This window comes from Chlorocebus sabaeus, chromosome 20 (genome assembly GCF_047675955.1).
Source record: "Chlorocebus sabaeus isolate Y175 chromosome 20, mChlSab1.0.hap1, whole genome shotgun sequence".
NCBI classification, from domain to species: domain Eukaryota; kingdom Metazoa; phylum Chordata; class Mammalia; order Primates; family Cercopithecidae; genus Chlorocebus; species Chlorocebus sabaeus.
The window spans coordinates 83,996,735-84,119,220 of record NC_132923.1 but is presented as its reverse complement, the minus strand read 5'-3'; the positions used below and the strand labels follow the sequence as shown (position 1 = coordinate 84,119,220).

Sequence of the window (122,486 nt, the reverse complement as noted above, 5' to 3'; positions counted from 1 at the left end):
AGTGGCAGGATCTCAGCTCACTGCAACCTCTGCCTCGGAGGCCCAAGCAATTCTCCTGCCTCAGCCTGTACTACAAGTGTGCACCACAACACCTGACTAATTTTTGTATTTTTAGTAGAGACGGGGTTTGGCCATATTGGCCAGGCTGGTCTCGAACTCCTGGCCTCAAGTAATTCACCCTCCTTGGCCTCCCAAGTTCTGGGATTATATGACTAAGCCACTGTGCCTGGCCTTGCCAGGTCCTATTTTAAGAGCCTTATATATGTAATAGCATAAATATATAGTAACTCAGTTAATCTGCTGGACGCTATGAGTTAAGGAAGATTATCACACCAATTTTATACGTAAAGAAACGGACACCGCTGGGCGTGGTAACTCATACCTGTAATCCCAGCACTTTGGGAGGCTGAGGCAGGTGGATCATGAGGTCAGGAGTTCAAGACCAGCCTGGCCAAGATGGTGAAACCCTGTCTCTACTAAAAACAATAAAATTAGCCAGGAGCAATGGCAGGCGCCTGTAATCCCAGCTACTCTGGAGGCTGAGGCAGGAGAATCGCTTGAACCTGGGAGGCGGAGGTTACAGTGAGCCGAGATCGTGCCTCTGCACTACAGCCTGGGAGACAGAGTGAGACTCCACCTCAAAAAAAAAGAAAAGAAAAAAGAAATCGACACATAGATGTGTCACGTAACTTCTCTAAGATCATATGGCTAATAACTGTGGAGCTGGGAGTGAAATCCGGGCAGAATGGCTTGCTCTAGAGCCATGCTCCTAACAAGTACTGTACTCTATATCACCCCTCCAATAAGATAATTACATAAAAGTGAAGGTGTCTGCCCATAATAAGGCATAACAAATATTGACAATAAGAAACCCAATGCCCATAATTGGTGAGATGAAATAAAATGGATTAATATTAAGGAGTAAAATATTACCTTATTGCTTCTTTTTAAAATGTCTTTACTATTACAAACTCTTGCAACTGGAAGGTTTTCTGTCTAAGGTCTGAATTAAGATGCCTAAAGGTAAGCTGGCTTTGCCTTCTCTTGAGGAAATGAAGCAGGTTCTGAGCCAGAGGGCATTTGAGGGACAACAGGATACCATGAAGTTAATTCCTTCCAGTCGGGCCATGTTCTGGGCCCTAAAGAGAGAGAGAAATCTTGCCGGGCGTGGTGGTGGGCACCTGTAATCCCAGTTTACTCAGGACGCTGAGGCAGGAGAATGGCATGAAGCCGGGAGGCGGAGCTTGCAGTGAGCTGTGATCGCCACTGCACTCCAACCTGGGTGACAGAGCAAGACTCCGTCTCAAAAAAAAAAAAAAAAAAAAAAAGAGAGATAAATCAAATCCAGTAAATGCTCCAGAGGAGCTCCTAACCTATTTGGGAAGGCAAACAAAAGGCACAACCCCAATACAGTAGACACTTTGGAGGGAAGCTCATGAAAGACAATTAACCTAATTATGGAAGGGTGATCAGGAAAGGCTGTGAGGAGGCGATGCCTCAATCTATTAGTAAATGCAAGTAAAGGCACATTTGAAGAAAGCAAGAAAGGATTTCCTGGCGGAAAGAAAGCCATGAGCAAATACACAAAGGCTTAAAGTAGCACTGTATATTCCAAGAGCTACGAGTAATTCAGTATAGCTAGAGCAGAGCCAGAAGACATGGAGTGAAAGTGTTGATGCCTAAAACATAGAGACAGGCCAGATGGGAAAGTGCCTCAATTGTCAAATTAAGAGTGTGGCCCTTGGCCAGGCACAGTGGCTCACACCTGTAATCCCAGCACTTTGGGAGGCCAAGGCGGGTGGATTGCCTGAGCTCAGGAGTTCAAGACCAGCCTGGGCAACACGATGAAAACCCGTCTCTACTAAAATACAAAAAATTAGCCGGGTGTGGTGGCATGCACCTGTAATCCCAGCTACTCAGGAGGCTGAGACAGGAGAATCGCTTGAACCCGGGAGGCAAATGTTGCAGTGAGCCGATATTACACCACTGCACACCAGCCTGGGTGACAAGAGGGAAACTGCCTCAAAAAAAAAAAAAAAGGCGGGGCCCTTATTCTATAGGAGTTGTAGAGCCATTGAAAATTCCTGAGGCTGGGAACGGTAGCTCATGCCTGTAATCCTAGCACTTTGGAAGTCTGAGGCAGGAGGATCATGAGGTCAAGATATCGAGACCATCCTGGCCAACACAGTGAAACCCCATCTCTACTAAAAATACAAAAATTAGCTGAGTGTGGTGGCACATGCCTGTAGTCCCAGCTACTCAGGAGGCTAAGGCAGGAGAATCGTTTGAAGGTTTGAGCCTTGAGAGAGCTTTTAAGCACATTGAAAAATGCTCAGCATCATTACTCATTAGGAAAATGCAAATTAAAACCACAGTGAGATACTATTTTGCACCCACTGGGATTATTATAACAAAAAAGATGAACAATAACAAGTGTTGATGAGGATGTGGAGAAACTGGAACTCTCAGGCACTGCTACTGGGAATGCAAAATGGTACAGCTGTCTTAAAAAATAGTTTGGCAGTTCACTAAAAAGTTAGAGTTGGCAGGGCATGGTGGCTCATACCTATAATCCCAGTATTTTGGGAGGCCAAGGTGGGTGAATCACAAGGTCAGGAGTTTGAGACCAGCCTGACCAACGTAGTGAAAACCTGTCTCTACTAAAACTACAAAAATTAGCCAGGTGTGGTGGTGCACACCCGTAATCCCAGCTACTCAGGAGGCTAAGGCAGTAGAGTCGCTTGAACCTGGGAGGCAGAGGTTGTAGTGAGCTGAGATCATGCCACTGCACTCCAGCCTGAGCGACAAACCGAAACTCTGTCTCAAAATAAAATAAAATAAAATAAAATAAGAGTTACTACCTGACCCAGCAATTCCACTCCTAGGTATATATCCAAGAGACATGAAGGTAAACATTCACATAAAAACTTGTCCACCAATGTTCATAGCAGCATTATCCATAGTAGCCAAAATTGGAAACACCCCAAATGTCCATCATCTGATGAATGAATAAACAAAATATGATACTCCAATACAATGGAATATTAGCTGTAAAATGGAGTGAAGTTCTGATACATATTGCAACATGAATGAATGTTTAAAATATAATGCTAAATTAAAGAAGTCAGATACAAAAGGCAACATATTGTATAATTTCATTAATATTAAATATCCAGAATCAGCCCTGCGCTAATCCCAGCACTTTGGGAGGCCCAGGCAGGAGGATCCCTTGAGCCCAGGAGTTCAAGACCAGCCTGGGAAACAAGACGAAAGCTTGTCTCCACAAAAACCACAAAAAACTAGCTAGGCATGGTGCCGCACAACTGTAGACCCAGCTACTCAAGAGACTAAAGTGGGAGGATCACCTGAGCCCAGGAGGTCAAGGTTGCAGTGAGCCCTGGTCATGCCAGTACAATCCAGCCTAGGTAACAGAGCGAGCTCCTGTCTTAAAAAAAATATATATATATATATAGAGAGAGAGAGAGAGAGAGACACACACACACACACACACACACACACACACACACACACACATATCCAGAACAGGCAAATCCACATAAATAGAGTGTAGATTAGTGGTTGCCAGGGGTCACTGAATTGTACACTTTAAAATATTGAGTTTTTTATGGCATGTGAATTGTAAAGATTTGCGCCAGAGTGACCCGTGAGGAAAGAACAGCAATGCTGTAAGCTCAGGCTTCAAACAGGGGAACCCATCCCCCTCTGGAGGGTCATGAAGATTTTCCACAGGGTACACAAGCATGAATAATTTTATGGTAATCACTTCTCACAACTCTGATGTGTATATTCTTTCTTAACATTAATCTGCCTAAGAATTTACTTTTCACCTCTCCACTTTCACAATAGCTTTTCCCTTGCTTTTAAAAGAAAAGCTATACCTTTCACTTATCCTGAATACTGTATTACTATGAGGGTATCGTCCTGGGGTTGAAAATGTGTAGAGCCAGCCTGGCCAACACAGCGAAACCCCGTCTCTGCCAAAAATACAAAAATTAACTGGGTGTGGTAGTACGTGCCCTGTGGTCCCAGCTACTCGGGAGGCTGAGACAGGAGAATCGCTTGAACCTGGGAGGCAGAAGTTGTAGTGAGCACAGATCATGCCACTTCTCTCTAGCCTGGGCCCCAGTGAGACTCTGTCTTGAAAAAAAAAAAAGAGAGAGAGAGAGGGAGGTGGTCCAAAGATAAAGATTGTGATGAGTGTGTAGAGTATTTTCAGACTTTTTTTTTTTTTTTTTTTTTTTTGAGAGAGAGTCTCACTCTGTCTTGCAGGCTGGAGTGCAGTGATGCTCACTGCAAGCTCCACCTCCCAGGTTCAAATGATTCTTCTGCCTCAGCCTCCCAAGTAACTGGACTACAGGCGCCCGCCACCACACCCGGCTAATTTTTGTATTTTTAGTAGAGACGGGTTTCACCATATTGGCCAGGCTGGTCTCGAACTCCTGACCTTGTGATCCGCCCGCCTCGGCCTCCCAAAGTAGTGGGATTACAGGCATGAGCCACCAGGCCCGGCCTTATTTTCAGACTTTAGACATGAAAGAATTTTTAATTTGACGAGATTTAGGGCCCAGCCATGGGAGTGGGTGGCTGAAGTGAAAGGGAGACTCATTAGATTTGAGGATGTCAAGGAGCAGAGAGGCCAGAGAGCTTGAGGGGTCATTGAGGTGGATGTTCAAGTCACCCAAGTTGTTGTAGGATTGTAACAGCCCAGTTGCTCTCAAACTTTAGTGGGGGTCAGAATCACTTGGAAGGCATATTAAAATATAGTTTAGCCGGATGCAGTGCCATGCACCTGTAGTCCCAGTTACATGGGAGGCAGAGGCAGGAGAATCGTTTGAGCACAGGAATTCTGAGCTCTAGTGTGCTATGTCAATCAGGTGACTGCAGTAAATTAAACATCAGTGTGGTGATCTCCCAGGAGTAGAGGACCACCAGGTTGCCCAAGGAAAGGTGAACTGCCAGGTTGGAATAAAAGAGGCCAAAACTCCTGAGCTGGACAGCAGTGACATCATGCCTGTGAATAGTCTCTGCACTCCAGCCTAGGTTACATAGCGAAACCCCATCACACACACACACATCTCCCACACATACACACACACACCACACATACACACACACCACACACACCCCACACACACATACACACATACACACACACACCACACACACCACACACACCCCCCACACACATACACACACACACACAGTTTACTGGGCCCTACACCCAGAATTTCTGATTCAGTTGGTCTTGGTGGCCCAATAATTTGCATTTCTAATAAGCCTCACCTGGGAACAAGGGTGGGGCCCACACTTTGGCAATTATTGCAGTAGAGTGAAGATTGAGTCAGGTGTCAAGGTCTTCTATGAATGTATTCAGTTGATGACAGCAATGAAGAGGGAGTGATAGCAACCTTAAATGGTTGATTTAGAATATGACCCTAACACTTGGATGTTTCACCTGGTAGCCAGTTCTTTGCCCACTTTGGCCACATATTTCTCCGTAACCACAGCAGAAGTTTGGGCAACCTTCAGCTCCCCTCCTTGGTCTAAAGTTTCAAACTCTGTGTCCAAGGGCTTTAATTTCCTTTTTTTTCTTTTAGAGATGGAGTCTTGCTCTGTTGCCCAGGCTGAGTGCAGTGATGTGATTTCTGCTCACTGCCACCTCTGCCTCCTAGGTTCAAGCAATTCTTCTGCCTCAGCCCCCCAGGTAACTGGGACTACAGATGCACGCCGCCACACCCAGCTAATTTATGTGTGTGTGTGTGTGTGTGTGTGTGTGTGTGTGTGTGTTTTAGGAGAGACGGGGGTTTCACTGTATTGCCCAGGCTGGTCTCGAACTCCTGAGCTCAGGCAATTCGCCCACCTCGGCCTCCCAAAGTGCTAGGATTACAGGCGTGAGCCACCACGTTAGGCCAATGGCTTTAATTTCATATTCTGTGGAATACTGTTCACCTTCATGTTTGAATCAGAAATAGCTGGAGCCACCCTTATTCTAAAACCAGCAACTTCAGGGAGTAAAAGCAGACTGAACTGCCAAACTGTTTTCCACTTCCAGAGATTTCGTTATGTTTTGGGGGATGAGGAAAGGGAAAAAAAAGCTGGGCGTGGTGGCTCATGCCTGTTATCCCAACACTGTGGGAGGCTGAAGCAGGTGGATCACTTAAGGTGAGGAGTTCAAGACCAGCCTGGCCAACATGGTGAAGCCCCGTCTCTACTAAAAATACAAAAATTAGCTGGGCATGGTGGCATGTGCCTGTAGTCCCGGCTACTCTGGAGGCTGAGGCAGGAGAATTGCTTGAACCCAGGAGGCAGAGGTTGCGGTGAGCTGAGATCATACCACCGTACTCCAGCATAGGATACAGAGGGAGACTCTGTCTCCAAAAAAAAAAAAAGGAAAAGCTAATACTAGAGAGGTCATTTATAGATTAAAAGAATAATAGAAGGCACATTTCTCAAACTAATGTTCTTTCTGACAATAAATATGTTTTGCACATTTATGTAATTTTCTGAAACATAGTTCACAAGCTGTAGAAGTTAACCTTCCTTATTTACATTAAAAGTCAGTAAATTGCTGGGCATGGTGGCTCACGCCTGTAATCCCAACACTTTGGGAGGCCAAGGCAGGAGAATCACTTGAGCCCAGGAGTTTAAGACCAGCCTGGGCAACATAGGGAGACCCTGTCTGTACAAAAAGTAAAAAAATTAGCTGGTCGTGTTACACATGCCTGTAGTACCAACTACTTGGGAAACTGAGGTGTGATGATCATTTGAGTCTGGAAGGTGGAGGCTGCAGTGAGGGTTGTCATCATGCCATTGCACTCTAGCTTGAGAGAGACAGAGTGAGACCCTATCTCCAAAAAAAAGGTAAGGAAAATACAGGAAGGATTTGTAATTTATAGAAAAGACAGAGCATGGTAAAATGTAATTTTGCTGAAGACCTTAGTGTCAGCCTAATCAGTCACATAAGAAGGCCTGGTTTGGCTGGGCACGGTGGCTCACACCTGTAATCCAGCACTTTGGGAAGCCGGGGCGGGCAGATCACGAGGTCAGGAGTTCGAGACCAGCATGGCCAATATGGTGACACCCTGTCTCTACTAAAAATACAAAAATTAGCTTGGCGTGGTGGCGTGTGCCTGTAGTCCCAGCTACTCGGGAAGCTGAGGCAGCAGAATCTCTTGAACCTGGGAGGTGGAGGTTGCAGTGAGCTGAGATCACACCACTGCACTCCAGCCTGGGTGACAGAGACTTCATCTCAAAAAAAAAGAGAAGAAGGCGTGGTTTACATCACTGTACACATATACATATACATATACATATACATATACATATACATATACATATACATATACGTCCAAAGAGTTTGTTTTCTGTCTGTACAAAACTTTCATTTGTTGTTCCTTTTGATCAAGACAGGTCAAAAAGATACTTAATTGCTTTTTAATCTACCTTTTTCTTCTCCGGAGATATAATTTCTGATTCCAGGCTGGCATGGTGGCTCATGCCTGTAATCCTAGCACTTTAGGAGGCTGAGGCAGGTGGATCCCTTGAGGCCAGGAGTTGAAGACCAACCTGGCCAACATGGTGAAACCCCATCTCTACTAAAAATATAAAAATTAGCCGGGAGTGGTGAGTCATGCCTGTAATCTCAGTACTTTGGGAGGCTGAGGTGGGCAGATCACTTGAAGTCAGGAGTTCGAGACCAGCCTGGCCAACATGGTGAAATCCCATCTCTACTGAAAATACAAAAAGAGTAGCCAGGTGTGGTGGTGTGCACCTGTAATCCCAGCTACTTGGGAGGCTGAGGAAGGAGAATCATTTGAACCCAGGAGGTGGAGGTTGCAGTGAGCCAAGATCGCACCACTGCACTCCAGCCTGAGTGACAGAGCAAGATTCCATCTCTAAATAAAATAATAATAATAATTCCTAATTCCATTCAGGAGTTCTTACCAGCTCCCCTATGAGGTTTTGGAGCCATCACGTCAAGAGGACTTTCCATGTATACTCTTAATATCTCAGAATTCTTATGGCCCATGTTAAATATTAGATACTTCCTATCTACCCTGGAGGCATAGTTGCCTAAACAAATCAAGACTCTAGGGGCCAGGTGCAATGGCTCACCCCTGTAATCCCAACACTTTGGGAGCCTGAAATAGGCAGATCCCTTGAGTCCAGGAGTTCAAGACCAGCCTGGCCAACATGGCGAAACCCCGTCTCTACTAAAAAGACAAACATTAGCTGGGCATGGTGGTGCATGCCTGTAGTCCCAGATACTCGGGAAGCTGAGGTGGAAGAATTGCTTGAACCCAGGAAGTGGAGGTTGCAGTGAGCTGAGGTCATGCCACTGCATTCCAGCCTGGGTGACAGAGATTAAACCACTTACCCCCTCAGGACATTTTACAGATGATCAAACCTAGCCCCTATCCCCAAAGGGAGAGGAAAGATTTGTCCAAGGCCTCAGCATCTCAGGGTGCCAGATAGCCTAAAGGTCATCAAATAATACCTCCCCAGTATCAGAGCCAGGAACTAGAATTCAATGCTAACTCCTGGTACGGTGCTCCTTAGTCTTTGTTGTTGTTGTTTGTTTTTTGAGACAGGGTCTCACTCCATCACCCAGGCTGGAGGGCAGGGGCACAATCTTGGCTCCCTGATTCCAATTAACTGAACAAAAATTTAAAAAAAAAACAAAACTGTACAGACCCTCTTAAAATTAGAACATTAATTTTTTTTTTTTTTTTTGAGGAGTTTTGCTCTGTTGCCTAGGCTGGAGTGCAGTGGTGCCATCTCAGCTCACTGCAACCTCCGCCCCCCGGGTTCAAGTGATTCTTCTGCCTCAGCCTCCTGAGTAGCTAGGATTACAGGCACCCACCACCACACCTGGCTATTTTTTGTATTTTTTAGTAGAGATGGGGTTTCACCATGTTGGCCAGGCTGCTCTCAAACTCCTGACTTCAAGTGATCTGCATCATTCCTTGGCCTCCCAAAGTGCTGGGATATAGGCTTGAGCCAGCGTGCCCAGTAACAATCCTTTTTTACATTAGCCAAGCATGATAGTTTGTGTCCGTAGTCTGAGTTATTCGGGAGACTGAGGCAGGAGGATTGCTTGAGCCCAAGAGGTTCAGGCTGCAGTGAGCCATGATTGTGTCACTGTACTCTAGCCAGGGTGACAGAACGAGACCTTGTCTTTAAAAAAAAAAAAATTAGAACATCAATAAAGGCATTCCTCATTGTAAAAATTATTTTTACTTGTAGGATAAATGGCTCTAAATTACTACTTTTAAAATTATTGATTTACTTTAAAAATAAGTAATACATCTTCATGATTCAAAAAAAAATCAGGTTGGGTGCAGTGGTTCACACCTGTAATCCCAGCACTTTGGGAGACTGAGGCAGGTGGATCACTTGAAGTCAGGAGTTTGTGACCAGCCTGGCTAACATGGTGAAACCCTGTCCCTGCTAAAAATACAAAAATTAGGCGAGCATGGTGTCACACGCCTGTAATCCCAGCTACTCAAGAGACTGAGGCAGGAGAATCGCCTGAACCCGGGAAGCAGTTTGCAGTAAGCCGAGATTGTGCCACTAACCTCCAGCCTGGGTGACAAAGTGAGACTCCGCCTCAAAAAACAAAAACAAAAATTAGCCAGATGTGGTGGTCAGCACCTATAGTCCCAGCTACTCGGGAGGCTGTGGCAGGAGAATCACTTGAACCTTGGAGGTGGAGGTTGCAGTGAGTAGAGATTGTGCCACCACGCTCCAACCTGGGCGACAGAACGAGACTCTGTCTCAAAAAAGTAAAAATAAATAAAAAATAAACAAAAAGATACAAAAGATTATATACTATGAAAATCTCCCTCCTGCCTGTCTCTGGCCATCCAGTTTTCTTCATTGCAGAAATGATGTAAGTTTCTGTTAAATTCTTCTGGGGATATTTTATGCATATATAAGCAATTATGAATGGGTATTATTACCATCACTTCTTACAGGAATATTAGCCTGCAATACACGCTATTTAGGGCATTGCTTTTTCACTTAACAATAGATCTTGAAGCTATTTCCCTATTAGTGGACAAAGAGCTTTCTCAATCTTTTTTAAGGCTGTAGAGTATGCATTGTATAACTACACTGTTATTTAACCAGGTCTGTATTAATGAACATTTAAGCCAGGTACAGTGGCTCATGCCCAAAATCCCAGTGCTTTGGAAGGCTGAGACAGATGGATTGCTTGAAGCCAGGAGTTTGAGACCAGCCTAGACAACATTGACCAGTCCCCGTCTGTACAAAAAGTTAAATTTTTTTTCATTTTTTTCTACCATGCCTATAGTATCAACTACTTGGGAGGCTGAGGTGGGAGGATGGCTTGAGCTCCAGAGTTCAAGGATGCAGCGAATGATGATTGGGCCACTGCACTCCAACCTGGGCAATAGAGTGAGACCTTGTCTCTAAAAATAGATAAATAAATGAAAATAAAACATTAAATTGTTTTCAGTCTTTTGCTATTACAAATAAGGCTTGAGCATGTGTATCAATTAAACTTTTAAAAGTGGAATTGCTGAAATAAAAAAGGGAAATGGCTGGGTCAAAAGGAATGTGCATTTAGGCAAGTTATAAATGCCACCGCTAAATTATCCTCCATAGAAGTTATCCTAATCACACTCCCACCAACAAAATATGAGCATACCTGTTCAACATCACCCTGCCTTTCCACACGGTATCTTCTCAGTCATATATCTCTGCCAATCGGATAGATAAGAAGTAGTAATTTCAAAGAAATTCTAATTTGCATTTATCTTATTATAAGTAAGAGTGAGCATTGAAGAGCCATTTCTATTTCTTTTTCTCTGAACTATCAGTTCACATCTTTTGTGCATTTTCCCCCTTGGGTTTTGTTCTTACTGATTTCAGCTCTGAATACAGATATGAACATTATTCATTTTCCTATGATATGAAATGCGTGTGTGTGTGTATATATATAGAGTCACATATAGTGACATATAGTCACATATAGACACATATAGTCATTTGTTGTCTGACTCTCCTTATGGTGACTTTTGCCTTACATTTTTTATTTCTACATAGCTGAATTTATCAGTCTTTTCTGTCATGGCATCTTGGTTTTGTTTTGTACTTATTTATTTATTTATTGAAATGGAGTTTCCCTCTTTCGCCCAGTCTGGAGTGCAGGAGTGTGATCTCAGCTCACTGCAACCTCCGCCTCCCGGTTTCAAGAGATTCTTTTGCCTCAGCCTCTGGAGTAGCTGGGATTACAGGCACCCACCACCATGTCCGGCTAATTTTTGTATTTTTGGTAGACACGGGGTTTTGCCATGTTGGCCAGGGTGGTCTTGAACTCCTGACATTGTGATCGGCCCGCCTCAGCCTCCCAAAGTCCTGAGATTACAGGTGTGAGCCACTGCGCCCAGCTCTTGTTTTGTACTTAAAAAGATTTTCCTCACTTTAAGATTCTAAAAAACTCTCCCATGGTTCTTTCTTCCAGTATGTTACGGTTTCCTTCCTTCTTTTTTATTTTATTTATTTATTTATTTATTTATTTTGAGATGGAGTCTCACTCTGTCACCCAGGCTGGAGTGCAGTGGTTCGATCTTGGCTCACTGCAACCTCTGCCGCCCAGGTTCAAGCGATATTCCTGTTTCTACCACCCGAGTAGCTGGGATTACAGGTGCCTGCCACCTCGCCTGGCTAATTTTTGTAGTTTTAATAGAGATGGGGTTTCACCATCTTGGTCAGGCTGGTCTTGAACTCCTGACCTTGTGATTCACCCGCGTTGACCTTCCAAAGTGCTGGGAGCCACTGCGCCCTGCCTAATTTTGTATTTTTAGTAGAGATGGGGTTTCACCATCTTTGCCAGGGTGGTCTCGAAATCCTGACTTTAAGTGATCTGCCTGCCTAGGTCTCCCAAAGTGCTGGAATTACAGGCGTGAGCCACCATGCCTGGTCTTCTTTTTTACATTTTAATCTTTGATATATTTGAAATTTGTCTTAGTGAATAGCGTGAAGTGTAAATCCAAGTTAAAATTTTCTAGATGTCTATCCAGTTATTCTAACACCAAATATAATTCCACCTTTTTCTTTCTGACTTGAAATGCTACCTTTAGTATTATACTAAGTTCCTAGGTAATTTGGATTTATTTTTGATCCTTCGTTTGTGCTTCATTGATTGTAAATCAAGCAAATCAACTGTGACTGCAATCTTTCCTGATGGCAGAACCCTGAATTTTTTTTTTTTTTTTTTTTTTTTTTGAGATAGGGTCTTACTCTGTCACATAGGCTGGAGTGCAGTGGCGCGACGATGCCTCACTGCAGCCTCGACCTCCAGGGCTCAGGTGATCCTTCCACCTCAGTCTCTAGAGTAGCCGAAACTACCACCATGCCCAGCTACTTTTTGGTATTTTTTTTGTAGAGATGGAATTTTGCCATCTTGCCCAGGCTGGTCTCAAACTCTTGGTCTCAAACCGTCTATCTGCCTTGGCCTCCCAAAGTGCTGAGATTACAAGTGTCAACCACCTTGGCTGGCTAGAACTCTATTTTTTTTTTTTTGGAGAAGGAGTCTCTCTGTCGTCCAGGTTGGAGTGCAGTGGAGTGATCTCGGCTCACTGCAACTTCTGCTTGCCAGGTTCAAGCGATTCTCCTGCCTCAGCCTCCCAAGTAGCTGGGACTACAGGTGTGTGCCACTACACTTGGCTAATTTCTTTTGTATTTTTAGTAGAGATGGAGATTCACCATGTTGGCCAGGCTGGTCTCCATCTCCTGACCTCATGATCCACCAGCCTCGGCCTCCTAAATTGCTGGGATTACAGGCCTGAGCCACTGTACCCAGCCTAGAACTCTAATTTTTAATGATAATTTTCCTCCACTACAAGCAAGTCCTTAGGGAAAGTAACTCACAGATCAGACGGAGAGTAAATCGTGATTGGTCTAAGCTAATATTGGCGGTCGTATTCTCTTTGGTATTTATTGGCTTATCCGTGTTACTTGAGGGGAAATCTATTGAGTAACTACCAAGAAAAATTGTAGCTTATTAGACATATAAGGGGAGATGTTTAGCTGGCATTTAGATATGTAAGTATGAAATTCAGAATAGAGATATAATTTTGGGGTTACCACAGCATAGATAATATTTAAAGTAACGTGATGGGATAAGATTATGAAGGAGTGTACATGGAAAAGATAAAAAGTCTAAATATTGAGCCTTGGGGTACTACAGTATTTAGAGGTCAGAGAAATGAGGAGAAACTAGGAGCAGCCAGTGAGATGGAAGACCCAAGGGGGTGGAATGTCATGGTAGCCAAGGAGGGGGAAGTAATGAGCTGTGTTTAGCGATGTTGGTAGGTCAAGTAACACGAGGACTGAGAATTGACTGGTGTCAGCAAATGGACACCACTAGTGACCTTGACAAGAGCATTTCAGTGGAGTGGAGGAGGTAAAAGCTTAACCAGAGAGGATCTCACCGAAAATGAGAAAAAGGTTATGTCAAGGCCAGGCGAGGTGGCTCATGCCTGTAATCTCAGCATTTTGGGAGACTGAGGCAGGCAGATTGCTTGAGCTGAGGAGTTCGAGACCAGACTAGGCAACATGATGAAACCCTATCTTTACAAAAAATACAAAAATTAGTTGGACATGGTGGCACACGCCTGTAGTCCCAGCTACTTGGGAGGCTGAAGTGGGAGGATCGCTTGAACCCAGGAGGCGGAGGTTGTAGTGAGCTGAGATTGCACCACTGCACTCCAGTCTGAGCAACAGAGTGAGACTATGTACAAGCCACCTTTGTGAGGCATTTTGCAGAAAAGAGAATGGAGAAATGGGGCAGTGGGTGGGGGGTCAAGTCCAGTCAAGAGAGGGTTTTTTTTTTTGAGATGGAGTCTCGCTCTGTTGCCCAGGCTAGAGTGCAGTGGCGTGATCTCGGCTCACTGCAACCTAAGGGAGGGTTTTTTGTTTGATTGTTTTAAGATGGAAGAAATAAATTCATGTTGCTATAGCAATGAGAGGTAATAGCAGAAAAATAGTGATGTAGGCGAGAAGAAGAATTGCTGGATAGGTGTCTTTGAGAAAGTGATGTGGTATGAGACCTAGTACTTGAGCTTCTCAAAGTATGATCAGTGGACTAGTGACCATCTAGAAATGGTTTGTCACCAGTTTGTGACAGCAATTCAGAATTAATATTTTGAAACTTTTATAACAATTTTACAGAAAAATTTTATGTGTGCTGGATTTAATAATAAAAATTCTGCCTAGCATAGTCAAATTAATAGAGACAGAAAGCAGAACAGTGATGGCCGGGGATTGGGGGAAGTTAGGAATGGGGAGTTATTGTTTAATGAGTACAAGCTTTCAGCTTTGCAAGATAAAAAAGTTCTGGAGGCCTGGCACATCGGCTCACGACCGTAATCCCGGCACTTTAGAAGTCTGTGGCAGGAGGATTACTTGAGCCTAGGAGTTTGAGACAAGCCTGGGCAACACAGTGAGACCTTGTCTCTGCAATAAATAAATAAATAAATAAATAAATAGCCAGGCATGGTGGTACATGCCTGTAGTCCTAGCTGCTTAGGAGGCTGAGGTGGGAGGATTACTTCAGCCCAGGAGTTTGAGGTTGAGTGAGCCGTGATTGTGCCACTGTACTCCTGATGGGTGACAGGGTAAGACCTTGTCTCAAAAAATAAATAAAAAGAAAAATAAGTTCTGGAGTTCTTGATGGGGATGGTTGTACAACAATGTGAATGTATTTAATACCACTGAGCTATACACTTTAAAATGGTTAAGCAGGTTTTAAAAAGTCTGGGCTTGCATTTTGGATGCTTGTTTTTAAATTTTATTTTTTTCTAGTAATTAATTTTGGTTATATTTTACAGAAATTTAGTTTTGTGATTGGGGATAAAACCTGGGTCTTTTAGCACAGATGCTTGAGAACTGAGGAGGATTTGACATTAGCTAAAAGACAAATAATTCGCTTGCAGTAAGGAAAGGAAGGCAGAGAGAGTATCAAAGCAGAGTTACAGGTTAGTTGGAAGTCATGGTGGGTGCTGGGAACTTGTAGATGTTCTTTTTGGTTTGTTTGATTTTCTCATGAATTGGAAGCAAAATCATCAGCTAAATGAGGATGAGGGAGGAAGTGTTGGAGGTTTGAAGAGACAGGAGACTTGAAATAGTTATGTAGCAAGGTGGGAGAGTGTGTGAAACTGGAGAAATGTGGTAGGGTAGCCATGCATTATGGCCCCTTGAAAATAATGATCTCAAATTTACGGGGAGTCAGTCAACCACTTTTGGCTTTTTCTCCACCCACTCCATTGCTAGAGTTCTGTCAGTACAAAGAAAGCAGAAAACGACTAGAGAAATGAAGGTAATACTGAAGAAATCGACTTCATGTACCTCATATACTCACTTTCCCCCCAAAACAGCTTAGATTCTATTAGATTCCATTTCATGATGGACAATAGAATCTAAGCTGTTTCAGGAAGAAAGTCAGTACACGAGGCCAGTGTGGGGAGGAATAGCGAAAAGGTAGTTGGATCAATGGATTTAGGGTCTTGGAGTTGAAGTTTTTGGAGTTGGAGTATTATCAGAGGGAGTGAGCTAGAAAGGTTGTGGCCGGGCGCAGCGGCTCACACCTGTACTCCCAGCACTTTGGAAGTCCGAGGCAGGTGGATCATCTGAGGTCGGGAGTTCGAGACCAGCCTGACCAACATGGTGAAACCCCGCCTCTATTAAAAATACAAAAATTAGCCAGGCTTGGTGCCGGGTGTTTGTAATCCCAGCTACTCAGGAGGCTGAGGCAGGAGAATCACTTGAACCCGGGAGGTGGAGGTTGCAGTGAGCCGAGATCGCACCACTGCACTCCAGCCTGGGCAAAAAGAGCGAAACTCCATCTCAAAAAAAAAAAAAAAAAAGAAAAAAAAAAAAAGAAAGAAAGGAAGGAAGAAGGTTGCGATGGGAGTTAGAGGATTAAAATTAAGACTGTAGAGAAGTTACAATTATTCGTATGAGCATGAGAGTGAGAGGCTGAGCCAAGAATGATCCCTAGAGAAGAATCTGAGAGGCCAGAGGATTGGAAGAATTAAGCGAATTTTGAAATCACCAAGAATTTTGACAATAGTAGTAATGAATGACAGTGAACCAGAAGCCCAAATCTTAAAGAATGATGATGAGTGACAGAGGGGTCTATAGGCGACCTAAGCGAGCGGTGCTCTAATCTCTTGTCATAATGTAATATTTAAAGCTCTTCATATTTTGAAGGGAGGCTAGGATTTGGGGGTGTGTTGCTCCTTTAAGGGTCTGGGAGGGGGAGAAACTACAGGTCGGGCTGGGGGGGCGGGAGCCCTCGGCTGAGTCTGCGCATTGAGAGCGGAGGCGGGGCCAAGCGCGGGCTCGCGCGCCCGGGCGGGTCCTCGCGGGGGCGGAGTCTGCGCTCGGGTTCGGGCTGCGGCTGAGGCTGCGGCTGCGGCTGCTGCTGCTGCTGCTACAGCTACACTTCTAGCTTAAGGGAAAGAGGCCGAGGCCTGGGCCAAGCCCGGAGCCGCCGCTCGCCGGAGCCTCCTGGAGCCTCCGCGCCGGCTCAGCCTGGGGGCGGGCTCCGGTCCGGCCCGCCGCCGCACCCAGGACGGAGGCTGCATGCCCGAGGACCAGGCCGGCGCAGCCATGGTGAGGGAGCAAGGCCTGCCCTAGCCGCAGCCGCCCGCCACCCTAGCCCCCGCCCGCCGCGCTAGCCCCTGCGAGCTTGCCCCTCCTTGTCTCTGGTGCCCCCTCGGGCTCCCTGCCTTTACCTCTTTCCCTCGTTACCGCCCCCTCGATGTCCAGCTCCTCCTTGCCCGTGCTCCCCCATTCACCTGCTGGGGTGAACCCCTTTAGGTGACATCCCCTGAATCTCCCTTCTACCCGATGACATCCTTTTTATCACTCCCAGTGACAGCCTTTTTCTCATTCCTTTTGTCGCCCACTCCTTGTCCTTTAACCCTAACCCTTCCCTCCTTTCTCCTCTATCATTTTGCCTTTTTTTCTCTTATGTGAATTTTACTTCCCCCCCTTTCCTCCCTATTTTTCGCTGCTCTTCCTTGCTCTTTTCACCCCTCTTCACCATTTTATCTCCACTGCCCCCTCCTCTCCATGTTCCTTCTCCCCTTCGTCCTCTCCCATCCACGTTTCCTCTTCCCTTATCGGATGTCCTCGCTCGGTTCGCTTTCGCAGCTGTCCCCATTTCCTTCTACGGGCTTCAGGGGTCTAAGCAGTAACAATTTGAGGACTGTTGCTTCCCGGGAGCTGTAGGTCGGGCAGATAGGGATTTGTAGACTTGCTTCTTCCTTTTCGTTTTTGGAGGCATTGAAGAGATCCTGGAAGCCTATTAACTAGTGTCATTGCAAAACCGGAGTGGTGGTGTGTTACAGAGCAATGAAGTGAGGGCCAGCATGCATACTGTGACCTCAGGAGAGATCTAGTCTTTTGACAGAAATAGCTAAAAAATGTTTTGAGTTTCTTTCTTTCTTTCTTTCTTTCTTTTTTTTTTTTTGAGCATCTTTTAATGTGGAGGTACAGCTGGAGAAATTTAAAAATACTTGTTTACAGACTTGACTATTATTACTTAAATGATTTGTTTTCATTTGGAGGCAGAGACCAAGGGCATTTGAAGACTGACAATCAGCTTGGCAGGTTGTGACTGTCTCTTTAAACCTTCTAAAGAGTTCATTTGTTTTGCCCTGTCTGCCTTTAGTTGGGAGAACCTTATATTTGCAAATTTTCTTTCTGTTTGAAAATAGGTTGAGGCTTCAGTTGGATTTTTTCATTGAGTTGGGTTATAAGTGGTTTGCTGTACATTTATTGAAAACATTGCTCCAACATATGCAACAAGCTAAATTTTGGTCTCTGGGAGGAATAAGGCACAACTAAGTCCTGATAATTATCTTCCCCTAGGAGGTTAGTCAGTTTCTTTTTTTCCCTCCATCTGTTTTTTAGAAAAGTGATGTACTATTAAATTATTTAATCTATGAATTTTCCCTAACTCGCTCCTGCATTTTTAGTCTGTCATTTCCCTGTGTCTGTCTCCTTCACTTTCACACACTGTTATTGTATGCTAACCTGTTTCTCCCTGTGGAATGTAAGTTCTAGGTAGCAACCGTGCCTTACTTGTTATTCCAAGTGCCCAGGCCAGCTAGGTGCTTGAATGATTCACTTTATGGTCTCATTTCCCACCTGACTAGTATAAACTTAAATTGAAATTTGAGGTAGCTAGTGGATTACACAGAAAGAGTGAGTCTGAGAATCGTTGTTTGGAGATGATCTTGCTCTGTGGCCCAGGCTGGAGTGCAGTGCCACAATCATGGCTCTTTGCAGCCTTGAACTCCTGGGCTCAAGCAATCTTCTCACCTTAGCCTCACAAGTAGCTGGTACCACAGGCACGGACTACCATGCCCCACTAATTTGTAAAACTTTTTGTAGAAATGGAGTCTCGCTGTGTTGCCCAGTCTGGTCTTGACCTCCTGGATTTAAGCCATCCTCCCACCTTGGCCTCCCAAAGTGCTAGAATTACAGGCATGAGCCATCACGCCTGGGCAGAGAATCTTAATTTTGGTGCAAAAATGATATTGAGTGAGGTATGATGATATACTTTTCAGAATAAAGAGCCATCCTACCTAAGACATCACATTGCTAGATTTTTGAAAGTGTGGGCCCTTCCATTGAGAATGAATGTATGAGAGGGAGGAGTTATGAACTCCGCTTGAGGTATTTAGGATTCGAAAGTGTCCTTTGAGCTTGGCCTGAAAGTTGAATAGGGTTTTTTAGATCATTTTGGGAAGGGGAAGAATGCCTCATGAATATGAGTAGCAAGTAGAAAGGATGCCCTCACAGGGATTTTTTTTTTTTTTTTTAAAGAAAGAAAGTAGGAAGGAATTAGGATGCATTGTAGGAAGTAGTATTACCATTATATAGCATGGAAGGATGCAAGAATGAAGATGTGTAGTAGGAAATGAGGCAAGCAAGATATTGTCTTAGCCCAGTCAATCTACTGTAACAAAATACCATAAACTAGGTAGCTTGTCAACAACAGAAATTTATTTCTCTAGAGTTCGGAAAGCTGGGAAGTCCAAAATCAGTTCCCCAGCGGATTTGGTGTCTCGTGAGGGCTGTTCCTGAGTCACCTTTTCACTGTTTTCACACGTGGTGGCAGGGGCCAGGTGGCTCTCTGAGGCCTCTTTTATAAGGGCACTAATCCCATTCATATGGGCACTACACTGGTGATGTAATCACCTCCCAAAGACCCCACCTCCTCATACCATTACCTTGGGAATTAGGATTCCAACATATGAATTTAGGGAGACAGAAACATTCAGGCCACAGCAGACATATTAGGCATGATTATGTTTTAAACTTTGCATCTAATTAACTTGATTTTTCCTTGATGGTTAAAACATGTACACACAGAGTAACAGTGTATGTATGGGAGACATGAGGAGAAGGCAAAACATTAGCTCATTTTGAGCTAGGAATTATCAGTAGAGGCTACTTTTCCTAGTGCAGTATTTTTCGTAGATAATAAATACAGCTGAATGAATGGTTATTATAAAGCTTTGTATTTTATATTTGTTTTTTTTTTTTTTTTGGAAATGGAGTCTCGCTCTGTCGCCCAGGCTGTCGCACCCGGCCATTTGTTAAATGTTAATTAGGTTGCGTTTGAATAGTTGAGATGTTTAAGATGAATTCTTGATTGGGCATGATGGCTCACACCTGTAATTCCAGCACTTTGGGAGGCCAAGGCAGGCGGATCACCTGAGGTCAGGAGTTCGAGACCAGCCTGGCCAACATGGCAAAACCTCATGTCTACTAAAAATACAAAAATTAGCTGAGTGTGGTGGCATATGCCTCTAATCCCAGCTACCCGGGAGGCTGAGGTAGGAGAATCACTTGAACCCGGGAGGCAGAGGTTGCCGTGAACTGAGGGCAGGGCCTGAGTGTTTGTAGTTCTTCTTTTTGAGGCAGGGTCTTGCTCTGTCCCTAAGCTGAAGTGCAGTGGCATGATCACAGCTCACTGCAGCCTTGACTTCCCAGGCTCAAGCAATCCTCTCACTTCAGTCTCCCACGTAGCTGGGACCACAGGTGCCCACCATCACACCGGGCTAATTTTTATATTTTTTGTAGAGATGGGGTTTCGCCATGTTGCCTAGGCTGGCCTCGAACTCCTGGGCTCCAGTGATCCTCCCGCCTCAGCCTCCGAGAGTGCTGGAATTATAGACATGAACCACTATGAAAGTTTGCATTTCTGTCGACACCCATGTAATGCTGATGCTGCTGATCTGTGAACCGCAATTTGAGAACTACTGGTCTAAGACATAGTCCTTACTTTTAATTAATCTAACAATGTTTTTGGAGTGTTGTTGACATTGGGGAAATCACAGATAGTAAAATAGATGTGACCTCTGGCATTTTTCATCTTATGTATATAGAGCAGTTTTATTTATTTATTTATTTATTTGCTTGCTTACATACTTTGAGATAGGGTCTTGCTCTGCTGCCTATACTGGAGTGCAGTGGCATGATTACGGCTCACTGCAGCCTCAAACCCCTAGGCTCAAGCAGTCCTTCCAGCTCAGCCTCCCAAGTAAAGCTAGGATTTCAAGTGTGCTCTGTTATATGCAGCTGATTTTTTATTTTTGTGTAAAGAAGAGATCTCCTTGTGTTGGTCAGGCTGTTCTCAAACTCCTGGCCTCCAGTGATCTTCCGACTTTGGCTTCCCAAAGTGCTGGGATTACAGGCACAAGCCACCGCATCCAGCCTGTATAGAGTAATTTTAAATGTGAAGAGTTTTAATATATCTTGAGTTTGCTGAAAAAGGACAAGTTGATAGCTGGGCATGGTGGTGTATGCCTGTAGTACCATCTGCTCTAGAGCCTGAGGTGGGAGGCTCACTTGAGCCCAGCAGTTCAAGGCTGCATTGAGTTATGATCATGCCACTGCACGCCAGCCTGGGCAACAGAGTGAGACCTCATTAAAATTAAAAAAAAGAAAGAAAGAAAAGAAAAGAGAAGTTGTGGAATAATGGAATAGTTAGGAGTGACTTTGCAGAGGTCTTACTTTCAAGTAGAGAACTGAGGGATTAAATTGTAGGAGTTATGTAAAGAATAGTCAAGATAGGCCGGGTGCAGTGGCTCACGCCTGTAATCCCAGCACTTTGGGAGGCCGAGGCGGGTGGATCACCTGAGGTCAGGGGTTCGAGACCAGCCTGACTAATATGGAGAAACCCCATCTCTACTAAAAATGCAAAAATAAGCTGGGCATGGTGGCGGGCACCTGTAATCCCAGCTACTCGGGAGGCTGAGGCAGGAGAATTGCTTGAACCCGAGAGGTGGAGGCTGCAGTGTGAGCAGAGATTGTGCCACTGCACTCCCGCCTGGGCAACAGAGTGAGACTCCGTCTCAAAAAAAAAAAAAAAAAAAGTCCAGATAGAAGGAGCAGCATGTGCAAATGACCTGTGGTGATAACTCTCTCTTGCCTGCCTAACTCTAACATATCCTGGAGTTCTCAATTCAGGGAACTCAGGGAAACCCTATCCAAAAAACCTAGGTCACTCCTCTCTTTATTATGTAGCACTTTTTCATAGGATATATAGCTACTGTAATTTTATATTTCTTACTATAATTATTTAATTAGAGTCTCTTTCCATGTCCAGAATGTAAAAATCATTGATAAAGAGATGATTTTTGACCAGCTTCTAAGGGCTAGGTGATGTTCTAGGCACTGTGATTACAGAGGTTAAAAAAAGACTTGGGATACAGGGAGGGGATACACAATAAATAAATTATAAATGTATAATGACAATAGTTATATAATAAATGCTAAGAAAAAATAAACCAGGGTAAGATATAAAGTGATATTGTGTGTGTGTGAGGGGGCAACTATTTTAGATAGGATGGTTAAGCAGCAACACTAATAGCTTTTATTTATTTATTTATTTATTTTTGAGTCAGGATCTTACCCTGTCACCCAGGCTGGAGTTCAGTGGTGCAACCACGGCTTGCTGCAGTCTCAACCTCCCAGGCCTAAGCCATCCTCCCGCCTCATCCAACTCAAGCAGCTGGGACTATGGGCATGCAGTACCACGCCAGGCTAATTTTTGTATTTTTGTAGAGATGGGGTTTCACCATGTTGCCCAGGCTGCTCTCAAACTCCTGGGCTCTTGTGATCGGCCCACTTTGACCTCCCAAAGTCCTGGGATTACAGGCCGGAGCCACCGTGCCTAGCCTATTTTTTTCTTATGACAGTGACATTTTGAACTAAAAAGATGGAAGTTATTATTAATATCAGTAAATATGTTCTTGAAACTTGAAAAAAGATGTGTGTGGGGGAATCAATAAATAAATTGAAATCCCTTCCAACCTTATGCTTTTGAACCATAAGTTTGAGCAGTCTCATGCCAGTTTGAATCAGAGTCATTCAGAAGCACAAGTGGAGAAATGTCCTACAATAGGAAGGAAATCTTACTAAATTTTCTTCTTGCTTAAAAAAAAATTATATATTGTATACAGAGATTAAACATCAACACTAGTGGCATTCTATATCTCCCCCTACTATTAGACATATAATTTATTAGCTGACTAAAATTCTAAATTATTTGGCCGGACATGATGGCTCACGCCTGTAATCCCAGCACTTTGGGAGGCCGAGGCAGACGGATCATGAGGTCAAGAGATTGAGACCTTCCTGGCGAACATGATGAAACCCTGTCTCTACTCAAAATACAAAAACTAGCCGGGTGTGGTGGCGGGTGCTTGTAATCCCAGCTACTCCAGAGGCTGAGGCAGGAGAATCACTTGAACCCGGTAGGGCAGAGGTTGCGGTGAGCCGAGATCAAGCCATTGCACTCCAGCCTGGGCAAAAAGAGCGAAACTCTGTCTCAAAAAAAAAAAAAGTAATAATAATAATTCAACATAGGAGGTTATTTTCCTTAGATAAAGCTCATGCATGGAAGCAATTGTATACAAAGACAGAATTATTTCCTGTTTCAGTAAAATGTACAAACAAGACTCAGCTAGTTCTCTGTAGGATTATCATTCTAGTCATTTTCAGAGTATCTTGCATTGAATTTCTCTACGTAAAATTAAGTTACTGAGGCCGGGCGCGGTGGCTCAAGCCTGTAATCCCAGCACTTTGGGAGGCCGAGACGGGCGGATCACGAGGTCAGGAGATCGAGACCATCCTGGCTAACACGGTGAAACCCCGTCTCTACTAAAAAATACAAAAAACTAGCCGGGCGAGGTGGTGGGCGCCTGTAGTCCCAGCTACTCGGGAGGCTGAGGCAGGAGAATGGTGTAAACCCGGGAGGCGGAGCTTGCAGTGAGCTGAGATCCGGCCACTGCACTCCAGCCTGGGCGACAGAGCCAGACTCTGTCTCAAAAAAAAAAAAAAAAAATTAAGCTACTGAGAAAGTTTTTATCAAATTTTACTCTGCGGTAAAATTTGTATATCAAACCTTTTATAGGTTCCCTTGATTTCAAAATAATAGTAATATCTCTTAAATAGAATGTTAGTTTTTATTCTTTTTTATTAAATGTGTTTGTTGTAGAGGTCATGCTTAATGATTTACAAGAGTGTATTTTTTGTATAGTTTTTGTGAGGCTGGGCATGGTGGCTCACGCCTGTAATCCACATCTGTAATCCCAACACTGTGGGAGACAAAGGCAGGTGGATTGCTTGAGCCCAGGAGTTCGAGACCAGCCTGGGCAACATAGTGAGACCCGGTCTCTACACAGAATAAAAAAATTAGGGCACGTTTGGGATCCCAGCTACACAGGATGCTGAGGTGGGAGGATTGCTTGAGCCTAGGAGGTTGAAGCTGCAGTGAGCAGGATTCGCACCACTGTACTCCAGCCTGGGCAACAGAGCAAGACACTGTCAATCAGTCAGTCAGTCCATCAGAGATATCTTGATGTGTCATTTAAGAATCATGCTCAGATAAATGTACTCATCATCAATGTACTTATATTTCTTGTCTTTAACTGTTTGTTATACGAAGAAAAGCTACTGTATTCAGTGTTCAGATTAAGTTATAACAATGGAATGACGTTATCATGACCCATTCCCCTAATTCCCACTAATTGACATGTGTTGAGTAGATAAATTCTTGGATACTCTCAAACTATTCTATTTTTATAAAGGAGAAAATTTTAGATAATTATTAAATATTCAAAAATATACAAATTGAAATAGACATCAATTTTTTAAATTTTTTGTTTTTTCATAGTGACAGGGTCTTGCTCTGTGGCCCAGGCTGGAGTACAGTGGCATAATCATAGCTCACTATAATCATGAACTCCTGGGCTCTTTAGATGATCTCTTGCCTCGGCCTCCTGAGTTGCTAGGACCACAGGCATACGCCAGCATGCCCAGCTAATTTTTTTTGTTTTTGTAGAGGTAGGGTCTAGTTTATGTTGCCCAGGCTGGTCTCAAACTCCTGGGCTCAAGTGATCCTCCTGCCTCAGCCCCTCAAAGTGCTGGGATGTCAAGCCATGAGCCTGGCAGACATCAATATTGAATGTAATGATGCGAGCCTATAGATGAATTGGGAAATGCCGACTAAAACACTGCTTTTTTCATAGGTCCTAGAACTAGCTCTTAAAGTATATTTAATAAGTGGTAGAAATAGTCATTATTAACAATGGAATAAAAGGTTTTTTTTTTTTTTTTTTTTTTTAAAGAGTCTCAATCTGTCGCCATCTCAAAAAAAAAAAAAAAAAAAAAATTAGCCGGGCGTGGTAGCGTATGCCTGTGATACCGGCTACTGAGAAGGCTGAGGCAGGAGAATCACTTGAACCTGGGAGGTGGAGGTTGCAGTGAGCCGACATTGCACCATTGCAGTCCAACCTGGGCAACAAGAGTGAAACTCTGGCTCAAAAAAAAAAGAGTGATTTAGCAGTATGGGTTCAAGAACTACAAAATTGTACACACTCTCTGACCAATTTTCTTGTTCTTTTTCTTTTATTTTGAGACGGAGTTTCACTCTTGTTGCCCAGGCTGGAGTGCAATGGTGCAATCTGGGCTCAGCGCAACCTTTGCCTCTCGGGTTCAAGCGATTTTCCTGCCTCAGCCTCCCGAGTAGCTGGGATTACAGGCATGCACCACCATGCCCAGCTAATTTTTGTATTTTTGGTAGAGATGGGGTTTCTCCGTGTTGGTCAGGCTTGTCTTGAACTCACGACCTCAGGTGATCCGCCCACCTTGACCTCTCAAAATGTTGGGATTACAGGCGTGAGCCACCGTGCCTGGTCCAGATCACTTTTATAAAGCACTTTGAAGAATATGTCTTCAGCACTTAAGTATTTCTTTGACAAACTTAATGCTACAAGTACTATTCTCACGCGAAGTAATCGTGATTAAGATTTTCCAGGCTCATAAATGAAAGAAAAATAAATTCTGTAGTAACTAGGCAAGGGTGGAATGAGAAAAGAACACTGGGGGCGTGCCACTCTTCCTACTCAGAATTTTCTTTATTTTGAGACGGAATCTCTCTCTGTCACCCAGGCTGGATTGCAGTGGCGCAATCTCGGCTCACTGCAACCTCCGCCTCCTGGGTTCAAGTGATTCTCCTACTTTAGCCTTCTGAATTGCTGAAACTACAGGCGCCCACTGCCACGCCTGGCTAATTTTTGTATTTTTGGTAGAGATGGGGTTTCACCGTATTGGTCAGGCTGGTCTCGAATTCCTGACCTCAAGTGATCTGCCTGCCTTGGACTTCCTACTCAGAATTTTTAAATTTCTCCCTGTTGTCTGAGACAATAGACCTTGTAAAGATACCTCTTTAACACTGAAAACCTTGAGAGCCAGGACAGTAACATACTTTCAGAATACATTAATTGTGGGGGGAAAAAACCAAAAAGCAGGTTCGGTAGGAATTCAGTAATATTTTAAAATGATACTCTGTTAAACCTAACATCTATTATGCATTAAAAATATCAAGATATTATTGTGTACAGAGTGTACTTGATACGCATGTAAATTTGTGAACTCCTTAAGATCCTTGTGGAGCCTGTAGTTTCGGCCCTCTAGTTTACAGTGGTCTTACAGGGCTGTTGTTCTATACAGATTGTACTGCACAACTCAGGTAACAGCCATTCTTATAGATAGCAGTGAATCTGCAGAGATACGTATCCTGTGTACTTGGTGATGTCTAGCACATAGTAGGGACTCAGCAAATAGTTGTTGAATGAAAGTGTTTTATTTATTTGTTTGTTCGTTTGTTTGAGATGGAGTTTCGCTCTGTCACCTAGACTGAAGTGCAGTGGCGTGATCTCAGCTCACTAGAACCTCTACCTCCCGGGATCAAGTGATTCTCCCACCTCAGCCCCCTGAGTAACTGATATCACAGACGTGTGCTACCACGCCCAGCTAATTTTTTTTTTTTTTTTTTTTTTTTGAGGTGGATTCTCGCTCTGTCACCCAGGCTGGAGTGCAGTGGCACCATCTCGGCTCACTGCAACCTCCACCTCCTGGGTTCAAGCAATTCTCCTGCCTCAGCCTTCTGAGTAGCTGGGACTACAGGCACATGCCACCATGCCCAGCTAATTTTTGTATTTTTAGTAGAGACAAGGTTTCACCATGTTGGCCAGGCTGGTCTCGAACTCCTGACCTAGGTTGTCCGCCACCTCAGCCTCCCAAAGTGCTGAGATTACAGGTGTGAGCCACCATGCCTGGCTAATTTTTGTATTTTTTAGTAGAGACGGGGTTTTGCCATGTTGGCCAGGCTAGTCTTGAACACCTGTCCTCAAGTGATCTGCCCCTTTGGCCTCCCAGAGTGCTGGGATTATAGGTGTGAGCCACTGCGCCTGGCCTGAAAGTGTTCTATATAGTATACTAGGACCTTTATGATCTGATCTTTTTTACTACTTTAGCCTTATTTCTTTTTTTGTTTTGTTTTGAGACGGAGTCTCGCTCTGTTGCCCAGGCTGGAGTGCGGTGGCGCGATCTGGGCTCACTGCAAGCTCCGCCTCCAGGGCACACACACTACATTGTGTGTGCCCTGGTTATAGCAGTTGTTTTCTGTGGTATTATTATTTGTTAATGAGGCTGGCTGTGTCTCCAGATTGTGAGCTCTTTGAGGGCAGGACAGTGTTGTGTTTTTACAGTTTCATGTCATAAGCACTTAGCATAGTGCTTGACATGTAGTAAGTACTTACCAGTATTGAACTGAACAATATTGGCCGGCTGCGGTGGCTTATGACTGTAATCCCAACACTTTGGGAGGCCGAGGTGGGCGGATCACCTGAGGTCAGGAGTTCGAGACCAGCCTGGCTAACATGGTGGGATCCCATGTCTACTAAAAATACAAAAATTAGCTGTGCATGGTGGCACGCCTGTAATCCCAGCTATTCGGGAGGCTGAGGCAAGAGAATTGCTTGAACCCAGGAGACGAAGGTTGCAGTGAGCCGAGATTGTGCCATTGCACTCCAGCCTGGGCAACAAGAGCAAAACTCTGTCTCAAAAAAAACAAAACAATACTGAGTAATACAATATTTGTTCAGTGTGTGTTTGATAGAGAATTGCATAAGGTGATGTTAACTGAGATGTTGTGATAGATGAAAAAAATTGAACACTCTGTACAGGTCCCCTGAGGGGAAGAGGTTGGATAGGTAAGAAATGTTAGAACAGGTAGTTTCTTTTACTAGCCTAAATGGCACTTTTGACCTAGGATAAATGTTCTGTCCACAAGGATTTAACAGGAAGAGCTGGGAAGAAAGCCTCGTGATTTTGAAATGAATTGCGAAGGAGTATCCCTTTGTATAAACACTTGAAAGTCACTTGTCTGTATAATTTGTAGAGGTGTTCTTCCAGAGAATAGGATGTTTAAACTCAGATAGTAAATAATCAGTTACTGCTAAATCTAGAGGGGTGGTTAATTCTTTTAAAAACTTTTATTAACTTTTTGTTTGTTTTTATTTTTTTGAGACAGGTCTTCACTCTGTTGCCCAGGCTGGAGTACAGTGGTGGCATCTCAGCTCATTGCAGCCTCTGCCTCCCAGGTTCAAGCGATTCTCCTGTCTCAGTCTCCTAAGTGGCTGGGATTACAGGTGCATGACACCATGCCAGCTAATTTTTGTACTTTTTTAGTAGAGTCCGGGTTTCACCATGTTGGCCAGGCTAGTCTCCAACTCCTGACCTCAAGTGATCCACCCGCCTTGGCCAAAGTGCTGAGATTACAGGCATGAGCCACCACGCCCAGCCTTAATAGCTTTATATAAGGATCTTTTGTTTTTCTGTTTTGTTATCTTCAGTTCTCCTTTGTATAAATGTTTTTCTTAGCTTTTCAGTGTCTGAATGCCTATTCAATGTCATATTTTTCTTTTCTAAGGACTTTTTTTTTTGAGATGGAGTTTCGCTCTTGTTGTCAAGGCTGGAGTGCAATGGTGTGATCTTGGCTCACCGCAACCACTGCCTCCCTGCAACCTCACCTCCCGAGTTCGAGTGATCCTCCTGCCTCAGCCTCCTGAGTAGCTGGGATTACAGGCATGCGCCACCACACCCGGCTAATTTTGTATTTTTAGTAGAGACGGGGTTTCTCCATGTTGGTCTCAAACTCCCGACCTCAGGTGATCTGCCCACCTCGGCCTCCCAAAGTACTGGGATTACAGGTGTGAGCCACTGTGCCCGGCCAGGACTTTTTTTTTTTTTTAAAGCTGTAATATTCTTGGTGATATAACATTTGTAATTTTCATTTCATAGGCCCTGTAACCTTTTTTTTTTTTTTTTTTTGTGGCAGTGTCTCACTGTATCACCCAGGCTGGAGTGTAGTGACGCGATATTGGCTCACTGCCACCTCTGCCTCCCGGGGTCAAGAGATTCTCCTGCCTCAGCCCCCCGAGTAGCTGGAATTATAGTTATCCACCACCACACCTGGCTAATTTTTGTATTTTTAGTAGAGACAGGGTTTCACCGTTGGCCAAGTGGGTCTTGAACTCTTGACCTCAGATGATCTGCCTGCCTCAGCCTCCCAAAGTGCTGGAATTACAGGCGTGAGCCCGAGCTACAGTGCTCAGCCGACCCTGTAAACTTTCTCAAGTCATTTTAACTTTCTATGCCTCCATTTTTTAATTTGTAAAATGAAAAGGTTATATTAATCCTCTGTTTGATTCTTCCATCTCTTAAAGAAAAGGTAGTAAGATTCTAGCAAGTTAAAAGCGAGTACTATAGTAGAGTAGATACATTCTATTAGCTATAGTACTATGGGATCTGGGCAAACTGCTTTTATAGGCTTAAATTTTATGTAAAGTTGAGCTCTAACCTCTCTGAATGTATTACCCACCTTTTCACACCAGAGACCTTTTATTTCAATTAAGTTAAATTTCCAAAGTGCTTTGTTTTATTTATTTTAATTTTTTTTTTTTTTTTTTTTTTTTTTTTTTTGAGAGAGTCTGGCTCTGAAGCTCTGGCTGGAGTGCAGTAGCACGATCTTGGTTCACTACCACCTCTGCCTCCCAGGTTCAAGTGATTCTCCTGCCTCAGCCTCCCAGGTGCCCACCACCATGCCTGGCTAATTTTTTTATTTTTAGTAGAGATGTGGTTTCACCATGTTGGCCGGGCTGGTCTTGAACTCCTGATGTCAAGTGATCTGCCTGCCTCGGCCTCCCAACATGCTGGTATACAGGCATGAGCCACTGCTCCTGGCCCTTGTTTTAAAGGTATTTTCATGGACATCCCATTTATTCCTCATTACCATTTTGTGGGATAGTCAGAGGTTTAGCTTCAATTTTTCAGATAAGGAAACTGAGAAGTTAATTGATTTTCCTAAGGTCACACAGCTAGTAAGTAGCAGAACCAGGACTGACTGTGCAAGCTCAGTGTTCTTTCCATTATTAACCCACTTCTCTGTTTACCATATTATGTTTCAAAACTCCAGGTTACTGTAACAGGAAAATAATGCTAAAGTATCCTTTGAATTGACAATTCTTGTGATCTGCTCAGTGGTCACTGACCTGAATTTTTGTTTTGTTTCCTAGAATAGCTTTATCACATGACCTTAGATGGAAGAGGAGGGCATTTATGTAGCTTTCCAGGTCTTGATCTTTTTTAGGTAGAACTCTACCCCCTTGCCCTTTAACACATATCCGCTTGCCATAGTGGCCAGGCCTTAAAGTGATATGTGCAAGAAGCTTGCTTTACTTGCTTTTCAATTTGGCATCTAGGAGTCTCCAAAGAGTAGTTGGTGTTCTTTTAAAAAGAAAAACAATTCTCCATAGTTTATAGCAAATAGTTCAATATATCTGTGCCCTTAAGAACAATATTATCTATTATCTGTGATCTATGCCCTTGGTACTACCCTCTTTTTTTTTTTTTCTGTTTTTTTTTTTTTTTTTTTTTTTTTTTGAGACAGGGTCTCTGTCACCCAGGCTGGGGTGCAAGTGGCACGATCTCAGCTCACTGCAATCTCCGCCTCCTGGGTTCAAGCAATTCTCATGGCTCAGTCTCCTGAGTAGCTTGGATTACAGGTGTGCGCCACCACCTCCAGCTAATTTTTTGTATTTTTAGTAGAGGCGGGGTTTCACCATGTTGGCCAGGCTGGGCTCCAACTCCTGGCCTCAAGTGATCCACCCACCTTGGCCTTCCAAAGTGCTGGGATTACAGGTGTGAGCCACTGCACACTGCTGGTACTATCTTCTTGACCTTCCTCCTCGTCTGTAAAATGATTACAGTTGGGGTGGGGGAGGGTAAAGGGATTAGATCATATCTAAGGTTATAATAGATGTTTATTTCTGGAAGCCTGACTTGATTGAATTAGTAATAGAAAATAAAAGTTTTGGCTGGGCGTGGTGGCTCACGCGTGTAATCCCAGCACTTTGGGAGGCTGAGGTGGGCAGATCACCTGAGGTCAGGAGTTCAAGATCAGCGTGGCCAACATGGTGAAACCCCATCTGTACTAAAAATACAAAAATTTGCCAGGTGTGGTGGCATGCGCCTGTAATCCTAGCTACTTGGGAGGCTGAGGCAGGAGAAACGCTTGAACGGAAGAGGTAGAGGTTGCAGTGAGCCGAGATCGTGCCATTGCACTCCAGCCTGGGGCACAAGAGTGAGACTTCGTCTCAAAAAAAAAGAAAAGAAAAGTTTTTTAAAAGCCCAAACAGGAGATTTCCCATGAAGTATTAGGATGAGGAGTCAGAAATGTCTAATAACTCAATTTCTCATAGGTACCTGTGAACTCAAATGATATTTGAGTGCCTTTCAGTTTCATTCTTTGGTTTGAAGGCTGGACTTGGGACTTAATATTTCTCTCTGGATATGTAGTCTTTTTCTCTAGAGGCAAATGGTATTTTAATTATACTTAACAATAAATTTGTACTTGACTGTTCATTTATTCATGCAATAAACATTTAGTGCCCACTATGTAATAGGCATTGTTTTAGGCTCTGAGAATACAGTAGTGAAGAAAACGCAGGGTTTTTTTCTATGCAGCTGATATTCTGCGGTAATACATTTATTGAGCAGGTAGTATATGCCAGTTACTGTTCTCAGTGTTGCATTTAGAATTTATTTAATTCTGACAACAATCCTGTGACATAGGTACTGCTCTTGTGTGCATTTTACAATCACGAACTGAGGTTCAGGGAGATTAAGTACTCTGCCTAAGGTTATGTAGTTTTGTAAATGATAGAGGTAGCATTTTAATCCAGGCAGTCTGACTCCCAAGCCCACACTCTTCATCATAGTATTACATAGTCTTTTAGAAAGATGTCCATAAAAAATCTCTTTCTATCATTAAATTGTCAAGTTTGTAATTTTTGTAGCCACCTGATTTCTGGCCCAATCTTTACAAAAAAGTCACCCAAGGACACAGTAAAGGAGCACTATGAAAGCCCTTGTGTTCTGTTACAGGAATTACTAGTCTTAGGAAGCTTTTGAGAAGGACATCTTAAGCCTGATTCTTTTTTTTTTTTTTTTTTTTTTTGAGACGGAGTCTTGCTCTGTCGCCCAGGCTGGAGTGCAGTGGCCGGATCTCAGCTCACTGCAAGCTCCGCCTCCCGGGTTCACGCCATTCTCCCGCCTCAGCCTCCCGAGTAGCTGGGACTACAGGCGTCCGCCACATCGCCCGGCTAGTTTTTTGTATTTTTTAGTAGAGACGGGGTTTCATCGTGTTAGCCTGGATGGTCTTGATCTCCTGACCTCGTGATCCACCCGTCTCGGCCTCCCAAAGTGCTGGGATTACAGGCTTGAGCCACCGCGCCCGGCCAAGCCTGATTCTTAAGAGTTGAGAGGCCAGGCATGGTGACTCACGCCTATAACCCCAGCACTTTGGAGGCTCAGGCAGGAGGATCGCTTGAGCCCAGGAGTTCAAGCCTGAGCAACATAGTAAGACCCCGTCTCTACACAAAAATTAAAAATTAGCCAGACATGATGGCACGTGCCTGTAGTCCCAGCTACTCAGAAGGCTGAGGTGGGAGGATCTTTTGAGCCTGGGAAGTCAAGGCTGCGGTGAGTTGTGATTATGCTATTGTACTCCAGCCTGGATGACAGAGCAAGACCTTGTCTCTAAAAAAAACAAAAAGAAAAAAGATAGAGATAATTTTTTTTTTACAGCTGTACACTGTGTTTATGTTTTGTTACTTCAAGAATCAAAAAGTTAAAGTTCACAAAATCGCTAAGAAAGTTACAGTAAGATAATGTTAATTTATTATTGAAGAAAGAAAACGTTTGCTCAGGAGTTGGAGACCAGCCTGGGCAACAACATAGCAAGACCTTGTCTTTACTAAAAATAAAAAACATTAGCTGGGTGCTTTGGTGCACACCTGTAGTCCCACCTATTCCAGAGGCTAAGGTGAGAGGATCGCTTGATTCCAGGAAATTGAGACTGCAGTGAGCTATGATCACACCACTGTACTCCAGCCTGGATGATAGACTCTGCCCCTACCCCCCCCCCCAAAAAAATGTAAATATATTTAGTGTAACCTAAGTATTTATAGTCTACAATAGTGTGCAGTAATGTCCTAGGCCTTCACATTCACTATTACTAACTCAACTGATTTATTCCGAGTACCTTCCAGTCCTGCAAGCTCCATTTATGTTAAGTCCCGTCTATAGGTGGACCATTTTTTATCTTTTATACCTAGTTTTACTGTACCTTTTCTTTCTTTCTTTCTTTTTTTTTTTTTGAGATGGAGTCTTTCTCTGTCACCCAGGATGGAGTGCAGTGGCACAATCTCAGCTCACTGCAGCCTCAGCCTTCCCAGTAGCTGGGACTACAGGCACAAGCCACCACACCTAGCTAATTTTTGTAGTTTTAGTAGAGATGGGGTTTTACCATGTTGGCCAGGCTGGTCTCAAACTCCTGACCTTAAGTGATCTGCCCACCTCAGCCTCTCAAAGTGCTGAGATTACAGGCTTGAGCCTCTGCGCCCAGACTTTTTCTGTTTAGATTTTTCAGATAGACAAATACCATTTTGTTACAGTTGCCTGCAGTATTCAGTATAGTAACATGCTGTACAGGTTTTTGCATCTGATCTACTACCTAGGTTTGTGTAAGTATACTCTGTGATCACACAATGACGAAATTGCCTAATGACACATTTCTCAGAGTGTATTCCTATTGTTAAGCAACACATGACTGTACTAATATTATCCCCACTCTACATAGGACAGAACTGAGTGTCAGAAGAGCTAGATAATTTGCTCAGTGTGATACCACTAGAATTCACCTTCAGTTCTACTGTTGTTCTTAACTACAATATTTCTAGAGAAGTCAAGTCATTTTTGTGCCTCAGCTTTCTTAACTGTAAAATGAAATTTTTTTTTTTTTTTTTTGAGATGGAGTCTCGCTCTGTCGCCCAGGCTGGAGTGCAGTGGCCGGATCTCAGCTCACTGCAAGCTCCGCCTACCGGGTTCACGCCATTCTCCCGTCTCAGCCTCCAGAGTAGCTGGTACTACAGGCGCCTGCCACCTCGCCTGGCTAGTTTTTTGTATTTTTTAGTAGAGACAGGGTTTCACCATGTTAGCCAGGATGGTCTCGATCTCCTGACCTCGTGATCCGCCCATCTCGGCCTCCCAAAGTGCTGGGATTACAGGCTTGAGCCACCACGCCCGGCCTAAAATGAAATTTTTAATACTTTTTCTTCTACTTTGTAAGGTTATTGTGAGTATCAAGTGAAAATCAGGAAGTGAATATGCTTTGTTTACTATAAGACATTGTTACCAGCATAATTCACAAAGAGTATTTTTTCTTGTGATTAACCAAAACATAAACCTCATTACTCAGAGCTTCTGAAGTCCGCAAGTGCTCAGAATGTTGAAATGCTTCTTTGCCATGGCTCTGGCAATTCCGTAACAGAATGAAACTTTTAATATACAAAACAAACTAACCAACAAAACAAATAACTGACTGAATCTTGGGGAAATTGCTGAGAATACCTCTAATTGAGTGTTGTGTAAATGACTAAACACTTCAAGGCAGGAGCATTTAGGAAGACCAATACAAACTGGAGTGGGGGTTGCAGGAAGGAAGGGTAGAGATGAAAAGAAAGCCATGAGAAGGTTTAGGAAGAGCTAATGGTATGAGATTCCTTTTTTGCCTTGTCTTCATTGCCCCACGCTCCCTGGTGTGCCTTGCTTTTATAACAAGCTGTGGTTCAAGAGCAGGGGATCTGCTTATAGGTAGTTCATTTATTCATACTTACTTCTCACTTAGTAGACACTGAAACATTTACTCTGTAAGCGTAGGGGATACGGAAATGTGTAAGGCATGGTTCTAACCTGGTGGTTTTCTTTTTTTGTTTGTTACGGAGTCTCAATCCGTTACCCAGGCTGGAGTGCAGTGGTGTGATCTTGGCTCACTGCACGCTCCGTCTCCTGGTTCAAGCAATTCTCCTGCCTCAGCCACCTGAGCCGCTGGGATTACAGGCATCCGCCACCATGCCCAGCTAATTTTTGTATTTTTAGTAGAGATGGGATTTCACCATGTTGGCCAGGCTGGTCTTGAACTCCTGACCTCAAATGATCCACCTGTCTCAGCCTCCCAAAGTGATGGGATTACAGGTACGCGCCACTGCATCTGGCTGTTTTTTTGTTTTTTTTTTTTGGACGGAGTTTTACTCTTGTTGCCCAGGCTGGAGTGCAGTGGTGCAAACAAGGGGAGAATCGCTTGAATATTTAACTCTTTTTTTTTTTTTTTTTTTTTTTGAGGCGGAGTCTTGCTCTGTCGCCCAGGCTGGAGTGCAGTGGCACTATCTCGGCTCACTGCAAGCTCCGCCTCCTGGGTTCACGCCATTCTCCTGCCTCAGCCTCCCGAGTAGCTGGGACTGCAGGCGCCTGCCACCACGCCCGGCTAATTTTTTTGTATTTTTAGTAGAGATGGGGTTTCACCGTGTTAGCCAGGATGGTCTCGATCTCCTGACCTCGTGATCCACCCATCTCGGCCTCCCAAAGTGCTGGGATTACAGGCTTGAGCCACCGCGCCCGGCCCTTTTTTTTTTTTTTTTTAAGATGGAGTCTCACTCTGTCGCCCAGACTGGAGTGCAGTGGCACACGATCTTGGTTCGCTGCAACCTCCACCTCCCAGGTTCAAGCAATTCTCCTGCCTCAGCCTCCCAAGTAGCAACTACAGGCGCGTGCCACCACGCCCAGCTCATTTTTTGTATTTTTTTTGTAGAGACGGGGTTTCACTGTGTTAGCCAGGATGGTCTTGACCTTGTGATCCGCCCGCCTTGGCCTTCGAAAGTGTTGGAATTACAGGCGTGAGCCACTGTGCCTGGTGGATATTTATCTCTTTAAGTTATGACCTGTGTGATCTAGTCTTAGTGCAGTGTCATAATCCATGGAACACAATCCTGCAACCAAAAAGTCATTTTGAAATAACTCAAAGTCTTTATTTGCATTTCTGGAAACATCATGAAGTAGAATAGAGTTCACAGATACACCAAGCAGAATTATTAACCCTTCCTATATCCCCCAAACCCAGCAGAGTCCCTAATATTTACCTATTAGAACAACAAAAAAGAGAATGAGTTCAAATTAGGACAGTGATAAAGGGACTTCCCCAGTTTCTGAAAAATTTGTGCCAATTTACACTCTGACCAGCAGTATTTGAGAGGACCAATCTGGGCAAACTTTACTTGAAAAATTCACTTTTATCAGGTTTATATCATGTTCCAAAAAAAACTATATTAACCAAAAAAAAAAAAGATCGGCCACCTTTTTTTTGGGGGGTGGGTGTGTGTGTGTGTGTGTGTGGCTGGAATTGTTCTTCCTATTTGCTATAGAATATATTTTCAGCCATTGCTCAGGGACTGTGTCACTCTGCTTGCTGTACTTGAGGTAGTTAATTACAGGGCTTCATTATCTCTTCTGACCATAATTAACAGATCTGGGTTAAATCCTGGATTCATTTTTGGAGTTTTTTTTTTGGAGAGTAAGGTCTTAACTCCACCCTCCATCCTTTCCCTCCATCTGAGAGGCCTTATGGGTAAGACAAAGGGCGTGATATTTGGCATTGAAGATTGGTTCAAGGTTCAGTTCTGCCACATTCTAAATATATGAACTTGGGTACCTTGTTATTTCTGAGTTCCAGTATCCTCATATACAAAATGGTGTCTGTTACAGCAGTTCTACAAGAAAGTTGTGAGGGGTAAATGATATAATGTGTGTAAGAAATGTGTTGTATGAATGTTGATCGGCCTTTCAAAGAAAACTTGCCTGTCTCCTAGGGTGCCAGACATTATGCTAGGTTCTGGGTATTAAGAAAAAGTCAGCACTGATTTCCTGTTTGACTCTTTACTACATTTTGTCAATTCTTTTCTGCAAAATATTTTTCACTTTTGATTTTTTTTCCATTGTCATTGCTACTCTAATCCATGGCATCATCACCTCCTGTCTGAGCCACTGTAACTAGTTAGTCCCAAGTTGTATTTTGGCATTTATTTCAAAGCTGGACTAATAATTGTTCTGTTTGAGAGACGATATGGTGTAGTAGAAAAAGTATGGACTTCATTGTTAAGAGACCTGGATTTGTATCTTGGCCCCACTTTCTATAGTATGTGACACTGGGGAAGTTTCTTTACCACTCTCTTAATTTGAACTCATTCTTTTTTTTTCTCTCTCTCTCATAACAGGTAAAAATCAGGGACTGCATGTGGTTCCAGGGATAATGGAAGGGTTAATAAGTTCCTTCTACTTGAAGAGTTCATGGCTAATTGGGGTAAACAGATACAGTCATAAATAACCATGGTGTAACATGGAATTGTAAAAGAAAACTTGGGAATCAGTTATAAAGGGCAGTATATGTAGTGGTAAAAGCACAGATTTAACTCTAGAGTAGATTGCCTGGGGTCTAATCCTGACTCTAATCCTTAGCTCTGTAATCTTGAGCAAATTACTTAAACTCTCATAGCCTCAATGTCCTTATCTGTAGAACAGATTGGATACTGATGGAATTTAATTTATAGAATTCTTATGAGAAATACATGAAATTATATATGTAAAGCACTTAGCATAGTTAATAGCATATAGCACATAGCAATATAGTAGCATATAAGTGCTGTATAATTGTAATTATGATATTAGTATAGTAGTTAAGAACTTAAAAATATAAGCTTTGGCTTCATTCTTGTATTGAAGTAGGGGTTTAGCAATATATTGGCCATGTGAATATGGGGAAGAGATTTAACCTAAGCCTTAATTTCCTCATCTTTAAAATGCAATAATGTAATTGTGCTTGGCTCAGGATGTAGAAATGAAAAGAGATCTGCACCAGGACCTGATACATACTAAATGCCTTGTAAAAGATAGCTGTTGTGATTTTTATTCTTGCTCTGCCATCTGCTGGCTGTTTTATCTCTGATATGTAAATTAATCTTTCTGAGCCTCAGTTTATTTTTGTTCAAAACAGTTGTTTTGAAGATTGACAATATTTATGAAGTACATTGATTGGTGGCTGACACCACACAGTTGTCATTCAGTACACAGTAGCTGTTGTTAATGGTACAATGTAATTTTTCAGGTGCTCAGAATAAAATTAATTCTGCCTTAGAAATTAGGAAAGACATCACAGAAGTAGTGAGCTTCAAATTTTGAAAGACGAGGCTGGCTGGGCACGGTGGTGCATGCCTGTAATCCCAGCACTTTGGGAGGCGAGGCGGGCAGATCACCTGAGGTTGGGAATTCGAGAGCAGCTTGGCCAACATAGAGAAACCCTGTCTCTACTGAAAATCTAAAAATTAGCCGGGCGTGGTGTACGTGCCTGTAATCCCAGCTACTTGGGAGGCTGAGGCAGGAGAATCACTTGAACGGGGAGGTGGAGGTTGCAGTGAGCTGAGATCACACCACTGCACTCCACCCTGGGCAACAGAGTGAGCCTCCGTCTCAAAAAATAAAAATAGAAAAAAGGCCGGGCACGGTGACTCACGCCTGTAATCCCAGCACTTTGGGAGGCTAAGGCGGGCGGATCTCCTGAGGTCAGGAGTTCAAGACCAGCCTGGCTAACATGATGAAACCCAGTTTTTACTAAAAATACAAAAAAATTAGTTGAGCGTGGTGCCACTCGCCTGTAATCCCAGGTACCTGGGAGGCTGAGGTGGAGAATTGCGTGAACCCGGGAGGTGGAGGTTGCAGTGAGCCGAGATTTGCCATTGCACTCCAGCTTGGGCAGCAAGTGCCAAACTGTCTCCAAAAAAAAATAAATACATAAATTAAAAAATTTTTAAAAAATGAAAGATGAGTGAGATTTTTGCCATAAAAGGACTAACAAAGCCCTGAGGTGTGAAAATGTCTGTTATAGTACTTAAGGAACAGTAAGGGCTAGGTTGCTTAAACACACAGTTTAGTGTATCTGGCAGGTAGCTTGTTTGGGGCAGGGAGAAGGGAACAGTGAGAAAGGCTAGACAGGAAGATTGAAACTAGCTAGGAAAATGTTTCGAATACCTTGCTAAAGTGTTTATACTTTATAGGTCTCTCTTTTTCCAACTTTACTTGTAACAGCTTAAGAAACTAAACTTGGCCGGGTGCGGTGGCTCAAGCCTCTAATCCCAGCACTTTGGGAGGCCGAGACAGGCGGATCACGAGGTCAGGAGATCGAGACCATCCTGGCTAACACAGTGAAACCCCGTCTCTACTAAAAAAATACAAAAATTAGCCAGGCACAGTGGTGGGCGCCTGTAGTCCCAGCTATACTGGAGGCTGAGGCAGGAGAATGGCTTGAACCTGGGAGACAGAGCTTGCAGTGAGTGGAGATCGCGCCACTGCACTCCAGCCTAGGCGACAGAGTGAGACTCCGTCTCAAAAAAAAAAAAAAAAAAGAAGCTAAACTTGCTGGGGAGTAGAGGAGGGAATTACTTGAAACCAGTGTTCAAACAGGAATTTCTTGGTGATCTTGTGGTGTTATTTATTTATTTATTTTATTTTTGAGACGGAGTTTCGCTCTTATTGCCCAGGCTGGAGTGCAGTGGCGCGATCTTGGCTTGGCGCGATCTTGGCTTACCGCAATCTCCGCCTCCCGGGTTGCCACCACACTTGGCTAAGTTTTGTATTTTTATTAGAGACGGGGTTTCGCCCTGTTGGCCAGGCTGGTCTTGAACTCCCTACCTCAGGTGATCCGTCTGCCTCAGCCTCCCAAACTGCTGGGATTACAGGCATGAGCCACCACGCCCATCCTTCCATCCTTCTCAATTTTCAAAATACAGAGTTGATATTTCCCTGGTGTCCTTCAAAGATAACTAGTTTTTATTTTGTGTCATTATGAACTCATGAATTGAAACATATTTGAGGTACAATTCACTGTAGTTTTTAACCTTTTTCCTTATCTTTGAAATGAGGAGTTTGGATAAGATGACCTCTAACTATCATTAACATTTTGATATATTTATTTCTAGTCTTGTGGTTTCACTTGTTTAAACTATTTAGTTTAGTTTAGTTTAGTTTTGAGATGGAGTCTTGCTCTGTCACCCAGGCTGTAGAGCAGTAGCGCAATCTTGGCTCACTGCAACCTCCACCTCCCGGGTTCAGGCGATTCTCCTGCCTCAGCCTCCCACAATGCTGGGATTTCAAGTGTGAGCCACTCTGCCTGGCCCCCAGCAACTTTTTTTTTTTCTTTTTGAGACGGAGTTTCGCTCTTGTTGCCCAGGCTGGAGTGCGGTGGCACGATCTCAGCTCACTGCAACCTGCGCCTCCCAGGTTCAAGTGATTCTCCTGCCTCAGCCTGCCAAGTAGCTGGGATTACAGGCATGGGCCACCATGCCTGGCTAATTTTTGTATTTTTGGTAGAGGCAGTTTCACAGTGTTGGTCAGGTTGATCTTGAACCGCTGACCTCAGGTGATCTGCCTGCCTTGGCCTCTCAAAGTGCTGGGATTACAGGCGTAAGCCACCGTGACTGACTCTGGCAAGTATTTTTAATAACAGCTTTATTGAGATATAATTCACGTACCATGCATTTCATCTATTAAAGTGTACCCAGTTCAAAGGTTTTTAATATATGCAGAGTGGTGCAACTATAGCCACAATCAATTTTAGAGCATTTTCATCTCTCCAAAAAGAAGCCCTGTGCCTACTAGCATTCACTTTCCATTTTCTTCTAACCCACTCTCCCGCTAACCCTAAGCAACCAATAATCTCCTTTCTGTCTCTGTAGATTTACCTCTTCTGAACAGTTCATACAAATGGGATCATACAGTATGTGGTCTTTTTGTGACTGGCTTCTTCCACTCAGCATGTTTTCAAGGCTCATTTATGTTGATCAACATTCCTGTTTTGCTAAGTAGTATTCCATTGTGGGGCTGTACTATATTTTGTTTATCCAGTCACCTGGTTTTTGTTGTTTTTGAAATAGAGTCTTGCTCTGTCACCCAGGCTGGAATGCAGTGACACCATCACGACTCACTGCAACCTCCCACTTCAGCCCCTGAGTAACTAAGACTACAGATACTGGCTACCACACCCAGCTAATTTTTATGTTTTTTGTAGAGATGGGGTTTCATCATGTTGCCCAGGCTGGTCTTGAACTTCTGGGCCCAAGTGATCCTCCCAAAGTACTGGGATTATAGGTGTGAGCCACCATGCCCACCCCATCCCACCCTGCCCATTTATCAGTTTTGATAGATATATTTGGGTTGTTTCTACTATGATATAGTTTAAAAAAAAAAAAAAAAAGCTGGTGTGGTGGCTCACACCTGTAATCCCAGCACTTTGGGAGGCTGAGGTGGGCAGATCACTTGTGGTCAAGAGTTTGAGACAAGCCTGGCCAACATGGTGAAACCCTGTCTCTACCAAAAATACAAAAATTAGCTGGGCATGGTGGCATGCACCTGTAGTCCCAGCTATTCTGGAGGCTGAGGCAGGAGAATCACTGGAACCTGCCGTGTGGTGGAGGTTGCAGTGAGCCAAGATTACCACTGCACTCCAGCCTGAGTGACAGAGCAAGACTCTGTCTCAAAAACACACAGAAAAAAACCCCCCAAAAATTTGGTTTTCATACCCTGTTTCTTCCACGTTAGCTCCCAAACCCCTTGGAAGCTCTGGAATGAAAAGAGTTTTTGTATGCTAATGAGTTGACTGGTGTCTGGGAGCCCCTAGATAGCTTCTTTCTGGGCTGGTTGCCAGAAGGACCAAGGCATATGACAGGAAAAAACATTTTTTATTTCTTTATACTCCTTTATATTCACACCACTCTCAATACTTTTGATACCAAACCATATAGTAGGAGAAAAGAAACTGTTTTCTCCTACTGTACTCTCAATACAGACCACTTCTGTGATCAGATGTGTGGGTTTTTTTTCCAATACAGAGCAATTCTATTTTCAGCAGACATCAGTTGGGTGCCCTAAAATTTACCTCAGTTCTGACAGTAACCAGCGTTAGCATAGACCACACAAGTGAGCGGCTCACTTCCACAAGACGGCCTCCCTCAGATGCCAATTCAGGTAGTAGGTCTCTGGATTAACCACAACACCTGTCAGTCTTGGCTACAAATTGGAGGTTCCTACACCTCGCTCCCTGGGTTTGATAATTTGCCAGAGTGCTCACAGAACCCATGAAAAGTTTACTTACTTTATTATAAAGGATATTTTGAAAGATACAGATGAACAGCCAGATGGAAGAGATACATAGGGCAACCTAGGGGGAAGGAGCTTGAAGCTTCCATGTCTTCTCCAGCACACCCCCCCTCCCAGCACTTCAGTGTGTGCAGCATCCTGGATACTTTCCAAACCCCATTTTTGGGGGGTTTTATGGAGGCCTACATATGCATGATTGATTAAATCACTGGCCATTGGTTATCAACAACTTTGAGCCCCTCTCCCCTCCCTGGAAGTTAATGGTAAGTGAAGTGCCTTCCTGAGTTCTGTGAGTCATATTAGCAGATAATCAAACATGAGGCCCTCCTCAGGGGATCTTGGAATCCCACAGTTTATAGTCCATTGGTCAGAAGTACAGGTGGAAACCTGGGACTTGCGGCTGGCACCTGCAGTGGGGCAGTGGCCTAAACTGTAGTGCTATGCTAATTGTGGGTAGTTAGTGTCAGAATCAAATTGAATTGTAGGATACCCAGTTGGTGTCAGAACTGGTTGTTGGCGTGGGAAGAGCCCAGAAATTTGGTGTCAGTAGTGTTGTGAGTAAAAACAATTCAGACCACTTTTTTTTTTTTTGATGGGGGACAGAGTCTCGCTATGTCGCCCAGGCTGGAGTGCAGCAGCGTGATCTCAGCTCACTGCAAACTCCACCTCCCATGTTCAAGCGATTCTCTTGCTTCAGTCTCCTGAGTAGCTGGGATTACAGAAGTGCATCACCACACCCAGCTAATTTTTGTATTTTTAGGAGAGACTTGGTTTCACCAAGTTGGTCAGGCTGGTCTCGAACGCCTGACCTCATGATCTACCCACCTCGGCCTCCCAAACTTGTAGGATTACAGGTGTGAGCCACCGTGCCCAACCTCAGACCACTTTTTAACTGTTATGAACAATGCTTGTGTAAACATTCATATACAAGATTTTGTGTGGGCATGTTTTTATTTCTGGGTATATATTTAGGAGTAGAATTCCTGGGTCATATTGGTAACTCTGTTTAATTTTGTAATAAATTTCTAAGCTGTTTTCCAAGGCAGCTGCAACATTTTTCATTTCCACCAGCAATATATGAGGTTTCCAATGTTTTCTCCCATCAACAATTGTTGTCCATGGTTCTTTTTTTTTTTTTTTTTTTAGAGTCTCACTCTGTCACCCAGGCTGGAGTGCAATGGTGCCATCTTGGCTATTGCAACCTCCACCTCCCAGGGTCAAGCAATTCTCCTGCCTTAGCCTCCCTAGTGTCTGAGATTATAGGCATCTGCCAACACACCTGCCTAATTTTTTTGTATTTTTTTTTTTTTTTTGAGACAGAGTTTTGCTCTTGTTGCCCAGGCCAGAGGCTCAATCTAGGCTCACTGCAGCCTCTGCCTCCTGGATTCAAGCAATTCTTCTGCCTCAGCCTCCCAAGTAGCTGGGATTACAGGCATGCACTACCATGCCCAGCTAATTTTGTATTTTTAGTAGAGATGGGGTTTCTGCATGTTGGTCAGACTGGTCTCGAACTCCCAACCTCAGGTGATCCACCTGCCTCGGCCTCCCAAAGTGGTGGGATTACAGGCTTGAGCCACTATGCTTGGCCATTTTTTGCATTTTTACTTGAGCCACCATGTTGGCCAGGCTGGTCTCGAACTCCTGACCTTAGGTGATCTGCCTGCCTCGGCCTCCCAAGGATTACAGGTGTGAGCCACTGTGCCCAGCCCCTTTGCCTTTTATTTATTTATTTATTTGTGTTTTTGAGATGGGGTCTGGCTCTATTGCCCAGGCTGGAGTGCAGTGGCACCAACCTGGCTCACTGCAGCCCTCGCCTCCTGGATTCAAGCAATTCTCCTGCCTCAGCCTCCCAAGTAGCTGGGACTACAGACACCTGCAACCAAGCCCAGCTAATTTTTGTATTTTTAGTAGAGACAGCATTCACCGTGTTGGCCAGGCTGGTCTCGAACTCCTGACCTCAGGTGATCCACTTCCTTGGCCTCCCAAAGTGTTGGGATTACAGGCATGAGCCACCGCACCCGGCCTACCTTTGACTACTTCTCGGCCTTTTGGCTAAGATCAAGTGTAGTATCTGTTCTTATCAGTTTATTTTACATGTATTTATTTTTTTATTTTTTGAGAGGGAGTTTCCCTCTTGTCACCCAGGCTGGAGTGCAATGGCGTGATCTCGGCTCACTGCAACCTCCGCCTCATGAGTTCAAGCAATTCTCCTGCCTCAGCCTCCCAAGTAGCTGGGGTTACAGGCATGCACCACCACACCCGGGTAATTTTTGTATCTTTTGTGGAGACGGAGTTTCACCATGTTCCTCAGACTGGTCTCAAACTGCTGGGCTCAAGCAATATTCCTGCCTCAGCCTCTCAAAGTTCTGGCATTACAGGTGTTAGCCACTGTGCCCTTTTCACTTCCTGTATGATGATTTTTGACGCACAAAAGTTTTTAATTTTGATGAAGTTTAATAGATATACATTGGTGTCATATCTAAGAAACTTTACTAATCTAAAGCCTAAACTTTTTACACCTATGTTTTCTTCTAAGAGAAACAATCTTAGCTCTTATATTTATGACCTTGATCTATTTTGAGGTAATTTTTCTACATGGTGTGAAGGACTGTCTTTATTCTTTTGTATGTTGATGTCCAGTGGTCCCAGCATCCTTTGTTGAAAAGCCTATTCTTTTTTTTCTTTCTTTTTTTTTTTTTTTTTTTTTTTTGAGACGGAGTCTCACTCTGTTGCACGATCTCGGCTCACTGCAAGCTCCGCCTCCCATATTCATGCCATTATCCGGCCTCAGCCTCCTGAGTAGCTGGGACCACAGGCATCTGCCACCACGCCTGGCTAATTTTTTTGTATTTTTAGTAGAGATGGGGTTTCACTGTGTTAACCAGGATGGTCTCCATCTCCTGACCTCATAATCCGCCTGCCTTGGCCTCCCAAAGTGCTGGGATTGCAGGTATGAGCCACCGCTCCTGGCCAAAAAGCAAGCCCATTGAGTTATCCTGGCACTCTTGTCAATATCAATTGACCATGAATGTAAGAGTTTATTTCTGAACTCTGAATTCTAGTTCATTGATCTGTGTGTCTATCCTTATGCTGGTGCCATACAGTTTTGATTACTATAGTAATCAAAGTCTTTCAACTTTGTTTTTCTTTTCCAAGATCATTTTGGCTATTCTAGGTGTTGCATTTCCATATGAATCTTAGGATAAGCTTGTCTTTTTTGTTTGTTTTATGAGATGGAGTTTTGCTCTTGTTGCCCAGGCTAGAGTGCAATGGCGTGATCTCGGCTCACTGCAACCTCTGTTTCCCAGGTTAAGTGATTCTTCTGCCTCAGCCTCCCAAGTAACTGGGATTACAGGCATGTGCCACCATGCCTGGCTAATTTTGTGTTAGTATTTAGTAGAGACGGGGTTTCTCCATGTTGGTCAATCTGGTCTCAAACTCCTGACCTCAGGTGATCCACCTGCCTCGGCCTCCAAAGTGCTGGGATTATAGGCGTGAGTCACCATACCCGCCCTTGTTTGTTTTTTGAGACAGAGCCTCACTCTATCACCTAGGCTGGAATGCAGTGACATAACCTCGGCTCACTGCAGCTTCCGCCTCTCGGGTTCAAGTGATTCTCCTCCCTCAGCCTCCTGAGTAGCTGGAATTACAGACATCCACCACCATGCCTGGCTAACTTTTGTATTTTTAGTGGAGATGGGGTTTCGCCACGTTGGCCAGGCTGGTCTCGAACTCCTGGCCTCAAGTGATCCTCCCACCTCAGCCCTACCCTGTTTTTAAAAAGCAGCTCTCTCAGCTTCGTACTCATGTCTGAACAGCATATTGTGATGCTTTAGTTGGTTTCGAGCTTCCTAAGCTCTGAGGTTTTCCATTCACCATCCCTGACTGATTAGAACCCCCTGCTGTGTGCTTACTTAGTACCCAGTGTGTCTTCTATTTTAGTACTAAAGGGACTGTATGTAAATGTTTGTTTCAGTGTTTCTCTTCTATTGCTTCTTGAGAACATGGATCACAGATTGTATTCCACTGCCTTACACAGTGTCTAGCATATGATAAGACACTAAAGAAATACTTGTGGAATGAGTAAATGAATGTTTTGTTCTCTGCTTTTCTGGAAACTAACTTGTTGGTTTTTGTTTCCTTTATATTTTTCCCTGGGCTCCAAGGAGGAGGCATCTCCCTATTCCCTACTTGATATCTGCTTGAATTTCTTGACTACTCACCTTGAGAAGTTCTGTTCAGCCAGACAAGATGGAACATTGTGTCTGCAGGAACCTGGAGTATTCCCACAGGAGGTGGCTGATCGACTGCTTCGGACCATGGCTTTTCATGGTAAAAAAATAAACAGAGGAAACAAAAATTATGTGCTGTTAATTGGATTGGATTTTGAAGTGCTACAGTAGCCATTTAATTATTTTCTTAGAAATAACCGAGAAGGCCACGTGAGCCTGATTCCAGGACTATGAATTCATTTATTTTTACCTATCTTGCCTCTTACTGTGTAATTTAGAATAAACTTTTTTTTTTTTTTTTTTCTTGACAGGGTCTCACTCTGTTACCCAGGCTGGAGTGCAGTCGTGCAAACATGACTCACTGCAGCCTCAACCTCCTGGGCCCAAGTGATCCTCCCAGCTCAGCCTCCCGTGTAGCTGGGAGCACAGGCTTGTGCCACCACGCCTGGCTAATTTCAACGTTTTTCATTTCTAATGTGGCAAACCTTTTTTTTTTGACTTTGGAACGTCTTTTTTTTTTTTTTAATTGTTTAAGAAACGGTCTTGTTCTGTTGCCCATGCTGGAGTGCAGTGGCACAGAGCTCCTGGGTTTATGTGATCTGATTCAGCCTCCTGAGTAGCTGGGACTACAGCTTGGCTGATCTTTTTATTTTTATTTTTGTAGGGATAAGGTCTCACTCTGTTGCCAAGGCTGGCCTCAAACTCCCTGCCTCCAGCAATCTTCCAACCTTGGCCTCCCAAAGTACTGGGATTATAGGCATGAGCCACCATGCACAGCTGAGAAGTCATGTCGGAAATAACTCCTATAACTTGTATCCATTTAGAGGTTTGCCAGTATAAAATATCTTACCTCGGGCCAGGCGTGATGGCTCATGCCTGTAATCCTAGCACTTTGGGAGGCCGAGGCAGGTGGATCACCTGAGGTCAGGAGTTCGAGACCAGCCTGGCCAAGATGGTGAAACCCCGTCTCTACTAAAATACAAAAATTAGCTGGATGTGGCAATACATGCCTATAATCCCAGCTACTCGGGAGGCTGAGACAGGAGAATCACTTGAACCCAGGAGGCAGAGGTTGCAGTGAGCCGAGATCGTACCACCGCATTCCAGTTGGGGTGACAGAACGAGACTGTCTCAAAACAAACAAACAAACAAACACAAAAAAACCCTTGTATCTTCTTTTGACAGTGGGAGAATTATTACTGTTATGGAAAAACTAATTTCTGATTTTGACCTTTGAGATGGGAAATCACAGCCAATTTAGTACTTTGATTTTCAGAAACCAATTCTGAAAATCAATTGAGAAGTTCTTATCTGTGTAGTTTTGCTTATGTATGGAATATTTTTGTTACTTCAAGTTTTAATTTGAAAGAGATATACCTTGGCTGGGCACGGTGGCTCACACCTGTAATCCCAGCACTTTGGGAGGCCGAGGTGGGCGGATCACGAGGTCAGGAGTTCGAGACCAGCCTGACCAACATGGTGAAACCCCGTCTCTACTGAAAATACAAAAACTAGCCGGGTGTGGTGGTGCACACCTATAGTCCCATCTACTTGGGAGGGTGAGGCAGGAGAATCGCTTGAACCCAGGAGGTGGAGGTTGCAGTGAGCAGAGATTGTGCCACCGCACTCCAGCCTGGGCGACAGAGCGAGACTCTGTCTCAAACAAACAAAAAAACCAAAAAACAAAACAAACAAAAAAAAGCTAAGATACACCTTTATATCTTTACAGTTGGTAAATGCATAAGTATGGAATATGATTTGTCCACAGCTATAGAATAGAATGAAAATTTGGCAATAATAATAGCTGTCATTTATTGAATGCCTATGTGCCAGGCATTTTACATACATTTTCATGGAATTTTCGCAAAAACTCTATAAGGTAGCTATTATCATCCCCATTTACATACAGATAAACTGAGGTTGAGTAGTAACTTGCTTAGGGTCAAACTGCAAGTAAATAGTGGAGTCCTAATTCATGTGCAAGTCTGTCCAACTTTAAATATATGCTCATCCCACTGTGCCACACAGCCTTCCTACACCTGTATTGGAGGTATCCCTGCTCCTGGATGCCAGATAGTGGTTTATACTTTTGCTGTGACTTTATATGTATAAAACTATTAAGTATAAGTGCCAATAATGTGTTCCAAGGAAGAGTAGGATGAAATGAGGCTGTAACTGAGGCATTTTGGGATAATTTAGGAAAGAAGAAGACCTCTACATTCCTTGTTTTTCACGAAGTTCCTCATGCCTGCAGTCTTTCTGAATTTTTCCAACCTGTCATAATAACTAGGGTAAATTTTTGTATTATATATGTTAAAGTTAAAAGTCCCTTACACAGCTGTACAACCGTTTAAGAGATTGTGTCAGTGCTAGCATTTCTTTCTAATCTCAATTTAATGATTATGCTTAGTATATTATTATTATTTATTTATTTTTTTGAGATGGAGTCTCGCTGTGTCGCCCAGGCTGGAGTGCAGTGGTGCAATCTCAGCTCACTGCAGCCTCCACCCCCTGAGTTCAAGCGATTCTCCTGCCTCAACCTTCTGAGTAGCTGGTACTACAGGCACCTACCACCACACCCAGCTAATTTTTGTATTTTTAGTAGAGACAGGGTTTCACCATGTTGGCCAGGTTGATCTTAAACTCCTGACCTCCAGTGATCCACCTGCCTTGGACTTCCAAAGTGCTGGGATTATAGGCATGAGCCACCGCACCCGGCCAGTGCTCAGTATGTTAGATTTAAAAAAGAAAACTCATCTTGTAAATCAAAAGAACAAATGCTAAGGCCTTAACTTTGCCAGATTCAGTTATCCTTTGGAAATGTAACTACTGATAGCTATTAGTAGTAGCTAACATTTATTGAATGCTTATTATTATATGTCAGGCACTATAGCAAATGCTTTATATGAATAAGATAATAGGAGTGGGTTTTAAGCAAGTCTAACTAAATATTTGTCCTCAGAGTAATGTCTTGGAGAGGCTACACACTTGAAATGTATTTTCTATCTCTTCTTTTCAAACTGCCTTCAGATAAGGAAACTGAGGGTCAGAAAAATAACTTGTTGCCCCTAATTGTGTTACCCCAGTGTGATTACCTGTTTTATTTATCAAGAAGGGTTCTGAATTATTTAATCTCTTTATACAAATCATATCCATCTTTAGTCAAGATTTGATACTACTGAGAATATACAAAAGAACATGTTGCCAGTTCTTGTCTCAATTTATAAAAGTTGCTTTATACATTTTTCTTTGTGTTTGAAAATATTCATACTGAGAAAAAAGTTGTTCAATTGATACTTTTATTTTTTATTTATTACTGTTATTATTTTTTTCTTGAGACAGAGTCTCGCTCTGTCACCCAGGCTGGAGTGCAGTGGCACAATCTCGGCTCACTGCAACCTCTGCTTCCCAGGTTCAAGCAGTTCTTGTGCCTCAGCCTCCGGAGTAGCTGGGGTTACAGGCATATGCCACTACACCTGGCTAATTTTTGTATTTTTTTTTAGTAGAGATGGGATTTCACCATGTTTGCTAGGCTGGTCCTGAACTCCTGACCTCAAGTGATCTACCACCTAGTCCTTCCAAAGTGCTGGGATTACAGGAGTGAGCCACTGCTCCCAGCCTTGTGGATACTTTTAAAATTGGTAATATTAACCGAGGGCAGTGGCTCACACCTGTAATCCGAGTACTTTGGGAGGCCAAGGCAAGCAGATCACCTGAGGTCAGGAGTTTGAGACCAGCCTGGCCAACATGGCAAAACCCTGTCTCTACTAAAAATGCAAAAATTAGCCCGGTGTGGTGGCGGGTGCCTGTAATCCCAGCTACTCGGGAGGCTGAGGCAGGGAGAATTGCTTGAACACGGAGGTGGAGGTTGCAGTGAGCCAAGATTGTGCCATTGCACTCCAGCCTGGGCGACAGGGTGAGACAGTGTCTCAAAAACAAAAAAACAAAACAACAAAAACAAAAACTGGTAATATCGTACTGTTTCTAATAGCATATTGATTCTAGAAAATGTTTAACATATACATTTAAAATTTTTTACTTATTTACTCAATTCAAAGGATTAATGATATTAGTAGCAGTCTTTTTTGCATGTGTTAAATAATTTTTCTATTTCTTCTTTTATTTTTTGTAGAGACAGGGTCTTGCCATGTTCCCCAGGCTGGTCTTGAACTACTGGTCTCAAGTTAGCCTCCTGTCTCAGGCTTCGAAAGTACTGAGATTACAGGCATGAGCCAACGTGCCCGGCCTACTTTTTTTTTTTGAGATGGAATCTCACTCTGTCGCTCAGGCTGGAATGCAGTGGTACAGTCTCGACTCACTGCAATCTCTGCTTCCTGGGTTCAGTTGATCCTCCTGGCTCAGCCTCCCAAGTAGCTGGGACTATAGGTGCCTGACACCACGCCCAGCTCATTTGTGTATTTTTAGTAGAGACAGGGTTTCACCATGTTGGCCAGGCTAGTCTTGAACTCCTGACGTCAAATGATCCACCTGCCTTGGTCTCCCAGAGTGCTGGGATTACAGGCGTGAACCACTGTGCCTGGCCTTGGCCTATTTTTAAATTGACATAAAATAATTGTACATATTTATGGGATATGTAATGATGCTTCAATACATATAATGTATAGTGATAAGATTGGAGTAATTAGCATACTCATCATCTCAAACATTTGTATTGGAAATATTCACTATCATTCCTTCTAGCTATTTGAAACTAAGAATTATTATTAACTGTAGTCATCCTACAGTGTGTAGAACACTAGAACTGACTCCTCCTGTCTAGCTGTAATTATGTATCCTTTAATCAATCTCTGCCTGTCCTCGTCTTCCCTCTACAAGTCGCCAGCCTCTACTAACCTGTTCTACTTTCACTTCTGTGAGATCACTGTTTTTAGCTTTCACATATGAGTGAGAACATGCCATATTTAACTTTATGCTCCTGGCTTATTTCACTTAACATAATGTCCTCCAGTTCCATCCATGTTACTGTGAATGACAGGATTTCATTCTTTTTGATGGCTGTATGGTATTCCATTATGTATATACACCACATGTTCTTCATTCATTCATCTGTTATTGGACACATAGATTGATTCTGCATCTTGCTATTGTGAATAGTGCTGCAGTAAACACGGGTGTACAGATGTCTCTTTGATATTCTGATTTCCTTTCCTTTGAATAAATGTCAAGTAGTGGGATTGCTGGATATGGTAGTTCTATTTGTAGTGTTTTGAGGAAACTTCATACTGCTTTCCATAGAGGCTGTACTAGTTTACATTTCCAGCAACAATGTATAAGAGTTCTCTTTTTTACATCCAGTATTTGTTATTTTTTGTCTTTTGTTAATAGCCATCCTGAGGTGATATAATACCTCATTGTCATTTTGATTTGCATTTCCTTGATGATTAGTGATGTTGAGCATTTCTTTATATATTTGTTGGCCATTTGTATGTCTTCTTTTTTTTTTTTTTGAGACAGAGTCTCGCTCTGTCCCCGGGCAGGAGTGCAGTGGCCGGATCTCAGCTCACTGCAAGCTCCGCCTCCCGGGTTTACGCCATTCTCCTGCCTCAGCCTCCCGAGTAGCTGGGACTACAGGCGCCCACCACCTCGCCCGGCTAGTTTTTTGTATTTTTTAGTAGAGACGGGGTTTCACCGTGTTAGGCAGGATGGTCTCGATCTCCTGACCTCGTGATCCACCCGTCTCGGCCTCCCAAAGTGCTGGGATTACAGGCTTGAGCCACCGCGCCCGGCCATTGTATGTCTTCTTTTGACAAATATCTATTCAGGTCATTTGCCCACTTTTAAATTGAATTGTTTATTTTTCTGTTGAGATGTTTGAGTTTCTTATATATTCTGGATATTAATCCCCTGTGAGATAAATAGTCGACAGATATTTTCTCCCATTCTATAGGTTGTCTTTCCACTCTGTTGATTGTTTCCTTTGCTGTGCTGTGCAGAAGCTTTTAGCTTGATATAATCCCATTTGTCTATGTTTGTTTTTGTTGCCTGTGCTTTTTTTTTTTTTTTTTTTTGACAGGGTCTCACTCTGTTACGCAGGCGTAACAGTAGTGTGATCATGGCGCACTGCAGCCTTAACCCCCCAGGCTCAAGCAATCCTCCTGCTTCAGCCTCCCAATTAGCTGAGACTATAGGCATGTACCACCATGCCCAGGTAATTTTTAAAATTTTTTGTAGAGGCAGGGTCTTACCATGGTTCCCAAGCTGGTCTTGAACTCTTGAACTCAAGTGATCCTCCTGCCTTGGCCTCCCAAAGTGCTAGAATTACAGGCATGAGCCACCATGCCTGGCCTGTGCTTTTGAGGTCTTGTTCATAAAATCTTCTCAGATGAATGTCCTGAAATGTTTCCACTATATTTTATTTTTTTCATTTGTTTGTTTTTTTGAGACGAGTTTTGCTCTTATCACCCAGGCTGGCGTGCAGTGGCACCATCTCAGCTCACTACAGCCTCCGCCTCCCAGGTTCAAGCGATTCTCCTGCCTCAGCCTCCCAAGTAGCTGGGAGTTACAGGTGCCCTCCACCACGTCCAGCTAATTTTTGTATTTTTAGTAGAGACAGGGTTTCACCATGTTGGTCAGGCTGATCTTGAACTCCTGACCTCAGGTGATCTGCCCATGTTGGCCTCCCAAAGTGCTGGGATTACAGGTGTGAGCCACTGTGCCTGGCCCTCTGCTGTATTTTCTTCTAGTAGTTTTACAGTTTTGGGTCTTACATTTAAGTCTGATTCATTTTGAGTTGGTTTTTGTAAAGATGAGAGACTGGGGGGTCTATTTCATTCTTTTGCCTGTGGATATCCAGCCTTCCCAGCACCATTTATTGAACAGACTATTCTTTTCCCAGTCAGTGTCATTGGTGCCTTTGTCAAAAATCAGTTGATCATAGATATGTGAATTAATTTCTAGGGTTCCTCTTCTGTTTCTGTATGGTCTATGTGTTTATTTTTATGTTGGTACTTTGCTGTTTTGGTTACTATAGCTTTATATTATATTTTGAAGTCTGGTAGTATGATGCCTGTAGGTTTATTCCTTTTGCACAGGATTGCTTGGGCTATTCAGGGTCTTTTGTGGTTCCATACAGATTTTTAGATATTTTTTCTATTTCTGGGAAGAATGTCATTGGTATATTGATAGGAATTGCATTGAATCTGTAGATTGCTTTAAGTAATAGGTATAAAAGCAGTTTTTTTTAATAATTATTTTTTATTTTAAGAGACAGGGTCTCGCTTTGTTACCCAGGCTGGAGTGCTGTGGTGTAATCTTGGCTACTTTTAAATTTTTTTTGTAGAGACAGAGTCTCACTGCATTGTCCAGGATGGTCTCAAACTGCTGGGCTCAAGCAATTCTCCTGCCTCAGCCACCCGAAGTACTAGGATTACAGTTTTGAACCACTGTGCTCAGCCAGTAGCAGTCTTAATTAAAATAAATCTGATGCTAGAGTTTTACTTATCGGGGTCTGTGATTCTCTTGTCATGGTCTTTTCTCATTGTATCTGTGTCTGCATGCTAAAAATTTTCCAGGAAAGGTGGGCATAAGAGCTAAAAATCAGAGTGAGAATTTTGCCATCTAATGATAATGTTTCTGTGTCATACTGTCAATATAATCTAAATGTATAAATCTTGACATATTCAGCCTTCTGGTTTGGGATAAAACTGAAAATCTGAAACATGAATTGCTTCCTTGACTAGCCAAATAGACTTTCTAGGTGACTGAAAGCTTACACTCCCAGACTAGCACCCCACTTACTTGTAGATCACATTGCTGGTCACTTCAACTGTCTGTCCTAAATCAGAAAGAAAGAAAAAATGCTTTGGGGCACAATCCTTGTATTTATGCATCTGTATTTTACTCCTTGAAAGAAGCCCTTGGGCCGGGCGTGGTGGCTCAAGCCTGTAATCCCAGCACTTTGGGAGGCCGAGACGGGCGGATCACGAGGTCAGGAGATCGAGACCATCCTGGCTAACACGGTGAAACCCCGTCTCTACTAAAAAATACAAAATACTAGCCGGGCATGGTGGCGGCGCCTGTAGTCCCAGCTACTCGGGAGGCTAAGGCAGGAGAATGGTGTACACCCGGGAGGCGGAGCTTGCAGTGAGCTGAGATCCGGCCACTGCACTCCAGCCTGGGCGACACAGCCAGACTCTGTCTCAAAAAAAAAAGAAAAAAAAAAAAAAAGAAAGAAGCCCTTGAGTTATCATTTAGAGCATGTTGATTCTTTTTTTTATTATTATTATTTTTGGGATGGAGTCTTGCTCTGTTGCTAGGCTAGAGTACAGTGGCACTATTTCGGCTTACTGCAACCTCCACCTCCCAGGTTCGAGTGATTCTCCTGCCTCAGCCTCCTGAGTAACTGGAATTACAGGCATGCACCACCATGCCTGGATAATTTTTTTTTTTTTTTTTTTTTTTTTTTGTATTTTTAGTAGAGACAGGGTTTCACCATGTTGACCAGGCTGGTCTCAAACTCATGACCTCAGGTGATCCACCTGCCTCAGCCTTTCAAAGTGCTGGGATTATAGGTGTGATTTACTGTGCCCAGCCAAGATATTTTTAAAATAAGAAAAGAGCATGAGATCTAGAAATCAGCCCTAGGTCTGATTCCTGGTTCCAACATTAATTTGCTATTTGACCCTGGACAAATGACTCTGCAAGTCTAAGATTCCTCATCTGTAAAATGTTGATAATTATAACTCCCTCACAGGGATTACTGTGAATATTTAAGTAAGACAATGAACACAACATGAATCTTGCTTTCGTGGAGCATTTAGTCCAGTGGGAGACACAGTTAGAAAGTAAACATATAGAATTACAGCTTGTGCCAGATTCTCTGAGGGAGAAAGAACACTGTTCTCTTAAGAAGAGTAATAAAGGAAGGGAGGTGTTAACTTGGATGATCGGAGCTTCTAAGGTGGTAATACTAGACTGAGACCTGAATGACAAGGAGGCAAGTCAGTAATAGAAAGGTGGGCCCCTCGGCACTGCCCAGGAATTCTGGAGTATTTCCCCAGTTAACTAGTGTTCCTAACGGTAGTTTCAGATGTTCTTTGCTCTTCTCAGACTTTCCACCATTTATCTTGGTAAGAAAATTGAAGCCATCCATCATAAAATTCCCTTAACTCCATGTAAACCACTGCTTCCAATTTTTCTGAGTTGATCTTTTTTTTTTCTTTAAAATAGAGATGGAGTTGCACTATGTTGGCCAGGTTGGTCTTGAACCCCTGGCCTCAAGGAGTCCTCCTGCCTTGGCCTCCCAAAGTGCTAGGATTCTAGGCGTGAGCCACTGTACCCAGCCTATCTTTTTTTTTTTTTTAATTAAAAAAATTATTTTTTGAGACAAGGTCTCATTCTGTTTCCCAGGCTGGAGTGTAGTGGCATGGTCATAGCTCACTGCAGCCTTAAACTCCTGGACTCAAGCAATCCTCCTGCCTCAGCCTCCTGAGTATCTGAGACCACAGGTGCATGCCACCATCTGACTAATTTTTTAAAATTTATAATAGAGATGATGTCTTTCTGTGTTGTGCAGGCTGGTCTTGAACCCCTGGGCTCAAAACAATCCTCCCACCTCAGCCTCCCAATTACAGGAATGAGCCACCATACTCATTTTTTTTGGTTTTTTTTTGTTTGTTTGTTTTTTAACCCGCAGTCAGGGTCTTACTCTGTCCCTCAAGGTGGAGTGCAATCATAGCTCGCTATAATCTCAAACTCCTGGGATCAAGCGATCTTTCTACCTCAGCCTCCTGAGTAGCTAGGACTACGGGTATGCACCACCATGCCTGACCGATTGAAATTTTTTGTTGTTGGGATGGAGTCTTGAAATGTTGCCCAGGCTGGTCTCAAACTCCTGGCCTCTTGTCTCATCCTCCCAGAGTACTGGGATTGTAAGCATGAGCCACTGTGCCTGCTCATTATTTCTTTAAGTACTTTTTCAACCCCACTCTCTTTCTCCTGTCCTTGAGATATTCCAGTGATGCAAATATAGCTTTAGGTTTTTGGTTTCGGTTTTCTTCCCATTCTGTTCTTGTTATTTAAATTAGGTAATTTATATTGTTTTATCTTCTAGTTCACTGATCTTTTTTCTCTGCTCTCTATTTTACTGTTGACCCCAAGCATTATTGTATTTTTCACTTCTAAAATTTCTTTTTTTTTTTTTTGAGACGGAGTCTCCCTCTGTGGCCCAGACTGGAGTGCAGTGGCGCATTCTCAGCTCACTGCAAGCTCCGCCTCCCGGGTTCATGCCATTCTTCTGCCTCAGCCTCCCGAGTAGCTGGGACTACAGGCGCCCGCTACCACGCCCGGCTAATTTTTTGTATTTTTAGTAGAGACAGAGTTTCACTGTGTTAGCCAGGATGGGCTCGATCTCCTTACCTTGTGATCCGCCCACCTCGGCCTCCGAAAGTGCTGGGATTACAGGCGTGAGACACCGCGCCCGGCCCACTTCTAAAATTTCTGTTTGATTCTTCTTTGTATCTTCTCTTGCCTTGCTGAGATTTTCTGTTATTCATTTTTTTTCTTATTAATTTTTTTTTTTTTTTGAGACGGAGACTCTTGCTCTGTCACCCAGGCTGGAGTGCAGTGGCGGATCTCGGCTCACTGCAACGCTCGCCTCCCAGGTTCAAGTCATTCTTTTGCCTCAGCCTCCCAAGTAGCTGGGACTACAGGCATGTGCCACCATGCCCAGCTAATTTTTGTATTTTTAGTAGAGATGGGGTTTCACCATGTTGGTCAGGCTGGTCTCGAACTCCTGACCTCATGGTCCGCCTGCCTTGGCCTCCCAGAGTGCCACTGCGCCTGGCCTGTTACTCATTTTTTTCAAGCATTTTTGTTTACTTTTGAAAATTTAATTGCATTTTATTATGGCTCCTTTAAAATCGTTGTCAAATAATTTTAACATTTCTGTTACCTTACTGTTGGCATATATTGATTATCTCTTTTTCAGTTTGAAGTCTTACTGGTTCTTAATATGATTCAGAGTAATTTTTTTTTGAAACTAGGACATTTTAGGTGATATGAGACTTTTCTGTTTTAGTTTGAATCTCTGACGTCACTCCAGCAGTGGAAGGCAGGAGCACTGCTTTGTTACTGCCAGATTGGGGTTAATGTTCTTTTTAAAAAATTTTATAGGCCGGGTGCAGTGGCTCAAGCCTGTAATCCCAGCACTTTGGGAGGCTGAGGCGAGTGGATCACAAAGGAGACCGAGACCATCCTGGCTAACTCGGTGAAACCCCGTCTCTACTAAAAATACAAAAAATTAGCCTGGCGTGGTGGCGGGCGCCTGTAGTCTCAGCTACTCGGGAGGCCGAGGCAGGAGAATGGCGTGAACCCGGGAGGCGGAGCTTGCAGTGAGCCAAGATCCCGCCACTGCACTTTAGCCTGGGCGACAGAGCGAGACTCCGTCTCAAAAAAAAAAATTTGTAGGCTTGGCATGGTGGCTCAGGCCTGTAATCTCAGCACTTTGGGAGGCCGAGGCAGGCAGATCACGAGGTCAGGAGATCGAGACCATCCTGGCTAACATGGCGAAAGCCCGTCTCTACTAAAAATACAAAAAATTAGCTGGGCCTGGTGGTGTGTGCCTGTAGTCCCAGCTGCTCGGGAGACTGAGACAGGAGAAGGGGGTAAACCCAGGAGGCAGAGCTTGCAGTGGACTGAGATCCGCCACTGCACTCCAGCTTGGGCGACAGAGCTAGACTCCATCTCAAAAAAAAAAAGATTATTTTATTTATTTTATGTTATTTTTATTTTATTTTACTTTATGTTATTTTATGTTGTATGTTATTTTATGTTATGTTATTTTATTTTGTTTTATTTTTTGTTGTGTTATTTTATGTTATTTTGTTATTTTGTTGTTATTGTATGTTATTTTATGTTATTGTATTTTATATTTTGTTGTTAGTTTATGTTATTTTATGTTATGTTATGTTATGTTTGAGATGGAGTTTCGCTCTTGTTGCCCAGGCTGGAGTGCAATGGTGCAATCTGGGCTCATCGCAACCTCCGCCTCCAGGTTCATGCCATTCTCCTGCCTCAGTCCCCGTAGTAGCTGAGATTACAGGTGTGCACCACCATGCCCGGCTAATTTTTTGTTTGAGACGGAGTCTTGCTCTGTCGCCAGGCTGGAGTGCAGTAGCACGATCTCAGCTCACTGCAACTTCCGTCTCCTGGGATCAAGTGATTTCCCTGCCTCAGCCTCCCAAGTAGCTGGGATTACAAGGCACGTACCACCAGGCCTGGCTAATTTTTTGTGTTTTAGTAGAGATGGTGTTTCACCATGTTGGCTGAGATGGTCTCGATCTCCTGACCTCGTGATCCGCCCGCCTTAGCCTCCCAAAGTGCTGGGATTACAGGCATGAGCCACCATGCCCAGCCAGATTAGGGTTAATATTCTTTCTGGGCCGGGCATGGTGGCTCATGCCTGTAATCCCAGCACTTTGGGAGGCCAAGGGGGGGTGGATCACAAGGTCAGGAGATCAAGACCATCCTGGCCAACATGGTGAAACCCAGTGTCTACTAAAAATACAAAAAATTAGCTGGGTGTGGTTGTGGGTGCCTGTAATCCCAGCTACTCAGGAGGCTGAGGCAGGAAAATTGTCTGAACTCAGGGGGCGGAGGTTGCAGTGAGCCAAGATCAGTGCCATTGCACTCCAGCCTGGGTCACAGGGCAAGACTCCGTCTCAAAAAAAAAAAAAAAGTTCTTTCTGGTTCCCCACTTAGCTTCTCTTGACACCCAAGGTGCCAGGGTTATGCAGAGGTTGGAATTCTGACTCTCCACTAGGACTCTATTGATAACTTCCCTAGCTGAAAGGCGTATGGGTATGTCATTTCTGCTTCCCAGTTGGCCTCTACTGACACCATGTTGGGAGGAGGTGGCCTCATTAATGTTGGGCAGTTGTGGAAGTCCTGACTTTCCACTAGACTTCCTGTAGAGAACTTCATCACTGCTTGCTTCACAGATGGTATCTACTGACATCATGGTGGGGGATAGTTCTTACCACCCAGCAGGAATAAAAATCCTTGGTCTCTACACAGACACCTCCCCTGTGGGCAGATTGGGGGAAGTAATTATAGCCTGGCAGGGGTAGAAATCTAGGCCCCTATTGGCATTTGCTGGCATGGGTGAGGCTGCAGTTTTTTCTGTCATGTTTGGCTGAAGTAGAGCAGTTACTATCTACTAGCTGTTTGCTGTCTTACTAGTTGCTCCTTTCCTGGTACATTGGCTAGAGTGAGTAGATTTTGGGGGAACTTTTTTGTCTGTGCCCATTGACGTTTCCAGGCTGCTGGCTCCTTCAACTTTAGATCTGGGATATATGACCAGAAAAAACCCAGGAACTTTACTGCGTCGTTCCATGGGTCCCAAGGTCCCTAGCTGATCTGCTTTCATCTCTTCACCCTTCAGAGTGATCAAGCTCCAGCTCACCTTCAGCCTCATTTCTTCTCTCCCATTTGCATGCTTATATCCCCAGAAATGCACCGCCTCTTATGGCTCTAGTTGTTTATGTTCAAGCAATATAGAAAGAACTACTTGCCATTGCCATTTCCTAACCCTGTGATATGCTTTCACATCTTTAAGACTTTGCTTATGTTGTATATATTCTTTCTTTAATATACCTAACCTTCTTTCTCTCTCTCTCTTTTTTTTTTTTTTTTTTTTTTGAGATGGAGTCTCACTGTGTCGCCCAGGCTGGAGTGCAGTGGCACAATCTCGGCTCACTGCAGCCTCCACCTCCCAAGTTCATAGTGATTCTCTGCCTCAGCCTCCCAAGTAGCTGTTATTACAGGCGTGCACCACCACAACTGTTTAATGTTTGCGTTTTTAGTAGAAATGAAGTTTTGTCATGTTAACTAGACTGGTCTCGAATTCGTGGCCTCATGTGATCCATCCGCATCGGCCTCCTAAAATGCTGGGATTACAGGCATGAGCCACTGCACCTGGCCTCCTAACCGTCTTTCTCTATCTTTGAATTCTTCCAGCATCTTCAAAGGCCTTACTCAAAGATCACCTCTCCCATCAAATCTTTTCCAGATCTCCATTCGTGATGGTTTACTTCCTTTTCTTTGTTTTTGTGGTACTTATACTTGACATTGGTATACCAAATATCTCATTTTGTTATGGCTGTTTGTGTCTTTTTTACTCCATGGGATTATGAATCCTTTGATTATAGGGGCATATCTTATTTTTCTCTGTATCTACAACATTTAGGATACTTGACATATAGTAATTGTTTAATAAACTATTTGCTGAATGGACCCCACCATGAAATTTACTCCCCTGAAATAGAGTTCAGGTACTTTGAAGGGCTGTCTCTAGAACCACAGTGTTTAATAGAAATGTAATTTTAAGTTTACCAGTGGCCACATACAAAAACAAAAATAAAAAGAAACAAGTGAAACTAGTTTTAGTTATTTTTATTTAACCCAATATATTAAAAAATGATCATTTCAACCTGTAGTCAATATAAAAAATTGAGATACTTTACATTATTTTGTTGTATTAAATCTTCACAATCTGGTGTATATTTTATACTTGTAGCTGACCTCACATTGTACCACCTGCTTTTCAAGTGCTCTCCAGCTGTATGTAGCTAGTGACTATGTATTGGACAGCGCAGCTCTAAAATATAATGGAGTTCTTAATATGTAATTAGTCATTTTTGTCTACTTGGGCAAGTTTTGCAAAGGCCTTTCTTGATTTTAACTGTGTAACTGTAATTAAGTCTGCAAAATTCATTAGAGAGTAGTGCTCCCGTTTAAACATACCTCAGTTCTAATTTAAGGATGACTGGCTGGCAGCCTAGCTACATTTTGAGTATGGGCCAGCTAAGGTGCCACCTTAGAGTTCCTCTCTTGACTTCAGGCTATTTATTTACCTGTCCTCAATTGCTCGTTCACCCCAGACTGTTCTTAGACTACCTTTGTTTGGCATGATTGTTACTTCTTTCACAGTCAAGTGTTGTTTAGTTTATATGTGATATTGTTGATGTGGCTCCAAAGTATCATATGCTTGTGACACTGTGGTAGACAGGTATATCTCAAAAGCACTTCGAGGAGGTTACTGGGTCGACTTCATTTACATTCATCTGCCAGGGAGGGGCTATAACTACTAGTTGTTGTTTTTTTTTTTTTTTTTAAGAGACAGGGTCTCACTCTGTCACCCAGGCTGGAGTGCAGTGGTGTGATCACAACTCACTATAACCATGAACTCCTGGGCTCAAGTGATCCTTCCATTCTCAGCCTCCCTAGTAGCTGGGACTATAGGCATGCACCACTATGCCCAACTCGTTTTCAGTTATTTTGTAGAGATGGGGTCTCGCTGTGTTTCCCAGGCCTAGACCACTTTAATAAGGTTTGAGATCTGGCTAGTGGTTTATTAATGAATTACAAGGGATTAAGTGCATGCTAAATATATTATATGTATATATATTTGTTTGTATAATAATATGTTAAGGGAATTTAAAGGATAGGCTAGAAATGTATTGGTAACAAATCAAATACCTTAACACAAGGTTTACACCTCACTTGTGGTACATAACTCTGCAAGTCCATAGAGAATTCTGCTTCGTGGTTACCCTAGGGTCCAAACTGATGGAGGGTTCCTCCTCATAAAACTATGCTCTCTAGAACGTGAAGGCTCCTCATTTGTCATAGCAGGAAGAGACAGCATGGAAAATCATGCACTGGCTCTCAGGTGCTTCAGCATACAGTCCATTGGCCAGAACTAGGCACATGGCTCCAGCTAACTCCAGGGATGGGCTGGGAAATGTAATTGTCTGTCTGGTAAGGTAAGAACCAGATGTTAGTGGATATCAGTAATGTCTGCCACAGTCCTGACTCTGCCACTTGCTGGCCCTGTGATCTTGGAAAGCCACTCTCTGAGCCCCAGTTTACTCATCTACAGGTTGTAAACAATAATATTCTCACCTAAATGAATTGTGATTATCAGACAAGATACTGTTACATGGGAGCACTTTGGAAATGTAAAGTGTGATGGAAATTTTAGCTATTCTTTAGCTGTTTTTTGAAGTTAAAGTGCTGCTTGTTTTTCCACAGGTCTACTGAATGATGGAACTGTGGGTATTTTTAGGGGCAACCAGATGCGCTTAAAGCGAGCCTGCATTCGCAAAGCAAAGATTTCTGCTGTTGCTTTCCGGAAAGCCTTCTGCCATCACAAGTTAGTGGAACTTGATGCCACAGGTGTGAATGCTGATATCACGATTACAGACATTATCAGTGGACTTGGCAGTAACAAATGGATCCAGCAGAATCTCCAGTGCCTGGTGCTGAATTCATTAACTCTCTCCCTCGAGGATCCTTACGAGCGGTGCTTTAGCCGGCTTTCTGGCCTTCGAGCTTTAAGCATCACCAATGTTCTCTTCTACAATGAAGACCTGGCTGAAGTTGCCTCGTTGCCAAGATTAGAGAGCTTGGATATTTCTAACACCTCGATCACAGACATCACTGCTCTACTGGCCTGCAAAGACCGACTCAAGTCTCTAACCATGCACCACTTGAAATGTTTAAAAATGACAACCACCCAGATACTGGATGTAGTTCGGGAACTCAAACATCTGAATCATCTTGATATCTCAGATGATAAACAGTTTACATCAGACATAGCTCTTCGCTTACTGGAACAAAAAGACATCCTACCCAACCTTGTTTCTCTGGATGTTTCTGGGAGAAAGCACGTGACAGATAAAGCTGTTGAAGCCTTTATACAACAACGTCCAAGCATGCAGTTTGTAGGTTTGCTGGCTACTGATGCTGGTTACTCTGAATTCCTCACAGGCGAAGGACATTTGAAGGTTAGACTTTAAAAATATATTATTCTGTCAGGCTGACCAATATCTTAGTTGCATAAGACTGTGTTAAAGATGAATGTCTATAATATATGGAACATGTTCATGAAACAGGGCCTCATATAGTTGAAAGGTTTAGAGTCCTAATTAAAATTTCAGCTTCATGACCCAGAACAAGCTATGATGTCACTTCGAGTTTTTATTTCCTTATTTGTAGAATACATGGTATTCTTACCTTGCAGAATTCTGAAGATTAATGATAATCTATGTAAAGTGCAAGTCACATAGTAGGTCCTGGATAAACAATAGGTTGTCTTATGATGATAATGTTTAGATATTTTGAACCATTTACATACACTGTTTTTTTTGTTTTTTTGTCTTTTGAGACAGAGTCTCACTCTGCCGCCAAGGCTGGAGTGCAGTGGTGCCATCTCGGCTCACTGCAAGCTCTGCCTCCCGGGTTCACACCATTCTCCTGCCTCAGCCCCCCGAGTAGCTGGGACTACAGGTGCCTGCCACCACACCCGGCTAATTTTTTGTATTTTTAGTAGAGACAGGGTTTCACTGTGTTAGCCAGGATGGTCTTGATCTCCTGACCTTGTGATCTGCCCGCCTTGGCCTCCCAAAGTGCTGGGATTACAGGCGTGAGCCACTGCGCCAAGCTACATATACTGTTTTTAATGGATAACTTCGGAGAAACTGGGGACACCCCTTGTTGAATTGAATACCTAGTGGGAGATCAAGTATTCTAAGGAGATCTCTGCTGTAGGAATGGTAGAATTTTGCTTTTCCTAAGATTTCTCATGCCTAATGGTTTAAATTTAGTTTAACAAACATCAGTTGGATTTGATAGAGCTTGGGATTCAAAAATGAAAATGAGGCTGGGTGTGGTGGCTCACACCTGTAATCCCAACACTTTGGGAGGCAGAGGTGGGCAGGTCACTTGAGGTCAAGAGTTCGATACCAGCTTGGCCAACATGGTGAAACCCCGTCTCTACTAAAAATACAAAAATTAGCCAGGCATGGTGGCATGTGCCTATAGTCCCAGCTACACGGGAGCCTGAGGCAGGAGAATCTCTTGAACCCAGGAGGCGGAAGTTGCAGAGAGCCAAGATTGTGCCACTGCACTCAAGCCTGGGTGATAGAGTGAGACTCCATCTCAAAAAAAAAAAAAAAGGAAAAGAAAATGATACAGGATCTGCCTCCAAGTAGCTTAACCTAATGGGAGTGGTGATTATATTATTACAAATACATTTTTATATTTATACCTATTTACTTATATACTTTTATAGATATATGCTTTAAACCATAATTACTTTTTTTTTTTTTTTTTTTTTTTTGGGAGATGGAATCTCGCTCTGTCACCCAGGCTGGAGTGTAATGGCATGATCTTGGCTCACTGCAACCTCTGCCTCCCAGGTTCAAGTGATTCTCCTGCCTCAGCCTCCCAAGTAGCTGGGACTACAGGCACACACTGCCACACCCGGCTAAGTTTTTGTATTTTAGGAGAGACAGGGTTTCACCATGTTGCCAAGGCTAGTCTCAAACTCCTGAGCTTCCAAAGTGCTAGGTTTATAGGCATGAGCCACCACTCCCGGCCTGGTTTCTCTGAGAAATTGATGAATGAGTGGAGATCTTAAGGGTGAATAGCTCAGTAGACAGTATTCCCAGCAGACAGAATAATATGTGCAAAGACTGTATTAGGAAGAGAGGTGAGACCCAGGCATCACTATTTTTTAAAGCTTCAAGATGACTGCAGTGTCCAGCCAAACTCATGAATCACTGTTTTAAAATAACTTTTTTTTTTTTTTTTTCAGAGGCAGGGTCTCGCCCTGTTACCCAGGCTGGAGTACAGTGGCATGAACAAGCTCATGCAGCCGCTACCTGCTGGGCTTGAGTGGATCCTCCTGGCTTAGCCTCCTGAGTAGCTGGGACCACAAGCAAGTGCCACCATAACTGGCTATTTTTTTTTTTTTTTTTTGACATGGAGTCTTGCTCAGTCACCCAGGCTGGAGTGCAGTGGCGCGATCTCAGCTCACAGCAACCTCCACCTCCTGGGTTTCAGCGAATTTCCTGCCTCAGCCTCCTGAGTGGCTGGGATTACAGGTGCCTGCTACCATGTCCAGTTGATTTTTGTATTTTTGGTAGAGATGGGGTTTCACCATGTTAGCCGGGCTGGTCTTGAACTTCTGACCTAGGTGATCTGCCTGCTTTGGCCTCCCAAAGTGCTGGGATTACAGGCGTGAGCCACCACGCCTGGCCAATTTTTTTTTTTTTTTTTTTTTTTTAGTGTTTTTGTAAAGATGGGTTCTCGCTCAGTGATCCTCCCACCTTGGCCTCCCACTTTTGGGATTACAGGTGTAAGCCCCTGAGCCTAGCCTGACTTTCTTACCATAGAATTTCCAGCTCTGTCATCAGTATTTCCGCAGTCGATTTTCTTTTCTCACCATTTCCCTACTCAGTTTTCTCATCTGTCACCATCAGTTTCCTGAACCTTCCATTTCTCCACAACTAGAATTCTTATATTTGTTGGCCACCTAATCCACTTGGATTATCTCCCAAGCTGTGGCTCCCAACTCATGAGAACATCAAAAATCTGCTAAACCCAATGTTAGTTCTTGGTCTTCATTGTATTTGACCCAAAGTAAAATGGTATTTGTCACAGTTGATCTTTCCCTCTTCCCTGAGATACCTTTAAAAAAAAAAAAAAAACAAAAAACAAAAAACAAACAAAAAACTTAGCTTCCTGGGTATCATACTTGCTTGTTTTTTTTCTCCTACTTGTCTTGCTACTGAGCCTCAATTTCCTTTGTTGGTTCTTCCTCATCTTCCAGGCCTCTGACTGTTGGAGTGTTCTGTACCTCAGTCCTTAAATCTATATGCAATGACTCCTAAATTTGTGTCTTAACTTAGATCTCTCCCTTGAAGTCAGACTGCTGTATTGAAAAACTGCAGTAATCAACATGCAGTGAAGGTACATAATTATTTTTTGGCCAGGCATAGTGGCTCATGCCTTTAATCCCAGCACTTTGAGAGGCCGAGGTGGGAGGATTGCTTGAGCTCAGGAGTTTGAGACCAGCCTGAGCAACATAGTGAGACCCCATCTGACACCTGTAACCCCAGCACTTTGGGAAGCCAAGGCAGGCGGAGCACCTGAGATTGGGAGTTGGAGACCAGCCTGACCAACATGGAGAAACCCAGTCTCTACTAAAAATCCAAAAAAATTAGCTGGGCGTGGTGGTGCATGCCTGTAATCCCAGCTACTTGGGAAGCTGAGGCAGGAGAATCTCTTGAACCCGGGAGGTGGAGGTTGTGGTGAGCTGAGATCGTGCCATTGATTTCCTGCCTGAACAACAAGGGCGAAACTCTGTCTAAAAAAAAAAAAAAAAAATACATATATATGCAATAAAATTGGCTCAGAGCACGCCTATAATCCCAGCACTTTGGGAGGCCAAGGCGTGCGGATCACTTGAGGCCAAGAGTTGGAGAGCAGCCTAGCCAACATGGTGAAACCCCGCCTCTACTAAAAATACAAAAAAATTTAGCCAGGCGTGGTGGCAGACGCCTGTTGTCCCAGCTACTTAGGAGGCTGAGGCAGGAGAATCATTTGAACCCAGGAAGTGGAGGTTGCAGTGGGCCGAGATTGTGCCACTGCACTCCACCCTGGACAATAGAGAGAGACTGTGTCTCAAAAAAAAAAAAAAAAAAAAGCAATTGACTTAGAGTGTTTAACATTCTTCCAGTAACAAAAGTTCTTTAATTTTATATTCAAGGTAACTTGAGAATATATTTCACTTAAGAGATTTATAAAGTTGTTGGAACCAACCAAATGTGGGTAAAGGAAGAATAAAGTCTGATTTAGATTATTTTATATTTCCCTCTTACAGTTTTTTCTCATTTCACATTTCAGTATTTTTTTCTGAATTTATAAGAAAAAGTTCTGGGTGATTCAATGAACTGAACACTTTGAAAAATTTTATTAAATACCCATTTGTATATGTGAATATGTAGTCCAAACCAGTTTGTGTAAATATGTTATACATGAATAGAAAGTTTAAAAAGCATTTAAAGAAGTAAAGTAATGGAGGCCAGGCGTGGTGGCTCATGCCTGTAATCCCAGAACTTTAGGAGGCCAAGGTCAGCTGATCACTTGAGGTCAGGAGTTTGAGAGCAGCCTGGCCAACGTGGCGAAATCCCGTCTCTACTAAAAGTACAAAAATTAGCCGGACGTGGTGGCAGGTGCCTGTAATCCCAGTTACTCGGGAGGCTGAGGCATGACAATTGCCTGAACCCGGGAAGTAGAGGTTGCAGTGAGCTGAGATCCTGCCGCTGCACTCCAGTCCGGGCGATAGAGCGAGACCGTGTCTCAAAAAAAAGGGAAAAAGGGCTGGGCGCGGTGGCTCACGCCTGTAATCCCAGCACTTTGGGAGGCCGAGGCGGGCGGATCATGAGGACAGGAGATCGAGACCATCCTGGCTAACACGGTGAAACCCCGTCTCTACTAAAAATACAAAAAAATTAGCCGGGCGTAGTGGTGGGCGCCTGCAGTCCCAGCTACTCAGGAGGCTGAGGCAGGAGAATGGCGTGAATCCGGGAGGCGGAGCTTGCAGTGAGCCGAGATTGCGCCACTGCACTCCAGCCTGGGCGACAGAGCGAGACTCTGTCCCCCCCAAAAAAAAAAAAAAAAGAAAAGACATAAAGTAATGGAAGTAAAGAAACTTTTATTATTATTTCAACAATCTTAGAAATTCTTAATATGTGCCGTTGCGTCATGTGACATATATCAATACTGTAGTCTAATTCATTTCAGACTCTTGTAGCGTATCCTATTAATGGTTGAAATGTCAGCCATGATACATCCCTTCATTTCCTGAAAGCTGCATATTCCAATGTGAGTATTATAGGCTTTTTTGTTTTTTGATAATCAAGAGTCTCACTCTTGCCCATGGTGGAGTGCTGTGGCACAGTCATGACTTACTGCAGCCTCAAATTCCTGGGCTCAAGCAGTCCACTTCAGTCTCCCAAGTAGCTGGGATTACAGGCATGCACCGTCACACGCAACTAATTTTTCTTTTCTTTTATAGAGACAGGGTATTACTATGTTCCCCAGGCTGGTTTTGAACTCCTGGGCTCAAGTGATCCTCCTGCCTCTACCTCCCAAAGTGCTGGGATTACAGGCATGAGCCATCTTGCCTGGCTGAATATTGTATGGTTATATAAAACTTTGTTACTGAGTAATATATTTTTAAAATATTTGATTACTTTTGTGTCACACTGTATAATGTTACTGCCAAAAAAGACTAAATCTTCCCCTTATTGTGAGATAGTCTCTCTGAATGACATTTTTTGGCATTTTTTAAAACTTTATTGTAAAATAAAAGAGACAAAGACGATAAATAATTATGTAGCTTAAGTTGAAATAAAAGTGGACACACTTGAAACCGTCACTCAGGTTAAGTAACAGAACTTTGTCAGCTACCCCAAAACTCACTTCGGCTTCCCAAAGTGGTGGGATTACAGGTGTGAGCCCTACACCCGGCCATGTCCTTTCATTTCTTCATAATTTTATGACCCAACTATTTAGGCACCTGGATAATCTTGCCCATTTAAAACAATTTGATGTCTTTTGAGTGTCTTTTAGTTTGTAGGTTCCTCCTCCATCCCTTTCTTTTCCTTATAATTTGTTTATTGAAGAATCTATAGTTATGATTTGTAGAGTTTCCCTAAGTCTGGATTTTATTGTATTTGTTGCTGTTTTGTAGAGACAGGGTCTTGCTTTGTTGCCCAGGCTGGTCTGGAACTCCTGGGCTTAAAGTGATCCTCCTGCCTCAGCCTCCGAAAATGCTGGGATTACAGATATAAGCCACTCTGCCAGCCTGGATTTTGCTGATTGTATACTAATGGTGCATCTTTCTCTTATTTTCTGTAAATTGGTAGCTGGATTTGGAGGCTTAATTAGACTTCGTTTTATCCCTTTGGCAAGACCCTTAGGTGTTGTATTCTTACATTATGAGGTACATAAATATCTAGTTGTTTGTCTTTCTGTGATGTTAGCAGTTATTGACACTTAGTAGCTAGATCTGTCAACTCACTCAGAATTATGGTGATATTTTAATCATTTATTTTTCTTTTACTAGTTGGATTACTGTTATAAAGAGCCACTTTCTGTTACCTATATTTGGTTGCCCAGTGGCACATGAACCACATTTTAAGATAAGTATATTATCTTAAAATAATATACTTTTGGGCCGGGCGTGGTGGCTCACACCTGTAATCCCAGCACTTTGGGAGGCTGAGGCAGGTGGATCATGAGTTCAGGAGATCGAGACCATCCTGGCCAACACGGTGAAACCCCCTGTCTCTACTAAAAATACAAAAAGTTAGCCGGGCGTGATGGCGGGCGCCTGTAGTCCCAGCTATTCAGGAGGCTGAGGTGGGAGAATGGTGTGAACCCGGGAGGCAGAGCTTGCAGTGAGCTGAGATCGAGCCACTGCACTGCAGCCTGACCAACAGAGCAAGACTCCATCTCAAAAAAATAAAAATAAAATAAAATAAAATAATATACTTTTATGTTAGGAATCCCTAGAAAGACTTAAGTTTAAACAGAACCTCTTGGTGCTGAAAAGGAGCATGATAAATCTGGAGAAATTAATGGATACATTTATTTGATGAATACTTATGGAGTACGTATTCTGAGCCAAGCATAATGCTAGCTATTGGGGTACAATGGTGAATAGATCAATCCAGTGGGGAATTATGATAGCTATGAAAGAGATGTTTCAGGGGACCTAATTTAAATCAGTGGCTCAAAAAGACTTCTCTAAGAAAGTGTCCTTAACTTGAATAAGGAAGAATGAGTAGAAATTAGTCAGGCAAAGAGAGAAAGGAAGTTTTCAGTCAGAGAGGACATTGTATGAGTGGTGTTTTACTGAGAAAAAGCTTGACTTACGGAAAGATGAGGAAAAAAGGGGTATATAGCTAAAACATTGTGAGCTAGGGGGAGAGGAGTAAGAGGCAGATAGGATCCTCATCAAGTGGTAGGGCCTTATAAATAATGTTAAATATCTTGGGATTTATTTTAGGTATAATACAGAAAATTTCACCCATGGTCTTATGCTAGGTTCTGAGTTTATCTAATATACATCTCTTCAAGACAAATACACCTTTTTAAGATGACTAATCTGGATAGATTGGAAAGTATAATCATTTTTATTTGATTCCAGCTTTACATAACTATCCTAGATGCCATGTATACAAATTATATTTATTTATTTATTTAGAGACAGAGTCTTGCTGTGTTGCCCAGGCTGGAGTGCAGTGGTACGATCTCAGCTCACTGTAACCTCCGCCTTCTCGGTTCAAGCAATTCTTCTGCGTCAGCCTCCTGAGTAGCTGCGATTACAGGCGTGCGCCACCACGCTTGGCTAACTTTTTTATTTTTAGTAGAGATGGGGTTTCACCATGTTGGCTAGGGTGGTTTCGAACTCCTGACTTCACATGATCCACCCACCTTGGCCTCCCAAAGTACTGGGATTACAGGCATGAGCCACCACACCTGGCCACAAATGATATTTAGATAGAGAAAGAGAGAGAATTCTAAAAGCTAATCTGGTTATGTTCACAGGTGTCTGGAGAAGCCAATGAAACTCAGATTGCAGAAGCACTGAAGCGTTACAGTGAACGGGCATTCTTTGTTCGGGAAGCTCTATTTCATCTTTTTAGTCTGACTCATGTGATGGAAAAAACAAAGCCAGAAATTTTAAAGGTAAGAATAAGAAACTGGATATGAAATTTTTGAAATGATCTCCCTGGGCAGATGATTTTTTGAAGAAAATTGGTGAAAATTTGCATTTAGGGCCAGGCACAGTGGCTCAAGCCTGTAATCCCAGCACTTCGGGAGGCCGAGACGGGTGGATCACGAGGTCAGGAGATCGAGACCATCCTGGCTAACACAGTGAAACTCCGTCTCTACTAAAAAATACAAAAAAAAAAACTAGCCGGGCGAGGTGGCGGGCGCCTGTAGTCCCAGCTACTTGGAAGGCTGAGGCAGGAGAATGGTGTAAACCCGGGAGGTGGAGCTTGCAGTGAGCTGAGATCCGGCCACTGCACTCCAGCCTGGGCGACAGAGCAAGACTCTGTCTCAAAAAAAAAAAAAAAAAAGAAAATTTGCATTTAGTCTTTTTTTATTATTTATGATATGATTGATGACGTGTAATTTCATTTATTAGCCACAAACGAGAGAGAATATAGTTGTACAATGTTATTGAAGTTTTATAGTAGTCTCATTAAGCATATAAATGTCTTGTACTTATTTATCTACCTAAAACCAGTGACCACCATGATATTTTGTCACCAGCTACTGTAGAAAATGAAAGTATATGACACTGTTTTGTATATTAACCCTATGTTGTTTCCCAAATAGATTTTTTTAGAAATACAATATTGGGCCAGGTGTGGTAGTTGATGCCTGTAATCCTAGCACTTCAGGAGGCTGAGACAGATGGGTAGCTTGAGCCCTAGAGTTTGAGATCAGCCTGAGCAACATGGCAAAACCCCATTTCTACAAAAAGTATTAAAAAATACAAAAAAAGAAAGAGAGAAATAAAGCAAGCAGATATCGGAATTCTACAAGGCACTTTTTCATGCTGTTTAGAACCTACTGTGCATTCTTAACTGATTTACATTACTCCCCAATTAAGTTAAAAAAAATTTTTTTTTTAAGTCATAGGGTCTTACTGTGTTCCCCAGGCAAGAGTGCAATGGCTGTTCACAGACCTCAAACTCCTGGGCTCAAGCAATCCTGTCTCAGCCTCCCAGGTAGCTAGGACTACAGGTGTACATCACAGCACCCAGCTATTTTAACCAAGACAGCTTTTGAAGGGCAAGAAAGGAGATTTCTTAATTTTATTGAATGCTTAGGGCAACATTTATCAAAATGTGGTCCTTTGGGCCAGGACACAGTGGCTCACACCTATAATAACTTTGGGAAGCTGAGGCAGGCAGGTCACCTGGGGCCAGGAGTTCTAGACCAGCGTGACCAACATGGCGAAACGCCATCTCTACTAAAAATACAAAAAATTAGCCGAGTGTGGTAGTGCACGCCAGTAATCCCAGCTACTCAGGAGACTGAGGCATGAGGAACCTGGGAGGCCGAGGTTACAGTGAGCCGAGATCATGCCACTGCACTCCAGCCTGAGCAACAGAGCAAGACTCTCTCTCAAAAAAAAAAAAAAAAAAAAAGTGGTCCTTTGACCACTACAAGTCTAGGATATTGCTTATTTAAAAAGCATATTTGTGACCAGGCGTGGTGGCTCACACTTGTAATCCCAGTACTTTGGGAAACCAACGCAGGCAGATCACTTGAGCTCAGGAGTTCAAGACCAGCCTGGGCAACATGGCAAAACCTTATCTCTACAAAAATTAGTCAGGTGTGGTGGCACACACCTGTAGTGCCAGCTACGTGGGACACTGAGGCGGGAGAGTTGCTCGAGCCTGGGAGGCAGAGGTTGCAGCGAGCCGAGATCATGCTACCACACTCCAACCTGGGTGACAGGAGTGAAACTTTGTCTGAAAAAAAAAAAAAAAAGGTATTTGTAAACCCCACCCCCCAAAATTTAGATTCAGTAGGGCTAGATGAGGCACAGGAATCTGCATTTTAATAAGCCCCCAAGATAATTCCAAGGTAATTCTTATGCACATTCAGTTTTGAAAACCAATGAGCATAGGACTATATTATATTTGGCACCTGGTTTAGTGGGCACAATTCCAAGAGATGGGTTTTATCTTCTGTTTTACAGATTATGAAAGTGAGGTTCTGTGACATTAAGTAATAATAAGTCAGTGGCAGAGCCACAACTTGAGATCCTACATACCTTAAATTCTGAGAATGAGGTGCTTGGGTAGGAACCAGTAACATTTTAGTCCTTAGGATATTATCACCAACACCTGTCACTCCTTTTATATATATCAGAGGATGTTGGCGCTACGTATATGAATTGTCTTTTTTTTTTTTGGTTTTGATTACTGTGAACCGAGCAACAAAGGACTAGATCTCTAGTCTTGATCTGAAATATTCATTCAGACATTCAGAGAATGATTCGGAGATAAATGAAAGAATATAGGCTATTTATTTATTTATTTATTTATTGAGGTCACCCATGCTGGAGTGCAGTGGCATGATCATGGTTCACTGCAACCTTGACCTCCCTCCCAGGCTCAAATGATCCCCCTGCCTCAGCCTCCAGAGTGGCTGGAACTACAAGCGTATAACACCATGCCTGGCTGAATTTTAAAATTTGTTATTATTATTGTTTGTTTTTTTTTTTGTAGTGATGGAGACCCACTATGTTGCCCAGGCTGGTCTCAAATTCCTGGGCTCAAGTGATTCTCCCGCCTTGGCCCCCCAGAGTGTTGGGATTATAGGAGTGAGCCACTTTTATTTTATTTTTTTAAAGATACAGGATCTAGCTGTATTGCCCAGGCTGGAGTGCAGTGGTGCACGATCATAGCTCACTGCAACCTCAAACTCTTGAGCTCAAGCAATCTTCTGCCTCAGCCTCCTAAATGTCTGGGACTATAACTGTGTGCCATCACACCTGGCTAATTTTTAAAATTTTTAAAAATAAATTAATTTATTAGGTTCCAGCAATCCTCCTGCCTAAGCCTCCCGAGTAGCTAGGACTACAGGCCCATGCAACCACACCCAGCTAATTTTGCAGAGACAGGGTCACACTATGTTGCACAAGCTAATTTTAAAAAATTTTTTGTAGAGAGAGGTTCTTGCTGTGTTGCCCAGGCTAGTCTCAAATTCCTGACCTCAAGTGATCCTCCTGCCTTGAGCTCCCAGAGTTCTGTAATTACAGGCATGAACCACTACACCTAGCCTAGGCAATTCCTTTTTTTTTTTTTTTGAGACTGAGTCTCACTCTATTGCCCAGGATGGAGTGCAGTGGCACTATCTCAGCTCACTGCAACCTCCACCTCCCATGTTCAAGCGATTATTCTGCCTCAGCCTCCCGAGTAGCTGGGATTATAGGCACCCGCCACCACGCCCGGCTAATTTTTGTATTTTTAGTAGAGACGAGGTTTCACCGTGTTGACCAGGCTGGTCTCGAACTCCTGATCTCAAGTGATCCACCTGCCTCAGCCTCCCAAAGTGCTGGGATTACAGGCATGAGCCACCATGCCTGGCCAAGGCAATTCTTATAGGGAATTTTGCTGCAGAGGAGAGCAAAGAAAAAAGATGGTAATTGTTTGAGTAAGTGAGATTAAAAGAGGAATGTTTTGATTTTTTTTTAATAGGAAAAATGTATCTTGTTTATATCCTGATATGAATGATCCAGTACAGAATAAAAAATTGATATAGGAGTAGGAGGGGTGAACAGCTTCCCTTCAGTAGACAAGAAAATAATGATCTAACATATACATGGAGGGATTTGTTTTACAAAGGACCCCAAAAGATTCCTTATGGTAGCAGGCAGGAAGGTGATATATATGTACGTATGCTGGTAAGTAGGATACATGTGGTAATGAGAATCTGAAATTCTTTTCTGGTTGCTTCAGTTTTCTTTTCTTTTCTTTTCTTTTTTTTTTTCTCTTTTCCTTAGAGGCAGGGTCTCACTCTGTCCCCCAAGCTGAAGCGCAGTGGCACAACCATGGCTCACTACAGGCTCTGCCTCCCAGGGCTCAGGCGATCCTCCCACCTCAGCCTCTCAAGTAGATGGGACTATAGGCATGCACTACCATGCCCAGCTTCATATATGTATATGTGTGTGTGTGTATATACACGTGTGTGTGTGTGTGTGTGTGTGTATATATATATATAGAGAGAGAGAGAGAGAGAGGGATGGAGTTTCGCCTTTGTCACCCAGGCTTGAGTGCAGTGGTGTGCTCTTGGCTCACTGCAACCTCTGCCTCCTGGGTTAAAGCAGTTGTCCTGCTTCAGCCACCCAAGTAGCTGGGATTACGGGCATGCGCCACCATGCCCAGCTAATTTCTGTGTGTGTTTTTTCTTTCTTTCTTTCTTTTTTTTTTTTTTTGAGATGGAGTCTCACTCTGTCGCCCAGGCTCTAGTGCAGTGGTGCAATCTTGGCTCACTGCAAGCTCTGCCTCCCAGGTTCACGCCATTCTCCTGCCTCAGCCTCCCAAGTAGCTGGGACTACAGGTGCCTGCCACCACACCCGGCTAATTTTTTGTGTTTTTAGTAGAGACAGGGTTTCACCATGTTAGGCAGGATGGTCTCGATCTCCCGACCTCGTGATCCACCCACCTTGGCCTCCCAAAGTCCTGGGATTACAGGTGTGAGCCACCGCTCCTGGCACCCAGCAAATTTTTGCACTGTTTTATACAGATGGGATTTCACCGTGTTGCCCAGGCTGGCAGTTTTCTTAGTGTAGTTGAAAGCAAGATCTTTAGCTGATAGTGAAGAATGGGAAGGATTCGTTGGGGGTTTGAGGTCAGAGGAAAAAGTGAGAAATAGTTGTCTAGGCCAGGGGAAGTGAATGGATTTTATTGCACTCTAACCTCAGCAGTGTTCTCAAGGAACTGAAGATTGAGATTTGAGAATGAAGTTATGCTCTATTCAAGTTAATGAGAATTTATTCACTGCCTTCCATGTAACAGGCACCATAAGTAGGTCTTAGAAATACAGGCCGGGCGTGATGGCTCAAGCCTGTAATCCCAGCACTTTGGGAGGCCGAGACGGGTGGATCACGAGGTCAGGAGATCGAGACCATCCTGGCTAACACGGTGAAACTCCGTCTCTACTAAAAAAAATACAAAAAGCTAGCCGGGCGAGGTGGCGGGCGCCTGTAGTCCCAGCTACTCGGGAGGCTAAGGCAGGAGAATGGCGTGAACCCGGGAGGCGGAGCTTGCAGTGAGCTGAGATCCCGCCACTGCACTCCAGCCTGGGCAACAGAGCGAGACTCCGTCTCAAAAAAAAAAAAAAAAAAAAAAGAAATACAAAGATGAGTGACCTGTGTTGAAAAGATTCATTAGCTTTACAGAAAACCTCTAGATATGAATAGCTGAATACCTGCCTTGATGAGGTAGACTGGAACTATTTGTGAATAACTTGCTATATCCTAGGCTGTTTGCACATGAGGATGTAAAAGAAACTTACGACATCTTTGAAGTTACTACAGACCAACAAAATAATGCTGCTCTGTGAAGAGGGCTTGTATTTATAAGGTGAATTAAGAGGACTCTTTTTTTTTTTCCAGCTTGTGGTTACTGGGATGAGAAACCACCCTATGAATTTGCCAGTGCAACTGGCTGCAAGCGCCTGTGTATTTAACTTAACCAAGCAGGATCTTGCTGCAGGAATGCCTGTCCGACTCCTGGCTGATGTGACCCATTTGCTGCTCAAAGCCATGGAACATTTTCCCAATCACCAGCAGGTAAGCCTATGTGAATTCCTTTTTAAATAGTCCTTGTAGTGTCTTCTACTCATCTCCGACAGTTTAATAGTTTAATAGACCAAGTTTAATAGACCAAGGCTTCAAATTCAAATGCCTTTGGAGGCTGTGGTATGACTGAGTGTAAGAAAACAGAGAAGTGGACACCAAAGTAGTATATTCCGTGCCTAAAATCACCTAAATCCATTTATTGGGGGACCTAGTACAAGCCATATAAAACTCATCTTCCTCCTAGATCTTGAGTTTGTGATCATTTCAACAGATAGGCACAGAGGATCTCTTCTGGGCTAGGCACTATCAAATGCTGGGATACAGAAATGATTAAGACATGTCTTTTCCATTTCTAGCAGTATGGTAGAAGGTGTAACCTGTCAGGATGAATACTAAAAATGTTGCTTAAATTTTTTTTGTTTAAAGCGGAGTCTTGCTCTGTTGCCAGGCCGGAGTGCAGTGGCGCGATCTCAGCTCACTGCAACCTCCGCCTCCCGGGTTCAAGCGATTCTCCTGCCTCAGCCTCCCAAGTAGCTGGGATTACAGGCGTGTGCCACCACACCCAGCTCATTTTTGTATTTTTAGTAGAGACGAGGTTTCAACATGTTGGCCAGGATGGTCTCAATCTCTTGTCTTTGTGATCTGCCCACCTCAGCCTACGAAAATGCTGGGATTACAGGCGTGAGCCTGCTCACCCAGCCCTGAAAATTTTTTTTTTAGGTCATTTGAAATTGACCATTGAGTTGGCAAGTTAGTAAAAAATACTCAGAGGCCCAAAACCAAGTAAAAATGGCAAACCACATTGGTGAGTGGATCATTAAAGCCGGCTTCCCTCATTGAGAGCAGTTGCCAAACTAGATGAAATTTAGGCTTTGATTGTCATGGCCTCTGGAAGCCCATCAGACAGAAGACTCCTAGTATAAAGCTATGACTTCCTCCCCAAAGATACATTCTTATTAAAAAGGAGCTATAAATAAGTCTGCCTATGGTAGAGAAACAACAAAAGAATAAGCCCAAAGAAAGTAGAAGGAAGGAATAACAAAGATGAAAGTAAAAATTAATAAAGTAAAAAACATACCATTATTTTAGGGAGGATCAATAATTCCAAGAATTGATTCTTCGAATATATTTAATAATATTGAAAACTCATTGGCAAAGTTGATCAGGGAAAAATGAGAAAGGATGCATATAAAATAAATAAGGTTAGGAAATGGGGTGGGGGAAATGGGAAGTCACTATATTGGGTATTGAGTTTCCTTCTAGGGTGATGAAAATGTTTGGGATGATGAAATTGTGATGGTCGCACAACTCTGTAACTATACTAGAATCCATCAAATTGTACACTTTAAATAGGTGAATTGTATGGTACATGAACTGTATCTCAATAAAGCTGTTATATATTTTTAAAAACAATGTTCACAGTAGGCCGGGCATGGTGGCTCACGCCTGTAATCCCAGCACTTTGGGAGGCCGAAGTAGGAGGATCACTTGAGCCCAGGAGTTCAAGACCAACCTGCGCAACATAGTGAGGCCCTGTCTCTACAAATAATAAAAAAATTAGCCTGGCATGGTGGCACACATCTGTGGTCCCAACTACTCAGGAGCCTAAAGAGTACATGCCTAAAAGCATTTAAATCCATATGTGGAGGAATTGTTTGAGCCAAGCACTCAAGGCTGCAGTGAGCTGTGATTCAGCCACTGCACTCCAGTCTGTGCAACAGAGCAAGACCTTGTCTCAAAACAAACAAACAAACGAAAAAGAATGTTCGAGCCGGGCGTGGTGGCTCACGCCTGTAATCCCAGCACTTTGGGAGGCCGAGGCGGGCAGATCACATGAGGTCAGGAGTTCGAGACCTGCCTGACCAACATGGAGAAACCTCTACTAAAAATACAAAATTATCCGGGCGTGGTGGCACACGCCTATAATCCCAGCTACTCTGGAGACTGAGGCAGGAGAAGGGAGGGGAGAACCTCCCTTGAACTTGGGAGGAGGAGGTTGCAGTGAGCCAAGATTGCACCATTGAACTCCAGCTTGGGCAACAAGAGCGAAACTCCATCTCAAAAAAAAAAAAGAAGTTCACAGTAGCACTGTGTAACTGTGTATAATGATAACAAATTGGAAACACCAAACACCAAATGTCCATCAGCCTGTGTTTAGTCACACATCAGAATACTTAAAAGCAGTGAATGATGAATGAATTACAATTCCAGATGACAACCTTGATCAATCTCAATTACAAGTTGGATATTAAAAATGCAGAAGAGTACGTACATGTGATTCAATTTACTTGCAGTTCAGAAACTTGCAAAACTATATGGCACATTATTTAGGAATATAAATACATATTTTGATAAAAAGCAAGGGACTGTTAAACACAAAATTTAGACTAGTAGTTCCTCTGAGGGGAAATGAGAGGGAAAAGAGGCGGCCAAATGGGGCTTGCTAGTAGTACTATTGGTAATAGATTCTTTTTCTGAAACTGAGTGGTAGGTACACCTACACAGTGGTAGTATTCACTGTATTATTTTTCCTTACACTCTTGCTACTCGAAGTGTGTTCTGCTAACCAGCTGTGTTGGCATCCCCTACAAGCTTGTTAGTAAGGCAGAATCTCGAGATCCCAGACTTACAGAATCATTTTATAAAAATCTCCAAGTGATTTGTGTACACATTAAAGTTTGAGAAGCACTGCCTTATGCCTACATATATTTTGTAAATTTTTTTTTGTATTTCTTATTTAGTAAAAACATTTAAAAACAATTCAATTAAAAAAAAAAAAACAACCCTGGGAACTCACCTATTAGTTGGAAATGCAAATACGGTAAACTATTACGTAAATTAACTTCAGCTGTTTTAACTAAGTGCTACAGAAACTTGAGAATGATCAATTCTGCCACCTGGATTGGTGTATGGACAAAGGTACCAGGCAGGATATCAAAGGGGAAGTGACATTGACTCACATCTTGAAAAATGAAAAAGATTTCCCATGGAGAAAAGCAGAAAAACAGTGGACCTATATGTGAATGTGCAGGCATTCCAGGAAGGGCAAGTTGCGTGTGACTGGAGTGTAGGAAGGGCAGTGTAGGATGAGGCCAGTGATGACCAGATTAGAGCCAGATTTGATGAATGCCAGCACAGGAAATTTTGATTCCACATTGAATTCCTTAAAAACAAACCAAAAAAAAAATTTAAAGAAAATTCCTGAATACTTGCATAGTTCAGATTGTAGCCCCCAAAATCAAAACTCTAGCTGGGCGGAAATTGAAGACTATAGCAGAAGTCTTCCTCTTTTCCATTTCTGCCTCTGGTGCTTTTCAAGTGCAGTCGGTGAAATTTATCTTCTGTTATTAATTTACTCATTAGTTCAGTTAAGCTTAGCGCTTTGTTGAATTCAGACTGTGTGCACCTGTGCTGAGTTCTAAGCATTCAGATATAGGAACACATAATGTAGCATAGTGTAGCAAGTACTGAGAGAAACAAGTGCTGTTGGGAGCTCAGGAGGGGCACTTAGTACAATTTGAAAATTAGAGGCTGTACACTGTGGCTTGCCTTTAATCCCAGCACTTTGGGAGGCTGAAGCAAGAGGATCACTTGAGCACCAGGAGTTTGAACCTGCAGTGAGCTATGATTGTGCCGCTGCATTCCAGCCTGGGTGACAGAGCGAGACCCTGTCTCAAAAACAAACAAGCAAAAAACATTAAGAAGTCTTCCTCAATGAGGTAATATCTCTGCCCTGAGTTGAATTGTGAAGGAAAATTAAGCGTTTTCCAGCTAATAGAACAGAAGGGATGGGCTTTCTAAGCGGAGGTAATTAGAATAGCATTATTGCCTTTCTTACTTCTATGGATCCTGTACAAATTATTGTGTTTATTTGGGAGGAGAAAAATGGTGAAGGAGGAAAGTTATGCCACTAATCAATCTGCCAGATTATGATTCATATTTTAGGGGAGGTAAATGGATCCTCAAGCAGAGTCTGTCCTAGCACCTTGACCATCTGAGATGAATATAAAACTTCCTGAGAAACAAATTACACTTGTACCTAACCCATTCCGTATCATTCACCTGGGATTTACTACCACTTTGCCTTTTCTCTGCCATTTCTTCTATTATGTAATCTTTCTACATCTTCCATGAAGCAAATAGGGTGTTCATTTTATATCTGTTTTTCTATTTCTTGACTAGCTGTATATATCCCATTAATCTGACTTTTGCCTTCTATGATTGAATTCCCTACATTAAGTCTTCTTTAGGTAAGAAATCTTCCAGTTGTACACTAAAGCCTTTAAAAAATATCAAGCCATGTGTCCAAATAAAAAAAAATTGGTAGTATATATATACTATGACTTTTTTTTTTTAAGCCCAGACTTATTTTCTTATTTTGCTTCACAGGAATAACTTGAATCACCTTTCTATTATGATGGTGCACCTTGACTGTGTCAAGTAATTATTCATGTTTTCATTTACTCTTGTTTAATTGTGCTGGTCTAAACTTTGTTTGAAAGATAGAGCCAAGTCTATCAGTCACTCTTTAGAAGCCAATGTGTAGAACACTACCCCCCGTGTACTCTATGTTAGAGTCCTCCAAGCAGGCTCGTCTATATTCTTTGATTCTATGTCAACAGGTAAAACTTTCAGCCACTGTTTTTGTCATTCTCTGTACCTCAAAAAATACAGAAGACAAGGTTACTTCATAGGCCACCAGAAACAAGGAGATTAGTTGTAGTTATCCTATTTATTGCCCTATTTCTCATCTAATGGAAAAGGAAAAAAAAAAAAAGGTACAAGTAAACTTGTATGGGTCTCCTGGAAGTCAGCCTTTCAATACTAGGGGGGCAGATAAAGGTTGTAAGAAATAACTGGTGTTTCATCAGTCTTCTTTATATGTATATATATATAAACTACCTTGGTTCAAAGATAACAAAGTGATATTTTATTTAGGATTTTTTTTCTTCCTTTGATTTTTTAGTTACAGAAGAATTGCCTCCTTTCACTTTGCAGTGACCGGATCCTTCAAGATGTTCCGTTTAACAGGCAAGTGATAGTTCTAGAACTTAATGTGGGGCAAAACAGAATGTTAGAAATCTGTCTTGGATCATTTCTTACCCTTCAGGATATCTCTTTTATGAGATTAATTGAGTAGATAGAATTGAGGGTTATTTTGTAGAATGCTAAATCTACTTTCTTTAATTTAGTGCTTTGACATTCATGATAGCAAATTGACCCATGTTTTCATAGTCCTTTGCTTAGGAATTTATATTGGTTATAGTTTTCAAGATATCCACATAATATTGTAAGCTATGAGCATTATTATCCCCATTCAAAAGATAAAAAAACTAAGACATATATAGAGATTGTCTTGACTATGGCTTTGTGACTAATAACTGCAAGGTTAGAGAGATGCAGGTCTGGCTGGGTGCAGTGGCTCACGCCTATAATCCCAACACTTTGGGAGGCCAAGGCGGGAGTATCCCCAGGTCAGGAGTTCGAGACCAGCCTGGTGAAACCCTGTCTCTACTAAAGATACAAAAAAATTAGCCGGGTGTGGTGGTGCACGCCTGTAATCCCAGCTACTCGGGAGACTGGGGCAGGAGAATCACTTGAACCCGGGAGGTGGAGGTTGCAGTGAGCCAAAATCACGCCATTGCACTCCAGCCTGGGTGACAGGGCAAGATTCTGTCTCAAAAAAAAAAAAAAAAAGACGTAGGTCTTCTAATTCTAGGTCCAGTGTTTTTTCTTTTTTTTTTCTTTCTCTTTTTTGGTAACATATCTCTTATTATTATCATTATTTGGTATTGAATTATGGAAGAAACTTTTTAAGGAGCAGTTAAGGGAGGCCATATAACTAGATTCCATTAAATATTAAGGGGACTTTTATTTTCTAAGATGTTATTTTGGAGCCTAAAAAGTGTTTTTTTATTTTACTATTTTAAAACATAATTTTTCTTTTTCTTTTTTTTGAGACAGGGTCTCACTCTGTCACCCAGGCTGGAGTGCAGTGGTGCAATCTGAGCTCACTGCAACCTCCTCCTCCTGGTTTTAAGTGATTCTCCTACCTCAGCTAACTGAGTAGCTGGGACTATAGGCATGTGCCACCACGCTGGGCCAATTTTTGTATTTTTTGGCACAGTCAAGATTTCACCATGTTGGCCAGGCAGGTCTCAAACTCCTGACCTCAAGTGATCCACCTGCCTCGGTCTCCCAAAGTGCTGGGATTACAGGTATGAGCCACCATGCCTGGTCTTAAAATATAATTTTTTCATGATGGCATTTTGAAAAGGAAATTTATACCTCATTGTTTAATGAAAAGTATGTTTCTCAAGCAGCAATTTCATTTTTTTTGAGACAGAGTTTCACTCTTGTTGCCCAGGCTGGAGTATAATGGTGCAGTCTCAGCTCACTGCAACCTCTGCCATCCGGGTTCAAGCGATTCTCCTGCTTTAGCCTCCCAAATAGCTGAGATTACAGGCATGTGCCATCATACCCAGCTAATTTTTGTATTTTTGGTAGAGATGGGGTTTCACCTTGTTGGCCAGGCTGGTCTCGAACTCCTGACCTCAGCTGATCCACCCACCTCAGCCTCCCAAAGTGCTGGGATTACAGGCATAAGCCCCCACGCCTGGCCTTCAAGCAGCAATTTTACTGTGATTTTTTTTTTGAAATAAGCAATTTGGATGAAAATATAACTACATATGTCTCATGTAGATTGCTAATTTTATTTTGGAAATATTGAACCTCTGTGTTCATCATTGTAACAAAGTCTAGGTAGGAAAGACATAGTCACTCTCCTAAAGATTATATTCTACTCCTTAATGTTTATTCTTAAAGGGCTAGATTATAAATATTCTAGGCCTATGGGCTATAGAGTCTCTGTTGCAGCTATTTAACTCTGCTGTTGTCCCTCAAAAGCAGCCATAGGTAATATATAAACAAATGGATATTGCTGTGTTCCAACAGAACTTTACAAAACAGGCAGCCAGATCCACAGGCTGTATAGTTTGCCTACCTCTCATCTAGCAAATGTACTGTGCTAGAATTGACCTTCTTTGTGGTCAGAGGCTATGATTGGTTCATCACTTTGTCTCTAGTGCCTGGGTAGATATTTAATGGATTGATGGATGAATGAGTGAATGAATATTACATGAGACAGAATTTTTCATAGAAGAGGTGTTAATGAAATGCATTGGGCCCCCACACAAGGAAGGAAAGATTCTGTCTGACTGATGATCATTAAGGATTTCATGTTTGTTATGGCACTTGAGATAAAAATGGTAAAAACTAATATGTATGAAGCACTTACTACTGCCAGGCAGGCGTTGTGCCAAAGTGTTTTATGTATGCTTATTCAGTCCTCAGAACAATCCTGTGAAATCATTACTCTTATGATCTTCATTTTTCAGATGAGGAAATAGAGTCACAGAAAGGATTAATAACTTGCCTGAGGTAATAAGATAGTAAGTAACAGAGTCTAGATTTAAATTCAGTCTGACTCCAGGTCCTCCATTTTTTCATCCATGCTATGTTGCTTTGAAGATGAGAGCTGGTTGAATAGTTTCACGGGTATGAGCCACCACGCCCAGCCTGGAATCAGTTTTTATTACTATTTTACAGATAAGAATATTGAAGTTCAGAGAGGTTAAGGAATTTGGTCAGAGTCCCAAAGTTAGGCCAGGTGCGTGGCTCATGCATGTAATCCCAGCACTTTGTGAGGCCAAGACAAGTGGATCACTTGAGGTCAGGAGCTGTAGAGCAGCCTGGCCAACATGGTGAAACGCTGTCTCTACTGAAAATACAAAAAATTAGCCAGGTGTGATGGCGGCTCCTAGCTACTCAGGAGGCTGAGGCAGGAGAATCGCTTGAACCCAGGAGACAGAGGTTGCAGGGAGCCAAGATTGTGCCACTGCACCCCAGCCTGGGCAACAAGACTGAAACTCCTTCTCAAAAACAAACAAAAAGCTGATATTTGAATCCAGGCTAACTCCAAAGTGTATGATGTTCTTAACAACTTGACTACATTGCCTCACATGATAAAATAATTTATTTTATTGTTATCATTAACATTAAGTAGGACTAGAATTCAAACCCAGAACTGACTGGAGAATCTCTACACTTTACCACTAGCCTGTGTTACCTCATACTTGTGGGCATGTGTGAAGACTAATGAACAATCCACTTTGCAGAACGCATAGGGTAGGCAGGAAAAAAGCTTGATACGGCCCCACGCTAAAGTCCTAGAATGCTGTGAGTACGGGAGTGACATCATACTTAAGTCCTCAGGGAGGTTTATTTGTTTCCTTCCTTCCTTCCTTCCTTCCTTCCTTCCTTCCTTCCTTCCTTCCTTCCTTCCTTCCTTCCTTCCTTCCTTCCTCCCTCCCTCCCTCCCTCCCTCCCTCCCTCCCTCCCTCCCTCCCTCCCTCCCTCCGTCCCTCTCTTTTTTTTTTTTTGAATGGAGTCTTGCTGTGTCACCCAGGCTGGAGTGCAGTGGCGTGATCTCAGCTCACTGCAACCCCCGCCTCCCGGGTTCAAGTGATTCTCCTGCCTCAGCCTCCCGAGTAGCTGAGACTACAGGCATGTACCACCACCCCCAGCTGATTTTTTGTGTTTTCATTAGAGACGGATTTCACCATGTTTGCCAGGATGGTCTCTATCTCTTGACCTTGTGATCCACCCGCCTCAGCCTTCCAAAGTGCTGGGATTACAGGTGTGAGCCATCATGCCTGGCCAGAGGTTTATTTATTTCTAATGTGCAGGCACACATTGATTGGAAACCAGTGGAGACAGGGAAGCCAATTAGGAATATATTGTAGAAGAATACAAGTAATGGGCCTAATCAGAAATGGCCTTGGAAACAGAAAGAAGGTAATAGTAATTTTAAGGGAAGTTGTAGAGTAGTAATCTACCTGAAAATAATCATTCAGTCAACATATATTAAACACTATGTTTCGATCACTGTATTGATTGTGTGGCATAAAGGGCTAAATAGAATATATAGTCCCCCACCCTCAAGGAGTGCACAGGCCAAATAGGGATTCAAGTGAGTCTGCAGATGACTGTGGATCTCTGACAGCTGTACCTAAAGTACTAAGGAGCTAAGAAGGCAGTGATAAACATGTCAAAGAAACCACCTCAAAGGCAGTGATATTTGATCTGAGTCTTAAGGATGAAACTATGGGTAAGATAATCAGATGTATTCCTTGACCTCATCTTGATTTTTCTCCTTGTATCCCACATTGAGTTATTTGACAAATCCAGCTCTATCTTCAAAATGTATCTAGAATTCAACCATTTCTCTTCACTTCTGTTTCTACCACTTGGAGTAGACTAAAAGTGATTTCTCTCCTGAATTACTGCTCAGGACTACTCTCCTGCTTCTGTCCTTGCCCTCCTGGAGTTTATTCTAAAGACAGGTGATAGAGTAGTCCTGCTCATGTCATATTCCTGCTCAGAAGCCTTCTATGACTTTCCCTCTCATTCAGAGTAGAAGCCAATTCCTTAATGATATGGTTTGGCTCTGTGACCCCACCCAAATCTCATGTTGAATTGTAATCCCCAGTGCTGGAGGTGGGGCCTGGTGGGAGGTGATTGGATCATGGGGGTGTTTTCTAATGGTTTAGCATCATCTCCTAGTGCTGTCTTGTGATAGAGTTCTCATGAGATCTGGTCGTTTAAAAGTGTGTAGCAACTCTGGCTTTGCCCTTCCATCTCTTTCACCCATGTAGGATGTGCCAGTCTCGCCTTCCACCATGATTGCAAGTTTCCTGAGGCCTTCCCAGCTGTGCTTCCTTACAGCCTGTGGAACCATGAGCCAATTAAACTTCTTTTCTTTATAAATTACCCAGTCAATGCAAGAATGGACTAATACATTAGACTCTATGTGATCTGGTGCCTCTATTACCTCTGACTTTCTTTCTCAGAACTCTTCCCTTGTTCTCTCTGCTTTGGCCTCACTGACCTCCATGCTATTTGTTGACATTTCTGTGCCCATACCCACTTCAGGGCTGTTGTATTTCCCTTCCCCTCTGCCTGGAATGCTTGTCCCCTAAATACCCATATGGTTATCTCTCTTACTTCCTCAAAAGTTTCAGTGAGGCCTTCCGTAGCCACCCTACATAAAATTTCAACATTTCATATCCTCTTTTCCTGCTTTATTTTTTTTTTTTCCATAGCATATGGTCAGTACCTAACCATACTATGTATTTTACTTATTTATCCGATTTATTACCTGTCTTCCTCACTAGAGTGTAAGCTCTATGAAAGTAGGGACATTTTTCTGTTTTGTTCACTATTCTATCCCCAGCACTAAGAACAATATCTGGCACAAAGCAAGAGTTTAATATATGTTCGTGAATGAATGAATGAATGTTTCTGTTGTGCTAGGTGCTATGAGGAACCCAGAAAATATTTAAATTACAACTAAAATATGGAAATCACTATAATTTAGAAATACAGAATAGAAGTATGTTATAATTCTAGAAGATGAAATGCCAGATAATTGGAATCATATTTTCCAAACCCTTCTTTCTTTACAAAATTTTGTCAGAATTAATAATATGGCATCATCTCTAAAGCACTGAATGTAATTGTTACTCTCTATCAGTTAAGAGGAATTTTCCCTTGCCTTTTCACATATTTAAGTTGTAGCATCAGTTCCTAGCTGGAACTCTGAAACTGTGCCTTGGCCTCCATCATTAATTCATGAAACCCTTTGTGTGTTTTCAGGTTTGAAGCAGCCAAGCTTGTCATGCAGTGGCTCTGCAACCATGAGGATCAAAATATGCAAAGGATGGCAGTTGCTATCATTTCCATCCTGGCTGCCAAGGTACCTGAACTCTTGATGAATAATTTTCTGTAGGCAGCTGTTTCTCACTACATTTACTGTTTCCCGCCAAAATCTGTGTGCCAGAAAGATTAGTAAATCTCTCTGCCAACCTACTTATTCAAGCTACATTCGATATTGCAGAATTTGGCTGGGCACAGTGGTTCATGCCTGTAATCCCAGCACTTTGGGAGGCTTAAAAACAGATATATGGCAGAATTCCAAGTTGATCAGAGATTTTAGTCTGACCTTTGGAGTCAGGTACAGTGAATGATATTAAACTCACATTAGCGAGTTCTTGGACATTGAATTTGTTTTTTACTTGCTTGCAGCTTTCTACAGAACAAACTGCACAGCTTGGTACTGAGCTCTTCATTGTCAGGGTAAGTCTATAATCTCCTTCATGCAGGCTGCTAGATATTCATGTGTATTGTTTTCAGGCAGTATTATATATTTTCTGACTCTCTCTCTCTCTCTCTCTCTATATATATATATATATATATTTTTTTTTTTTTTTTTGAGATGGAGTCTCGCACTGTCATCCAGGCTGGGGTGCAGTGGTGCGATATCGGCTCACTGCAACCTCTGCCTCGTGGATTCATGCCATTCTTCTGCCTCAGCCTCCTGAGTAGCTGGGACTACAGGCGCCCGCCACCACGACTGGCTAATTTTTTTTTTTTTTTTTTTTTTTTTTTTTTTTTTGTATTTTTAGTAGAGACAAGGTTTCACCGTGTTAGCCAGGATGGTCTTGATCTCCTGACTTTGTGATCCACCCGCCTCGGTCTCCCAAAGTGCTGGGATTACAGACGTGAGCCATCGCGCCCAGCCGACATTTTATATTTTAGTAAAAACTTTCTGTGACCAGGCATGTGGTGACTCACACCTGTAATCCTAGCAGTTTGGGAGGCCAAGGCAGGAGGGGGTCACTTGAGGCCAGGAGTTTAAGAACAGTCTGGGCAATAGAATGGGACCCCTTCTCTACCAAAAAAAAAAAAAGTTGGACATTGTGGCGCATGCCTGTGGTTCCAGCTACTCCAGAGGCTGAGGTGGGAGGATCCCTTGAGTCCAAGAGGTCAAGGCTGCAGTGAGCCGTGATCGTGTCACTGCACTCCAGCCTGGGTGACAGAGTGAGACCCTTTCTCAAAACAAAACAAAAAAAATTTTTTTTGGATACTTCTAAAGAAGTGTATTTATTTATTTTCATATATGCAGCTTTACTCCTTAACAGAAATGGAAAAAACCCTGAACTAGGAGTCAGATGACCTAGAATCTAGCTTGTAAACTCACTTTGTGAATTTGGGAAAATTACTTGAACCATTGGGGTCTACATAAGTATTAAGATCCTATCTAAGACCAGGCACAGTGGTTATGCCTGTAATCCCAGCATTTTGGGAGGCCGAGGCAGGAGGATTGCTTGAGCCCAGGAGTTCAAGACCAGCCTGGGCAATATAATGAGACCTCGTCTATACAAATAATTTAAAAATTAGCCAGGCATGGTAGCACATGTCTGTGGTCCCAGCTACTCAGGAGGCTAAGGTGGAAGAATTGCTTGAGCCCAAGTGGTCAGGGTTGCAGTTGGCCATAATGACACCACTGCACTCCAGCCTGGGTCATAGAGCAAGACCCTGTCTCCAGAAAAAAACAAAACACCTATCTAATTGTAAAACTCTGTGATTTTTGTTATTTATATAGAAAATGTAGAGACTCTATTACACGCATAAGGTTGTGCTTTATGCTTTGCGGAAGCAGATAATTTAAATATCTGATATATGATTTTGCTTGCTTATAATCAGTTGAGGAAATAAGACTTTAAAAAGCTTTAAAGGGAGTAGATATAAAAAATGTCTTAGGGAAGACTTAGAGGCAAAAAGTATATTTAAACATGCCTGTTAAAATCCTGGCATGAGGTGTTTGAATAGTAATACTACATAGAAAAGTCAAATAAGAGACTCCCTTTTTCCATGACTTGTAAATTATGTATATAATGAGAAAGGAAACCATTCATTTGATAAATATGTATAGAGTACCCATGATATCAAATGAATGATACTTGGTGCCTTACAAGATGTTAGGGAATTCACACTGAATTATAATTATGTAATTAGAATTCACACTGAATTATATCTGTAAATTCTACCCATAACAAACAGTACAATAGAAAAAAAAACAGCTATGTAGATATGGTTGTAACAAAATCTAAAAAGTATAGTAATAGAGATAAGAATGAAAAAAAATAGGCCGGGCACGGTGGCTCACACCTGTAATCCCAGCACCTTTGGAGGCCAACCAAGGCAGGTGGATCACGAGGTCAGGAGATTGAGACCATCCTGGCTAACACTGTGAAACCCCATCTCTACTAAAAATACAAAAAATTAGCCGGGTGTGGCGGCGGGCATCTGTAGTCCCAGCTACTCGGGAAGCTGAGGCAGGAGAATGGTGTGAACCCGGGAGGCGGAGCTTGCAGTGAGCCGAGATAGTGCCACTGCACTCCAGCCTGGGCAACACAGCGAGACTCCGTCTCAAAAAAAAAAAGAATGAAAAAAGTCGCCGGATGTGGTGGCTCACGCCTGTAATTTGGGAGGCTGAGGTGGACGGATCATGAGGTCAGGAGTTCGAGACCAGCCTGACCAAAATGGTGAAACCCCATCTCTACTTAAAAATACAAAATACAAAAATTAGCCGGGCATAGTGGTACACGCCTATAATCCCAGCCACTCAGGAGACTAAGGCAGGAGAATCACTTGAACCCGGGAGGTGGAGGTTGCAGTGAGCCGAGATTGGGCCACTGCACTCCAGCCTGGGCAAGAGTGAGACTCCCTCTCAAAAAACAAAAAGAATGAGCAAAATAATGTTATAAAGAAAGAGAAGACTATTCGGGAATAATGGAAAGAGTAGGAATTCTGGAGTTGACATATCTGGATTTATTCTCAATTCTGTCTCTTACTAGCCATGTATTTTGGGCAAATCACAGTTTTCTTTGGGGTGATAAAAAATACTTAATATAGGCCGGGCGCGGTGGCTCAAGCCTGTAATCCCAGCACTTTGGGAGGCCGAGACGGGTGGATCACGAGGTCAGGAGATCGAGACCATCCTGGCTAACACGGTGAAACCCTGTCTCTACTAAAAAATACAAAAAATTAGCCGGGCGTGGTGGCGGGCGCCTGTAGTCCCAGTCACTTAGGAGGCTGAGGCAGGAGAATGGCGTAAACCCGGGAGGCAGAGGTTGCAGTGAGCTGAGATCCGGCCATTGCACTCCAGCCCGGGCAACAGAGCAAGACTCCGTCTCAAAAAAAAAAAAAAAAAAATACTTAATACACTTACTATGAAAGTTAAATGAGAAGAAAAGCTCATGCTTGTAATCCCAGCACTTTGGGAGGCTGAGGTGGGAGGATCACCTAAAGCCAGGAATTTGAGACCAGCATGGTCAACATAGCAAGATTCTGGCTTTAACCAAAAAAAAAAAAAAAAAAAAAAATTAGCCGGGCATGGTGGCATGCACCTGTAGTCTCAGCTACTCAGGAGGTTGAAGCAAGAGGATCGCTTGAGCTGGGGAGTTCGAGTCTGCAGTGAACTATAATTGTGTCACCGTACTCCAGCCTGAGTGATAGAGTGGGATCCCATGTCAAAAAGGAAAGAAAAAAAAAGAAAAATGGTTAATTAAGGTAGTATATGCTAATTACCTAACACTAAATATAATATACATTAGAGAAGTAGAAAAAGATGCTCATTTTGTTTATTTTACTATTTTCAGGGGTAACAGTTTTTAAAAATCGCCTCTTATTGCTATTTATGTCTCTCAGTAATTTTGATATCTTCAAAGATTTTAAAGGAAATGTACCCATGCTTTGGGAGGAAATCAAGCTTAAAGAAGGAATTAGTAGGCCGGGCACGGTGGCTCATACCTGTAATCCTAGCACTTTGGTAGGCTGAGGTGGGTGGATGACCTGAGATCACGAGTTCGAGACCATCGTGGCCAACATGGTGAAAACCCATCTCTACTAAAAATACAAAAATTAGCCAGGCGTGGTGGCATGTGCCTATAATCCCAGCTACTTGGGAGGCTGAGGCAGGAGAATCACTTGAACCCAGGGGGCGGAGGTTGCAGTGAGCTGAGATTGCGTCACTTCGCTCCAGCCTGGGCGAAAGAGCAAGACTCTCTCCCAAAACAAACAAACAAAAAAGGAATTAGTAATAATAGTGATGATTATTATAACTAAATTTTTCTCCCCTGCTCTTAATTACCACCTGCAATCTATAGATGAGGAAACAAACTGGTAAATGAGGTTGTGCAGTTAGATGCAGAGATTTAAGCTCAGGTAGATTTCTTCTAGTGCCACACTCTTAGCTACTATGCTGTTAACTTACCTAACTGTACCTACGTGTTTGTGTTTCTTCAGATTTTTTTTCTGAATTGTGTATAGCCTCTAGTATTATGTTCATTAATGTTTTCTTATATCTGTTTTAGCAGAGCTTCCTTTTTTACCTCCAAAAGTATAATCTAAAAATTGAATTGAATTGTGGATGCCTTATGTAGTTTTAAAACCACTTACTTTTAAAACATACATTTTTTAGGGTAAAGCTATGATAGAACTAATTTACAGTTGGAATTTCAAAGCTATTATCTTGTTTTTTGAAAGGGAGGAAGGGGAAAAGGACATGAAAAGGGAAGGGGAAAGGGGGAAAAATAAAAAGCAAGACAGGCACTGCAGCATCTGCTGTCAGGGAAGGCTGAAGAGGGAGGGGCTGTTATCTTATTTATAGTCAATATAGACTTTAATTCTCTCATCATTGTATGTAGTTTTTCCTTTCTTTTGTTTCTTAAGGAAAAGTTAGAGTTGAATAGTTTAGGTCTTCCTATTCTTACTTTCTCTGACTAAATTGACTATGAACAAATTAGTTAATATTTCTCAGACTCAACTTTCCTAAAAAATGGGAATAACAGTACTACAATATAGAATATAATTTGCTAATCCTTCGTAAGTGTTAGCTTCATTTGCCCTTCTCTTCCTTAACCTTTTTAATTCTAGAATCTAAAATAAGTATATGCTGTGACTGAATGAGTAAGATAGTTGACCCAAGTTTTAATCATTTTGCCTCTAAGTGTTATTTATGGGTGATTACTTTGTAGGTATGACCAGAATAATGTAGAAGTATTTATGAAAATCTTATACTTTTTTCTTGAAGAAAAGTTCAGTCCAAGGGGCTGTTTATTATAAGTACCTTTACAGGAAATGCTTTAAGCCATGAAACTAATCCTCATGGACTTGTGGTTATTAATAACCACAAATTGTAATAGTCCAAAAATGAAAACTTAATTCTGTTTTTTTTTTTTTTTTCCAGCAACTTCTTCAAATAGTGAAGCAGAAAACCAATCAAAATTCAGTGGACACTACGTTGAAATTTACTTTGAGTGCACTTTGGAACCTCACAGATGAATCCCCAACCACTTGTAGACACTTTATTGAAAACCAAGGGTTAGAGCTCTTCATGAGGGTTCTAGAGGTTAGGATGGGAATTTAGCTTACAGTTTTGATATTTATTAATTTATTTACTTTAGCATTTATTTTATATTTGGTTCTTTAACTAATTATAAGTTTCTCTTTCTTTTTACAGTCTTTCCCAACTGAGTCATCCATTCAGCAGAAAGTTCTAGGACTTTTGGTAAGATACAAGCACTTCCTGCTAAGTTCCAAGCTGTATTTATTTTCTGTCTGAAGTAACACATTGAAAGTTGCAGCTCTGCAGTGGCAGTATCATAGCCAATGAGGTCTATCCAAGGCACAGTCATTGCTAACTGAGAACTATTCCCAATACCTCGCCATGATGACTTGAAATATGGTCTGCAATGGCAATTTCTTTCTTTCTTTCTTTTTTTTTTTTTTTTTTTTTTGAGACAGGGTCTCACTTTGTTGCCCAGGCTGGAGTGCAGTGGTGTGATCACAGCTCACTGCAGCCTTGACCTGCTGAGCTCAAGCGGTTCCCCTAACTCAGTCTCCCTAGTAGGTGGGACCATGGGCATGTGCCACAATGCCCAGCTAATTTTTGTACTTTTTGTAGAGGTGGGGTTTTGCCATGTTGCCCAGGCTGGTCTCAAACTCCTGAGCTCAACCAGTCCTCCTCCTACCTTGGCCTCCCATAGTGCTGGGAATGTAGGCATGAGCTGCCTGGTCAGCAGTGGCAAGTTTTGACAATTTCTAGGTGAATGAACAAAAAAAGAAAGAGAGAGAGAAAGAAAGTAAGTTGCTGCTATGATACTTGTAAACAATGACATTGGAAAATAAATATTACTAAATTTAAAAAGACTGTAAAAATATATCATGAGGTCAGGAGATCAAGACCATCCTGGCTAACATGGTGAAACCCCATCTCTACTAAAAATACAAAAAATTAGCAGGATGTGGTGGCACGCGCCTGTAGTCCCAGCTACTCCGGAGGCTGAGGCAGGAGAATTGCTTGAACCCAGGAGGCAGAGCTTGCAGTGAGCCGAGATCACACCATTGCATTCTAGCCCGGGCAACAGAGCAAGACTCCGTCTCAAAAAAAAATCCCACAAATTTGAGAGGCCTAGGTGGGCAGATCACCTGAGGTCAGGAGTTCGTGAACAGCCCAGCCAACATGGTGAAACCCCGTCTCTACTAAAAACACAAAAATTAGCCGGGCGTGGCGGCAGGTGCCTGTAATCCCAGCTACTTGGGAGGCTGAGGCAGGAGAACTGCTTGAATCTGGGAGATGGAGGTTGCAGTGAGCCAAGACCACACCATTACCCTCCAGTCTGGGCAATAAGAGCGAAATTCCATCTCAAAAAAAAAAAAAGAACCACAACTTTTATATGTATATATACATATATACACACACATACACACACACACACACAAAGATTTTTGCCACAGTAAAAGGAAAAATACGTATATGCTTCTTTATGTTTTTTGGTATTATATGAAGTTTCACACTGAGCATGTTTTACTTTTTTAAATTTATTTTTGAGACAGAGTCTGTCACTCTGCTGTCCATGTGGAGTGCAGTGGCACAATCATGGCTCACTGCAGCCTCGACCTGCCAGACTCAAGTGGTTTTCTCACCTTAGCCTCCAGATGCCCAGTTTATTTATTTATTTATTTTGCGGTCTTGCCATGTTGCCCAGGCTGGTCTCAAATTCCTGGGCTCAAGCAGTCTTCCTGCCTCAGCCTCCCAAAGTGCTGGGATTACAGGCATGAGCCACCACACTTGGCCTCGTGTTTCACTTTTATAATTTAGAAAAACAGATCTCATTAAAAAATGTTATCAGGCTGGACATAGTGACTCATGCCTGTAATCCCAACACTTTGGAAGGATGAGGTAAGAGAATTGCTTGAGCCTAGGAGTTTGAGACCAGCCTGAGCAACGAAGCACAACCCGATCTCTACAAAAAATAAAATAAGAAAATTAGCTGAACATGGTGACTTGCACCTGTAGTTCCAGCTAGTGGGGAAGCTCAAGCAGGAGGATCGCTTGAGCCTAGCAGTTTGAGGGCTGCAGTGAGCTATGCTCATCCCACTGCACACCAGCTTGGGTGGTAGAGTGAGACCTGGTCTCTTAAAAATAAAAGTCATTAACCTACAAGTGTTCTTAGATTCTGTGTTTGATAGTTAATGATTACTACTTAAAGACTGCTTACAAAGGCCAGGCACAGTGGCTCATGCCTGTAATCCCAGCACTTTGGGAGGGTGAGGCAGGCGGATCACCTGAGGTCAGGAATTTGAGACCAGCCTACCCAACATAGTGAAACCCCATGTCTATTAAAAATACAAAAGTTAGCCGGATGTGCTGGTGCACACCTATAATCCCAGCTACTCAGGAGGCTGAGGCATGAGAATCACTTGAACCTGGGAGGTGGAGGTTGCTGTGAGCCGAGATTGTACCATTGCACTCCAGTCTGGGCAACAGAGCAAGACTGTCTCAAAAAAAAAACAAAACAGCCGGGCGCGGTGGCTCACGCCTGTAATCCCAGCACTTTGGGAGGCCGAGACGGGCGGATCACGAGGTCAGCAGATCGAGACCATCCTCGCTAACACGGTGAAACCCCGTCTCTACTAAAAATACGAAAAAAAAAAAACTAGCCGGGCGTAGTGGCGGGCGCCTGTAGTCCCAGCTACTTGGGAGGCTGAGGCAGGAGAATGGCGAGAACCCGGGAGGCGGAGCTTGCAGTGAGCCGAAATCGCGCCACCGCACTCCAGCCTGGGAGACTGAGCAAGACTCCGTCTCAAAAAAAAAAAAAAAAAAAAACAAACAAACAAAAAAAAAAAAACAAAAAACCTGCTTGCAAATCACATATGTCTTAATATGTTACATATAGATTAAAGTAAGCCCTCTAGGATTTTGAGACAAAGGTAAAAGATCAAATGTTTTGTCAGCTTAAATTGCTGCAACAGGCAAAGTGCCTATGTGGCAAAAGCCATTTTAGTTTATTTTTTATTTTTGAAAAAAAATACTGGTCGGGTGCAGTGGCTCACGCCTATAATCCCAGCACTTTGGGAGGCTGAGGCGGTGGATCACCTGAGGTCGGGAGTTCGAGAACAGTGTGACCAAATGAAGAAATCTTGTTGCTACTAAAAATACAAAATTAGCCGGGTATAGAGGCGCATATCTGTAATCCCAGCTGTTCGAGAGGCTAAGGCAGGAGAATCACTTGAACCCAGAAGGTGGAGGTTGCTGTGAGGCAAGATCGCGCCATTGTGTTCCAGCCTGGGCAACAAGAGTGAAACTCTGTCTCAAAAAAAAAAAAAAAAAAATGGAGCACTTCGCAAATTTACATGTATCCCTGCACAGGGGCCATGCTAATGTTCACTGTACCGTTCCAATTTTAGTATGTATGCTGCCAAGCGAGCACACAAAAGCAGACCTCTGCTCTCAAGGAATTAGATTATGGAAAGCATAGATTAGTGAGTTAAAAAATGTAAATTGGAGCTTGTTTTCCACATGCAAGCAGTGAGGAGATGGATTTTTAGGAAAGCTGAGGACTGCCATTTAAGGAGGACCTATCTGTTCGTTGTAGCCTTCATTATATAAGGTAGAAAATGGAAAACAACCTAAATGTCCAGCAGTAGAGGAATTATTAAATAAATAACAGCATTTGATTATTTTATTCAGGGTTAATATGATTATTTGATAGAGAAGTTGGCTCCGGTCACCTGAAAGGTGGAATTTATTTATTTATTTATTTATTTTTTTGAGACGGAGTCTTGCTCTGTCGCCCGAGCTGGAGTGCAGTGGCCGGATCTCAGCTCACTGCAAGCTCCACCTCCCGGGTTTACGCCATTCTCCTGCCTCAGCCTCCCGAGTAGCTGGGACTACAGGCACCAGCCACCTCGCCTGGCTAGCTTTTTGTATTTTCTTAGTAGAGACGGGGTTTCACCGTGTTAGCCAGGATGGTCTCGATCTCCTGACCTCGTGATCCGCCCATCTCGGCCTCCCAAAGTGCTGGGATTACAGGCTTGAGCCACCACGCCCGGCGAAAGGTGGAATTTATTTTAAGTATTTGTGGGTCGGGTACAGTAGCTCACGCCTGTAATCACAGCACTTAGGGAGGCTGAGGTGGGTGGATCACAGGTGGTCAGGAGTTCAAGACCAGCCTAGCCAACATGGTGAAATCCCATTTCCACTGAAAATACAAAAATTAGCCAGGCGTGGTGGCACATGCCTGTCCCAACTACTCAGAAAGCTGAAGCAGGAGAATTGCTTGAACCTAGGAGGCAGAGGCTGCAGTGAGCCAAGATTGCGCCACTGCACTCCAAGCCTGGGCAACAGAGCAAGACTCTGTCTCAAAAAAAACTGAAACAACAACAACAACAAAAAAAGATTCCATCTCAAAAAAAGAAAACAAAAAAAACCTATACTATTTTTAAATTTCAAAAGGAATACATGTTTATTATAACTAGTGAAACAGTGCAAAAATGTATTTAACATCCTTAAGGCTCTGTCTCCAACTTTTCATCATTTTTATCTCCGTGAAGTTATTAATGTTAATATAACTTTATATGTTTACTTCCATATTTTTCTCTATTACCTTGTGATTAAATTGTTTCAATAATTTGAGATATTCTAATTTAATTCTTTATGGTGAGAGAATATGCTTTGTTTGGTTTGAGTCCTTCTGAATTTATTGAGACTTGTGTATGGCCAAGGATATGGTCTATTTTGGTAAATATTCCATATACACTTGAGAGGAATGGGTATGGTCTTATTATTGGGTATAGTGTTCTATAAATGACAATCGGGTCACTGATTGTTAATTAGCTTGATTAATTAGCACTAATTAATAATTAGATTGTACAGTGTCACAGTTGACACTGTACAACTCTACCACATCCTTACTAATTTTCTAATTTTACCCATTCTATCAATTATTGACAAAGGAGTTTTGAAATCTCTGACTATAATTGTAGATGTGTATTTCTCCTTACAGTTCTATCAGCTTTTTCTTCATGTATTTTGAAACTCTATTATTAGATGTATAAACATTTAGAATTATGTCCTCCTGATTAATGGACTCCTGTGACATTACCAAATGACTTTCTTTACCCCTGGTAATATCCTCTACTTTGAAGTCTGCTTTGGTACTGATATAGCCATCTGTACTTTCTTTTGTCTAGTGTTAGCATAGTATTTCTTGTTTTATCCTTTTACTTTTACCCAATATTTGTCTTTATACTTAAAATGTATTTCTTGTAGATAGCATATGCCTTGCATACTGCTTTTTTATCTAGTTTGAAAATAGCTGTTTCTTATTTGGGGTATTTGTATCATTTACATGTCCTGTGATTTTTTATTTTTTTAAAATAATAAAAAATAATAATTGTGTATGTGGAGTACAATTTTTTTTTTTCTTGTGATGGAGTCTCACTCTGTCGCCCAGGCTGGAGTGCAGTGGTGTGATCTCAGCTCACTGCAAGCTCCGCCTCCTGGGTTCACGCTATTATCCTGCCTCAGCCTCCCGAGTAGCTGGGACTGCAGGCGCCCACCACCACGCCTGGCTAGTTTTTTGTATTTTTAGTAGAGACGGGGTTTCACTGTGTTAGCCAGGATGGCCTCAATCTCCTGACCTCATGATCTGCCCACCTCGGCCTCCTAAAGTGTTGGGATTACAGGCCTGAGCCCCTGCGCCTGGCTGTCATTTTTTTTTTTTTTTTTTTTTTTTTTTGAGACAGAGTCTTGCTCTGTCGCCCAGGCTACAGGGCAGTTGGTCAGTCTCAGCTCACTGCAACCTCCGCCTCCTGGGTTCAAGTGTTTCTCTTGCCTCAGCCTCCTGAGTAGCTGGGGTTACAGATGTGTGCCACCATGCCTGGCTTTTTTTTTTTTTTTTTTTTTTTTTTTTTGTAGAGACTGGGTTTCACCATGTTGGCCAGGCTGTTCATGAACTTCTGGCCTCAAGTGATCTGCCCGACTCAGCCTCCCAAAGTGCTGGGATTACAGGCATGAGGCACTGTCCTGGCCTAATGTAATGTTTTGATGTATGTGTTTAATCATTGTGGAATGATTAAATCAAGCTGATTAACATACTCATCACCTTACATACTTACTGTTTTTGTAGTGAGAGCATTTAAAATTTATTCTTGGCTGGGTGCAGTGGCTTACACCTATAATCCCTAAATTAATAATAATGTATTGTACACTTCAGAATTGCTAAGAGTAAATTTTTTTTTTTTTTTGAGACAAGGTGTCAATCTGTCACCCAGGCTGGAGTGTAGTGGCATGATCTCAGCTCACTGCAGCCTCGACCTCCTGGGCTAAAGCAATTCCCCTACCTCAACTTCCTGAGTAGTTGGAACTATAGGCACATACCACCATGCCCAGCTAATGTTTAAATTTTTGTAGAGATGGGATTTTGCCATATTGCCCAGGCTGGTCTTGAACTCCTGAACTCAAGTGATCCACCCACCTTGGCCTCCCAAAGTGCTGGGATCATAGGTGTGCACCACCACGTCCAGCCTAGTGTCATTTTTCTTCAGCCTAAAAGACATCCTTTAACGTTTCTTACAGTGTGGATCTGCTGATGATGAATTCTTCAGCTTTTGTCTGACTGAAAACATCTTTACTTAACCTTTGTTTTTGAAAGATACTTTTATCAGGTATATAATTCTAGATTGACATTACTTTAAAGATACTGATTAGCTTCTTTCTGACTTGCTTCTTTCTAATAAAAAATCTGATGTCATCATTATCTTTATACTTACATATGTACATGTTCTTTTCCTCTGGCTACTTTTAAGATTTAAGATTAGTTGGCTGGAAGTGGTGGCTCACGCATGTAATCCCAGCACTTTGGGAGGCCAAGGTGGGTGGATCACCTAAGGTCAGGAGTTTGAGACCAGCCTGGCCAATATGGTGAAACCCCGTCTCTACTAAAAATAACAGAAATTAGCTGGGCATGGTGGCAGATGCCTGTAACCCCAGCTACTTAGGAGGCTGAGACAGGAGAATCCCTTGAACCCAGGAGGCGGAGGTTGCAATGAGCTGAGATTGTGCCATTGCACTCCAGCCTGGGCAACAAGAGCGAAACTCCATCTCAAAAAAAGAAAAAAAATGATTTAAAATTAGTAACAATTTTGAATATTTGATTATACATGTCTTGATGTAATTAACTTCATGTTTCCTATATTTGGGATTTATTGAGCTGCTCAGATATATAGGTCTATAGTTTTCATCAAGTTTGGAAAGTTTTTAGCCATTATTTCTTCAAAATTTTTTTTTGTGCAGATGGGATCTTGCTGTATTGTCCAGGCTGGTCTCAAACTCCTGGCCTCAAGCACTTCTCCCACCTTACCCTCCCAAAGTGCTGGGCTTATAGGAGTAAGCTACTGTGACCTGCCCATTTCCCTAAAAAAAATTTTGCAGCCCTTCTCCCCACATTGGAGTCCTTTGGAGACTCTAATTTGCACATATTAAGCTGCTTGACATTGTCCCACAGCTTACTGATGCTCTTTAATGTTTTTGTTCTTTTGTATTCTGTGTGTTTCAGTTTGGATAGTTTCCCTTGCTATGCCTTCAGTTCGATAATTTTTTTCATCTGCAATATCTAATCTGCTATAATGCCATCTAGTATATTTTTTCATCTTAGACATTGTCATTTTCATCCCTACAAGTTCAATTTAGGTGTTTTTTGTATCTTCTGTGTTCCTACTTTTTGAATATATGAAATAAAATTTTAATAACTCTTTATCCTAATTGGCTAGTTTTACTTAGTATCTATGTCAGTTCAGGGTCAATTTCGAGTGATTCTTCTCCTCATTATAAGTCATGTTTTCGTGAAACTTGGCATGCTTAGGTTTTAATTTACTTTTTAAAAAAATTATTATTTTTTAAATTGTGGTAAACAACGTAAAATTTACCGTCTTAACCATTTTTAAGTGTATTGTTCAGTGGTAATAAATACGTTCATAATGTTGTAGAACCATCACTACCACTTATCTCTGTAACTGCTTTCATCTTGTAAAACTGAAAGTCTGTAACCATTAAACAATACTATTCCATTCCCCCACTCTCTGCAGCCCCTCATAACCACCATTCTGTTTTCTGTCTCTATGATTTTAACTCCTTAACTACTTCATGTAAGTGGAATCATACAGTATTTGTCTTGTAACTAGCTTACTTCACTTACAGTATTGTCCTCATGGTTCATCCATGTTGTAGTGTATGTCAGAATTTCATTGTATATATAGGCCGGGTGCGGTGGCTCACGCCTGTAATCCCAGCACTTTGGGAGGCCGAGGTGGGCGGATCACGAGGTCAGGAGATCGAGACCATCCTGGCTAACACAGTGAAACCCCATCTCTACTAAAAATACAAAAAATTAGCCGGGCATGGTGGGTGCCTGTGGTCCCAGCTACTTGGGAGGCTGAGGCAGGAGAATGGCGTGAACCCAGAAGGCAGAGCTTGCAGTGAGCCGAGATTGTGCCACTGCGCTCCAGCCTGGGTGAGAGCGAGACTCCGTCTCAAAAAAAAAAAAAAAATTTCATCGTATATATAGACCACATTTTCCTTATCCATCCATTTGTTGGACACTCGGGTTGCTTCCATGGTTTTGCTATTGTGAATAATGCTTCTATGAAGATGAGTGTACAGATATCTCATGACAACCTCCACCTCCCGGGTTCAAGCAATTCTTCTGCCTCAGCCTTCCTGAGTAGCTGGGATTTTAGGCATGTGCCACCATGCCTGGCTAATTTTGTATTTTTAGTAGAGACGGGTTTTCTCCCTGTTGGTCAGGCTGGTCTCGAACTCCCCTCAGGTGATTCGCCCACCTCGGCCTCCCAAAGTGCTGGGATTACAGGTGTGAGTCACCGTGCCCAGTCACAAATATCTCTTTAAGACTCTACTTTGAATTTTGTGGGGTATAGTTCCAGAAATAGAATTACTGTATCATGTGATAATTCTATTTTTAAATTTTGAAGAACTACCATACTGTTTTCCACAGCAGCTGTACTGTTTTGCATTCCCACCAATAGTGTCCAAGGGTTTCAATTTCTCCACACCCTCACCGCTTGTTATTTTCTGTTTTTTTTTTTTTAATAGTAGCCATTCTAATGGGTGTGAGATAGCATCTTGTAGTTTTTATTTGCATTTCTCTAATGATAAGTGGTGTTGAGTATATTTTTATGGGTTTATAGGCCATTTGTATATCTTCTTCGGAGAAATATCTATTCAATTCCTTTGTCTATTTTTAAATTGGGTTGTTTGTTTTTTGTTGTTGTATTTTAGGAGTTCTCTATATATTCTGGATATTAGTCCCTTACCAGATATATGACTTGCAAATATTTTCTCCCATCCTGCTTGGTAGTTTTTGATTGAATGCCAGACTTTGTGAATTTTACCTTCTTGGTTGCTGAATATTTTTGTTTTTCTATGAATATTCTTGAACTTTGTTCTGTGATGCAGTTAACTTACTTTTAAACATTTTGATCACTGTGGGTCTTGCTTTTTATGATTTATTAGGAGGTTCCAGAGCAGTGGTCAGGCTAGGGCTAATTATTCTCTACTACTGAAACAAGACATTCCTGAGGACTCTACCCAGTGCCTTGTGAATGAAAGGTTTTTTTATGCTGGGTGATGAGAACAAGCAGCCCTCTGTGAGCACTGCGCACTTTTCTCTGACTCTTTAGATGGTTCTTTTCCTGCCCTCAGGTATCTTCCTTGTGTTCATTTTGTTATCATTACTCTGCTGAATGGAGTGGGACTCTGCAGATCGCTGGACTCGCTTTATTTGCAAGTTCTCTTCTCCCTGGTGTTCTGTCCTGTGAGTTACCTTCGTTTCTGTGGACTGTTCACCTCATCTCCTACTCTGTTCAGTCTACTGCGCTCTCTTTCAGGTCTGTATCCCTATGCTACCGCCTGGAAACTTTTTCAAGGCAGTAGCTCACTTTGTTTTCCATCTAGTAAAGGACACTAAGAGTCAGTGTCCTTTATTGCTTGTGGCCAGTATCTTGAGATTGTTTTTTCATATTTATTTGGATTTTTCAGTTGTTTCAGGCAGATGTTTAAATCTGTTTTTACTCCACCATGGCCAGAAGCAGGAGTGCTCATCAATCCTCAATTTAAAAATGAGAAATTGGCCGGGCACAGTGGCTCACGCCTGTAATCCCAACACTTTGGGAGGCCAAGGTGGGCAGATCACCTGAGGTCAGGAGTTCGAGACCAGCCTGGCCAACATAGCGAAACCCCATCTCTACTAAAAATATAAAAATTAGCCGGTCATGGTGGTGGCTGCCTGTAATCCCAGCTACTCGGAGGCTGAGGCTGGAGAATCACTTGAATCCAGGAGGTGGAGGTTGCAGTGAGCCAAGATCCTGCCATTGCACTCCAGCCTGAGCGACAGAACAAGACTCCATCTCAAAAAAAAAAAGAAAAAGAGAAATTTATCTTTCATATTTACTCACATTTCTCATTCTGTTCTTTTTTTACATTTATTGTCCTATAGGTGTGCTGGCAATGACTTTTCACTCTGGTGTTGTTTACCTAACAAAGTTTTTTATTTTGCTTTGATATTTTGAATGATAAATTTTTGGTTGGCTATTGAAGTCTAAGTGGACACTTTTTTTCTGTTGAATCTTTGGATTTATAATTTTTATCACATTTTACAAAAATTTTGGCCATTATTTCTTCAAATACCTTTTTTATACCCTCTCTACTCTCTGCTTCTTCTATAACTTCAGTTATAAGCATGTTAGACTTAACATTATCCCACAGGTCCCAAAACTCCTCTATTGGCTTTTTTCCCCAGTTTGATTTTTTCTTCTGTACTTTGATTTGGATGGTTTCTATTTCTTTTTGTGTGTGTGATTAGAGACAGGGTCTCCCTATGTTGCCCAGGTTGGTTTTGAACTCCTCGCCTGAAGTGATCCTCCCACTTCAACCTCCCAAAGTGCTAGGATTACAGGTGTGAACCAGCATGCCCTGCCATAGATGCTTTTTATTTCTCTGTTGTTTAGTCCACTGATTGTTTTTTGGGAAGCATCTCATCTGCTGTTAATCTCATCCAATATATTTTGCTTTTCAGATATTTAGCTTTTTTTTATTTCTATAAGTTACATTTAGGTCTTTCTTATATCTTCATTTTCTCCCTTCATGTTTATGTCTGCATTTCATCTGGAATTATATTTATAATAGCTGCTTTAAGTCCTTGTCCGCTAATTATATTATCTCTGTTATTTTTTAGTCCATTTCTATGGATTGATTTTTCTCCTGGTTATGAATCATATTTTTCTGCCCCTTTGTATGCCTGGTAATTTTTTTATTGGATGCTGGTCCTTGTGAAATGTAAATTGGTGATTGCTAGGTTTTGTTATTTTTCTCTAAAGAGTCTTGTACTTTGTTCTTGCATGCAGTTACTTGCAGATCATTTGCTCCTCTTAAAGCTTGTTTATGTGTTACTTTATTTTATTATTTTTTTGTGTGAGATGGAGTCTCGCTCTGTTGCCCAGGCTAGACTGCAGTGACACAATTTCCACTCACTGCAACCTCTGCCTCCCAGGTTCAAGCAATTCTCCTGCCTCAGCTTCCCAAGTAGCTGGAATTACAGGCACATGACACCACGCCCAGCTAATTTTTCTGTTTTTTTTAGTAGAGACAGGGTTTCTCCATGTTGACCAGGATGGTCTCGAACTCCTGACCTCAGGTGATCCGCCTGTCTCAGCCTCTCAAAGTGCTGGGATTATAGGCGTGAGCCACTGTGCCCAGCCATTTTTGGTTTGTTTGTTTTGAGATGGCGTCTCATTCTGTCTCCCAGGCTGGGGTGCAGTGGTGCGATCTCAGCTCACTGTAACCTCTGCCTCCTGGGTTTAAGTGATTTTTGTGCCTCAGCCTCCCAAGTAGCTGGGATTACAGGTGTGCACCACCACACCTGGCTAATTTTTGTATGTTTAGTAGAGACGGGCTTTCTCCATGTTGGCCAGGCTGGTCTTAAACTCCTGACCTCTCAGGTATGAGCCACCATACCCAGCCCTGTTTATTTGTTTTGTTAGAGTGGCGTCTTATCAGACTTTACCCTATGGATCATACATAATTTAGCCCTACTACTATCAAATACTTTGCTTATCATGAGGTCTCTTAAGTCTGGCTAGTGGAAATGTGAACTACTCCTATCCCTGTGTGACTTTGGGATTTGTTCATGTTCTACTTTCTGGTAGTTCCTTTTCTAGCCTCCTGGAGTTTCATCCTTGTCATTACTCAGCCAGAGATTTGGGGTGCAGGTCATGTGTGCTCTGTCTTTGAGTATGGAACTTTGTCCTTTCCAGCACTCCGTTCTACAGAGTTTTGCTGCTTGACCACCCTGAACTGTGATCTCTGTTTCAACAGAACTACTACTTTCTCTCTGGCTTCCTCTTACCTTCATTGCAGTCTGTAAACTGCCCTCATTTGAATACTTTCTCTCAGGGAAATACTTTTCTCTCACCTTCCTGAATTGCCTGTTGTCCAGGGCCTAAAAACCATTATCTTAACCATTTACTATACGTATTACATTAATTTTTATATCTTCTTTTTTTTTCCAGAACAATATAGCTGAAGTACAAGAATTGCATTCTGAATTAATGTGGAAAGATTTTATAGACCACATCAGTAGTCTTCTACACAGTGTGGAAGTGGAAGTCAGTTACTTTGCAGCTGGAATTATTGCCCATTTAATATCCAGAGGTGAACAAGCTTGGACATTGAGTCGTAGCCAGAGGAATTCTCTGCTGGATGATTTGGTAGGGTCATTTGTGCCAACAAAAGACATTCATAGTGGTTAAACTATGAAAGCCTCATAATGTGGTAAATAATGCAGTGCTAAATAAATATTGTAATCCTTTCTTGTGTGTCTTTTGTCTTCCAGCATTCAGCTATTTTGAAATGGCCAACTCCAGAGTGCGAGATGGTAGCATACAGGTAATTAGTATCATAATTAACAGTAAACCAGTAACCTAGTCTAGAGATCATTCCTAAGAGTCATTCCTACTGGATGCATGTGTTTTCCCTCAGGCACCTCAGTATTGGTTGGTTATTTATTTATTTTGAGACAGAGTTTCACTCCATCACCATAGCTGGAGTACAGTGGCATGATCTTGGCTCACTGCAACCTCCACCTCCCAGGTTCAAGCAATTCCCCTGCCTCAGCCTCCTGGGTAACTGGGATTACAGGCACCAGCTGCCCCGCCCGGCTGATTTTTGTATTTTTAGTAGGGATGAGGTTTCACCATGTTGGCCAGGCTGGTCTTGAACTCCTGACCTCAAGTGATCTGCCTGCCTGGGCCTCCCTAAGTGCTGGGATTACAGGCGTGAGCCACCACACCCAGCCAAAAGTATTGGCTTTAAAAGAAGCAAAGTATTTTGACTTTTTTCTACCACCTATCATACTTCATGTTTCCTTCATTTCACATTTGTTGAAGACAAGTGCTAGGAATTTGTTCTGTGCTCTTGAAATTGAAAGATGAACAACAAAGACTTGGTAGCTGCACACAAGAATTTTATATCCTTGTGAGGGTGATCAAATGTGGATCAGATAAAATACCGTTATGCTAGATGTCCATAGAATGTTATGAAATTAAAGGTGAAGCCGAGTGAGGTAGCACGTACCTGTAGTCCCAGTACTCAGGAAACTGAGGTGGGAGGATCACTTGAGCCCAGGAGTTTGAGGCTGCAGTGAGCTATGACTGCATCACTGCATTCCAGCCTGGGTGACAGAGCAAGACTCCAAATGTAAATACACACACCCCTTTCAGAGGAAGTGAGTTGTGACCTGAGTGTTGAAAGATAAGGAGAGGCAGGAGATTTTTAGGAAGAAAAAGCATTGTATTAATGCAGGAAGGTCTAAAATAAAATGACACATTGAAGGAATTAGAAGATTACCAGATTCTGGCCGGGTGTTGTGGCTTACGCCTGTAATCCCAGCACTTTGGGAGGCTGACGTGGGTGGATTGCTTCAGTCCAGGAGTTCGAGACCAGCTTGGCCAACATGTTGAAACCCGTCTCTAATGAAAAAACAAAGTTAGTGGAGCATGGTGGTGCACACCTGTAATTCCAGCTACTTGGGAGGCTGAGGCATGAGGATCGCTTGAACTTGGGAGGTGGACGTTGCTGTAAGCCGAGATGGTGCCACTGCACTGCAGCCTGGGTGACAGAATGAGACTCTTAAAAAAAAAAAAAAAAAAAGGAATAACACCAGATTTGGTTGGGGAAACAGTTTGTAATAATTTATTAAAGTGGGCCGGGCGCAGTGGCTCACGCCTGTAATCCCAGCACTTTGGGAGGCCGAGGCAGGCGGATCACGAGGTCAGGAGATCAAGACCATCCTGTCCAACATGGCGAAACCCCGTCTCTACTAAAAAGTACAAAAAATTAGCCAGGCGTGGTGACGGGCGCCTGTAGTCCCAGATACTCGGGAGGCTGAGGCAGGAGAATGACCTGAACCCGGGAGACGGAGGTTGCAGTGAGCTGAGATCGCGCCACTACACGCCAGCCTGGGTGACAGAGCCAGACTCTGTCTCAAAAAAAAAAATAATAATAATAATAATAATAATTTATTAAAGTGCATACTGGGCCTGGCATGGTGGCTCACACCTATAATCCCAACACTGAGAGACTGAGGTGGTAGTATCACTTGAGTTCAGGAGTTGGAGACTAGCCTAGGCATCATAGTGAGACCTCATCTCTACTAAAAAATAAAAAGACCTGGGCATGATGGCATGTACCTGTAGTCCCACCACTTTGGAAGGCCAAGGCAGTTAGATCACTTGAGCTTAGGTGTTTGAGACCAGCCTGGACAACACAGTGAGACCCTGTCTCTACAAAAAATAAAAAATTAGCTAGTTGTGGTGGCACATCCTTGTAGTCCAAGCTGCTTGGGAGGCTGAGGTGGGAGGATGGCTTGAGCCTGGGAGGTTCAGGCTGCAATGAGCTGAGATCGCCTTACTGCACTCCAGCCTGAGCAACAGAGCGAGACCCTGTCTCAAGTAAGTAAGTAAGTAAATAAATAAATGATAAAAATAAATAACAAAAATAAAGAACGTGCATACTGGATGCCTCTTTGTAATTGGATAACTTGATAATTAAATTACTAATTACCTGAAGTATTTAATTTTTATTCAACTCATTTTTTTTGTTTGGTTCTTTTTTTTTTTTTTTTTTTGAGACGGAGTCTCGCTCTGTCGCCCAGGCTGGAGTGCAGTGACCGGATCTCAGCTCACTGCAAGCTCCGCCTCCCGGGTTCACGCCATTCTCCTGCCTCAGCCTCCCAAGTAGCTGGGACTACAGGTGCCCGCCACCAAGTCCGGCTAGTTTTTTGTATTTTTTTAGTAGAGATGGGGTTTCACCGTGTTAACCAGGATGGTCTCAATCTCCTGACCTCGTGATCCACCCGTCTCGGCCTCCCAAAGTGCTGGGATTACAGGCTTGAGCCACCGCGCCTGGCCTTTTGTTTGGTTCTTAAATGCTGATGTTGCCAACATTTTTTTACTTCCCCAACTTATGTTCTACCTTTTTTTTTTTTTTTTTTTTTTTGAGACGGAGCCTCCCTCTGTAGCCCAGGCCGGAATGCAGTGGTGTGATTTCGGCTCCCTGCAAGCTTCGCCTCCCGGGTTCACGCTATTCTCCTGCCTCAGCCTTCCATGTAGCTGGGACTACAGGCGCCCGCCGCCGCTCCCAGCTAAGTTTTTTGTATTTTAGTAGAGACAGGGTTTCACTGTGTTAGCCAGGATGGTCTCGATCTCCTGCCTTCGTGATCCGCCCGCCTTAGCCTCCCAAAGTGCTGGGATTACAGGTGTGAGCCACCGCGCCCAGCACGTTCTACCTATTTTTATTCAGACCAGTAGAAAATAGAAGGGACAATTATACACCTTTTTCATAGTGTTCTGCTAGTTAGTTATCACCTAATTTCTGTATTTCTTAGTTTCCAAACCAAGGACTACTTATCATCAAATGTGTATCTTTAAGACTGAAAAGGTGCTTTAGGAAAAATTTTTTCTCTTTTAGTACCATGTTCTAATCACCTTCCATCTTCTGTACTGAATCATGTCTGAATGCAGTCTTCTCTGAAATGGTTAAGACAAAGAAAAGATATTCTATAGCTCATTTATATTAGTCTAAATATAATAGGATAAAATGTTGAAAATGAAGAGTTTAGGAATCACTGCTTTAGGGAATTACGCTAAGTATGGGATGTAACTTTGATTCTTTTCTTTTGAACCCTTAGGTCCTTTAATCCGTTTTTCCCATTACTTGGATGTTTCACAACACCAGGAGTCCAGCTATGGGCAGTTTGGGCCATGCAGCATGTCTGCAGCAAGAATCGTATGTACCAAAAAAAGAGAGCTGTGTTTTTTTCCTTTAAGTGAAATTCTCATTTCCCAGGAAAGATATTTCTAAATTGTGTATTAAAGTGATTTTTAAGAACACTGACTTAAAGTATAAGGAAATCTTAGGTTATAAACTTAAGGTATTCTTTTTTTTTTAGAGACAAAGTCTCACTCTTGTTCCCAGGCTGGAGTGCAATGGTGCGATCTCGGCTCACTACAACCTCTGCCTCCTGGGTTCAAGTGATTCTCCTGCCTTAGCCTCCCGAGTAGCTGAGATATCAGGCACCTGCCACCATGTCCCGCTAATTTTTGTGTTTTTTTTTTTGTTTTGAGGCGGAGTCTCACTCTGTCACCCAGACTGGAGTGCAGTGGCGCAATCTCGGTTCACTGCAAGCTCCGCATCCCGGGTTCATGCCATTCTCCTGCCTTAGCCTCCCGAGTAGCTGGGACTACAGGCACCCGCCACCATGCCCGGCTAATTTTTTGTATTTTTAGTAGAGATGGGGTTTCACTGTGTTAGCCAGGATGGTCTCGATTTCCTGACCTTGTGATCCGCCTGCCCCAGCCTCCCAGCGTGTTGGGATTATAGGTGTGAGCCACCGTGCCTGGCCTTTTTTTTTTTTTAGTAGAGATGGGGTTTCACCATGTTGGCCAGGCTGGTCTCGAACTCCTGACCTCAGGTGATCCGCCCGCCTCGGCCTCCCAAAATGCTGGGATTGCAGGTGTGAGCCACCATGCCCGGCCAACTTAAGGTATTCTTTTAGAATGAGCATGGTGTAACTAGGCACTGAATGACAGTGGTGAATGAGACACGGTTCTCACCTCAAGGAATTTAAAGATTAGGAGACTACAGTGAGTCCATTTGTTGAGTAAAAGGTCTTAAGTAGTTCCACTGTTTATGGTACATTTCAGTACCCAATTCTCATTCACCCAAAATTCTGTTGTTCAAGATGTCACTCCCAGCACCCATGGTTTCTGAAGAAGCAAAGTGTTTGAATCAGGTTCTGTATTATTCTTTGAAAGCTGCGATGCAACTCTTATTTATTTATTTAGAGACAGGGTCTCTCTCTTATCAAACTGGAGCTGGAGTGCAGTGGCATAGTAACAGCTCACCACAGCTTTGACGTCCGGGCTCAGATAATCCTCCCGCCTCAGCTTGTAGCTAGGACTACAAGTGCATGTCACCATGCCTGCCTTTTGTGTGTGTGTGTAGAGACGGAGTTTCATCATGTTGGCCAGGGTGGTCTCAAACTCCTAGGCTCAAGCGATCCGCCTGCCTCTTCCTCCCAAAGTGCTGGCATTACAGGCGTCAGCCATCAAGCATGGCCTAGTTATTAATATAAACTCATTCCACAAATGATTTGACACAAGAAATACACAGAACCACTTTAATAGTAAAGTGTGTGTGTGTGTGTGTGTGTGTGTATATATATATATATATTTTTTTTTTTTTGAGATGGAGTCTCACTTACTTTGTCACCCAGGCTGGAGTGCAGTGGTACAATCTCGGCTCACTGCACCCTCCACCTCCCAGGTTCAAGCGATTCTCCTGCCTCAACCTCCAGAGTAACTGGGACTACAGGCCTGCACCACCACACCTGGCTAATTTTTGTATTTTTAGTAGAGACAGGGTTTCACCATTTTGGCTGGCCTGATCTTGAACCCCTGACCTCAGGTGATCTGCTGACCTCGGCCTCCCAAAGTGCTGGGCTTACAGGTGTAAGCCACTGCGCCTGGCCTATATTTAGTTTTTTTTTTTTTTTTTTTTTTTGAGGCGGAGTCTTGCTCTGTCGCCCAGGCTGGAGTGCAGTGGCACTATCTCGGCTCACTGCAAGCTCCGCCTCCTGGGTTCACGCCATTCTCCTGCCTCAGCCTCCCGAGTAGCTGGGACTACAGGCGCCTGCCACCAGGCCCGGCTAATTTTTTTGTATTTTTAGTAGAGATGGAGTTTCACCGTGTTAGCCAGGATGGTCTCGATCTCCTGACCTCGTGATCCACCCATCACGGCCTCCCAAAGTGCTGGGATTACAGGCTTGAGCCACCGCGCCCGGCCTTTAGTTTTAATTAGAAGTAAGGAAAAATAGTTTTTCAAAAATTACAGGGGCCGGGCACAATGGTTCATGCCTATAATCCCAGCATTTGGGGAAGTTGAGGTGAGTGGATCGCTTGAGCCTAGGAGTTTGAGACCAGCCTGGGAAACATGGCGAAACCTAGTTTCTATAAAAGATTTAAAAGAAATTAGCCGGGCGTTGTGGTGTGCTTCTGTAGTCCCAGCTGCTTGGGAGGTTGAGGTGGGAGCATCATCTGAGCCCGGACAGTCAAGGCTGCAATGAGCTGTGATGGCACCATGCACTCCAGCCTGGGTGACAGAGTGAGACTCTGTCTCAAAAAGAAAAAAAAAAATTCTAGGATAGAGGGAAAATAGTCAAATGTAGACTTGTAGGCCATGCATAGGGATTTTTGTGGCTCTGCTGCAAGTAAAAAGCGACATAGTTCTCCATATAAGAGAGAAAAAATGTTCTATATCCTTGTCGGGGGAGACAGGGAGGGGAGAGTAAACTTTTTATGAGCAGTTAACTACGAATTAAATTTCTTCTATTGGACATTAATAGGGGACATACTATAAAGGGTCTTATATAGGATATGTGAGAGTTGTTTTTACCGATATCCTTATAGCAGAAGTAGTAACATTTTGTGAGATTTTCTCTTGGGTTTTTTTTTTTTTTTGAGACAGAGTCTTGCTCTGTTGCCCAGGCTGGAGTACAGTGGCACGATCTCAGCTCACCACAACCTCCACCTCCTAGATTCAAGCAATTCTCCTGCTTCAGCCTCCCGAGTAGCTGGGACTACAGGCACGTGCCACCATGCCTGGCTAATTTTTGTATTTTTAGTAGAGGCTGGGTTTCGCTATGTTGGCCAGGCTGGTCTCAAACTCGCCCGCCTTGGCCTCCCAAAGTGCTGGAATTACAGGCATGAACCACCGTGCCCGGCTCCTTCTCTTGTATTCTTTGATGAAAACTCACAGCATACCACAAAAAATCAATGCAGTAAAAGCTCTTCTGTGTCAGATAGAGAAGAGTAATTTGGTGAATGGGATGTGACCGAGAAAGCTGCCTTGTACGCACCTGAACTTCCACCTGGAGGCTTATCCGGCCCTTCCTCCTCAGTTACCCAGAAACAGAGTTGTTCACTCATGAATCGAAAACTGCCTCTTTAGCTACGTTAAACTGTCTCTCCCCTAAAGTCTTTTTCCTTTTACTGTACCCACAGGTTCTGAGGACTCCCGAGTTTCTTAACAGTTGATCCGATAATATTCCCAGTCTCTAATCTATAGGTTCCTTTCCTCATGACTCAAGGAATGGACCTTTCACAGTTCAGTAGGAGAAAATAAAACATAATTAGTAAATAATAGTGCATTTTCAGCTGGGCGTGGTGGCTCACGCCTGTAATCCCAGCACTTTGGGAGGCCAGGGCGGGTGGATCACGAGGTCAGGAGATCGAGACCATCCTGGCTAACACGGTGAAACCCCATCTCTACTAAATATACAAAAAATTAGCTGGGTGTTGTGGCACATGTCTGTACTCTCAGGTACTTGGGAGGCTGAGGCAGGAGAATCACTTGAACCAGGAGGTGGAGGTTACAGTGAGCCGAGATTGCGCCACTGCATTCCAGCCTGGGCGACAGAGTGAGACTCTGTCTGAAAATAATAATAATAATAATAATAATAATAATAGTTCATTTTTATACAAGTATTTATTTTTGTCAATATTTTTAGGTATTAGTGTTATTTTGATTTTACTCTATGGAATGACAGCCCTGAATAATTTCTTCTAAAATACACTGTAATTTGAGGAATGTTAGAATATTTTGTCTCCAACTCAAGATAGTTTAGGTTCCTACCTTGTGGGCTTATTTTGTTTATATTTAAATGGAATTCACTTCTATTTGTATTAAAATGTTTTAACCTGGCTGGGTGTGGTGGCTCACACCTGTAACCCCAGCACTTTGGGAGGCTGAGGCAGACAGATCACTTAAGGTCAGGAGTTTGAGACCGGCCTGGCCAGCCTCGTAAAACCCCACCTCTACCAAAAATACAAAAATTTAGCCAAGTGTGGTGGCTGGTGCCCACAGTCCCAGCTACCCAGGAGGCTGAGGAAAGAGAATTGCTTGAATCCGGGAGGCACAGGTTGCAGTGAGCCAAAATTGTGCCATTGGACTCCAGCCTGGGCAACACAGCAAGCTGCAGTGAGCCATGATCACACCACTGGGCATGAGCCATGATCACCCCAGCCTGGGTGACAGAATGAGACTGTCTTTAAAAAAATTAAAAAGGCAAAGAAAATATTTCAAAAATTAAAAAATTGTATGTGCAGTATGATTGCCATTAGGTTTTTAAAAAGCATAGGAAATGCGGCCTGGCACTGTGGGTCATGCCTTGTAATTCTATTACTTTGGGAGGCTGAGGCGGGAGGATTGCTTGAGGGCAGGAGTTTGAGACCAGTTTACACAACATGGTAAAACCCCATCTCTACTAAGAATAAAAAAATTAGCCAGGGGTGGTGGCGTGTGCCTGTATTTCCAGCTACTCGGGAGGCTGAGGCACAAGAATTGCTTGAACCCCAGAGGTGGAGGCTGCAGTGAGTCGAGATTGCGCCACTGTACTCGGGCCTTGCAACAGGGCAAGACTCTGTCTGAAAAAAAAAGCAAAAAAAAAAAAAAAACAAAGCATAGGAAATGCATAAAAATATAACAACACTTACCTGTGATTTTGGGTCAAAGATAAGGTAGTTAAGATTGTTTTTATTTTTTTTAATACAGATTGTGTATGTCTTGAGGTTAGAAAAAGCAAGCTAGCTATTTATTGATTGAATGTGTAGGCCTTGCACTGTAGACATAACTCAGTATAGAGGTTTTTATCAAGCTGTAACATGTTAGTGATCAATAACAAAACACCTAAAAAAAATGGCTCTTAGAAGTCATTTTTTTGTGGAATAATTTTAAGTGTTTTAAGAAAAGCTATTTCTCCTGTTTTGTGGTGTTTTTTTTTTTTTTTTCAGCTTCAAGGTATTGCAGCATGCTGATTGAAGAAGGAGGACTGCAGCATTTATACAACATCAAAGATCATGAACATACTGATCCCCATGTCCAACAGATTGCTGTGGCCATTCTGGATAGCTTAGAAAAACACATTGTGCGCCATGGGAGGCCACCTCCCTGTAAAAAACAGCCCCAAGCCAGACTAAATTGATAGCCATAAGTATTGGATAATTGAATTACAGGAATCCTTTTTGTGATTGGTCCATTTGGAATATCTTACCCTCCGTGATGTTTTGGGGGTTTCTATGACCGGAGTCATAAAATCAGTTTGGGATTGGTAATGTATAGTACTGCCCATGTGAACAGTCCCTAATTTGTCTTGTGATTTTTAACTTATGAGTCAAGAAGGGTCTCTTCCTTTATCATTGCCTTTTAGGAAATTTTCCACATCTTTCAGTGTTTGAACTTACTTGTGCTTGAGATTCTAGTTTTATGGTAAAGTTTGCACGAACCCTTAGGCCAGACTTTTCTGATCTCAGAGTCCCTTCCAGTCAATTTGCAGCTTCATATAAGCTGTTGACCTGATTTCTGACACTGCTTCCGTTGTAAATTTTATACTGCTTCTGTATAAAATGGCTTTCTTCTCTATCTGTGTATCTTTTATAAGATGTCCTTCTTAGTGTGAAAGAAGGGAAATGTGGATCATCTTGTGGAAGCTAATCACTGGCAGGAGCCTGGATGGCTGGCGGAAAGATGTATGAGAAAGAAAAACTATGAAAGGAGAACAGAGTGTAGGAACTGGGAATTGCTTTCATGGTGTAGGTTTTAAAATGAGACAGGCTACCCTTCAGGAGTCTACCTCTCTTGAGGCGGTGAGCAGAAGCTTGTTCTCCGTATTTATACCTAGAAGCGTGGACTGCTGCTTCCTGCACAGACTGCTGGTTATTCTCTAGGAATATTTCCCCAAGCACCACAGTATAAAATATTACAGCACTCTGTGTTAAAGACTGTCTACATCTCCATATGTCGTATTGTTGTGAAAATGTGATTTTAAAAAATTATCGCCAGTCAAAACTGGCTATTCTTTTCCTCTATTTCAAAATCATTTTTGTTCAGTGGAATAAACAACATGGTGTTAACCTCTCAGTTAAAATACAATTGACACCAGTAAATTTTGCCATGAAAAGTTAAAATCTCTTGTTCAAAATATGTCTATCTTCTTAATGTATTCATGTTGGAGAAAGTGTCCCCGTCTGCCAAAAATGAAAGAAAAGAATTAAACTCTTTAAGTGGTTAAATGTAATGATTCTACTTGCAGTGCATAACAGCACATATTTTTGATGGATTATTTTTTAGACAATTACCTTTCCTTAAGGTATCTGATACAGTATAGTAAAGAATCACTTATATCAGTAATAGCACTTGGGAGATAGCAAGTCACCAAGAAACTTACTTTTCATTTAAAATTTTATTTTGTGAATAAAGTCAATCTACAATTGCAGATAACCACATTTTTTTTTCATAGATGGCCAGTGTTTTCAATAGGTATTTAAAATGGAATATTTAAATTATAATGATTATTCAGAAGCATTTTAATTTAGAAAGGAGCTAGTTTGTTAGTTCACTGATGACATTTTTTGACAAACATTTTATACCATTATCACAATAATCAGACTTGAATTTTTTTGGAGTTTCTTCATGTGAATGAAAATTGAGTTAGAAGAAAGTAGGTATTTAGGTCCAGATGCAGTGGCTCATGCTTGTAATCCCAGCAATTTGGGAGGCTGAAGCAGGAGGATTGCTTGAGCCCAGAAGTTCAAGACCAGCCTGGGCAACATAGTGAGACTTGATCTCTACCCAAAAAAAAAAAATTTTTTTTTTTTTTTTAATTAGCTGGGTGTGGTGGCGCCTGGGCAACAGAGCGAGACTCTGACTCAAAAAAGAAAGTAGATATTTAGAGTCACTGAAAACCATATTAAATACTGGGTTAATGCTGACTTAATTGGCTTAAGGAATTTTTATAGGTATAAGATAAATTTTCACAGACTAAGTTTATTTCAGACGAAATACAGAATTCTTTTAAAAGGTTTTTTTTTTTCCTTTTCTGAATGTTAATGTCTAAGACGAAGTTAAGAAAATGAGATGGCCTGTGGTAGCTTGGAAATTGCTAGATACGTTGACCATTTCCAGGTCTTTTATCTAGTGTAGTTAAGGGAAAGCCTATTTAAGAAGTTTGGCTTCAAGTTTCTGTTCTATGCTGTTAAAGACAAAAGTGCATATTTCTTTACAGGCTAATGCTAGGTTTTTGTCTCTACAAACTTTTTTTCAGAAATGGCTAAAAGTGTACAGAAAACAGTAAATCCCTTCTTTACTCAGAATAACTTCTTAATAGATGAAGCATCCAAAATATTTAAAAGCAAGGGTGGGCGTAGTGGCTCTTGCCTGTAATCCCAGCATTTTGGTGGATCACTTGAGATCAGAGTTTGAGACCAGCCTGGCCAATGTGGTGAAACCCTGTCTCTATTAAAAATACAAAAATTAGCTGGGCATGGTGGCTTTGTGTGCCTATAGTCCCAGCTACTCAGGAGGCTGAGGCACGAGAATCACTTGAACCCAGGAGGTGGAGGTTGCAGTGAGCTAAGATTTTAAGAGACTAAGATTTTAGGAGACTTTCCTACTTTTTTTCTTTTCGTAGAGACAGAGTCTCACTCTGTCGCCTAGGCTGGAGTGCAGTGGCACGATCTTAGCTCAGCGCAGCCTCTTGGGCTTATGTGATCCTACCCCCTCAGCCTCTGGAGTAGCTGGAACTACAGGCTAAATTTCCTACTTTGTAAACATCAGTAGTGGCCAGATATTTCTGAGTCTTAAAAGCAAAATAATTTCTTACATCCCAAATATATAAAAATTTGAGTGCCTTCGCAGTTGGGATGGTTCCTAAAATTGTGTATAGAATTAAGTCACAGAATTGTCTGTAAGGTCCTGAATCTGGCTAAAATACAGTGGATGTATATGTTGGAATTATGAGGCATAAGTGGCCAGTATCTATAGTTAGAATCTACAAGGCCTCCCTTTTGCACCTGTAGACTAGAATGTAACTGTTATTGGTGCCTTTGAGTGTTATCTCTCAGTGGCTTAGAGGTGCTATTTCAAGCACAATTTAGACTAGGGTTGAACCACTCATTGTTCAAATCATTGGTGGGCTCCAATGTAAAATATCACTACATCAGTCCACAAGCAACAGTAAGGAAATCTACTAAAGGCAATGGAATTTGACTTTTTAAGAGTATAGTGATGTTCTAGGGCATAATGAGGAAAATTTTTAAAAAATAGATTACAATAATACATATTGGTATCATTGAGTAAAACAACAGATTTGAGCAAATACAATTAAGGCATTTTATTTTTTGCCTCAAGTAATTATTGCTGTGGTCTTTCTACTCCACAAAATAATTTTTTCTTTTTGCAGTTGAAAATTAACTGCATTAGCCGGGCGCGGTGGCTCAAGCCTGTAATCCCAGCACTTTGGGAGGCCGAGACGGGCGGATCACGAGGTCAGGAGATCGAGACCATCCTGGCTAACGCGGTGAAACCCCGTCTCTACTAAAAAATACAAAAAACTAGCCGGGCGAGGTGGCAGGCGCCTGTAGTCCCAGCTACTCGGGAGGCTGAGGCAGGAGAATGGCGTAAACCCGGGAGGCGGAGCTTGCAGTGAGCTGAGATCCGGCCACTGCACTCCAGCCTGGGTGACAGAGCGAGACTCTGTCTCAAAAAAAAAAAAAAAAAAAAAAAAAAAAAAGAAAATTAACTGCATTATTAACTAATTAATAAAATAAATCAAGTGGTATAAGGGATTAGTTTACCCTCAAGCCAGTGATTCCGTGGCTACTGATCTTAGTTAGTTTAGGATTTTAAAAAATCGTATCAGACCCCCAGTATCAGAAATTGACTATAAATATTGCCTCTTGTCACCCCAGGATAGTAATGCCTTATGGTGGCACTAGTCACCTTAAGTAGATTACAAATGATGGAGGTGAATAAAGCTGCATGGGAATTTGCTTTCGTGATATGTTTCATTTGCAAACTTCCACATAGTCAGGTTTTATGTTTAAAACCATCAGTTCTATATATCTAGCTTTAAGAAGTTGCCCTTACAGGTGGGACCTTTTGTGTTAACCTGTTTTCTCCCCAGTCATCTTACTTGGCTGTGTTAAATAAATAAATAAATAGAGAGATGGTGTCTCACTGTGTTGCCCAGGCTGGTCTTGAACTCCTGGCCTCAAGTGATTTTCCCACCTCAGCTTCCCAAAGTGCTGGGATTACAGGCATGAGCCATGGCTCCTGGTCTTAGCTGTGTTTTTAATTATGCCATGCATCAACATAACATCGGGCCATCTTCCTATCCCTTTTGAGCACATTTTAATGAAAACATATTTTATGTGCTAAATTAGGTTAATTTACCAGAGATTTAGCTTAGTGTTTTTAAATGCATTACCCCCATAGAACAATGTACAGCAGCACCCAGGGTTGAAAAGAGGTAGCAGGGAAAACAAACTTATACTCTTCGTATATGGTGAAACCCATCCCTCTCCTGCCCTCTAATGGTATGTTTACATTATTTGGTTATTATACAATGTTTATAGTGGTATAAACAGTATTATTAAACTGAAGGCATAAGTTAAAGGAAGTATGTTACTTTGAGCTGATGTAGGCTCTTCCACTTTTATCTGTATTTTACTTATTTGGGGACTTTGTATTGCTAGGGCTTCAGAATACTAACTTTGACACAGCTCCCAGAGAGGTTTGCAAACTTTTAGTTTTCCTCTCAAATCCATGATAGCAGTTTCAGATGAGTTTGTGGATAATGGATGCTTAGTCCTTATCATTTGCTATGTATTGGCAGTTTTTAATTTGCAGTATTCACTCACGAACTGTTTTGTTTTGGAATAATGCAAAACCAGCCTTTGTCCGGTGATGAGAATAGCCGTATGATAAGAAAATTTGCTCATTGTGCTTTAAATGAGTAATTGTTTTACCTTATTTAGTATTTCATAGACTTTGCATGACATGGTACACTCCTAATTATGCATTCTTTGGTTTCCAAATCTTAACCTAAGATACTTTGTTAACTGACTGGTAGCCTAAGAAAGAGACTTTCTTCCTGTTTTTCTCTCTCCCCCTTTTTTGGGGTACATTTTGCAAAGATCAGCGCTGATTTTCATGACTCTAAAGCTCTTTTGGATAGCACAGCGTAACTTTACAGCTAGACAGAATGGCTATTAAGAATATTTCCAGAATCCAAATTTATCAAAATTATTTTGTGGGAAATCATAAATCTACTTGATTAATATTATGTGCTTAATTGTGGACTTATTTTGGGAAAAATTGTTCAAATTGGGTCCTTTTAAGCTTATTTTAAGCAGCCTAGAAGGAAGAAGCTACTTAGCTAATGAAAGCTGAGACACTTTAATAAAGCAGGATCTTAAGAGCATTGTTTTTCCTTAAAAACTTTATACTCTCAGATTATCTGCAACAATAAAAATTAAGAAATTCCTAACTTCTGTAGAATTCCCACTGTCAAATTCTCTCTGACTTATGAGTGTGAGAAAAGTTATCTTTTGTTTGAATTCTGATAGAACAGTTTAACTCCTTTCTAAGGATATAAAAAATTCATTGGAAAGTGTGTATATTTCAAAGACTCTCAATTATCTGGACTGAAGGCACTGTTTTCACTATGACCAGATGAATGGGAGTATTCTGTACAATGAATCATGCTATATTTTAAATCAGGACATCACTTAATTATTAATGTTATGTGTACAGATTTTCGTTTTGGGATTTTTTTTTTTTTTTTTTTTTGCCTAAATAAATGTTATAAATTTTATGTAAAGTGTGTCTCGTCTACTTTTATTCTAGACATTTGGCTTTAAAAGTTAATATTAATGCAACCTTCAAATTCCTTAGTGATCCACTTGTAATGACTGCTTTCTGAAAAAGGCTACTTTTACTGGAGAAGTTTTTATTTTTATTTTATTTTTTGAGACAAAGTCTTACTCTGTCACTCAGGCTGGAGTGCAATGGCATGATCATGATGCATGCTACCACACTCCGCTAATTTTTTAATTTTTTGTAGAGATGGGGGTCTCCCTATGTTGCTTCTTGTCCTCAAACTATCCTCTTGCTTCAGCCTCCTGAAGTGCTGAAATTACAGGTGTGAGCCACCACGCCCCGCCTGCAGACGTTTTTAATACTAGAACATCATCCATTTCCTTTTTTGTTTTTTTTCCCCCACTCAGCGATAGCCTTGAACATTAATTTCCTTAAATACCTATGCTAAGTACTATTTAAGTGTTGAACTTATGTAACTTATAAATACTTCGGGAAACTTAAATTTACTGGAGAAGGAATAATTATTAAATAAACATAAATATTGCATAACAGTATATTACAGACTAGTCCTCAGTACTTATAGAGAGAGACCACACCTAATCCAGACTGGACACCCATTAGACAGTCCCAGAAGACTTTCTAGAGAAAAGAGTTGACATTCACACAAAGATTGAGATAATTAACTGGCATAACATATATTGTTTAAGTGCACTTAGTGAGGGGGGATCCTAAAAACTGAAGTATTATATTCTTATATTAATATAAAGACTCCATGGCTGGGAAGAATCCTTAGTGATTTTAGTTTCAGAACCTTCATTTTACAGTTAAAGAAAATAGGTGTGGCTGGGCATGATGGCTCACACCTGTAATCCCAGCACTTTGAGAGGCCGAGGTGGGAGGATTGCTTGAGCCCAAGAGTTTGAGACCAGCTTGGGCAACAAAGACCTCATCTCTACAAAAAATAAATTAGGTCTACAGAGTATTCGGGAGGCTGAGGTAGGAGGATTGTTTGAGCCTGGGAGGTCAGGTACTCCAGCCTGGGTGACAGAAATAAACCCTGTCTCAAAAAAAAAAAAAAAGGTCAAACGAGTTGGTTGAAGTCACATAGCAAGTCAGTGACAGACTGCACTACAATGCCTTTTTTTTTTTTTTTTTTTTTTTTTTTGAGCTGGAGTCTCACTCTGTCACCCAGGCTGGAGTGCAGTGGCACAATCTCGGCTCACTGCAACCTCCGCCTCCCAAGGTTCAAGCGATTCTGCCTCAGCCTCCCCAGTAGCTGAGATTACAGGCATGCACCACCATGCCCGGCTAACTTTTGTATATTTAGTAGAGACAGGGCTTCACCATGTTGGCCAGGCTGGTCTTGGACTCCTGACCTTGAGGTGATCTACCCGCCTTGGCCTCCCAAAGTGCTGAGATTACAGGCATGAGCCACTGTACCCGACCTGGCATAACTTTCACAGAGAATTTAAAGTCTGTTGTGTAACAGCCTTTAAAGTAGCATTTTCTGTAGAGCCTATTATGAGGGAGATAGTTCTAATTATTGCCTTTTCTATTCTAAACCGTGGAAAAAGGACCTAACAAATGATGTCCTTGTAGAACAGTGAAGGCCTCCTGGCAGTGTTCTCTTTAATCCATGATGTGGGTTAAGCGGAGTTTTGACTGATTATGAGGCAACATATGTACCACTAAAGTTTATCACCTACATTGGGCCTTCATCTCTTATCTATTAAAGTGTAAGGTTATTCATGTAAAAGGCCGCCTGTAAAATCCTTCACAAATAAAAGTATACCCTATAAGTGCACATAACAGACCCTCTTTTCATTTCTATTGTTCATAGAAGCATAAGCAAGGAAAAAATATTCAAAGATAAGAGTCTCGTGATAGAGGTCTTCATCTGTGATCTTGGGAAAAGCTGTTCATATCAAGGATGCCATCTTCTTCTGGGGAGAAACGTTTCTAGTCAGTTTTACCTTAAGGGTTCCAGTGGGTGTACTGTTCCAGGAGTGTGGAAGGACCCTTTTCAGTTGTGAGATTATGAACCCAAGGTTCAAGGCTCCAGAGTTTTGCTGTAGTATGGACAGCAAGGACAGTCTTTCTCTGATGTTCTCAGAAGATCCAGTCTTCTAGGCCAGGCGCAATGGTTCATGCCTGTAATCCCATCACTTTGGGAGGCCGAGGTGGGTGGATCACCTGAGGTCGGAAGTTCAAGACCAGCCTGACCAACATGGAGAAATCCTGTCTCTACTAAAAATACAATATCAGCTGGGCGTGGTGGCGCATGCCTGCAATCCCAGCTACTCAGGAGGCTGAGGCAGGAGAATTGCTTGAACCCGGGAGGCAGAGGTTGCGGTGACCTGAGATTTCACCATTGCACTCCAGCCTGGGCAACAAGAGCGAAACTCTGTCTCAAAAACAAAAAACAAAAAACAAAAAAAAAAGATCCAATCTTCTGTAATCCCAGCACTTTGGGAGGCCAAAGCAGGTGGAT

General features: G+C 42.5%; 1 protein-coding gene, 1 non-coding gene and 2 pseudogenes across 2 annotated transcripts; 3 read left to right on the top strand and 1 right to left on the bottom strand.

The window, feature by feature from the left end:
- Positions 1 to 16,423: 16,423 nt before the first annotated feature.
- ZYG11B (zyg-11 family member B, cell cycle regulator) lies at positions 16,424 to 121,074 on the top strand. The gene is made up of 14 exons (XM_007978734.3): positions 16,424 to 16,665; positions 46,185 to 46,350; positions 62,304 to 63,058; positions 70,677 to 70,817; positions 76,273 to 76,449; positions 81,425 to 81,489; positions 87,175 to 87,274; positions 87,604 to 87,654; positions 92,612 to 92,773; positions 92,885 to 92,932; positions 105,292 to 105,489; positions 105,615 to 105,667; positions 108,969 to 109,066; positions 114,130 to 121,074. Exons 1-14 carry the CDS (start codon positions 16,636 to 16,638, stop codon positions 114,318 to 114,320), a joined length of 2,235 nt encoding a protein of 744 aa, XP_007976925.1. The 5' UTR covers positions 16,424 to 16,635; the 3' UTR covers positions 114,321 to 121,074.
- Positions 44,051 to 44,204, top strand: LOC119626519 (U2 spliceosomal RNA; annotated as a pseudogene).
- On the top strand, positions 93,007 to 93,165 carry LOC119626539 (U4 spliceosomal RNA; annotated as a pseudogene).
- LOC119626294 (U6 spliceosomal RNA) lies at positions 96,033 to 96,137 on the bottom strand. The gene has a single exon (XR_005242485.1). It is a non-coding gene; the product is annotated as a U6 spliceosomal RNA (small nuclear RNA).
- Positions 121,075 to 122,486: the final 1,412 nt, after the last annotated feature.

Bases quoted from the DNA above. Each gene is read 5' to 3' on its own strand.
- ZYG11B (XM_007978734.3), top strand. From the start codon at position 16,636: ATGCCCGAGGACCAGGCCGGCGCAGCCATG. The intron at 87,655-92,611 runs GTAAGTCTATAA...TTTTTTTTCCAG, and splicing joins CTGAGCTCTTCATTGTCAGG to CAACTTCTTCAAATAGTGAA. The intron at 92,774-92,884 runs GTTAGGATGGGA...TTCTTTTTACAG, and splicing joins TCTTCATGAGGGTTCTAGAG to TCTTTCCCAACTGAGTCATC.